A 133717-nucleotide genomic window follows, 5' to 3' on the forward strand; every position below is an offset into this window, starting at 1 on the left:
ATAATAAGATAATAACGAAAAACTTCAAAATGTCCCTAAACTTACAAATATTCATGAGCAGCAACCCAACAAGCGGTTTTCTGAAAATGTAAATTCATATAGATCTTCATCAAATAAACGTTTGACACCATGCCAGTTTTGCGCTAAATGCTTTTGTTTCAGAGATATAATCCAAAAACTGCATTTTATCCCATGTTCTATTGTTAGCCATGTTGGCCATCTTGGTTAATGACCGGTTCGTTGGATACGTTTTAAGCAAGATATCATAAGGATGATTCAGGCCATTTTGGTTTTATTTGGCCCAGTAGTTTCAGAGGTGAAGACTTTTATAAAGATTAAGAAAATTTAAGAAAAATTGTGAAAAATGTACATTAAAGAGCAATAACTCTTTATGAGGTCAATACACAATTTTGGTTATGTTGATTTATTTGTAGATCTCACTGTGCTACCAATTCAGCTGTTTACAGTTTATCTCTATCTATTGTAATATTTAAGATAATAACCAAAAACTTCAAAATTTCGTTAAAATTACAAAGTCATGGGCAGCAACCCAACAAAGGGTTGTCTGATGCGTCTGAAAATTTCAGGGCAACTATAAATGTTGACCTAATGAACAAATTCACTCCATGTCAGATTTGCTCTAAATGCTTTAGTTTCGGAGATATAGGTCAAAAACTGCAAGTTATTTTTCAGATAAGTGTTAAAGTTAATGGACGAAATTCTCACTTGGCGCTTTATACCAGGTGACTTAAAACAAAAAATTAGGTAAAAATCGTCATTAATTGCAATAGTTAAAATAAGGAACTAACAGAACTGAAATAAGATATATTCGTAAGAAATGTCATTATTTGGCGGCAAGGACTTATTCCGTACAATAATTTAAGAAAATCAAAAATAGAAGAAGAACTTCATTTACAGCCGATTGCATTGAGCGTGTAAGTAACGGTAATATATTTGGTTAGCTTTGATTGCTAGCTGAACCGCAAAGTTATTGTAAGGTAAACTTTCCTTCTTTAAGAGTAGACTAATCTATCTGTCTGTAGGACTCAGCTACTTCGAAAGGAGGGTAGCATTATAGTATACTTTACCTAGTAATGACTTCACCGTTCAGCTAGCAATCAAGCTAACCAAAGATATTACCTTTACTTACACATCCAATGCATCCGATGATACCATATTTCTGCGAAAAACGCGTGTTATATTTCAATTTATCAGGTTAAATAATAACGTGATCTTGCATTGAGGTACTTGTTGATACCCAAGATTTATGTGATCTCAACTCGTTAGTTAAAGCAACATTCAACTACAATTGCAGTCTTTATAAAGGTATATTTTTTTTAATTCACTTTAGAATTGTAAGAAAAATATGTTTAACGATAAGTAAATGTTATTTTGAAAATGCATTCAATGCGATCCGAAAAGAAAATATTTAAGAAATAATTCATGGCAGCCGTAGATTTGTTTTCATTTAACCATTGGTTGGGCATTTATATTCGATTATTTCACCCTGAGTGTTAGCGAGGGGTAAAATACAAATATAAATGCCCAACCCATGGTTAAATGAAAACATATCTTCGGCTGCCATGAACTATTTCGATTCTAATAGGACAAATTCGGTAATTTTGTTAACCGTGAAAGCCCTATACATACTATACTGTTTTGGCTGTTCCGTTTTACCCAATTTTCATAATATTAGTAGAGATTTTACCATGAAAAATAAATTAAAATGGACAGATTTTGTTATGTGAACTGGGGGTTTTGATGTAAAAAATTGAAATATCTGGTAGCATAAATAAGTTGGTCAGAACCTTGCCACTAATGGCATGCCACAAAACCAGGTTCAACCCACCATTTTTTTCTTAAAATGCCCTGTACCAGGTCAGGAAAATGGCCATTGTTATATTATAGTTACTTTCTGTGTGTGTTACATTTTAATGTTGTGTTTCTGTTCGTAGTTCTCTTATATTTGACACGTTTCTTTCAGTTTTAGTTTGTAACCAGGATTTGTTTTTTCTCTATCGATTTATGAATTTCGAAGTGCGGTTTAGTTATGTTGCCTTTATTTTTACAAAGCACACACTTTCTCAGTAAAGTAAAACATAAGTAGAATATAATTACAAGGGTATATAAAAATAGTACCAACACTGTAAAATACCCTCGTCACGTCGAAATAAACTATCAAAAGAAACACAATTGCACGAAGCGAAACAAGGGAAAAAACTGTAATACAAACAAAAGGACACACAAAACCTCATTACGCATTATCTATAAGTAATCTTCATTTTTTTCTAGTAGAACCTGAACGTTGAATTCTTTTATACAAGTCTCTGACTAAACCCTGCCTCATTAGTTTTGTTTTACCTTAACCATGTTAACAATCTTGAAGTTATCTAAATTTTGCGTGGCAGCTGCAAGCTCTCGAATTTCGTATGAGTAAATAAAATGTACTTCATGCGCAGATGAAGATGGTTAATTAGTGCATAGGTCAGGAAATGTATTTTTCAAAAGTAAAATCGTCTCGTTTTTCATAGATTCAAGGTGACTAATGTTTTTAAATTCGTGGTGAATATATAAAAATGCGAATAAGTATGTCTATGGGTATATTAATAAGTTCCTGTCAGAAAGTTTGGATTGTTAACATGATTAATGGAAAGAAGAATTTTAGGTAAACATTATGTTCGCTCCGCTTGTTTTTGAATTTTTGTCAGATATTCAGAATCCTCTGGTTTTGTCCATCGAGTTCCCAATAAAACAAAAACTTTTCTTTCCATAATTTTATTACATGTAGTTTTAAAAGCCATATTTGAAATGATTATAAAATCCTTGATATTTTTCCATTATTTTGCAAGAAAAAAGGTGCCAATGTTAAATGAAAGAAAAATCTAGAGAGAAATAGTTCCCGCCAAATTTCAATGATTAATATCTCGAAAACAAGCACTCTGACCCTCAATTTTTTTCTGCTTTTTAGTTCCTTTTTTTGACATACTATCAATATATATACATATAGTTTTTGAAAATTTGTTATTTTGAAACAGAGTAACGAACATCCTTAAGAAGATGTGGTATGAGTGCCAATGAGTAACTCTCAATCCAAGTCACAAGCTGTAAACGTCAACCATTATATAAGTCAAAGTACGGTCTTCAACATTGAGTCTTCGCTCATACAGAACAGCAAGCTATTAAAAGAGCCCCAAAATTACAACCGTAAATCCTTTCAAACGGGAAAACCAACAGTCTAATCTGTATAAAAAACATCAACGGGAAACACTTATAAACTGCATCAACAAACGACAATTACTGAAAATCAAATTCCTGTTTAGAACAGGTGCAAACAAATGCCGCAGATATACCTGTATGTAAAATTAACTGATCAAGCTTCGTGAAGGAACTTCGACTTAGACGAAAGCAAGGAGAGGGAGAAGAAAATAGGGTTTTTGTTGTTTATTTTTTCTTTCACAGAAAAGGGTTAACAAATAAAATTTTAATTTTAGATTTTGCTGAATGTTTGTGCACATACATTATTACAGAGATATCTATACTTTTAGCTGTCACAGGAAAGAAAATCTCAAAAAAGCAATATTTAACTAAAGTAATTATGTCAATTAATTCTTTTCAACTTTTGATTCTCGTTAACTATATTTAATATTTATATCATACTTTCAGAAAATGTATAATATATTTGCATTCAAGTAGATTTAAGAGCATACTTGACCAGCTAATGACATCTGTATCTATATTTAACAAACTAATATTTTTATCTGTAAATGAGGAAGTTTTCTAAAATGTTCTATCTCAAAATTTCAGAATCAGTATACAATAAACCTTCTTTTCAGTGCAGACATATTTCAAAATTATTATAAAATGGAACTTAAAAACCGTAAACATTATAGGAAAATATTACCCTGATCACTGAAGTAAAAGGAAAGTTGTAAACTTGGATAGTTCCGCGCTCTCTTACAGTCGGTGTCCTCCTGACGTAAAAGGGTGATTTGAGTGAGCGGAATATAAGGACTGGATTATTCGGGTTAGAAATTCCGAGGATTATTGACTCAGCATATGTACGTAAATATCACTGTATTGAATGATAAGTTCCGTAAATAGTGAGAACAAGGTGCTCAAAAATTAAATTTCCATTTCTCTGTGTTACTACAGCTACAATGAATATTCTAAGGATAGTTTACTTAGCGTCGTTATTCCTCATAGATAAAAGTCTTTCTGCAAAGTGTACAACAACTAGAACCGGAAATGACGTGAGTACAGATTGCCATGGAAAAGGTTTCCGGTATGTGCCTAAAAATATTCCTAACGATACTACATATTTGGACCTGTCTGCCAATGAGTTGTTCGTTATATTTAACTTCGCGTTTTCAAGACTAAAACATGTTTCTAGTTTGAAGTTATCATCGGCACAAATATCAGTTATCGAGTCAAACGCGTTTTCTGGATTAGTTAAACTGACTTCTTTGGACCTGTGCAATAACACACTAGATATCCATTCTTTACCGGAGACTGTTTTTGATTCATTATCTTTTTTGAGGATTTTAGATTTATCACAGAATAACTTCCGTTATTATCCTGAGAAAATTTTAGTAAAATTATCAGAGTTAGAGAGATTATCAATCAATGGTATAAACGACCAAACTTTTGGAAACGGTTTTCGTTCTTTACGTAAATTAACATATCTGAAGTTTGAACCTTGTACGATAACCAGAATGGACAACAACACATTTGATGTTTTCAAGAACATACAATTAAAGGAACTGATTTTTCAATGTAAGATAAGGTACGTGGAACCAGGCGCTCTCAACCCATTTAAGTTAATAGAAAGACTCGATATTTCAAAGAACTTTAATGTCCGGATATCGTATCTGCTGCAATTACTTAACGGTCTTATGGACAGAATTGTGACATCAATAGACTTTAGCCACAATTTCAGAACTATCCCAGCCGCTGACGTATTATTGGCGTCACAGTTTGCAATGATTGGTGCAGTCTGCGTAAAAGAAGTCGATTTGACTCGTAACCAAATAATATCGATACAGTCAGGAGGAATAAATCTAATGAAACATAAAAATTGCTTAGAAAAACTTATTCTCAAAGAAAATAGTATATGGGGTGACAGGAGTATTGCCATAGAAATTGTTAAACTGGTTAACCTTCGTTGGTTAGATATTTCGAATCAGGCAACGATACACGTCAAAACGAATGCTTACAAAAACAAAACTTGTTTACGTCGCCTAGATATGACAGATACAAACTATTCCTCTGACAGATTAACGTTTGCATTCCAACTACCACGTAATCTGCAATATATCGACGCATCATATTTGGGCGCAAGAGATAGTGGTTTAGTTAATCTTAATTTCACAAATGCTGGTAAATTAGATTTCTTAAATCTAGCTGGTAATAAATTCGTAAATTGTCTTGGACATTTCCATGGACTGTCACATTTACAAACACTGGACATATCGGATTTTAATTGTAGTGAGCTTGATCTAAAGATGATTAGTTTTATGCCATACCTCAAAACACTAATTAGCAGAAGAACACATTTAAATGTCGGATTACAAAATGATGTAAATGGTGAATTTTTAAAACAGTTATTTGGGCTGAAACAGATTGACTTCTCAGAAAATGACTTTGTTACGTTTAATAAACACATGTTTGTATCACAATATCGTTCCCTCATTTCACTGGATTTATCAAATAACAAATTTTCAAAATTTCCAATTCCAATTAACAAATTTTCAACTTTAAAGAAATTAAGTCTCGTTCAAAATCGAATTGCTTTTCTGCAGAAATCTGATATGAATCAATTGGAGAACTACCAACGTGATAAACAAATCAACTTTGAGCTTCTTTTGAATGACAATAATTTCGTTTGCAATTGTGATTCGATCGATTTTGTGAGATGGCTCCAGGAAACAAAAGTTACACTAGATAAAAACCGCAATTACTCGTGTGTGTATATTGATAACAGCAAGAAAACAACAGTTTATGCATACACGCATCTTGAATTCATTGAGAGTAAATGCCTCAGTAAGGTATGGCTTACCATTACAATAATTCTTGTGGTGGTTTTTCTTCTACTTTTCACAGCAAGTTCCTTAGCCTACAAATATAGAATAACTCTACATTTTTGGTACCTTCATATCCGCCGAAAGTACCGCCATTACACAGCACTGGAAGGAGATTCTAAAGAGTACAAGTATAATGCATTCGTTGCTTATTGTACTGCAGATGAAGAATGGGTTTGTGTGTCTCTCGTTAATTATTTGGAAAAGACAAATGGTTTGTCATTATGTTTACACGATAGAGATTTTGCAGCTGGGAGGCTCATTATGGATAATATCATAGACGCCATTTTTGAAAGCAAAAAAGTGGTCCTTGTTATCAGTAAAGAATTCCTAAAAAGTTCATGGTGTGAGTTCGAACTTGATATGGCGAGAATGAAAATGTTTCAAGACAACAGAGATATGTTGGTCGTTGTCCTGTTGGACAAACTTTCTCCTTCACAAATGCCAATTTCCTTACAGAGAATCTGGAACAAAGTGACATGCCTAGAAGTTGATGAAATAATCTATACAAATCAAAATTGCAATTTTGAACATTTATTCTGGAAAAGATTATATGAAGCAGTCGTGATGTGATGTAAATGGAAATTTAAATGTTGATTTTAATATGACTGCTTCTTTCGCTTTGTGAATAAACCCATTCTCTAAATCTAATAAAATTTGTTTGCACATGCGTATATTGACTACAGCAGAATAATGAATTTTATCAAATTGGCATGCATTTAATATATTTCATTAACTTAACACATTTCCAAACTCTTAAAGGATGCACATGTTGTTACTAATTCATTTATTATGACTGTAATGTGTTGCAAATGAAAATTGACATATTTGACCTAAATACGACAGCCGTTCATGCTGGCTGTTCAAACTCCTCCCTCTGAAAAATCACATTGTCAGTCGTTTGTTTTTTACAATAAAAAAGTAGGTTCATGGAAGAACTTACATAAACGCTGTACACTTATATGTATTCATCGGAAATAGATATTACCTTAATTGTGCTATTCAGAATCGAAATAATTGATGCAAGCAATGCAATACGTTTTTGTTGTTTTAACATTGGTAGGCATTATATTCGTGTTATTTTAGCCCTCACTATCGCTCGGGCAAAAATAATCAAAATTATAATGCCTTCCCATGTTAAAACTACAATAAAGAATAGCTTGCATCCATTATTTCTCAATCAATAATAATGTTTTCTGTAGCTATTTCCTTTGCAATTTTCAAATTGTCAAGGTTCCCTTGAACGTGACTTGATTAGTCCTTGTTTAAATTTTCGGCTGGAATTAAGCTTACATTTATCGATATGTCCATCTCTTTTCCAAATAGCAAGTAGAAGGGTGAAAGTTCTGATGATGGTGACAGACTCTTTCGGAATGCCAATAGACAATAGCATGTAAAATAATACTTCTGTTGCATGGCCCAGTAAGTTTGATCAACTCCAAGTTTCATATGTCATGGTATGCTGTCATTAGATTAGATTACAGACTACGAGGACAGACGAGTTGTTTAATAAAACAACCATCTTTTTGTTTATCTCTTGATCATGGTTGATATAAGTGATACAGTACCCCATCTCGTAGACCATATTGATTGGATTCAGCTAGTGTCTTCTGTTGATATAAGTGATACAGTACCCCATCCCGTAGACCATATTGATTGGATTCAGCTAGTGTCTTCTGATTTTTGTCTTTGTTGTTTGGAATTTTTCAACTATGCAGTTTAGCATAAATGTCTTTAATGTCTGGACAGTCTTTTTGTAATCAACCAATGTCTCTTGGATCTGTTGTTTTTACATCAACTGATTGTTTTGGCTTTCATGGATTTCCATTGTACATCAATGATGTTTCTAGAGGCTCATGTCTGTCTTGTAATGCATTGAGTTGGACATGTGGTTTGACATCTTCAGGTTCCTCTGCAGTGACATCAGATGTTTTGTTGTTTTCTCCTTATCGATGACTTATGTCGAAGGTAAATACCTGATGAAGAACTGCCCATCTCGCTAACCGACCTGTTGATGGCTTAATACTTGTTAAATATGTCAATGTATTGTGGTCTGTATAAATTTTGAACTTGTCGTTAGCAAGGTATACATGATATCTTTTAATACCGCTTTCTACTGCAAGACATTCTTATGCTCTTCAACTTCGTAATTTATTTGGCCTTTTAAATAATTTTTGATTCGAGCGTCACTGATGAGTCTTTTGTAGACGAACGCGCGTCTGGCGTAAGTGCAAAATTTTAGTACTAGTATATATGATGATATAAAAAAGAAGATGTGGTATGATTGCCAATGAGACAACTATCCACAAAAGACCAAAATAACACAGACATTAACAACTATAGGTCACCGAGTTTATTTTCCCTGATATTTCATTTTTGTTCTGCATTTGATTAAGTTCTACCATTACCTTTTACTTACCTATTAGTCTTTAAGATAACAGGCAAATTTAGGGGGAATAGGAAAATAATTATTAGAGGGCAAAAAAAAACAATAAGGAGTTGAATAACATTTCGATTCATTTGTAAACATTCTCATGCTGATCATTTGTGCTTTAAAAGTTTAGATCTATCTATCATTGATTTTATGACATAAGGCAACTAGAGGCTCTGAAGAGCCTGTGTCGCTCACTTTGGTCTATGTGCATATTAAAAAAAAGGACACACATTATAGACAAGAATGGAATTGATGACAAAATTCTATGTTTTATGGTGATGATGACTTGTTTGTAAATCTTACTTTACTGAACATTATTGCTATTTACAATCATTTCTATCTATAATGACTTTAGCCCAGTAGTTTCAGAGAAACAGATTTTTGTAAAAGTAAACAAAAGTTGATGAAAAATTGTGAAAAATTGACTTTAGAGGGCAATAACATTTTAAGGGGTCAATTGATAGATTGATCATGTTGGGTTATTTGTAGACATTACTTTGCTAAATAATTTTGCTCTTTACAGTTTATATCTACCTAATATAATATTTAAGATAATAACCAAAAACTTTAAAATTTCCTTAAAATTACCAATATTCATGGGCAGAAACTCAACAGGGGGTTGAGAAATGCGTCTGAAAATGTAAAGACAGATGGATCCTCATCAATTAAACATTTTACCCCATGTCAGATTTGCTCTCAATGCTTTAGTTTCAGAGATATAAGTCAAAAACTGCATTTTACCCCCATGTTCTGTTGTTAGCCATGGTGGCCATCTTGGTTAATGGCAGGGTCAGTGGATACATTTTTAAACAAGATATCGTAAGGATGATTCAGGCTAATTTGATTTTATTTTGCCAAGTAGTTTCAGAGGAGAAGACTTTTATAAAGATTAAGAACATTTAAGAAAAATTGTGAAAAATGTACATTAAAGAGCAATAATTCTTTATGGTGTCAATTGACAATTTTGGTCATGTTGATTTATTTGTAGATCTTACTGTGCTAACAATTCAGCTGTTCACAGTTTATCTCTATTATATTATAATATTCAAGATAGTAACCAAAAACTTCAAAATTTCAGTAAAATTGCCAATTCATGGGCAGCAACCCAACAAGGGATTGTTTGATGCGTCTGAAAATTTCAGGGCAGATATAGATCTTGACCTAATGAACAAATTCAATCCATGTCAGATTTGCTTTAAATGCTTTAGTTTCAGAGAAATAAGTCAAAAACTGCATTTACCCCCCCCCCCGGTCTATTTCAGCCAATGCGGCCATCTTGGTTGATGAGCGGGGTCATCGGATACAATTTTCAAACTAGATACTAGAAGGGTGATTTAGGCTAAGCTTAGTTTTACATGGCCCAGTAGTTTCAGAGGAGACGATTTGTGTAAAGTTAACGGACGAAATGCTCACTTGATGCTTTGTGCCAGGTGGCTAAAAACGGGAAAATAGGTGAAAATCTTCATTAATTGCAATAGCTAAAATAAGGAACCGACTGAAAAATGTGTTCATGTAAACTTATTTGTAGATTGTATCTTGCTGATAATTTTTGCTTTTAAAGATTCTACGGGTCTATCATAGTTTTTTAAAAAATATTAGGCAAATAATGCTAAAAAATTGTTAAAAACCTTTAAAGGGATATAACTCGTATAAGGAGTCATCTGATGATTTTGCCATTTGACTTATATATAGACTTTGCCTTCAAAAGTTTGTTTCTGTCTATAATGATTTCCAAGATCAAAGGCAATATTATTTATTTTAAAAGGGGAAAATTCGACATGTAACAGAAATAACTCCTGTAAAAAGTCGTTCGATAGTTTTGACGTTAAAAAAATAACAAGTAAAGCGTAGCATTCTGAACATGTTTGCCTTGTCTAATCCTATCTATTATTATAATAGCGCTTTTCAAAATAATAATAAAAAAAAAGCATTTTACCCCTTTATTCAATTTTGAGCCATGTAGGCCATCTTGGTTGGCAGGTTGGGTCATCAGACATATTTTGTAAACTAGATACCCAAACAATTGTTGTGGCCAAGTTTTGTTATATTTTACCAAGTCGTTGCAGTTGATAAAGTTAACAAACAACGACAAACGAAGGACGTCCAGTGATGAGACAAACTCAATTGGGCCTTTGGGCCAGGTAAGCTCAAAAGGAGAAAACGTTATTTCCTCATTTAAGCATTATCAAGATGGACTGCACATGATTCAAAATAACAGTAATACTTTTTGAGGAATGTCAAAACGGAACCGAAATAAAACTGATTATTAGATAATACTTACTGTAAGAACTAAAATAATATATATTCGCGAGAAATGTCAAAATGATAACCATCGTCATTATTTGGCGGGAAGGACTTACTGCGTACAATAGCTTAAGAAAACCAAAAATGAAAAAGGAACTTCATTTACAGCCGATTGCATTAAGCGTGTAAGTAACGGTAATATCTTTGGTTAGCTTGATTGCTAGCTGAACCACAAAGTCATTGGCAGGTACACTACCCTTCTTTAAGAGTAGACTAGTCCGCCGACAGATAACCAATCTATATGTCTGTAGGACTCAGATACTTCGAAAGGAGGGTAGTATACCTTAACTAATAATGACTTCACCGTTCAGCTAGAAAGCAAGCTAACTAAAGATATTACCTTTCCCTACACACTCAATTTCATCGGATGAAACCATATTTCAGCGAAAAGCATGTTACATTTCAATTTATCATATTACATAATAACGTGAAATTGCAAGGGGGCACTTGTTGATACCAAAGATTTCTGTGATATCAACTCGTTTTCTCAAGCCACATGAATTACATTTGCAGTCTTTATAAAGGTATATTTTTTGTAATTCACTTTAGAATTTGTAAAAAAAAAATATGTTCCACAATAAGTAAATGTTATTTTGAAAATGCATTCAATGCGATCCGAAAAAAAAAATATTGTCTAATAACCAGGCTTTCAATTTTACACTAGTGTATATAATTATAAAAGGAGATTCCCAGTTCTTAAGGGAGTTCGCTTCTCAGTTTCAAAATAATTAACTTTTCAAAACATTAGTTTATATTGATAGGGGATAAATAAAGGAATTCAAAGAGCAAACAAAATATGTAGGTCATCGTGCTTGTTTTCGAGATATTAGCCATTGAAATTTTGGCGGGAAACTATTCTCTCTTGACTTTTCATAGCTTTATCATTGACAACTTTAAGTTCTAAAAAACTATTAAAAAATAATTAAAAGTTAATAAAACTTTTACACATGGCTTATCATTATACATTTAAAAGATTTACAAAAAGAAAATTGCGGGATACCGGGCAAATTTTTTCAAGGCATTCAAATAGATAAAACCAGAGGATTCCGATATTCTGACAAAAAATCCAAAACATGACAAGCCAGCTTCCTTAAAGGGAGCAACAATTTAATTTCAAAGGGAGGTATGGTTTTTTTTCTGATACAGAAAATTTTTGACCATCTTTTTTAGTTTTTCAACGCTGTGAATCAAACTTTTTATCTAAAATCTTTAACTATAAATTATGGGGGAAATCTGGATTCAGAATTTTTCCTTTTTTTATCTCTGCATGACCACAATATTTTTTTCATTATATTTGTAAGGATCGGAATATTTTTAAACGAATAACCCTTACCCCACCCCCTTGAAGTTAAATTATCGTTCCCTAAATGGACATTATACAAAAATGAGACGCTTTGGAGAAAATGTAACTTTTTAGAAAAAAAGTAGACTGGATCAGGGTTTTGTGTATTGACATTATTTGAATATCTCTTCTTACTCTTTAAAAAAAAAATCGAGCTATTTTCTGACCCACTACAATCACTACCAATACGTCCACATATGATTGTACAGACTATAAATCAGGTACTAAAACGTAGGAGACAAACGAATTTTTACCAGAATATCGGCTTACGGTATTTATAAATGTACGAATTGGTTGACCGTAATGAAATAACTGTTTCACAGATGATATCGGATATGGTAACTACAACCCCCTTCCCTTTTAATGAATGTGACCTAACGAATTAGACTATTTACCGGATTTGTAAAAACATGAACTACACGACGAGTGCCTCATGTGGAGCAGGATCTTCTTACCCTTCATGAGCACCTGAGATCACCCACAGTTTTTGGTGGGGTTCGTGTTGCTCCGTCTTTAGTTTTCTATGTTGTTTCTTGTGTACTATTATTTAAAATTGAGAATAGAAATGGGGAATATTTCAAAGAGACAACAACCCGACCATAGAACAGACAACAGCAGAAGGTCACCAACAGGTCTTCAATGCAGCGAGAAATTCCCGCACCCAAAGGCGTCTTTCAGCTGGCCCCTAAACAAATATATATACTAGTTCAGTGATAATGAACGCCATACTAAACTCGAAATTGTACACAAAAAACTGAAAATAAAAATAATACAAGACTAACAAAGGCCAGAGACTCCTGACTTGGGACAGGCGCAAAAATGCAGCGGTGTTTAACATGTTTATGAGGTCTCAACCTTCCCCTATACCTCTAGCAATGTAGAAAAGTAAAAGCATAACAATACTATTATTTGTCTGTTTGTCTTTTTCATTTTTAGCCATGGCGTTAACGTTGTCAGTTTATCATGTTTATTTCGATTTATGAACTCTTCCTCTGGTATCTTTCGCCCCTGTTTTATGTAATCATAGTGATATTTTATACTACATGATATATATATCTTCTTAGATGTGGTATGAGTGCCAATGAGACAATCCTCCATCCAAGTCACCATTTGTAAAAGAAAAATCAATATAGGTCAACACGGAGCCTTGACTCACACCGACAAGTAAGAAATGAAAAATCCCGAAATTGACTACTGTTAAACCAATCAACAGAAAAATTAACAGTCTAATCTATATACAAAACGAGAAATGAGAAACACTTATGAACCACATTAACAAACTATCTATAATACTAAAATTACGAGATCCAATTTGTCAGCCGTCATCGGGTAAAAACGACAAATCAAAGAATTCAACTCTATATATAGCTAATATAGGACAATGGTGTAGATTAAAAATTACACCACTCAAGACCCTTTTGTTTTCCACATAATTAATATTGCCAACAATTAACAAGTTCCGGGTCGAATCCGATACCGATACCAATAATATATTCACCTGTTACCTATTACCTTATCTGTACGTTCCGCATTTGACAGGCGCACCACCAAACGGTGTATTTAGGATTTTGCTATATACACGAGTCATAATCAAAGGTACGTTTCGCATTTGACAGGCGCACCACCAAACGGTGTACATGTATTTAGGATTTTGTTATATACACGGGTCATAATCAAAGGGTACGTTCCGCATTTGACAGGCGCACCACCAAACGGTGTATTTAGGATTTTGCTATATACACGAGTCATAATCAAAGGTACGTTTCGCATTTGACAGGCGTACCACCAAACGGTGTACATGTATTTAGGATTTTGCTATATACACGGGTCATAATCAAAGGGTACGTTCCGCATTTGACAGGCGCACCACCAAACGGTGTATTTAGGATTTTGCTATATACACGGGTCATAATCAAAGGGCCGACACTACTAAAATCAATCTTTGTCAAATTTTTCCCTATTGTAGTTTTATTCAGCAATCAGCAAGACTTTCTAAGGGACGGTGCATTATTTATCAAGCAGGGGGGACCGGTGCAAATGGTAAGGGGACATGTACTTTTTTCAACGTGCAAAGTAGTGGGACCTGATGATTTTTCATTATCTTAATGCATGGGACATACACTTTTTTCAAATGCTTAAGTAGTAAACATTTTATTTTAATTAGCCCAAAAATACACACAAGAAACATTCAAACAGAAACAGAATATGATAAACAATTTTAGTTTTGACTGGCGTAAATCAGCCCATCTAACTAAATTAAATATTGATCTTACAAAATTCAAGCTTATTAGGTAGTTTGATTTATTGCTGTGAAATGAAAGAATTTAATTTTACAATAGGTAAAAAAAAAAAATAATATATAAATTCAGATAGGCATCTTTAATTTTTTTTATAACTTTTTCAAATCAACTTGGATTTTCATCAAACTATGCAGCTATCTTAGATATATATTAAGCTTACTGAATCCCAGGTCATTTTGTTTTCTGTTGTATTGCTGTCAAATTCAAGAATTAAATTAATCTAGGTAAAAAAGCTAGAATTTGCATTTTGAACAAAATAGAGATAGTACACTTTAATTATTTTAATAACTTTTTCAAATCAACTTGGATTTTCATCAAACTATGCAGCTATCTTAGATATATATTTAGCTTACTGAATCTCATGTAATTTAGTTTTTTGTTGTATTGCTGTAAAATTTAAGAATTACAGTAATCTTGGTAAAAGAAGCTAGGATTTGCAATTCAGACAAAATAGAGATAGTATATATATACTTTAATTTTTTTAATAACTTTTTCAAAACAACTTGGATTTTCATCAAACTATGCAGCTATCTTAGATATATATTAAGCTTACTGAATCCCAGGTCATTTTGTTTTTTGTTGTATTGCTGTCAAATTTAACAATTAAATTAATCCATGTCAAAAAAGGTAGAATTTGCAGTTCGAACAAAATAGAGATAGTACACTTTAATTTTTTTTATAACTTTTTCAAATCAACTTGGATTATCATCAAACTATGCAGCTATCTTAGATATATATTAAGCTTACTGAATCCCAGGTCATTTTGTTTTTTGTTGAATTGCTGTCAAATTCAAGAATTAAATTAATCTAGGTAAAAAAAGCTAGAATTTGCATTTTGAACAAAATAGAGATAGTACACTTTAATTATTTTAATAACTTTTTCAAATCAACTTGGATTTTCATCAAACTATGCAGCTATCTTTGATATATATTAAGCTTACTGAATCCCAGGTCATTTTGTTTTTTGTTGTATTGCTGTCAAATTTAACAATTAAATTAATCTAGGTAAAAAAAGGTAGAATTTGCAGTTCGAACAAAATACAGAGGTACACTTTAATTTTTTTAATTACTTTTTCAAATCAACTTGGATTATCATCAAACTAAGCAGCTATCTTAGATATATATTAAGCTTACTGAATCCCAGGTCATTTTGTTTTTTGTTGAATTGCTGTCAAATTTAACAATTAAATTGTAAAGTGTACTACCTCTATTTTGTTCGAACTGCAAATTCTACCTTTTTTTACCTAGATTTATCTAATTCTTAAATTTGACAGCAATACAACAAAAAACAAAATGACCTAAGATTCAGTAAGCTTAATATATCTCTAAGATAGCTGCATAGTTTGATGCAAATCCAAGTTGATTTGAAAAAGTTATTAAAAAAATTAAAGATGCCTATCTTAATTGCAAATCCTAGCTTTTTTTTACCAAGATTACTTTAATTCTTAAATTTTACAGCAATATAACAAAAAACTTAATGACATGGGATTCAGTAAGCTTAATATATATCTAAGATAGCTGCATAGTTTGATGAAAATCCAAGTTGATTTGAAAAAGTTATAAAAAAAATTAAAGATGCCTATCTGAATTTATATATAAATAATTTTTATTTTTACCTATTGTAAAATTAAATTCTTTCATTTCACAGCAATAAATCAAACTACCTAATAAGCTTGAATTTTGTAAGATCAATATTTAATGTAGTTAGATGGGCTGATTTACATCAGTCAAAACTAAATTTGAAGGTTAAGACTAGTGAGAATATTAAAATGATTGTCGAAAAACATTTATATCACAATAAATATTGTTGCTTTACATTATTTAAGGTACAGATTGTGTTTTTATTCACTCAATATATTCATGATATTCATGGGACACATACTTTTTTAATGAATAGAGGTCATGGGACATAACTTTTTTTCCTATGACATCAGCATGGGACAATACTTTTTTCCAAACAGGTTTTGCGATTTGCACCGGTCCCCCCTGCTTGATAAATATTGCACCGTCCCTAAGATAACTAATATGGGACAATGATGTTGATTAAAAAATACTCCATTCCTGGATAGCCAGGACCTTTTGTTTTCCAAATAATTAATATTACCAATAATTGACAAGTTCCAGGTCGACGGGTTCAAACGGAAAGATTTGAAAGCAAAGAAAACTGTGTATCTTATAATCGACATGACTTTATCAGATGACAATACCAATTACTAAAATAAGGCTTAGGCATAGTTGTATACTTTAATTCAGTTACGGACCAGCGATATCACGGGTGTGTACTTGTAACTACTAAACATACATATTTTGGGCATAAATATGAATTTAATTTAGTTCTATAAATATATAAATAATTTCTCAGAAATTTACCTAGCCATATAAATAGAACCAATACTACGCTATACAATGTGTGTCAGATGTTGCAACCATTAATTAAAAAGTCGTCAGAAATGTGACATATCTTTATTGAATATTTATTTATTTGTAACTTGGATGTAAATATGGGACAGAAACACAGGTATGTTAAAAATACCAATTAATACGTATATATATATAATACGTTTTCTCGTGTAAGACGATGGATTAATTGTTCAGCTGCTTGTTCAATGTTCGTGGCTAATATTACATTGATTCATTGTTAGGTCTACGAAGCAATGTCCGTGGCAAATATTACATTGATTCATTGTTAAGTCTACGAGGTTCAATGCCCGAGTCAAATATTACATTGATTCATTGTTAGGTCTAGGAGGTTCAATGTTCGTTGCAAATATTACATTGATTCATTGTTAGGTCTAGGAGGTTCAACGTCCGTGGCAAATATTACATTGATTCATTGTTAGGTCTAGGAGGTTCAATGTCCGTGGCAAATATTACATTGATTCATTGTTAGGTCTAGGAGGTTCAATGTCCGTGGCAAATATTACATTGATTCATTGTTAGGTCTAAGAAGTTCAATGTCCGTGGCAAATATTACATTGATGCATTGTTAGGTCTAGGAGGTTCAATGCCCATGGCAAATATTACGTTGATTCATTGTTAGGTCTAGGAGGTTCAATGTCCATGGTAAATATTACAATGATTCATTGTTAGGTCTACGAGGCAATGGCCATGGCAAATATTACATTGATTCATTGTTAGGTCTAGGAGGTTCAATGTCCATGGCAAATATTACAATGATTCATTGTTGGGTCTAGGAGGTTCAATGTACGTGACAAATATTACATTGATTCATTGTTAGGTCTACGAGGCAATGTCCGTGGCAAATATTATATTGATTCGTTGTTAGGTCTACGAGGCAATGTTCATGGCAAATATTATATTGATTCATTGTTAGGTCTAGGAGGTTCAATGTCCGTGGCAAATATTACATTGATTCATTGTTAGGTCTAGGAGGTTCAATGTCCGTGGCAAATATTACATTGATTCATTGTTAGGTCTAGGAGGTTCAATGTCCGTGGCAAATATTACATTGATTCATTGTTAGGTCTAGGAGGCAATGTCCATGGCAAGTATTACATTGATTCATTGTTATGTCTAGGAGGCAATGCCCGTGGCTAATATATCATTGATTCATTGTAAGGCCTACGAGGCAATGTCCATGGCAAGTATTACATTGATTCATTGTTAGGTGTACGAGGCAATGCCCGTGGCCAATATATCATTGATTTATTGTAAGGCCTACGAGGCAATGCCCGTGGCAACTATTACATTGATTCATTGATAGGTCTAGGAGTTTCAATGTCCGTGGCAAATATTACATTGTTTCATTGTTAGGTCTAGGAGGTTCAATGTCCGTGGCAAATATTACATGGTTTCATTGTTAGGTCTAGGAGGTGACGGATGGAGCAGCCATGCCCTAAGGTGATTAAGAAAAATATGAATTTCCTTTTTTATCATGGAAGTTGATTGTTTTCGAGATAACTGCTGGTTGCCCGCGGCAAATAGTACAGTGGTGTCAATCGCCAAGTCTTTACTCTGTGACTGATAATCATATGCTCTTTTTGTTCTTCTAAAAATGTAGAAGGGTCTGGGTGAACATGATGAATGGTCCTTGAAATGTAGATTTAAAAAAAAAAATTTAAGCCATTTTCACTCTTCTCTATATCTTAGCACCTTATTGATCTGTTTTCATTAGTCTTTTTTGTAGGCCAAATGCTTCTGTGGTATAAACTCGTTTTCTCGATTCTGTAAACCCCATTCATACCCTCATTCATAAAGTTAAGCTGCAAAAAAAAATATCACTATTTTTTATATATAAAAACTTTATGATTCATATATTAATGTATATTGACTTGGTTGGAATGAAAAACACGCGATTGAAGTAGAAAGGCAAGAAAATTTAGTCAAACAGAAAGATCAAAAAGATCAATAAATGATTTGAATTCATTATTACATTAAACATTAAATTTCATCAGTATCAATATAAAATTCCAAAACTGACAGACAGAAAATGTACATATTGTAACGATATCTATATATGATTTTAAATGCAATTCAAATTACCAGTTATTAGCTCATATGACTTCAATCCTTCATCGTACTTTGCTGTAGATGGTTAACCTTATACCAAGTGCATGACAAATATTTAATTTGTACCTCGATGCTGCTAGTAAAGCTTTAAAAAAATATATAATGGCTTGTATATAAAATACCCTTAAAGAGAGTCAATAGTTAAATTATATCTATATCGTTAATTTTATATTACACATTCCTTCAAAACAAAACAACAAATGTGATGTCAAAAGTCATTCATTCTATCCAAAAATCTTTGTATGCCCTCTTCAACAATTTCCGTTCTAGGTTTGATATAGTCAATTAATATGAAGTGTATGGAAATGTGACAAAGTACTTAATTTCTCTTTGTTGTGATCTATGAAACGTTGTTCATCAGTATTTCTACTCAAAACACTTTAAAAATATGTTGAACTACGGAAATTATCAATTAGACACAAACCATTTTCTTTTCGAAAAGTGGGACTGGACTGAGATTTAACGTCGAATGAGACAGTTTTACTGGTGAATTATCACGAAATATTTCCTCAGATAGTTTTTTCGTATGCCAAAATGTAGATTTTACAATGTTTTTCTCTTTCTAAAATCTAAGGGTCGACATCAAAAGATCAATGTAAGATAAAAAAAAACTTAATTTAAATAGTTTGGGGGTGGGGTTGAACTGCTGCAAGATGTGGTTATCCGACATTGAGTTTTACATATATCTATATGGGTCAATCAATTTTTCCCAAATTAAGTTAAGAGGGGTGGGGTTCATTGAAAAAACTATGTGAATTAAGTTTTTTTATCCTTCATTGAACTTTTGATGTCGTCTCTAATAAAACATATAGACCCATCGATCCCCTTGCTATAATCCAATCTCAGATAGAATTTTGAAATATAATGTTAGAAAATAGGTTCCATATTATATATTTTTTAATAAAATGAAAATAGAAAATTATGTCACTGGTCATGATCTCTTTGCAATAATTCTTTTTTTAACATTCCTCCATAAAAAAAAATTATATAAAAGTTATCTCCCCTTATATTCACATGAAATTGAGATTAGATATTATGTTTTCTCTAGTATTAAAGGACTAGTGTGGATCTAGCCGGCGTTAATATTCATGAGGCTAGCCGTCAATAATATTCATGAGATCAAAACCGCGTTCGATGAAATGTTTTGGGTAGTTATTAAATTGTGACAATAAAATAACTTTTGCTGTTAATATCCAATATGGTTATGCTATTTATAGCAATATAAAGTAATTAGGAAATAGTAAGCCAATAGGTGTCTTCTGCAAGGTCCGCGTCATTTAAAATGAAAGTAAATGAAAAGTTTAATTGCATTGCCTCACACAACACAAAACAATTATGAACATTAAAATGTTGTTATTATTGAATCAATGTAAACTATAGTAATTAAAACAAGATGATTAAATATAGGGTAATTAAATGGAATTAATTGTCATATGGGCATTCCATAATCTGTAATAATTCCACAAATATAGTCCAATTCTAAAACTAAAATATACAATACATACGATAGTATCACACAATTAAAAAGATCAGAAAAACAAGAAACATAGTTTGTTGAAGGAATATAATAAACAGAAAAATAGAAACTGTCAATTACTATTTCAATGACATAATTCTTCAAAATTACGGAGATCAATAAGAGTCTTTAATCTCAACATTACCAGTCCATTTAATTGCCTCTAAAATGTCCCATAGCACTTATGCCCTAGACCCGTACGAGTTAGTCAGAAAAGGATAAGGGGGTACCCTGGTATATCACAAATTCGAAAATGAACTATTGCCGGCTGGCCAAACGAAGAGATTCTCCACGTGGGCAATGATACCAGAGGAAGAGGTACTTATTGCCTTTAAAATGGCCCATAGCACTTATACCCTAGACCCGTACGAGTTTGTCAGTAGAGGGTTCAAAGGGGGGATATGGTATCCCGGATACAACGAATTCGAACTGAACTATTGCCGGCTGGCCAAACTAAGAGATTCTCCACATCGGCCATTATACCAGAGGTAGAGGTTGGTATTGCCTCTAAAATGGCCCATAGCACTTATGCCCTAGACCCGTACGAGTTAGTCAGAAAAGGATAAGGGGGGTACCCTGGTATATCACAAATTCGAAAATGAACTATTGCCGACTGGCCAAACGAAGAGATTCTCCACGTGGGCAATGATACCAGAGGAAGAGGTACTTATTGCCTTTAAAATGGCCCATAGCACTTATACCCTAGACCCGTACGAGTTTGTCAGTAGAGGGTTCAAAGGGAGGATATGGTATCCCGGATACAACAAATTCGAACTGAACTATTGCCGGCTGGCCAAACTAAAAGATTCTCAAAATCGGCCATTATACCAGAGGTAGAGGTTGGTATTGCCTCTAAAATGGCTCATAGCACTTATGCCCTAGACCCGTACGAGTTATTCAGAAAAGGATAAGGGGGGTACCCTGGTATATCACAAATTCGAAAATGAACTATTGCCGGCTGGCCAAACGAAGAGATTCTCCACGTGGGCAATGATACCAGAAGAAGAGGTACTTATTGCCTTTAAAATGGCCCATAGCACTTATACCCTAGACCCGTACGAGTTTGTCAGTAGAGGGTTCAAAGGGGGGATATGGTATCCCGGATACAACGAATTCGAACTGAACTATTGCCGGCTGGCCAAACTAAGAGATTCTCCACATCGGCCATTATACCAGAGGTAGAGGTTGGTATTGCCTCTAAAATGGCCCATAGCACTTATGCCCTAGACCCGTACGAGTTAGTCAGAAAAGGATAAGGGGGGTACCCTGGTATATCACAAATTCGAAAATGAACTATTGCCGACTGGCCAAACGAAGAGATTCTCCACGTGGGCAATGATACCAGAGGAAGAGGTACTTATTGCCTTTAAAATGGCCCATAGCACTTATACCCTAGACCCGTACGAGTTTGTCAGTAGAGGGTTCAAAGGGAGGATATGGTATCCCGGATACAACAAATTCGAACTGAACTATTGCCGGCTGGCCAAACTAAAAGATTCTCAAAATCGGCCATTATACCAGAGGTAGAGGTTGGTATTGCCTCTAAAATGGCTCATAGCACTTATGCCCTAGACCCGTACGAGTTATTCAGAAAAGGATAAGGGGGGTACCCTGGTATATCACAAATTCGAAAATGAACTATTGCCGGCTGGCCAAACGAAGAGATTCTCCACGTGGGCAATGATACCAGAAGAAGAGGTACTTATTGCCTTTAAAATGGCCCATAGCACTTATACCCTAGACCCGTACGAGTTTGTCAGTAGAGGGTTCAAAGGGGGGATATGGTATCCCGGATACAACGAATTCGAACTGAACTATTGCCGGCTGGCCAAACTAAGAGATTCTCCACATCGGCCATTATACCAGAGGTAGAGGTTGGTATTGCCTCTAAAATGGCCCATAGCACTTATGCCCTAGACCCGTACGAGTTAGTCAGAAAAGGATAAGGGGGGTACCCTGGTATATCACAAATTCGAAAATGAACTATTGCCGGCTGGCCAAACAAAGAGATTCTCCACGTGGGTAATGATACCAGAGGAAGAGGTACTTATTGCCTTTAAAATGGCCCATAGCACTTATACCCTAGACCCGTACGAGTTTGTCAGTAGAGGGTTCAAAGGGGGGATATGGTATCCCGGATACAACGAATTCGAACTGAACTATTGCCGGCTGGCCAATCTAAGAGATTCTCCACATCGGCCATTATACCAGAGGTAGAGGTTGGTATTGCCTCTAAAATGGCCTATAGCACTTATGCCCTAGACCCGTACGAGTTAGTCAGAAAAGGATAAAGGGGGTACCCTGGTATATCACAAATTCGAAAATGAACTATTGCCGACTGGCCAAACGAAGAGATTCTCCACGTGGGCAATGATACCAGAGGAAGAGGTACTTATTGCCTTTAAAATGGCCCATAGCACTTATACCCTAGACCCGTACGAGTTTGTCAGTAGAGGGTTAAAAGGGAGGATATGGTATCCCGGAAACAACAAATTCGAACTGAACTATTGCCGGCTGGCCAAACTAAGAGATTCTCCACATCGGCCATTATACCAGAGGTAGAGGTTGGTATTGCCTCTAAAATGGCCCATAGCACTTATGCCCTAGACCCGTACGAGTTAGTCAGAAAAGGATAAGGGGGGTACCCTGGTATATCACAAATTCGAAAATGAACTATTGTCGGCTGGCCAAACGAAGAGATTCTCCACGTGGGCAATGATACCAGAAGAAGAGGTACTTATTGCCTTTAAAATGGCCCATAACACTTATACCCTAGACCCGTACGAGTTTGTCAGTAGAGGGTTCAAAGGGGGGATATGGTATCCCGGATACAACGAATTCGAACTGAACTATTGCCGGCTGGCCAAACTAAGAGATTCTCCACATCGGCCATTATACCAGAGGTAGAGGTTGGTATTGCCTCTAAAATGGCCCATAGCACTTATGCCCTAGACCCGTACGAGTTAGTCAGAAAAGGATAAGGGGGGTACCCTGGTATATCACAAATTCGAAAATGAACTATTGCCGGCTGGCCAAACGAAGAGATTCTCCACGTGGGCAATGATACCAGAGGAAGAGGTACTTATTGCCTTTAAAATGGCCCATAGCACTTATACCCTAGACCCGTACGAGTTTGTCAGTAGAGGGTTCAAAGGGAGGATATGGTATCCCGGATACAACGAATTCGAACTGAACTATTGCCGGCTAGCCAAACTAAGAGATTCTCCACATCGGCCATTATACCAGAGGTAGAGGTTAGTATTGCCTCTAAAATGTCCCATAGCACTTATGCCCTAGACCCGTACGAGTTAGTCAGAAAAGGATAAGGGGGTACCCTGGTATATCACAAATTCGAAAATGAACTATTGCCGGCTGGCCAAACGAAGAGATTCTCCACGTGGGCAATGATACCAGAGGAAGAGGTACTTATTACCTTTAAAATGGCCCATAGCACTTATACCCTAGACCCGTACGAGTTTGTCAGTAGAGGGTTCAAAGGGGGGATATGGTATCCCGGATACAACGAATTCGAACTGAACTATTGCCGGCTGGCCAAACTAAGAGATTCTCCACATCGGCCATTATACCAGAGGTAGAGGTTGGTATTGCCTCTAAAATGGCCCATAGCACTTATGCCCTAGACCCGTACGAGTTAGTCAGAAAAGGATAAGGGGGGTACCCTGGTATATCACAATTTCGAAAATGAACTATTGCCGACTGGCCAAACGAAGAGATTCTCCACGTGGGCAATGATACCAGAGGAAGAGGTACTTATTGCCTTTAAAATGGCCCATAGCACTTATACCCTAGACCCGTACGAGTTTGTCAGTAGAGGGTTCAAAGGGAGGATATGGTATCCCGGATACAACAAATTCGAACTGAACTATTGCCGGCTGGCCAAACTAAGAGATTCTCCACATCAACCATCATACCAGAGGTAGAGGTTGGTATTGCCTATAAAATGGCTCATAGCACGTATGCCCTAGACCCGTACGAGTTAGTCAGGAAAGGATAAGGGGGTACCCTGGTTTATCACAAACTCGAAAATGAACTATTGCCGGCTGGCCAAACGAAGAGATTCTCCACGTGGGGAATGATACCAGAGGAAGAGGTACTTATTGCCTTTAAAATGGCCCATAAAAATTATATCCTAGATCCGTACGAATTTGTCAGTAGAGGGTTCAAATGGGGGGATATGGTATCCCGGATACAACGAATTCGAACTGAACTATTGCCGGCTGGCCAAACTAAGAGATTCTCCACGTGGGCCATTATACCAGTGTTCGAGGTAGGCATTTCCTCTAAAATGGCCCATAACAATCATGCCCTAGACCTGTGCAAATTTGTCAGCAGACGGTTTAAAGGGGGATATAGTATCCCGGTGTACAACGAAGTCAAAATGAAATATTGCCAGCTGACCGACTAAGATAATCTAAACGTGGACCATATTAGCAGAGGTAGAGGTAGCCATTGCCTTTAAGATGGGCCATAGCACTAACCCTGATTGCGTCGTCAAACATATCAGATGTATGGAATAATGTTGCCTCGAAAATTACCCATGGTTCTTATGTCCTAGACCCGTACCTGTTGAACAGCAAAGGGAAGTACTCTTGTATATCACAAAGACCAAACTAAGAGATTCTCCTTGTGGGCTAACAAAAAGATTAGCGTAGGTGTTTTCTCTAAAAAGGCCCATGTATCGTATATCATAGATCCGTACGTATTGGTAGGAAAAGGGTAAGGGAAGTACTCTTGTATATCAAAATATTCAAACATACTTTTACTTGCTGGTCATTTTAAAGGTAATTAGTACCTTAACTTCTGTATCATGGTCCACGAGGAGAATCTTTTAGTTTGACAAGTCGTCAATAGTTCAATCCGACTTTGAGATATATAAAGGTGCCCATCTTTCTCTTTGCTGACTAGGTCGTACGGTCTAGGGTATAGTAGTATGGGTCATTTTAGAGGCAATTCCTATTTCTTCCTCTGATATAATGACCCACGTGGAGAATTTCTTAATTTGGCCATCCGGCAATAGTTTTTTTCGACTTCGTGATGAATCGGAGTACCACAACCCTTGTTATCCCCTCCTGACAAACTCGTACGGGTCTAGGACATAAGTACTATGGGCCATTATACAACTACTACATATACCTCTTGTGTCATGACCCATGTGGAAAATGTCTTGGTTTGGCCAGCTGGCAATAGTTCATTTCGACTTTGTGATATATAAAGGTACCAACCTTATCCTTTCCTGGCTAAGTCGTACGAGTCTAGGGCATTAAAGATTTTTGTCATTTTTGAGGCAATGGATACCTCTCCCTCTGATATAATGACTCGTGTGAATAATTCTTTCTATTCAAGCTCTAATGTCAACATGTCACACATGTTACAATGAATATGGGCAGCGAGAACGTTGCGTTTGTGATTTTGCTCTTAACATACTTGGGCCGCACATGAATTACTTTAAAATAAATGAAAGTGATCACAACATTAATTATTAATAAAATAAATTACTAGTAAAATTTTAAATTTATATGTAAAATATTTAACAGCCCACGGTTTAAATTCATTTTAATGTCCATATGCTAATCACACGTTATCATTTAACTTTTCACGATTTATATTTAACACATGTTAGTCTATGTTTTTATTTTCGTCTTTTCCTCACTCTGAGCTGCTATATTTTTAAGTTCCAAAGAATTCAAGTTTGATGATTGGTCTAGATATCAAACCAGTTTTTGTTCGAATTATGGCTGATCGTGTAAGTCCATCTTTGCCGTAAAAAAAATTGTCACTGATCGCCAAAGTCCAATTTACTCTAGATACATAGTCCTGAATCTGAACTACATATTTCCGACGTTAATGTTCTATGTGTTTCGATCTGTGTATCGGTAATATTTCCTAAGCGAATTTATGTATTCCTGCTTCCATCTTTTTATGTAGTTTTTAAGAATTAATGAAAGAAACTTCGATTGTCTAGCCAGTTACTGGTTCATGCGTAGTGTCTTTGGTTCCTGGTTGTAAACTACAGTCTTTAAGGCCGTTATACGGTAGCGTCTTGGTCCGTTTTCAATATAATAAATGTGACGGAGTAAGGGGTTCGTCGTCCGCGTTTGATCCGATGAAACGTATGTTAGTGGGCGATCACTGAGTAAACGTTCTACTTCAGTCATTATCGTGTTGAGTGTTTTATTGTCCATATGTGCTCGTTTAATTCAGTTTTTCGTTATTCCTCTCAATCTCTCCCACCATCCACCGAACAAAATTGTTCCATAAGGATTAAGCTTCTCGGTTACATGATGATTTTGATAAATGTTCAATTTCTTATGCTCTCGCATCATACAAATCATTTACAAATACTAAACGTGATGCATGGAAGAAGTCTAACAAAGCTCTTTGTTAATTAAAGCTCGATATAATATTGTCAACATAAAAGTATTTCTTTAACATTGCTGTCCAGTCTGTTGAATTGCAGTCAAATGTTTACGTATAACAGCATTTAGGATAAACGGAGAGAAAGTTGCTCCAAATTATACTGACTTGAATCTGTTTGCGGTTAGTTGACTATTTGGGTCATCCGGGTTACTAAGCATAAGAGAATCTGGTAACATCACGATCCTCTTCATCCAGCCCATAATAAGTAAGGCTTTTTCTATACCTGTCGAGACGGCGTATTTGTGCATTCTAAATCGGAGAAAAATTCCGGTTAAATCATTAAAGTTTGGCCAAAGATCCATCAAACAATCATTTAAGCTTAGATTAATAGGTGAAGGTTTGCAGCTACAGTCAAATACAATTCTGATTGGCGTGGTTGACGACTTTTTACGGAAATGATGGTGCGGTATGGAATGAACAATTGTTTTGGCTGATCGTTCATCAACTCTCTCGATAAATCTACGTTTTTCTTATTTATTAATAATTTTTCCGTTTTTCTGTAAAAGTGTAAGTTTACGATTAAGACGCTTAATGACATTTTTTGTTCTCCGTTATTCAATACTTCTGTTGTCTAGTAAGGTGTGGTGTTCCTCCTTACAAGGTAACTTATCAACATATCTTTATGTTTCCATATGGTAACCTCTACCATTTGATTTATATACATCTTGGAATTGTCTGTTTTCAGATTTGTTGTCACTATTACTTATACTAGCAGCTTCAACTTCCATAAATTTCTCCATTATAAAAGTTCTACTCTTCAACTCTGTGACCTACTAATATGTTCATCATGGACGTAAGTGTGTGATCTGGATTTGCAGGTATTCAATTGATTGTGCCGGACAGAAGGTTACGGATTTCCGACTTGACGGTAGTAGGTCCTGTTCCTCATACTATTCTATCATCGACAATTGACCAGGAATAATCGAATTAGATATAATTCAATAGAGAATCTTCAACCATTGGGTCATGTGAGACCGGATGGTATAATTTCAAGCCAAACAAATACTTTAAATTTGTTATATTACGTACATAAGTCTTCATTGGTACAGCTATTTCTGGTACAATCAAAACGTTGATAGGTAATTTGCCGTTGTCTGTGCCATCACTTGTGTCACAAAATCCTGACAAGTTTATGGTCTTCTGTCTGGTAATTGTCAAATCAAGCTCTGTAGCTTATTTTTCTGTGATGAGGGCATCTGTGCGCCCTTGTCAAATAATGTGTTTGTGTAAGTACATTGAATGCCCGAACTTACTTGCGCTACGACAGTTTTTAGTCTGTGTCTGTGAGTGAAGAACTGTACCCGTTTTCTTCGCGTTGTGTTGTGTTTACTGAATTGTGTTACTAGTAATATATTCATTAGTGTTACTCTGTTTTTCATCTTTTTAACCTCGTCTTTGCATAAACTAGTATGCTGCTTTATTTTACATTTCCTGCAACTTTTGTGTGATTTGCAATCAGCTATATTGGGGGTCAAAGACAGTTAAAACATAAACGATGCTGTTTAACAACAGAAATATTTGCTGTTTGATCAATTATCTTAGTGCAATTAACAGGAAAATGTGATTCGTTACAAAAGTACACATAATTTTACGTTTATTTGTGTTGATTTATTTTGTACGTACCTTTGCATTGGTGTGACATGCTGCTGTAGTGGTTTAAGTTTCCGTATGATCAGAGGAATTGCCTCTCTCCATAATGTTGAGTTCTTGAGATAGTATATGTAGTAGTTCATTTAATTGCCAACTATTTGATTCATGGTGTCTTGTAAGATTTATGCGTACGTCCCCGGTAACTTTTTCAATATGATAGGGACCAATAATGGGTCATATGTATTCTCTGTCTGACCAAGGGATTCTAAACCACGTACATATGTTTCAATTTTGTCGTAAAAAATAACGTATGCTCTTGTATGAAGGTATGTAAAATTATGCATTCATGTACGTTTGCGTGATGTTGCGAACTTGTAGCATTTGTGTTTAGCGTTGATGTTTGTACTTAGATAAATTTTGCTATTGGCTGTATTTTTTTTCTAAATTAAATAAATAATCATCAGAGTTAACGATTTCTGTTTCGAAGGTTATTGGAATCAACAAGTTTTGTGCCGCTCTCCCCATTTTTCGTCGAATTTCTGGAATATTCCGGAGACGGCACTACTATGTCCTGCTAGTATCGATTTCAGCTGTAAATTCATCCTGGTCACTTGACACCAATATCGTTAAGAGGTTCACTTGACACCAATATCGTTAAGAGGTTACATCGGACAACTATATAGCTAACAATAACAAAAGTGAATAGAATGTATGTATATCTATTTTGACTCTATTGTCAACACGTGACACTTACGTAACATTACAATGATTAACAACAGCGAAAACTTGATCAATTACTCCTTAACATATTGTCTAAGTATCGGTACCCAATACGATTGTAATACGTAAGTAAGCGTAGCATTGAGTCCGAATTAAGTGAACGCTCGTGTGCGTCTGTCACTATCAGTTTGGTAAGTAAATGATTCGCAGGTAATAAATACGGAAATATGGTATTCTCTAAAATGATTTCGCTGTGAATCCTTCCATTGCATCTCAAAAAGCTACCGTCATCTATGAAGAGTCACAATTGTCTAGTGCTAGGATATTGCCTTGTGTTTTTATCTCAGATGTTTGGTATATCGGTATATTGGTAGTTAAATATGAACCGCTGAACGTAAGCAGTTACTCAAATCACTTTCCTGAAAATTTCAATATTTCCAATTGTCTATAACGTTACTGATATCATAGTGATCAGTATGAACTTCATTGTTTAGAAATTCCTCGTCTTCGTTTTTTTCTGTAATTGTCAATACCGTTTACTAATTCTGTCTTTTTTTAAAGGACACTATCGATGTATTGATCGACGTCAATTCCTCGTGTTAAGAGATTGGTTGGGTTGCATTCTTTTGGGCAATATCTCCATTAATGCTGATTTTGTAGATTTTGTTATTCCTCGCGCTCGATTCACAATAAATCGTTTAAACAGTTTCGATGATTTAACCAGTGCAATACTATACAGCTATCCGACCAGAAAGCCACGTTTTTACATTAGAAGGTCGATTTTACATGAAAAGCTAGTCTAGTTCCAATAACTGCGGCCATAAGTTCTAGTTGCGGTTATGTAAGGGTTTTCACTTGCGCTAATCTGCTTTTCGCAATCACTAACGTAATTTCGGTTCCGTTGTTCAGATATAGTCAGTCGCAAAATACGTGTAGTTCAAGGTATACCTAATTATAAGATAAGATGAAACAAAGGAGAATACAAAATTCGATCAAGTAGAAGTCATTACAACACTAGGAAAACTTGTGCAAGCACAAACATTGTTTTAGGACTTGAATGAACAAATTCTAAAGTTAACGGAACCGGGAGATGTGGTAAATTAGATTATTTCATTCAGATGAATTTTCGGTTAATATGATAACCTTGATTTGACACGTACGTAAGTTCATACAAATGTCCAAAATCCTGCAGTCCCGTCACATTGAATCAAATACTAAAGTACTAGAACGCACACTTTAAATCCAAAAACTATACCGTTTGTTTCAACGCAAAACATAGCAAACCTACACAACGCACTGTCGTTTGAAAACCAGTTTGCCCAAGCCATTCTCACAATCAACACGCAATAAAGTACATTTCCTGCAACTTTTAATCAGAGTAACGTACCAAAACTTACTTCCAACTTTCGAAGGCACGATTTCAGAATGGCAAACCTTCTGGGACTCATGTGAGTCGTCCGTACATCTTAACTAGTTACTTACAAATATACAAAAGTGTAACTGCTTGAAAGCTCATGAAGTAGAACACGAAGCACTAGATTTAGAAATACCTTCGCCTATAAATCAGTAAACAAGCTTACGAAGTTTTTTACGATCAAATTGGAGGTAGCGTCAAGGTCTAGAAACTTTGGGTAAGACACATGAAACATACGGCACACTACTTCTTCCCATTATTGTCAACAAATTACCCGTTGAAGTCAGAAAATATCTCGCGCGAGGACATAGAACAAAAACGTTGGTATAACGGACCTCCCTGAAAGCATATTAGACGATATCGTTATACCGGACACAGGATAAAAGAGTCGACATTCGAAATTGGTGAAATCTAAATCTTACAAGAATATTAAGACTAGACCTAGCGTTTACTGTCACGAAATACATCCACCAACTCATTGCAGTAAAACAGCCGACACATAATGCCGTATGAACAAATTTGCTATCTTTAACTACCTTGGTATACACAGACTAAACGAATGTAAATCTAAACGGACATTGTAATGAGAAACACCACACAAACTAATGTAATGCACGTTAAACCCACTATCTTCAAATTCGCCCAACGTTCAACTCGTGAATGACATTGATGATACGGAACATAATACTACTATTTTGTATTCTCAACGGACAGAATTGCAATCAGATGTACTTTTGAAAACTGCCGTGGCACAAGTAGGCTCAAATCAGTTCTTTATCGATACGGATAATTCTTTTTGACGAAGGAGGGCAAACATCTTTTGAAACGCAAAACTTAACTAAATTTACAGATAGCGGGAACATAAATAATATATTAATCGGCATTTGGAGGTGCAGAGAAAAACGTGAGACACATAGAAAAGTCAACAATCTATCTCAAAACCGATGTAGGACACGTATTGTCAATCAAAGCACTGATAGTACAGATGATCGGCATGCCTATACAGAATCACATACGTAATATTGATACACAGAACGGTTATTTGCGTGGTTTAAAGATAGCGCACACGGTGACAAAGCACGATTCATTCGAGATATCGTTGCTGGTAGGCGCATATCACTACGGGGACATTGTTAACGATTATATAGTCCGTGTAAACGATCCGACCGCCGTGAAATCCAATATCGGATAAATGCTATCGGTACTTACATACGGTAAGAAAACAAACACGTCGAAGACTAGTATGTGTAATGTTGATAAAAGGGATGATTTTTCATTTCCTATCGTTAATTATCCGTTTTTAGATGGTGACGTTCCCTTGTCACCATCTTACGGTGTTTATATATCTCAACTTGTACGATTCGCTCGTGTATGTAACAATGTTTTAGATTTTAACGAGAGAAATTTATGTATTACTGAAAAATTATTACACCAGGGTTTTCGATATCACAAACTAGTCAAAACATTTACTAAATTTTATCATCGGTATAAAGACATCATTCGTAAATATAGCTCAACATGCAGACTTCTAATACGTTCAGGTATTTCACATCCAATTTTTTATGGAAATATTCTTTATAAGCACAAAGGTGTCAGTATTCACCTCAGAAACTTACAAAACCTTTGAATAGACTTATTAAGAAGGGATATAATTACGATACTGTTGTCAAGTCATTAAAAATTGCATATTTTGGCGTTAATATTGAGTCACTGATAAGGTCCTTGCATCGGAACTAAACACATTTATTCTAAAAACAGTTGTTGGCATGACACGGGTTATGTTCTTCTCATATATGTTATGATGGTATGATACTAAACCCCTAACGGGAAGGATTGTGCCTGATGTTCATATGATGAAATCATAATCTTTCAGTCAGTTTAATTGAAGTCTGGAGCTGGCATGTCAGTTAACTGCTAGTATTCTGTTGGTATTTATGTATTATATGTATGAATATCAGATATATTATATTATTCAATGTTAAGTGTATTTGAATGCTAAGATACTATCTAAAAAACAATCATAATTCGATTATACTGACCTCTTGATCGATCTGATCGAAACCATGCTCTCTCACTGTCGATTAATCAGAAACTAAAAGCTAAACAAAAAACGGTCAAAGTTCCGTTTTCTTTTTCATTGTAAGTAAAGTAAAGCACACATGTTGTAGACAGCTATTACTCTGTAAATTGTAACTAACACGCAATACTATGTAGAATTATAAAAAGTTTGCCAATGAAATCCCCTGGTTTTATTGGTAATTAACCATACAGGGCAGAACCTTAGTGCCATTGTTGTAACATTAAGGGGATTTGTTAACAACTATTATAGTGAAATAAAGTATCTGAAGTTGAAAAAAAAAAGAAAAGGTATTTATGTATTATTGTCATTTTGTTTATTTTCTTTGGTTACATCTTCTGACATCAGACTCGGACTTCTCTTGAACTGAATTTTAATGTGCGTATTGTTATGCGTCTACATTGGTTAGAGGTATAGGGGGAGGGTTGAGATCTCACAAACATGTTTAACCCCGCCGCATTTTTGCGCCTGTCCCAAGTCAGGAACATCTGGCCTTTGTTAGTCTTGTATTATTTTAATTTTAGTTTCTTGTGTACAATTTGGAAATTAGTATGGCGTTCATTATCACTGGAGTAGTATATATTTGTTTAGGGGCCAGCTGAAGGACGCCTCCGGGTGCGGGAATTTCTCACTACATTGAAAACCTGTTGGTGACCCTCTGCTGTTGTTTTTTATTTGGTCGGGTTGTTGTATCTTTGACACATTCCCCATTTCCATTCTCAATTTTATCTAGTATCACACAAAGTTAAAGAATTCAATCTGGAGAGATTTTGGAATTTAGATTCAATAGGAATAAATAGTAGGGAGGTAGACGAAGACGACAATGCATATATTTAAGTCTATCAGGACAGATAAATTGAGTTCTGAGAAAACAAATATTCCGCTATGTTACCTTGAAAACGTGATGAATTGCCTATAAATTAAGCAGTCACGAACAGAAGGACAGAAAACGTCCTTCAAAGACTTACTCAAAACTCAGATATGTTAAAGAAGTACGGGAACATTATACAAGAACAGGAACGAAGAGGATTCATAGAGAAGGTAGATGAAACAGATGAACTTAAGAAAAGTATCACTACATTCCTTATTATCCTGTACAGAAGGAATCAAGCACTATGCCTATCAAAATTGTTTACAACTGCATTTGTCGACATCGCATAATTCGCAAAGTTTGAATGACTGATTTGTATGTGGACAACATTCTGTTAAGTTTACAGAACGAGGGTGGGCTGACTATAAGGAAGGGAGATCAATGATGGGGGAAACTGGATTCTATCTACGATCCTGGACGTCAAACCGTGTGGATATACGTAAGCTAGCTAAAACGGAAAAAGTACTACTATATGCGGACAAAACACAAAAGTACTTGGTATGTTATGGAATAGCTGATTCGATGATCTGATGTACCAGAAATTAATACGGCCGCCCTGTGAAAAATTGTGCAAATCATGCTACAGGAATAAAATTTGGCATAGACTCAGCTCAGCTGTTACTCTTTTATTCAAGATAAGGAGGCATTTGAAAAAAATGTCTCACATCCGGTAAAAATCTTAAATGGCCGACATCATACTTAAATCATTCAAATATCAGAGGCTAGTGTAAGTGTGTGAAAAGCGGTTTTTATCATGCTGATATAGTAATATTTGGAACAAACCTTTGTTATGTACTACTTTTGGATATTTTATATAGATTAGATGTCTTTTAAAACCCTACTTTCGGTAAAATCCGACATGGCGGACATTGTACTAAAATAAGCTTATTTTTAAAGGAGGGTATTGCTACTATCATTAAATTGTTCAGGAACCTTTCTTTGATGCTGCTAATGGATACAATACATAAGATATATGTCTTTAAAAGCATTACTTCCGGTTATAGTCAAACTGGCGGACATGAAACATCATTATTTTACTTTAATATTCAACTTAATTTCAAAATGTAAAGAAACTGGTTTTTTTTTGTGCTGGTCAGTTACCATTTGGTTTTGGCTTTAAGTTATCTTCTAAACCACCTATTGTATTCTATAGATAATGATTAAATACAAAGCTAACACTTCCGGTATATAAAACCAATTTGGAGTAAATTTCAAAGATGAGTCCTCAGTCCATATCTTCGAAATAGAGCTTTTATTTGGATAGATTGATGAAAATAAGATAAAATCACTGTAGTACTAAAACATCTTTAAAAGTACAGATCATTTATGGCCGCAAATATTCACAATCGGAAAGCTGATTTTCCTCATTTACTAAGACAGCGGCGGTATTGGTTTTTACATCAATAATGTACAAGCTCCTGATAAGGTGAAGAGGCCTCACAAAGAGTTGTCCAAAGGGGTTCCAATGTTTCATATTTTCCCCGCCATTATAAGCGTCTGGAATAGTAAGCATAGAAACCAAATCTCAAGCTTGTTACTCATCCACACCCGCCATGGTATATTGCACATTTTACATGATGAAAAACATTAGACCGAGTCGTTCAAATATCATCAATAAGTCTTTCCACTTTCAAAAACATGTTTTCTTGCTTCGTAAACCCTATCTGATAAGTTTGTTCGATCTTACTACAAAACCACGTATCGTTTTATCAATGGCATTATCAAATCCATATCTGGTGATGTTGGCTGATCAATCATCATTCTAAATCATTAAGTCACATCTTCAAACGCCATCCATGTCAACAACGAAGTTTCCTTTCAAGTAAACGTGCACTTGAAAGGTCACGGATAGATTATATCTAAGGCTTTGTCCACTTCCAAATACAAGCCAAAGTTCATCTGCCCCCATGTCACGGAATAATGACACAGCAATGACAGCAGCATCAGTATCGACTGTTCAAGTCATGAGTCAGTTAAGTCTGTGAATCACTGCATCAGACACATGTTTTTTTTTGTATATTGATTCTATAGTATAAGCCTATTCATTTTAACATGGGGCTAAACTTGAAACACCATCATGTGGTGAATAACACAAAACATCCTCAGCATTTGTTGCTACAACCAACTCTTCCTCAAAATCTATTGAGCAAGCGCCTGTGAATAAAAACTAAAAAGTTCTTTCTTAATGTCGTCATCTCTCAGAAAACAACCAATTTGAGATTTGTTTCGACTCTGGATTCGTCTTTGTATTCTCTTACCCCGAAGTGTATTTCTTTTTTCTTGTGGCAGCATTCAAACTACCGGTATTGTCTATATATGCATTCATCCACTGTTACAGTTTCAAGTTGTTTCATAACGAGTATGCTGATAGGGTATTATGCCCTTATCTTAAAAAGCATGAAACTATTATGATAAAGTCTTGGATGCATATGACAGTTGTAGCAACACATGTTCAGGATATTCTATCTTTACCGACGTGATGCGTTTCAAGTTAAACACCATATTAATACATATGTATTAAAAGGCTGACACTAGAATCATGCGGTGCATGTGTCTGATGCATTGAAACACAAAATTAAACAAGTCATTATTCGAACAGTTGTTACTGATGATGCTGTCATTACTGTTTCGCTATTCCGTGACATAGGGGTAGACGAACTATGGATTGTGTTTAAGAGGAGGAAAAGCTTTGGATAAATATATATAAATGACCTTCCAAATGCACTCGCGATTAGGGATCACACACAAATATTGTGATCCATTTTCCGGTTGTGATACGGTTCTCTGTTTTCTTGAAAAGGGGGGAAAAGACTGTTTGGGAGACATTGATAGCATTTGAAGATGTGACTTTAACTTAAAGAATGATAATTGATCCGCCTAAATCACCGGTGTTTACTGTAAGATAGCAAAAAATAATCATATGGGGTTAGCATGGTTAACAAAGCAAGACATATCTATTTACGCAAAAGGGTAGGTTAATTGAGGTTATCAACTTAGTCTAGTCTTTTCCAGCATGCAAAATGTACAATATACTAAGACACGTGTTTAGGGGACGAGCCTGAAATTGGCTCGTATGCTACCAAGTCCAGGCGCTAATGGATGACGACGGGACAAAGAGGATCACTTTTAAAAAACTCTTTCTGAGGGCTCATCATGTTGTCAGAAGCTTGCACATTGTGGATGTAAGAAAGGTTGTCACGGTTGTTTTTATGAGGAAAATCAAGTCTCCCGTGCCCTGCGTCTTGTGCATGTGGTGGTAACTGGGAATTTACAAGTTTTTTTTTGCCAAATAGTGGTAATTTTTAAAAGGTTTAGTACTTAAGTGATTTTATTTTGATTAAATCAATCTATCCAAAGCTCTACATCGAACATATGGAGTGAGGACTCATCTTTGACATTTACGCCATATTGGTTTTTTTTTACCGGAAGTGTTAACTTTGTATTTAAATATTAATTACAGAATATGATAAGTGGTTTAGAGGATAAATTAAAGCCTAAAGTTGATGACCACCACAAAAAAAAAACACTTTCTTCACATTTTGAAAAAAAAATAAATATCAAAATAAAAAAATGACATATTTATGTCCTCCATTTTGAATATTACCGGAAGAAAGGATTTTTAAGACATATATCTTATACATTGTACCCCTTGGAAGCATCAAAGAAATGTTACTGTACAATTTAATGATAGTAACAATACGTTAAAACACATTTCAATCCCTCTCCCTAAAAAATAAGCTTATTTTAGTCAATGTCCGCCATATTGGATTCTACCGAAAGTAGGGTTTTTAGAGACATTTTATCTATATAATATATCCAAAAGTATTACATAACAAAGGTTTGTACCAAATATTATTATAGCAGCATGCTGATAGATCCTTTTCACATACTGTGGATTCATTATTATTCGTGGGATACCAATTTCTCGTGGATTTCGTTGGTACAGGCAAACCACGAAATTTGATGTTCAACGAATGACAAATTTTACAAAGGCTTGTACTAGTATGCAGACTTCGGTAAAACCACGAAATCAAATATCCACGAATATGTAAGTTTCCCTGAATCCACGAAAATTGGTACCCACGAAAAGAAATGAATCCACAGTACTAGCCTTCTATATTGGGCCGATTAAAGTATGATGTCCGCCATTTTTTATTTAACCGGCAGTGAGACATTTTTTTCAAATGCCTTCTTATCTGAAATAAAAGAGTAATATTTCAGGAAGGTCTATGCCAATGTTCATGCTTATATCAGGATGTGCACAACTCGTCTGAAATATACTTGTGGCCGCCGGACTAAATGTGATATTCCAATACTAGACATTGTAACAAAAAGTGAGATTTTGAAAATTCTTCGAAAACATACGATCCACTTATAATACTTAGCCCGGTCACAATACGAACAAAGAAGCTCATACAGGATCTATGGAAAAGTGGATTGAATTGGGATAAACACGTTTCGGAAAACTCTAAGGATTACTGTAGCAAGCGACTTTGAGAAAGCGACACACAACGTATTTCCGAGATATTATTTCTCCGGTAATTCTATTTCGGAATAGTCTGGTAACAGCGCTTCTGTCTTCTGTTCTCCGATCTGACTGATTTCATTTTTTCGATATCCGGGTCACGGTATCATAAATAAAGATGATAGTTAAGGCAATATGTACTACAACAACTGTTCAGCCAGTACATTAAATATACATATTCGTATTCCAAGGCGAAGTCACTGACAGTACGACGTCGACAATGGACAAGTACAATAAATCGGACGTTATGCTCCCGCGATAGGTTAACCAATAATGGCTAACGTGGAGAATCTCTTAGTATGGCCAGTCAACAATAGTTAATTTTCATTTTTAACCCTCTTCTGAAAAATCTTACGGGTCTAAGGCATCAGTGCTTTTATCCATTTTAAAGGTAATAACTACCTTTGTCCCTGTTATCGTGGCCCTAGTGGAGAATCTTTTAGTTTTGCTAATCGGCAACAGTTCAATAAACCCCTTTCCCTTTGCTGACTGACTCGTACGGGTCTAGGGCATAAGTGTTAAGGGTCATTTTAGAGTCAATATCAACTTCTACCTCTGGTATAATTGTCGATGTGGAGAATCTCTTAGCTTGGCCAGCCGGCAATAGTTCAGTTCGAATTTGTTGTAAACCGGTATCCCATTTCCCCACTTTTAACCCTCTACTTACTTACTCATACGGGTCTAGGGTATAAGTGCTATGGGTCATTTTAAAGTCAATAAGTACCTCTTCCTCTGGTATCATTGCCTACGGGGACAATATCTTCGTTTGGCCAGCCGGCAATAATTCATTTCGAATTTGTGATATACTTGGGTACCCCTCCTTATCCTTTCCTGACTAACTCGTACGGGTCTAGGGCATAAGTGCTATCGGCCATTTTAGAGGCAGTACCAACCTCTACCTCTGGTATAATGGTCGATGTTGAGAATCTTTTAGTTTGGCCAGCCGGCAATAGTTCAGTTCGAATTCGTTGTAAACCGGAATACCATATCCCCCCTTTTAACCCTCTACTGACAAACTCGTACGGGTCTAGGGTACAAGTGCTTGGAGCCATTTTTAAGGCAATAAGTACCTCTTCCTCTGGTATCATTGCCCACGTGGAGAATTTCTTCATTTGACCAGCCGGCAATAGTTCATTTTCGAATTTGTGATATACCAGGGTACCCCCCTTATCCTTTAAAGACTAACTCGTACGGGTCTAGGGCATAAGTGCTATGGGCCATTTTATAGGCCATCCCAACCTCTACCTCTGGTATGATGGTCGATGTGGTGAATCTCTTATTTTGGCCAGCCGACAATAGTTCAGTTCGAATTCGTTGTAAACCGGAATACCATATCCCCCCTTTTAACCCTCTACTGAAAAACTCGTATGGGTCTAGGGTACCAGTGCTATGGGCCATTTTAAAGGCAATAAGTACCTCTTCCTCTGGTATCATTGCCCACGTGGAGAATCTCTTCGTTTGGCCAGCCGGCAATAGTTCATTTTCGAATTTGTGATAAACCAGGGTACCCCCTTATCCTTTCCTGACTAACTCGTACGGGTCTAGGGCATACGTGCTATGAGCCATTTTATAAACAATACCAACCTCTACCTCTGGTATAATGGTTGATGTGGAGAATCTCTTTTTTGGCCAGCCGGCAATAGTTCAGTTCGAATTCGTTGTAAACCGGAATACCATATCCCCCCTTTTAACCCTGTACTGACAAACTCGTACGGGTCTAGGGTACAAGTGCTCAGAGCCATTTTTAAGGCAATAAGTACCTCTTCCTGTGGTATCATTGCCCACGTGGAGAATCTCTTCGTTTGGTCAGCCGGCAATAGTTCATTTTCGAATTTGTGATATACCAGGGAACCCCCCTAATCCTTTCAAGACTAACTCGTACGGGTCTAGGGCATAAGTGCTATGGGCCACTTTATAGACAATACCAACCTCTACCTCTGGTATAATGGTCGATGTGGAGAATCTCTTAATTTGGCCAGCCGGCAATAGTTCAGTTCGAATTCGTTGTATCCGGGATACCATATCCCCCCTTTGAACCCTCTACTGACAAACTCGTACGGGTCTAGGGTATAAGTGCTATGGGCCATTTTAAAGGCAATAAGTACCTCTTCCTCTGGTATCATTGCCCACGTGGAGTATCTCTTCGTTTGGCCAGCCGGCAATAGTTCATTTTCGAATTTGTGATATACCAGGGTACCCCCTTATCCTTTTCTGACTAACTCGTACGGGTCTAGGGCACAAGTGCTATGAGTCATTTTAGAGGCAATACCAACCTCTACCTTTGGTATAATGGTCGATGTGGAGAATCTCTTAGTTTGGCCAGTCGGCAATAGTTCAGTTCGAATTCGTTGTATCCGGGATACCATATCCCCCCTTTGAACCATCTACTGACAAACTCGTACGGGTCTAGGGTAAAAGTGCTATGGGCCATTTTAAAGGCAATAAGGACCTCTTCCTCTGGTATCATTGCCCACGTGGAGAATCTCTTCGTTTGGCCAGCCGGCAATAGTTCATTTTCGAATTTGTGATATACCAGGGTACCCCCCTTATCCTTTTCTGACTAACTGGTACGGGTCTAGGGCATAAGTGCTATGGGCCATTTTAGAGGCAATACCAACCTCTACCTCTGGTATAATGGCCGATGTGGAGAATCTCTTAGTTTGGCCAGCCGGCAATAGTTCAGTTCGAATTCGTTGTATCCGGGATACCATATCCCCCCTTTGAACCCTCTACTGACAAACTCGTACGGGTCTAGGGTATAAGTGCTATAGGCCATTTTGAAGGCAATAAGTACCTCTTCCTCTGGTATCATTGCCCACATGGAAAATCTCTTCGTTTGGCCAGCCGGCAATAGTTCATTTTCGAATTTGTGATATACCAGGGTACCCCCTTATCCTTTTCTGACTAACTCGTACGGGTCTTGGGCATAATTGCTATGAGCCATTTTAGAGGCAATACCAACCTTTACCTCTGGTATAATGGCCGATGTGGAAAATCTCTTAGTTTGGCCAGCCGGCAATAGTTCAGTTCGAATTCGTTGTATCCGGGATACCATATCCCCCCTTTGAACCCTCTACTGACAAACTCGTACGGGTCTAGGGTATAAGTGCTATGGGCCATTTTAAAGGCAATAAGTACTCTTCCTCTGGTATCATTGCCCACGTGGAGAATCTCTTCGTTTGGCCAGCCGGCAATAGTTCTTTTTCGAATTTGTGATATACCAGGGTACCCCCCTTATCCTTTTCTGACTAACTCGTACGGGTCTAGGGCATAAGTGCTCTGGGCCATTTTAGAGGCAATACCAACCTCTACCTCTGGTATAATGGCCAATGTGGAGAATCTCTTAGTTTGGCCAGCCGGCAATAGTTCATTTTCGAATTCGTTGTATCCGGGATACCATATCCCCCCTTTGAACCCTCTACTGACAAACTCGTACGGGTCTAGGGTATAAGTGCTATGGGCCATTTTAAAGGCAATAATTACCTCTTCCTGTGGTAGCATTGCCCACGTGGAGAATCTCTTCGTTTGGCCAGCCGGCAATAGTTCATTTTCGAATTTGTGATATACCAGGGTAGCCCCCTTATCCTTTTCTGACTAACTCGTACGGGTCTAGTGCATAAGTGCTATGGGCCATTTTAGAGGCAATACCAACCTCTACCTGTGGTATAATGGCCGATGTGGAGAATCTCTTAGTTTGGCCAGCCGGCAATAGTTCAGTTCGAATTCGTTGTATCCGAGATACCATATCCCCCCTTTGAACCCTCTACTGACAAACTCGTACGGGTCTAGGGTATAAGTGCTATGGGCCATTTTAAAGGCAATAAGTACCTCTTCCTCTGGTATCATTGCCCACGTGGAGAATCTCTTCGTTTGGCCAGCCGGCAATAGTTCATTTTCGAATTTGTGATATACCAGGGTACCCCCTTATCCTTTTCTGACTAACTCGTACGGGTCTAGGGCATAAGTGCTATGGGCCATTTTAGAGGCAATACCAACCTCTACCTCTGGTATAATGGCCGATGTGGAGAATCTCTTAGTTTGGCCAGCCGGCAATAGTTCAGTTCGAATTCGTTGTATCCGAGATACCATATCCCCCTTTTGAACCCTCTACTGACAAACTCGTACGGATCTAGGGTACAAGTGCTATGGGCCATTTTAAAGGCAATAAGTACCTCTTCCTCTGGTATCATTCCCCACGTGGAGAATCTCTTCGTTTGGCCAGCCGACAATAGTTCATTTTCGAATTTGTGATATACCAGGGTACCCCCTTATCCTTTTCTGACTAACTCGTACGGGTCTAGGGCATAAGTGCTATGGGCCATTTTAGAGGCAATACCAACCTCTACCTCTGGTATAATGGTCGATGTGGAGAATCTCTTAGTTTGGCCAGCCGGCAATAGTTCAGTTCGAATTTGTTGTATCCGGGATACCATATCCCCCCCTTTGAACCCTCTACTGACAAACTCGTACGGGTCTAGGGTATAAGTGCTATGGGCCATTTTAAAGGCAATAAGTACCTCTTCCTCTGGTATCATTGCCCACGTAGAGAATCTCTTCGTTTGGCCAGCCGGCAATAGTTCATTTTCGAATTTGTGATATACCAGGGTAGCCCCCTTATCCTTTTGTGACTAACTCGTACGGGTCAAGGGCATAAGTGCTATGAGCCATTTTAGAGGCAATACCAACCTCTACCTCTGGTGTAATGGCCGATGTGGAGAATCTCTTAGTTTGGCCAGCCGGCAATAGTTCAGTTCGAATTCGTTGTATCCGGGATACCATATCCCCCCTTTGAACCCTCTACTGACAAAATTGTACGGGTCTAGGGTATAAGTGCTATGAGCCATTTTAAAGGCAATAAGTACCTCTTCCTCTGGTATCATTGCCCACGTGGAGAATCTCTTCGTTTGACCAGCCGGCAATAGTTCATTTTCGAATTTGTGATATACCAGGGTACCCCCCTTATCCTTTTCTGACTAACTCGTACGGGTCTAGGGCATAAGTGCTATGGGCCATTTTAGAGGCAATACCAACCTCTACCTCTGGTATAATGGCCAATGTGGAGAATCTCTTAGTTTGGCCAGCCGGCAATAGTTCATTTTCGAATTCGTTGTATCCGGGATACCATATCCCCCCTTTGAACCCTCTACTGACAAACTCGTACGGGTCTAGGGTATAAGTGCTATGGGCCATTTTAAAGGCAATAATTACCTCTTCCTGTGGTAGCATTGCCCACGTGGAGAATCTCTTCGTTTGGCCAGCCGGCAATAGTTCATTTTCGAATTTGTGATATACCAGGGTAGCCCCCTTATCCTTTTCTGACTAACTCGTACGGGTCTAGTGCATAAGTGCTATGGGCCATTTTAGAGGCAATACCAACCTCTACCTGTGGTATAATGGCCGATGTGGAGAATCTCTTAGTTTGGCCAGCCGGCAATAGTTCAGTTCGAATTCGTTGTATCCGAGATACCATATCCCCCCTTTGAACCCTCTACTGACAAACTCGTACGGGTCTAGGGTATAAGTGCTATGGGCCATTTTAAAGGCAATAAGTACCTCTTCCTCTGGTATCATTGCCCACGTGGAGAATCTCTTCGTTTGGCCAGCCGGCAATAGTTCATTTTCGAATTTGTGATATACCAGGGTACCCCCTTATCCTTTTCTGACTAACTCGTACGGGTCTAGGGCATAAGTGCTATGGGCCATTTTAGAGGCAATACCAACCTCTACCTCTGGTATAATGGCCGATGTGGAGAATCTCTTAGTTTGGCCAGCCGGCAATAGTTCAGTTCGAATTCGTTGTATCCGAGATACCATATCCCCCTTTTGAACCCTCTACTGACAAACTCGTACGGATCTAGGGTACAAGTGCTATGGGCCATTTTAAAGGCAATAAGTACCTCTTCCTCTGGTATCATTCCCCACGTGGAGAATCTCTTCGTTTGGCCAGCCGACAATAGTTCATTTTCGAATTTGTGATATACCAGGGTACCCCCTTATCCTTTTCTGACTAACTCGTACGGGTCTAGGGCATAAGTGCTATGGGCCATTTTAGAGGCAATACCAACCTCTACCTCTGGTATAATGGTCGATGTGGAGAATCTCTTAGTTTGGCCAGCCGGCAATAGTTCAGTTCGAATTTGTTGTATCCGGGATACCATATCCCCCCCTTTGAACCCTCTACTGACAAACTCGTACGGGTCTAGGGTATAAGTGCTATGGGCCATTTTAAAGGCAATAAGTACCTCTTCCTCTGGTATCATTGCCCACGTAGAGAATCTCTTCGTTTGGCCAGCCGGCAATAGTTCATTTTCGAATTTGTGATATACCAGGGTAGCCCCCTTATCCTTTTGTGACTAACTCGTACGGGTCAAGGGCATAAGTGCTATGAGCCATTTTAGAGGCAATACCAACCTCTACCTCTGGTGTAATGGCCGATGTGGAGAATCTCTTAGTTTGGCCAGCCGGCAATAGTTCAGTTCGAATTCGTTGTATCCGGGATACCATATCCCCCCTTTGAACCCTCTACTGACAAAATTGTACGGGTCTAGGGTATAAGTGCTATGAGCCATTTTAAAGGCAATAAGTACCTCTTCCTCTGGTATCATTGCCCATGTGGAGAATCTCTTCGTTTGACCAGCCGGCAATAGTTCATTTTCGAATTTGTGATATACCAGGGTACCCCCCTTATCCTTTTCTGACTAACTCGTACGGGTCTAGGGCATAAGTGCTATGGGCCATTTTAGAGGCAATACTAACCTCTACCTCTGGTATAATGGTCGATGTGGAGAATCTCTTAGTTTGGCCAGCCAGCAATAGTTCAGTTCGAATTCGTTGTATCCGGGATACCATATCCCCCCTTTGAACCCTCTACTGACAAACTCGTACGGGTCTAGGGTATAAGTGCTATAGGCCATTTTGAAGGCAATAAGTACCTCTTCCTCTGGTATCATTGCCCACATGGAAAATCTCTTCGTTTGGCCAGCCGGCAATAGTTCATTTTCGAATTTGTGATATACCAGGGTACCCCCTTATCCTTTTCTGACTAACTCGTACGGGTCTTGGGCATAATTGCTATGAGCCATTTTAGAGGCAATACCAACCTCTACCTCTGGTATAATGGCCGATGTGGAAAATCTCTTAGTTTGGCCAGCCGGCAATAGTTCAGTTCGAATTCGTTGTATCCGGGATACCATATCCCCCCTTTGAACCCTCTACTGACAAACTGGTACGGGTCTAGGGTATAAGTGCTATGGGCCATTTTAAAGGCAATAAGTACTCTTCCTCTGGTATCATTGCCCACGTGGAGAATCTCTTCGTTTGGCCAGCCGGCAATAGTTCTTTTTCGAATTTGTGATATACCAGGGTACCCCCCTTATCCTTTTCTGACTAACTCGTACGGGTCTAGGGCATAAGTGCTCTGGGCCATTTTAGAGGCAATACCAACCTCTACCTCTGGTATAATGGCCAATGTGGAGAATCTCTTAGTTTGGCCAGCCAGCAATAGTTCAGTTCGAATTCGTTGTATCCGGGATACCATATCCCCCCTTTGAACCCTCTACTGACAAACTCGTACGGGTCTAGGGTATAAGTGCTATAGGCCATTTTGAAGGCAATAAGTACCTCTTCCTCTGGTATCATTGCCCACATGGAAAATCTCTTCGTTTGGCCAGCCGGCAATAGTTCATTTTCGAATTTGTGATATACCAGGGTACCCCCCTTATCCTTTTCTGACTAACTCGTACGGGTCTTGGGCATAATTGCTATGAGCCATTTTAGAGGCAATACCAACCTCTACCTCTGGTATAATGGCCGATGTGGAAAATCTCTTAGTTTGGCCAGCCGGCAATAGTTCAGTTCGAATTCGTTGTATCCGGGATACCATATCCCCCCTTTGAACCCTCTACTGACAAACTCGTACGGGTCTAGGGTATAAGTGCTATGGGCCATTTTAAAGGCAATAAGTACTCTTCCTCTGGTATCATTGCCCACGTGGAGAATCTCTTCGTTTGGCCAGCCGGCAATAGTTCTTTTTCGAATTTGTGATATACCAGGGTACCCCCCTTATCCTTTTCTGACTAACTCGTACGGGTCTAGGGCATAAGTGCTCTCGGCCATTTTAGAGGCAATACCAACCTCTACCTCTGGTATAATGGCCAATGTGGAGAATCTCTTAGTTTGGCCAGCCGGCAATAGTTCATTTTCGAATTCGTTGTATCCGGGATACCATATCCCCCCTTTGAACCCTCTACTGACAAACTCGTACGGGTCTAGGGTATAAGTGCTATGGGCCATTTTGAAGGCAATAAGTACCTCTTCCTCTGGTATCATTATCCACGTGGGGAATCTCTTCGTTTGGCCAGCCGGCAATAGTTCATTTTCGAATTTGTGATATACCAGGGTAGCCCCCTTATCCTTTTCTGACTAACTCGTACGGGTCTAGGGCATAAGTGCTATGGGCCATTTTAGAGGCAATACCAACCTCTACCTCTGGTATAATGGCCGATGTGGAGAATCTCTTAGTTTGGCCAGCCGGCAATAGTTCAGTTCGAATTCGTTGTATCCGGGATACCATATCCTCCCTTTGAACCCTCTACTGACAAACTCGTACGGGTCTAGGGTATTAGTGCTATGGGCCATTTTAAAGGCAATAAGTACCTCTTCCTCTGGTATCATTGCCCTCGTGGAGAATCTCTTCGTTTGGCCAGCCGGCAATAGTTCATTTTCGAATTTGTGATATACCAGGGTACCCCCTTATCCTTTTCTGACTAACTCGTACGGGTCTAGGGCATAAGTGCTATGGGCCATTTTAGAGGCAATACCAACCTCTACCTCTGGTATAATGGCCGATGTGGAGAATCTCTTAGTTTGGCCAGCCGGCAATAGTTCATTTTCAAATTCGTTGTATCCGGGATACCATATCCCCCATTTGAACCCTCTACTGACAAACTCGTACGGGTCTAGGGTATAAGTGCTATGGGCCATTTTGAAGGCAATAAGTACCTCTTCCTCTGGTATCATTATCCACGTGGGGAATCTCTTCGTTTGGCCAGCCGGCAATAGTTCATTTTCGAATTTGTGATACACCAGGGTAGCCCCCTTATCCTTTTCTGACTAACTCGTACGGGTCTAGGGTATAAGTGCTATGGGCCATTTTAGAGGCAATACCAACCTCTACCTGTGGTATAATGGCCGATGTGGAGAATCTCTTAGTTTGGCCAGCCGGCAATAGTTCAGTTCGAATTCGTTGTATCCGGGATGCCATATCCTCCCTTTGAACCCTCTACTGACAAACTCGTACGGGTCTAGGGTATAAGTGCTATGGGCCATTTTAAAGGCAATAAGTACCTCTTCCTCTGGTATCATTGCCCACGTGGAGAATCCCTTCGTTTGGCCAGCCGGCAATAGTTCATTTTCGAATTTGTGATATACCAAGGTACCCCCCTTATCCTTTTCTGACTAACTCGTACGGGTCTAGGGCATAAGTGCTATGTGCCATTTTAGAGGCAATACCAACCTCTACCTCTGGTATAATGGCCGATGTGGAGAATCTCTTAGTTTGGCCAGCCGGCAATAGTTCAGTTCGAATTCGTTGTATCCGGGATACCATATCCCCCCCTTTGAACCCTCTACTGACAAACTCGTACGGGTCTAGGGTACAAGTGCTATAGGCCATTTTAAAGGCAATAAGTACCTCTTTCTCTGGTATCATTGCCCATGTGGAGAATCTCTTCGTTTGGCCAGCCGGCAATAGTTCATTTTGGAATTTGTGATATACCAGGGTACCCCCCTTATCCTTTTCTGACTAATTCGTACGGGTCTAGGGCATAAGTGCTATGGGCCATTTTATAGACAATACCAACCTCTACCTCTGGTATGATGGTCGATGTGGAGAATCTCTTAGTTTGGCCAGCCGGCAATAGTTCAGTTCGAATTCGTTGTAAACCGGAATACCATATCTCCCTTTTTAGCCTTCTACTGACAAACTCGTACGGGTCTAGGGTACAAGTGCTATGAGCAATTTTAAAGGTAATAAGTACCTCTTCCTCTGGTATCATTGCCCACGTGGAGAATATCTTCGTTTGACCAGCCGGCAATAGTTCATTTTCGAATTTGTGATATACCAGGGTACCCCCCTTATCCTTTCCTGACTAACTCGTAAGGGTCTAGGGCATAAGTGCTATGTGCCATTTTAGAGGCAATACCAACCTCTACCTCTGGTATGATGGTTGATGTGGAGAATCTCTTAGTTTGGCCAGACGGCAATAGTTCAGTTCGAATTCGTTGTAAACCGGAATACCATATCCCCCCTTTTAACCTTCTACTGACAAACTCGTACGGGTCTAGGGTACAAGTGCTTTGGGCCATTTTAAAGGCAATAAGTACCTCTTCCTCTGGTATCATTGCCCACGTGGAGAATCTCTTCGTTTGGCCAGCCGGCAATAGTTCATTTTCGAATTTGTGATATACCAGGGTACCCCCCTTATCCTTTCCTGACTAACTCGTACGGGTCTAGGGCATAAGTGCTATAAGCCATTTTATAGGCAATACCAACCTCTACCTCTGGTATGATGGTTGATGTGGAGAATCTCTAAGTTTGACCAGCCGGCAATAGTTCAGTTCGAATTCGTTGTAAACCGGAATACCATATCCCCCCTTTTAACCCTCTACTGACAAACTCGTACGGGTCTAGGGTACAAGTGCTATGAGCCATTTTAAAGGCAATAAGTACCTCTTCCTCTGATATCATTGCCCACGTGGAGAATCTCTTTATTTGGCCAGCCGCAATAGTTCATTTTCGAATTTGTGATATACCAGAGTACCCCCCTTATCCTTTCCAGACTAACTCGTACGGGTCTAGGGCATAAGTGCTCTGGGCCATTTTATAGGCAATACCAACCTCTACCTCTGGTATGATGGTCGATGTGGAGAATGTCTTAGTTTGGCCAGCCGGCAATATTTCAGTTCGAATTCGTTGTAAACCGGAATACCATATCCCCCCTTTTAACCCTCTACTGACAAACTCGTACGGGTCTAGGGTACAAGTGCTAAGAGCCATTTTAAAGGCAATAAGTACCTCTTCCTCTGGTATTATTGCCCACGTGGAGAATCTCTTCGTTTTGCCAGCCGGCAATAGTTCATTTTCGAATTTGTGATATACCAGGGTACCCCCCCCCCCCCTTATCCTTTCCTGACTAACTCGTACGGGTTTAGGGCATAAGTGCTATGGGCCATTTTAAAGGCAATGATATAAATTGTTAATGTTAAGATTAATGACTGAGATTGGTCTCCGTAATTTTGAAGAATTATATGTCATTGAAATAGTACTTGACAGTTTTTATTTTTCTGTTGTTTTTATTTCTGCAATTAACTATGTTTCTATTTTTTCTGATCTGTTTAAATAGAAAATACTGTCTGTATTGTATGTTTTAGTTTCATGATTGGACAACGAACAACGAACAAATTATGGAATGCCCATATGACCATCAATTCTCTGTAATTCCTAAATTTCTATACTAGTATTCAATCATTTTTTTTATTTATTGTAGCTTACATTAATTCAACAATCACAAAATTTTAATAACTGTTTTTTACTTTATTTGTTTGTTGTAATGTCCCATTAAATTTCTATATTTAATTATATTTATTTCAACTTGTTATTGCTTCAGTTTACATTATTTCTCTTATCACAGAATGTTAAAAGACCATTACTTTGTTTTATATTGATGGAAGCATTTGCATTGTTTTTATTACATTTACAATGTTATTTAAAGACGCAGACCTAGAAGTCCTTGAAGAAGACCAAAAGTTAATTTAGTAAACGCGGACCTCGAAGAAGACACCCATTGACATGCCTGTTTGAAGTAATATCACATATAAATAGGAACGTTATTTAATCATAGTTATCGTTCATAGTTTCTAACAACACTTCTTCGAACGCAAGTCATCTCATGAATATTATTGCCGGCTCATGAATATTATTGAAGGCTGGCCTCATGAATATTAACGCCGGCTGCTATCGACAGCTAGATCCACACTAGTTATTAAAGGAGGAGGAGTGGATTATGTCAAAGACAACACAATGTCAAATACAACCCCAGCAAAGAGCAGGAACCAGCCCAATGTTCCGTCCATCATCTCTTTCGACCATCTAAGAGAACTTATTTTTTTTTATTATAACTGTTAATTTGCTTTCGCGAAGACTACATGCCTGAAATATTCACCACTGAAAGTTACACCGTAGTGAGCCCATAATAGTACAGTGACATATTTTTTTAATATTTCCTCTTCTTCTCATATTACTTATAATACGTTTTGTATCAAGATTATTTTATACAATTCTTAAGACGCAATGATGGATAAAAGATGACCTCAATAATTATATACTATTATAATGTGCTCTTTGTATATTGTTTTTTAATTTTATAGTTCATACATTTTTACAATTTTTCGTAATTCTTTTTTTTAAATTTCTTCCTAATATCTATATCAGTAGACACCGGGAGACAAGAATAAAGCCAATGAATATACTATTACTGAATAAACAAATAAAAGAAAAGAATGATGTTTTATAAATAGAAATATCGATGCTCAAAGTATTTACCTTAAGAATAATGACCTTAAGAAATCAACATATACAAATGATTAGTATTAAAAAAATTAAATGGTGCGTAAAAAATAGAAAAAGGTAGATAAAAAAAATAATTTGAAATCTGAGACGCTCGTTTAGATCCTTGTAAAACCGGGTGAGTCTCTAATTGTGTTATAACTTGTGTCCTTCTCTTTTACTTCTATTCTAGGAAATAAAATCAGTTTCAACTAAACTAAGAATAGTAAATAGAGTATAATGACCTAAAAAGATAAAGAATAAAAGTTAGTTGAAAAATACATGAATTATATAATAACAATGACTTTGAAATCTAATCATTTATTTAAAGAATGATTAGGGTTGAAGATAAATAAGAGAAAATGGCGTAATGATATAGAAAAGGGTGTCTAAATGAAAAAAAATAGTAAAATGTGATACGAGACTCTCATTTATACCCTCGTAAATACGTCCCATATTCCTCGAAACCAGATATTATACCAAGTATTTTTAAAAGTAATACAATCTAAAATGGATGTACATAGACTAAGGTAGGAATTTAAAAGTAATAATTTGATTAGAAAAAAAAATGATAGTCACAATTTGATTAAAATGTGTGTATGGATGGAGAGAATTGACCCTCGTCGTTTTCGGTTGACCAAATATTGTTTTCAAACTGAATATAGGCAATCCAAGTGATAAAATACAAGTTAAGTTCAATCTTCAGAGGCAGTTTTAAGGGAGGTGCTTCCTCAAGGTGTTACATCTAGTATTTTCAATCTAACAGCCCAAATCTTAATACTGCCATGTAGGTGCTTCCCCTTTTGAGAATCAAGATCCTCATCTGTATCTACAGGTAAAACTTTTTAGCCAGACACGACAAGTATATCGATCCTGATTATTGAGTACTGCAAATATAAGAAAAAGAATGCTTGTCAAAATGGATTGAATTCGAAACAGATAGTTTTTTTTCTCTAAAAGTTAGATAAACGTATATGATTTTGCAATTGATTTACAAGACTGGTGCCTGAATGCATATATATATATATATATATTCGTGCAATATCCATAAAATGAAAATAATTGTATGGTATGACGTCACTGTGAGGAAGTTACAATACATGGTAGTTCATAACAAACATTACAACAACTGCTTCCGTAGACATCTCGTGAAACCCAGATTTTATTTATATTATAACTGGATTATCTTTCTTGTCTTTTCTGTTGTTTTTCATTGGCTGAAATTCACATCCATTTCTTTAAAGAGTAATTGACCCTGGGTTGATTGATTATTTTTTTGGTGTTTAACGACACTTTTATCACTATTGAAAAATGCTGGCTCACAATCCCAGTGTTGACACTATTTATTTATGGTGAATGTTTCATTTCTAATGACGAGGAAAATTTCCACGAAAAAAAAAGGGGATGGCATAATCACTGTTTTAAAAATTATCAATAATTATCAAAATATCTGTAAATATTGAATATGATTATGACTGCATGGATATATCATGTATATGTTTTTGTCTATTTATTACAAAGCCATAACACGAGGTAAATATACAATAGGTAACATAATAATACAATAAAAATATATACTTTTACAAACCATTATACATGTATATCATAATCAGTTATTTAGGTATTAATAAACGATACCACCTGTCTATATAATGTAACATTGAAATAAGATTACATGACTGCTCACTTCTGTTTGCTTGGATATTTCTTTTAATAACTTAGAAATCATGTTTGCTCTAATATTAACCAATAGAATAGGCAGTTACCATGTCATCAACAAGTTTGAGCTATATGTCTAATGGAACGACTTTGTTTCTTATATTTCTATACAAGCTGTATACTCATAATGCTTTTTGTGCTTGGCTAATGAGATTTTCTTTGCTTCTATTGTTCTTCTGATAATCTAATTAATTACCGATTACTTAAATAAGGTAGTACCAAACACCTTCACAAAAATGAATTTTGCTCGTTTAATTTTCATAAAATTTTGACCGAATAGTGACCCTGAACCTATAACGAAAATATAAAAAAAAATCAGAAAACTTAAACCACACTTTATTAGAAAATTTTGGTTGGACAAATTGCACATATTGCATGCAGTTTGACTTACAACAATTTTGATCATTGAGAAGCATAATATTTCCTGAACAATAGAACGTAACTAAAACGTTCAGCTGATTTTACAGAGTTATTTCTCTTTAGTGTTATGTACCACCTTAATGTCCAGTGGCAAATAGTTTATCGCGGCACAATCTGTACTGAATGCGTAAGTACGTGTGATTATTCTCCGTGTGAATTATTTTGATAACCACCATTTGTAGATTGTTTGTAACTGTTCCTCGTTAATATTATCCTCCTCGGGTTTCGGGTCTTCATAAACGGTCATTCGTTACAACTCGGCCGATTCCATACCTTCAAGGAAAGTAACGAGGATTGCCGATTGTATAACCGGGATTGTCTGCTGTATCTTTGACCATATCATGAATCTGTTGAAGTTTGCAAAATATAAATGTGTAAGAAGATGTGAAATAATTGCCTACGAGACAACTCTCCATCCAAGTTACAATGTTTAAAAAGTTAATAAGTACAGGTCAAAGAACGGTCTTCAACACGGAGCTTTGGCTCACACAGCATAGCAAGCTATAAAGGCCCCCAAAATGACTGGTGTAAACAGGAAAACCAACGGTCTTATCAATTTAAAAAAACGAAAAAACTAGAAACGAGGAACACTAACGAATAAAATTGAAAATGGAAATGGGGAATATGTCAAAAAGACAACAACCCGACCAAAGAGCAGACAACAGCCGCAGGCCACCAATGGGTCTTTAATGCAGCGAGAAACTCCCGCACCCGGAGGCGTGCTTCAGGTGAACCCGAAACAAAAATATATACTAGTTCAGTGTCATACTTAACTCCGAAATATACACAAGAAACTACAATTATAAATCATACAAGACTAACAAAGGCCATAGAGGCTCGTGACTTGGGACAGGCGGGGTTAAACATGATTTTGATATCCCCCCCACCCTAATACCAGGCTCTAGCTATAAATAGCCAATGTAGAAAAAAACAAACACACACAACAACACGCACAGTAAAAGTCAATTAAAAAGAAGTTAGAGTCCGATGTCAGAATAGGTAACAAAAGAAAATAAACAAAATGACAATGATACATAAATTAACAAAGGACTACTAGCAGTTACTGAAATGCCTGCTCCAGACCCCAAATAAACTGATTGAAAGATTACGTCTTCATCATATAAATATCTTGTACAATCCCTCCCGTTAGGAATTTAGTATAATACCATCATGAAATAAATACATTGCCCGTATCATGGAAACAACTGGTTTTAGAATAAATGTGTTTATTTCCGATGCAAGGACCCTAAAGTGAATCAATATTAAAGCCAAAATATGCCATCTTTAATGACCTGACAACCTATCGTAACTTTATCCCTTCTTAAGCACATTTAGTTCTTTATTGCTGAAAAAAGACACAAATAAAGTTCTACACTTCATGGCATATAAAAAAAATGATGCGTCAATTAAAATAACTTAATAAACATGACAAATCAGGCAGACACGTGTGAGCATCTTACCCCAGTAGTCTTGGAACCCCCCCCCCCCCCCCCCATTGTATGAATTCTAATGAATATCCCAAGTTAAACCGGCCTAAGACTTGCCTTATTCATCATGACAGGAATGGATTTTGGATTTCCATTGTGGGATTTTTACAAAATAAGAGGTTTTTCTTTTAATTTTCAGTGCAAAATTAAATGATGTTTCTGAAGATGGATTTATACGATATCTTAAGGGAGAATTTGCTGCCATGGATACAGCAAAGCATGGAACGTTGTCACTTCTTCAGTTTGAGAAATTATTGACCTTCCTAGGCTATGACGGAGAAATGAAACCAGAGGTAGGACGTCTCATATTAGTGAGGGTCAGGATGGGGTGAGGGGGTTCCTTTATTGCTTTAAGATTTATTTTTTCAGGCCATTTTACTCCGTTTTTAATACTTTCTGCCCATTATTCTCTATTCTTATTGTAAAATGGTGTTCTCTTTTCTTTATATGTAATGTCAATTATTATCTATTCTTGTTTTAAAACTTTGTTTGTTGTTCTTTATATTTTATGCCCATTATTTTTTATTCTGCAGACCCCAATCCACACCCTCATTAGTGGTTTCCAGCAATTGCGGAGCATGTTGCATGATTTTAACGTTGGAAAAAAATGAAAAAAAAACGTTTGTGAAATTCATTGGTCGTTAGATATTGGTTCCTGCAACTCAGTTGGTACTCTGTTGCGTAGCCGAAACCATACAAATAACGATATTTTATTCCCTAATATCAATTTTGAATGATGAAGAAAAAAATGATGCATTTATCATGTAACACGCAATGTGACAATATACTATTCCAGTAAACACGCTTCAAAAACCAAGCTGTTTTAATCTTTTACAATCAGTTTGTTCGTCGAGATATGCATTTCATCTGTGTTTGGTTCTATAGTTCAACCAAGCAGCTATCGATGTATCCGAACGAAGTCAAGGTCCAGCATTTTCCTCAATGTTGGCCAACTTTTGTGTTAGATTTTCGGAGCCCACTGGATTTTAGTTTAAACATAATTATTTATAGTGGATTGAGAAACAAGTTAATACAACTTATATTGATCGCTTTCCTCTTGACTGGTGCGAGTGCTGCCTTGTTGTGGTATTAGCCTGCTTTTTTTTCGAAATCTACGAGGGGGTCTTTTACGTGCAAGATATATTGCTCTTTCTTAACACGGGTCAGCTACTTATCGTCCAATTCCGACGGACTATCGTCGTTTCGCAAGACCATATTCGCAAATGGTGCCAAGGGAGTATTCACAAATGATGTCGAGGGAGAGCCGAAAATTCAGAGAATTCAGTCCCGGAAATTGTCTTCCCAGAACGGGGACCGAACCAGGATCCTTGTGTTTGTAGTCCGATGCGCTATAACCACTGCTCCATGGCTACACCATGGGTTTTGAGTTTTAATGATTCTTTATTTTATTTTAGACAATATTTGAAAAAGGAAACGTTGCCTTAAAAGAAGGCATAACAGTTGAAGAATACTGTAAAACAATGAGCAAGTTTCCGGATGTTAAAAATAGGTAAGAGTTAAATTTATTAGAAAAAAACGAAAATACAGAACTCTAAGGAAAATTCAAATCGCAAATTCCGTTATCAAAATGGAAAAACCAAAGCTCAAACAAATTACACGAATAGAAATCAATCGTCATATCCCTGTCTTGGTACAGGCATTTCCTTTTTTCGAAAATGTTGGCTTAGACCTGGTTTTTTTTATAGAAGAGAGCTGCACACAAACAATAGAAACAATCTATGTTGTTGGAAAGAGGTTATATATTTTTTCCATCTGATAAGTTAAGCCTTTTTCAACTGATTTTTATAGTTAGTTCTTATGTTGTACTGTTATACCACTGTCCCAGGTTAGGGAAGGGTTGGGATCCCGCTAACATGTTTAACCCCGCCACATTATTTATATATGTGCCTGTCCCAAGTCAGGAGCCTGTAATTCAGTGGTTGTCGTTTGTTTATGTGTTACATATTTGTTTTTCGTTTATTTTTTTTACATAAATAAGGCCGTTAGTTTTCTCGTTTGAATTGTTTTACATTGTCTTATCGGGGCCTATTATAGCTGACTATGCGGTATGGGCTTTGCTCATTGTTGAAGGCCGTATGGTGACCTATAGTTGTTAATGTCTGTGTCATTTTGGTCTTTTGTGGATAGTTGTCTCATTGGCAATCATACCACATCTTCTTTTTTATATATAGTATATCTGGACTTAATCTATTGTCGAATAATTTAATAGTGAATATATGATCTATCCAATCTCTGCAATTGAGGTTAATAGATTATTATAGCAGTTGGTGTTAAAAAAAATAATTCTTGAAATGTTTGCCACATGTACATGATGTATCCCCTATCGAGTAGTAGTTGTTATATTATCTGCTGATAATTGTTATTTTTTTTCTAGATATTTAAGAAGGAAATAATTAGGGTGTAAGGAAATATTTTTGATACAAATGTATCATGCATTTGCCATTCTATAGCAAGCATACTAATTTATTTCCTTTTCGATGAAAATAGTTTGTATCATATATATTTATAAAGGATAGACATAGTAAGTAAGTAAGTTTAGTAAGTAAGTAAGTAAGTAAGTAATTTTTATTGAAGAAATCCAAAATTACAGGATTGATACCCAAGACAATACACATTGGTTATACACAAACATACAAACATATATATCATACCAAATTTATAAACAGTGTATATATGAGGAGGTGGTACCACAAAGTTATTTAGTACTTTATAAAGCATTTCTAGAAAAGTACATGTCGCTTATAAATTTAACGATAACTCTCATTATATCAGTCTCACCACACGTATACAAAAAATTATGTAAGACATAAGATAGACACATAATTTCACTTGGGATCTAAAGGAGGTAGTTTATTTGTGATATTTATTGAATATGTGACACAAAAAATGTCAGCCATGCACCATACATGTAAGTACAAACTGAGACTACTATAACACATGTGTTATAGTAGTCTCAGGTACAAACAAAAGATAGAAAACCGATTTTTTTTGTATGAATCGAATGACACACATTATCGCAGGGGCGGATCCAGCCATTTTAAAAAGGGGGGATTCCTAACCCAGGACAAAGGGGGGGTTCCAATTACATGTCCCCATTCAAATGCATTTATCGTCCTAAAAAAAGGGGGGTTCCAACCCCCGGAACCCCCGCCTCCTCTGGATCCGCGCCTGTATCGATCCCTCATTTTTCAAGGTATATTTGATCTTTTAGGGTAAGGAAGTTTGTCACTGGTGAGTTTCAAAAACGCAAAGTTTAACAATTTATGGTATATTATATGAGATTTTCATATTACCGATTTTGACTGCGGAATTTATATTTTTTCAACACGTTACCATCTCTGAGGTTCGACATCCTGGTACTCGATCAAGCAAGAACAACTCAAATAAATAAATTCAAGATTTTAATCGGTACAATTTTGAGGGAAAGTTTACTGTTTAATGCTTTCTATATATAACTAAATTATCAGAAAATAGTAAACCTTCCCCAGAAATTGCACTGTTTATATATTTGCTTTTACTTCTTTTTGTTGCTCGTAAACTAATACATCGAGTACTAGGATGTCTTACCTCAGAGAAGGCAATCCCTTGAAAAAATAGACAATTAAAAGTTGGTAATATGAAAATGAACTATTTTGTATTCTTAATTTTTTCAGTCATTTTGCTGTATTCTTTAAAAAACAGTGTGTCCATTTTTCTCTAATCTGCAGTTTTAGTTTTATTTTGTCTATTTTTACTATTTTTGATCTGTTCAAGTTTATCTATTCTTTATTTTTTTGTTTGTTCTATTTTTCTCTATTCTTAATTTTTGTGCTTTTTTGTCTATTCTATATTTTTTAGCCTATTTTGGCCTATTTTTATTTTTTTGTCCGTTTTTTTCTCGGTATAATGTTCTTACTGTTCTCTATTCTGTAAATATAAAGATACGGAGATATGGTATGACTGCCAATGAGACAACTATCCGCCGAAGTTAAAATATTAATGAATGGCTATTATTTATTTTGAATTTATTGAACCATAAAATTAATTTTTTACACTTAACATTGAATAATCCGCGAAGCGGATTATGTAGATGTGAAATCAAAAATTAGTTTTATGGTTCAATAAAATCAAAATAAACAAGTGAAACTGCGAGCTACTGCTCACTGATGATACCCCCGCCGCAAGTGGATAATATTAATAGTGTAAAAATATGCAAGTGTTCGGTAAACAGGAAGTTGTCGAGTGATGAATCTGAAAACGCATCACACGGTATAGCTGACTTATATAAATCCTGAAACCAAATTTCAGAAATCCTTGTATTGTAGTTCCTGAGAAAAATGTGACGAAAATTTTCAACTTGGCTATCATGTGTAAAATCAGACAAGTGTTCGGTAAACAGGAAGTTGTCAAGTGATGAATCTGAAAACGCATCACACGGTATGGCTGACATATATAAATGTTGATACCAAAGTACAGAAAGGGTGGATGTGTAGTTCCTGAGAAAAATGTGACGAAAGTTTCATGGGACGGACTGACTGACGGACGGACGGACGGACGGACGGACGGACGGACGGACTGACGGACGGACGGACAGACAGAGGTAAAACAGTATACCCCCCTTTTTTAAAGCGGGGGTATAATTATTGCCATTCATTATAAATAAATTTCTATAAAAAATAAGGCTCAAAGAACTTTTTATATTATATATATTAACAATAACAACGTACACACATGTTGGTGTATGAATACACAACGTCAGAGTGGGCGTGTCGCCATCAAAATTGACAACATTGAAAATAAAACTAATAATTTTAACCAATCAGTAGAGAATAAATACACCAAATTTATTTATTAGTAGATGTTAAGCAATTATAGCCAACCGTACGGCCTTTAACAATAAAACAAAACAATATCGTAGAGTCGTCCATAGAGGGCTCTGACATATAACTATGACACAATTCAATTTAGAAAACACAAGGCCTACTTTATAACAAGAAAAATTTTTTTTTTTTTTTTTAAATATGATAGACCCAACGAATCGATAACCAATGAATTACAGGCTACTGACTTGAGACAGGCACTTGGAGAATGCGGCGGGTTAAACATGTCTGTGAGCGCTCAACCCTCACCCTAACCTGTCCGGCTAACCCCATTCATGCCCTTTTATATAAAAACATATGTGATTTAAGATGGAACTGAATATGTGTTAATGTTTGAGATACATGCTTTTATCAGGAGATTTTGCTAGGTGCATGACTTAATATTTATTAAAAGAAAGATTGAGGCTTTCTTGGCAAACTTGTTTTTTAGCTATTAGATTGACCTTAACTTGATGGCTTGCAAAAACTTTAATTATATACTGTATTGTTTTGCCCAACTCTTGATGTATTTCTTTATTTCATTTTTAAGGACCAACAGACTACGAGCACTGTTCTTGAAGTTTGACCATAGTAACGACGGTTTCGCGCCAAAAAAAGACGTTGTAGAGGAAATTCGTAAGATGGGTGTAGACATTGACAAAGAAATACTCACCAAAGTAGATAATATGGACGTTAATAAAGACGGAAAGATTTCATACCAAGAATATATGTATACTAGTTTGAAGGAGAAACAATATATTTGAAATGTTTTCATAAAGGAGTGAATTATGTATTTATATATATATCATACAAAGACAAGGACATTCACGTTTTGTACATTAAAGTAGCTTCACACTGCATATTAACTTTTTTACATGTATCTGAAAAAGATACAATTATTCTACTTTTCATTGATTCTGGTTTAAAAAATCATGTTATAAAAATATATACTTATATCATTAAAAATATAAGCAAAAATGTAAACAAAATCCCATTGTTTTTACTTTTTTACTCTTTTATAAAAAAAAATATCCGATAAAAATCATTAAAAGTGAGAGAGAGAAAAAAAACAACAACAAAAAAATGAAGCGGACCAAAGAGTAAAATGTGTTCAAATATTGGTATATAGGAGCATCTTTGGGTGATTCATTTTCTATTTGTGTAATATGATATAGGCAGTGTTTGGTACTACTTCTTGGTACATGTATAAACGATAGTTTGACAAAATTGGGTGAACAAGCAAACAGGACATAATAAGGTTAATATGACGATAATTGGACACAGCAACCAAAACTTTGTATATATACATCAAAGCCACACAACACAACTGGCTAAAATATTCAAACAAATTGAAATAAATTCATAAAGACGTCAACAAAAATGTTTTGTCTTGCATACCAAACATTATTACATGGACATTAACCAAGCCATGAATTATATAGCTTGTTTTCTTTGTTTCATTCTTTGTTATGGTATTGGAAGATACATGCATTTTTTCAAGAAAAAAAAAAGAAAAAACCATAACGCAACAAAGTTCATACCATGTCTGTTATTGTCATGAATACGATACTACATTTCCACCTAGCATCACATATAACATGTTCAAATGTAGTCATTGCAAATTAAAGTGATGCAATCAGTATTTTAGAGAAGCGTCCAACCCCTCTGGAACCAGCGTTTAACGTTAGAATTATACGTCCCAAAAAAAAAAGGAATTAGATTCCAAGCAAAAACTCATAATTTGAAGAGAGCTGACAACGTCATAGCCAAACACGAGAATTACAACTAAATATTTATATGATCGGAAACGGATCCTTTGATTGGATTTAATAAATCATTCGTATTCGGTAGCAATGAAAAGACAAACAAAACATAACAAACCAGATGCTCCGCAGGGCGCAGCTCGAAACCTGAACAGTTGAGGCAAGTATGGACACGACATTCAAGCTTGACACAGCTCTAAATTTGGATTGTAATTAAATAGTTGACACCGAATAGGTTTCTGACACAGAATAAATGCGGTCTAAGAACTTAAAAGAAGTAAAATTGGACATTTACCTATTATGGTCCAATATCCAAAATATAAATACATGGTTAGATTCAGCATATATATGAGAACCCAAAGAATTCATTTTTTGATGATATCAAATAAAATTCAATTTTGGACCCTTTAGAACTCAACTTGATGTTGACCAATTTGATAAAGGGACTCAGTGCAGATGAAAACAACAGTTAATCAATTTTATGCATCTGATCGAGCGCTTTTCTGGAATTTCCTTCATCAGGTACGCTCAAAACCGAGTATTTGAAAGCCAAAGATGTATAAGGACCGCGAAAAAGTTGAAGAGCCCTATTTAATAAAACCAAAAAGAACATAAAAAAATAGCCAAAATCCTTCTTAGGCCAACTTTGCATGAGGGAGTTTAAACTTTATTATTTCAAAATTGGTCTGTTATAAATCGAGCCAGTACTGAAGTACTGAATATCCTGAGCGGATGATACCCTTGGTACTGGTAGTCGACCGCGGCAGAGATTTCGATTCAGTACTATAAAAATTAAAAACAATACGTTATAAATTTCATGCGTTCGAAGCGCTTTTCTAGATTTGCCTTCGTCAGGAACTCTCAAAGCCGAATATTTGAAACCAAGGATGTATAAGGACCGAATGCGTTGAATAGCTAAACCTTAAACATGTCAAAGGACCTAAAAGTTTTATCCGAAATTGAAAGGAAACAAAAATGTTACGCATTTTTCTTCAAAGGGAGATGGCAAATTGTCAATCTTGAACAATTCATGACGGGTTTTGGAAAGGGGGGGGGGGGGCAAACAATATTGTTCCATTTCATTGATAATTTATTCATGGCTTTAACACAGACTTCTTAAACAACTTCTTTTGTCTTTAGGACATTTAAGACACAAACAGTTTATCCAAAGAAATAAAAAATGCCCCCTTCCCTACAAAAAAAAAAAAAAAAAAACCAAATAACAAGCCACAGGCCAAAAAATACTCAGAATAAAGAAAATGTGTAGGGTCGGTTTCGTATATTTCCATCGACCGAAGAATTATTGTTTTACTTTATCTTCAGGCATTATTGGAAGTTAAAGAATATTAATAAAAATGAATTCGTGCTTCAGACTCAGCGCTTTGCTCTTATTATCGTCAGAAATATTCAAACACAAAAATAGGAGTACATTTAGGGAACAACCAGTTATAAACAAAAATTTACTCAGACTAAAAAACATCCCATAACCCCTTCAGTGAGGTTTAATGGCTGCACCCTTAAATAATTCATACACACATTTGGACCCACTAAATACCCCCCTCCCCCCCCAAAAATAAATAAAATAAATAATTATAGATATACATGATATACAAAATCATGTTGAAATGGCATATTTTTCGTACATGTTTGTTTAAGTTTAACATTTGCTTATAAAAATAGATTGATATTATATTTAGGAAATGATATATCTAAGAAAAGCTATATACATAGGGCTCTTTAAATTAAAATGTGCACACCATCAAGGATTTGTATAGTAACACTTTACAAATCCTTGATACCATGATATTCTAATCAAATAAGAAAATATTTAATTTAAAAATATAAGAAGGGCCTTAACTCGGCTTACCTTTATAATTATTAATAAAATCTGACGAATGTATAAATAGTGCACACATTTATTGACTAAAACATGACATTAGTCTACAAATTTATGACTTTGTTTACTTTTAATACAATGTTATGTTTTGAAATAAATAGAATGACGTTGAATGTCATTGTCAACTTTTAATTACTATGTTGATCAGCAAGAGATTAAAAGGGGTCAGATAAATATTATAGACTGTCAGATATAAAATCCGTATCCCATATTTCACAAATTAAGGATTTATAAATAATAGCCCCCTATCCCTCTTTCCATCCTTTAAGTCAGAAGCGTTTGTCTCCCTTGCCCTGCTAATCCCAACTGGAGCACTTGTTCTTAATTTAGAAACACTTCCCAGGGCACTTGTCGGCGAGGAATGGTGATAATAAAGGATCTCAGAAATTACATGGGAGTCAAGTTAAATTCGCTTCTCTGGTAAGCACACATGCGTATTCCGCTACTTAACAATTCAGATATTTGATTCATATATTTTTTAAGTAGTTATGAATAAGATTGTATGTGTAATTAAGGTAAAATATGCTCCGACAAAGAGGGTCGTCTCGCCCCTTGTCAGCCATTAATGTTCGATAAGGAAAACAAGGGTTCAATACCTATTTTTGATCTTGAAAACCATATTTAACGCAATGCCTGTGCAGATTTAAAAATTAAATGTAAGCTGAAGTAATAAAATAATCGTATATTGTTTTAATTTCCCTAATTTTTGGAAATTTCCTTTTGTGTACGGTCTGTGACCTCGTTAAGGGCAGTGGGTATTATAGGAATAAATTAGTACCGTGACCTACGATAGGTGGCGCAGCGAATCAGAATTAAGGACAAAGGTAAATACTACACGTGGTTAGATAAAAATAGACGCAATTATTTGTTATTCAATTCTAATTAAAGTAATAATTTACAATGTTTTTATTGTTTGATTATGTAACACTGCCATTTGTTTGTGGTCTTGATGAATGGTAATTATATAAAAATAAACATATATAGGAATTGCATATTTGGGTTTAAATGTATTTTCCACATTTTCTACAGTTTGAAATATACATGTATCATACATTTCATATTAACAGAGACATACACATGTCTCTAATATTAAAGGCTCCTCTATTTTTTTTCTCATTATAAGAAATTACCCAGTTATGGCTTTTAAATAGATTTCAATAATCTATTTTTAATTGATATTTTAAAGTGCCATAGTTTAAGGTGGTACATACATACCGTTAGCCAGGGGGGTTCGGAACAAATAAGCACTGTTTTATTCAACGTTCTGTTCGAATTGTGACTGTTAAATCAAGTTTGTGAGTCCAAATACCCCCCCTTGAAAATTCGTGGCTACAGGCCTGACATATTGACTAATATAACTGTTTGATATCCCACCTGAAAATAACAAACAAAATATATTCCTGTAAACAAAAAGAGTTTTTATTAGATAAATCTTGGAAAATTTTATAGAATTATTTTAAAATGTCTTTATACCATTTTAGTATAACTTATTATGGAAAGGGTTATTATTTTTTCTGTAATGATAAATAATATACCAATTTTATATTCAAATTGTAATTTAAAAGATGTTTGTCAAAATGATATCAATTTAAAATATAAGTTAAAGACAGAAAAAAAGTCATGTTTAAAATAAAATGAAATACATACATGTACATAATTTGTTTATATAAGTCATACCACTAAAAGTATAAAAAAAAACAAAAAAATATATACGTATAATGTATAGCTTCTGTCATGACTGTGCTGGATAAACTTAAAACAAAACAAATGAAATTATTTAGAATTTTTATGCATTTTAATATTTTTTTTTACAATCAATGCATTTGAATGGAGACATATGGTTGGAATTCCCCCTTTCTACTAGGTTTAGAACCCCCTTCTAAAATTAGGTGGAGCCGCCCCTGGGGTTCATACATAATTGACCCATTCTTTATGTTCCTGTCCTAAGACAGGAGTTTGTAGTTCATTGTGGGTCTCATTTGGGTCTAAGCGTGACGCAGGATTGCCGATTTTTTGTAAGCATGACACGTGAAAGTCAAATTATTTTGTTGTGAAAACAGGAAATGAGGTTTTAGCAGGACCTGGGAAATGACAAAAAAATGAGAATTTCTTAAGTACATAGTGTAAGCGGGATACGGGAATCTGACAAAACAGTAAGCGGGATCTGGGATTGGACCCCCATGAGACCCCCTTCATTATACATGTAGCTTGTCATTTGTTCTTGTCTGTTTTATTTGTTTTTTTGTCCTTTTATTGGTACATACAAGAATTTGTATAGCAAGACTTTACAAATCCTTGGTATATATGTATGTTATAAATTAGGCTGAGAGTTTTCTCATTTGAATTGTTTTCAGTGGCGGATCCAGAAAGTTTTATAAGTGGGGGCCCACTCCAGTCATGCTCCAGTGATTCCCTACAAAAAATGTATATAATCAACCAAATTTTTCCTTGGAAAGGAAACCAAATCCCCCTGCCCCCTTTCCTTAATTTGCCTCTGGTTTTATATTTTACATGTCAGGTCCTTTTATAGCCAACTATATCATTTATCATGTTTATATGGTGTCTTTTTTATCACTTGTTAATGGCTTTTTATGGTTTCCTATAATTTGAATGCTGGGTCATGGTAACCGGTTGTCTAATTGGCAATCATACCCCTCCTCCTTATGTTCATATGTTAATAATATATACATTATTAAGGGTTGTATCATTACATCCATTTGAATTTTAGAGGGAGGGGGGCTAGGATGAAAAAATTCTCACATCTTTTTGTTTGACCTAAACTACCCTGTACAAGTAAATAATTAATATTTTTTTTTTCGTTTTAGATAACAATTGTCATGGTATAAAGTAACCAATATATGCTGGAGCCGATCACTTAACTAGTATACAAGATGGATAACTCAGACGATTACATTAAATCGGCCGTCGAAAGTGAAATTACTCGAATGTTGGCAAAAAATGCTATGTCCACTGTAAAAAGTACTAGTACTGTCAGAAATAACCAGCCTAAAATTAAACAGGAACCTCTAGATGAAGATGAGATGGGGGTAGACCCAAATAGTCACGGAATTAAAATTGAGAAAATGGATGAGGATGAAGATAATTTAGATGGAATAAGTATACAAACTGAGCAGAGAACTAAAACAGGGCCAAATTCTAGCAAGTACTCTGTCAAAGTAGTCACAAAATACATGTGTCGATATTGTGCGAGGCAGTTCGATTCTCCCGATGAAATGCAGGAACACATTGCTTCACATGCACGTGGAAAATCAAACCAATGTCACTCCTGTTATGTTTGTTCAAAGACCTACTCAACTCCATCAAAACTTCAGCGCCATGTGCGTGTTCATAGTGGTGAACGTCCGTATGCTTGTAACATTTGTGGTAGACGTTTCACACGCTCTGATCATGTCAAACAACATTTAAAAGTTCACATGCCACAGAAGCAGAGAAACCAGTGTCGTCTTTGTAGTCAGAAGTTTCTCCGTAGACAAACTCTGCATTCTCATCTTCAACAGTCACATGGTGTGTCTACTGTCTATACATGTCACAGATGCGGTGAAGCATTTGACGAAATAACCAAACTTCATGCTCATAAAAATCTACACATCTCGATCTACGGGAAAAATGAAGGGCCCGCTGTAGAAGGTGGAATGGTTATTAAACAAGAACCGGGAGAGAATGGTGACCAAACTACACCCATGATTGGTTTGGCTAAATTCAGTCTTGGTCCCCAACCTGCACCGGATGACTTACTCAAAGTAGTGAATGCAGCCCAAGGTGGAAACAATGGCTACACTAATAAAATGGATGGATTCTCAGTGTCGGACGAAACACACAGGTTAATTAATAATAGATAATACTATGTAATATATTTATGACACAACATTTTTTTTAATGGAATATGGCTTAAATCTGTTGGACCAGTATTTACCTCCAAATTTGTTTTTTTTTTCTAACATCATGAACATTGAAAGCAAAATAATTTTATATTACAAATGTATACAAAAGTGATGCAGCAACCTACTGACATATTAGAAGAAAAAGTACAAAAATGTATGATGGTTTTAATACAAAAATAGCTTAAAATTTTAAGACATTGAAAGACAACATTGATAATACTTTTCATTACATTATGTTATATGTTTCTTTTATTTTTTCAGGTTGGCAGTAGCTCTTCCAAAACAAGGAGCACAGTTAGAGAAACCACAAGTGGCCACATACAGCTATCCCATAAAATATGCCCGATCTCCTCCGCCACAGGAGATGCAGGAAGAGAATTACCAGGCAGATACCTTGTCTGATGGAATGAACATGTTTATACTCCCATCTCATATTAAAAAGGAACCAGAAAGTCCGGAATACAGTATGGATTACTCATACAAGGCAGACGATACTAATTCATCTTACGTTGATGATATTGCAGGAGAAAATCAAGAGGAGGAGGATGAGGATGAGTATGATGAGGACCAAGATGACTCAAAAACAGGGAATCTTGGTGAAAACGCAGTTCAGAATTTGTTAACAGGGCCTCCAGCGGAAAACAAAGGTATTAAAATGAAACTTTTCGGTCCTGCTAGTTATAAAGCTGCAATGAGAAACAAAATAGCCATGAAAATACCGACTCCTCGGCTGAGACAAATGCAGAATCCTATGATACGGAGTGCCACCATGGCTTCAAAAACAGACAACATCAATAGTAATCTAGAAGCCAAAAACTTTTCTCCTTACATAGTTGGAACAGCCAGCCTTGGACCAGGCCAAACTGTGTCTCCTGTCCAAGAAACAATCTCTAAAGAGAAGGAGAAGAAATTAAGTAAATGCGAGCATTGTTGTATTTGGTTTGAGGATTATACCATGTGTTTGTTACACAACTCGCTCCACTCTGCTGACGACACCGACCCATTCACATGCAGAAAATGTATGAAAAAACTTGGCAACCGTTTAGAATTCACTGCACATCTAGTATGGCATCTTGAACCAGATATGGATAGTTAAAAGCGTGGCATCTTTAGCCACAAATGGACAGTTAAAAATGTGGCATCGTTAGCCAGACATGGACAGTTGAAAATGTGGCATCTTAAGCTAAATCAGCCAAAAGCATTTAAATACAAAAACATTGATTTATATTGTATATGTTCGCTGTTTTATTCAAAATGATATATTTGTATATTTATCATGTACTTTTTTTCTAGTATATGATCCTGTATGTCTAGTACATGTGTAATACTAATCTAGGTTAATTTTGTTAATTCAATATTTGTACAGAACTTTTGAATGAAATTATTTATAAATGTATTGTCATTTTTTTACCCTCTTAATTGAATTGTTAAGGAATCAAATGATGACTTAGGTCAAAAGGTCAACATATGTTCTTAAACATTAAGCATGTATCTGCACAAAATATCATGGTTGAATTATCTTAAGGTGGTATCCAACACCTTGACTAAATTAATTTGGCTCGTTTAATTTTCATAAAAATTTGACAAAATATTTACTTTGACCGTTTGAAAAAAATATAAAATTTTCAAAAAACTTGAACCAATCACTTTTCATTGGATATAGAGCAGTTTGACAAACACTAACATGACTAATTTAGATCATTTAGAAGCTTATATTAATCTTTCCTTAATTAATGAACATGATTAAAATATTTAGCTGATTTTACAGAGTTATCTCCCTGTAGTGTTGGGTACTACCACCTTAGACAATTACTTCAAGCTGTAATTTTTTTTCAAGAGACTCTCAAATGGGTTTTCCTTTAACATTGAAGTTTTCCAAAGAACAAAATCATGAAAACATTGTGTAATACAATGTACATCTACAGGTTATATGTTTAATTTGAATATACAAATTAATTAAAGTTGGGGAAACTCTGATTGAAGCTTTTTATGCATTGAACAGTCATCTTTTATCGAGGAATTTTGTTTTTATACAAATAAATTTCTTTTGACTCTTAACTTTTATAAGACAAACCCAAGTTTTTTTCGGCAGTAAATGCATTTTATTGAACAAGATTTTTTTTTATGAAAGTTGAAAAAAGTTTTTCAAGGGACCCTCTCTCCCCCCCCCCCCCCCAAAAAAAAAGGAAAGAAAGAGTGGGGATAGTAGATAGGGTCATTGCATTATTTATTATTACTACATGTGCTTTTAAAAAATGGGCAACATTGAATTTTAAACTAAATCACTTTGTATGTTCTGTAGATGTGATATCTTTTGACATCTGAGGACCCTAAACAAACCATAACATATGGTCTGCAAATGGTCAAAAAAATCATAAGGACCTTAAAGCTACAGTTCCACAGCTACTGTACATGGACCTACTTAAAAAACAATTATTTAATAGGTCACAGATTTTATATGCTACTTGTTGACTTTAAATTACATATATATATATTGTTGGCTTAATGTATTGATCATGTTGATTGTTAAAACAGAATACAATGGTAAATTTTAATAAACATTTTTGTTGTTAAAATGGGATATATATGTAAATTTTGTTGGACATATTGTGAAGTAACTGTTATTTATCACTGCAATTTTTTATAAGATTTGAAACTTTACAATTTTACAGAGAATTTAATTTTTGTGTACAACAGCTATTGATTGTTTGGTTTTATTGATTCTTCAAATAAACATGAAAAAAAGTTGGAAGAACCTAAAGGTGATTCCCAATAGATTTTATATAATTTGAAAACATCTGCACTGTTAAAAAACCAATTGTCTGTGGTAAATTTTGCAGATTCTGGTGACTTGCTGCTATCTTTAAACTTGGTATAAGACAATTTTTGAGATTTCAAAGAGGAAAATATGAATAACAATTTATAAACACTACACTTTAAACATTAAAGAAAAAAAATACTTCTTTCTTTGTTGTTTAGAATTTTTTTACATGCAGGTCATAACAGTTATTGTTGTTTTAATGTACATAAATAAGCATATTAACTGTAATTTTGTCAATACATATTTCCATAGTTACTCAAACTGTTTTGTGATAATTGGACATTGTGATGTGAAGACAATTTTGATCTGTTTTTTTATGCAGTAAACTTTCTTATGTAGAAGAACAGCACAAGAACTTAAATATTTTAATTGAGAAAATGTTGTTCAATGTATCAAAACATGTGGTGTTGGAAAATTAAACTTATGAATCAGGAATTATCTCCCTTTGATAAATAAAAAGAGGGAAACTTCTCTTTCAATTGGAATTTAAAATGAGCAATGTTACTTTTCTTTGATAAGACCATGCTAATACATGTATATGGTATCTGGTAGAGATTTGTCTCATTGGCAATCAAACAACATCTTATTTCCAATGCTAAAAATCGTCAAAAACTTACAATGTTAATATATTCAAAGGCAGATCCGTTTGAAATGCTTAAATTATCGCTGAGCTAACTAATTAGACAAAAAAGTAATGTACAATTTTGAATCCAATTTTTTTTTAATTGAGAGCCCTATTAAAGTAATGTTGGTTCAGATTGTTCAATATATATATATATATATATATATATATACAAGTAAAATAATAAGATCTGTTAAAAAGAATAGAGAAAAACTAGACTTAAAAAATGAAGAACAGAAAATTTTGGGATACTTTATAAATATAAAATTTTAAATTATATATAAAGAATAGAGAATAATGGGCAAAATTGATAGAGGAAGAAGAAAAAAAATTAAAGACTGATCAATGAAAAAATGATGGACCCTCCTATCCAGACTTTAATTGATAATCATTGATAATTTGAAGTTAAATTGATTGTCTGTCTATAAGTAATTCTTTCCATCACTACCCATTAAAGATATAAAAATGTTACTTTTATTTATTTTTACATGGTACTTTCATCCAAATTTGATAAAAGATGGGCATGTAAGAACTGGGAAAAATTGTAGGATCTCTACTATACAAGGAGAGATAACTCTAACTTAATATTTTACTTTCTTGTCTCCTTTGATAAGAATGCATAAAAAAATTATATAATAATATAAATATGTTAATAATTTTATAATTGTTGTTGAATCAAATGTCCTTGTTTGATGTTTTAAGGACAGGAATATAAAGGAGCAACCAGGCTGTTGTAGGTATATGTTAACAAGTAATATTGTATTTTATACATGTACTTGTATAGGACATTCACTTTAGGAATATGTTAACACATGTTAACACATGTTGTTGTATTTTATATTTGTATAGGAAACTGACTTTAGGAATATGTTAACACTTGTGTTGTTGTATTTTATACTTGTATAGGAAATTGACTTTAGAGTGCTGCTTTTTTGGCTTTATCTATTTTCTTTTTCAAAAATAAATTGCAATATTATGTAGTTTTATTTTATTTTGATTTTTCATATTAAACTGTAATTATCCAATAACAGGTACATGTAGTACATCATGACAAAACATTTGGTCTGAAAAGGAAGGATTCTTTCATATGAGTTAATATGTTTGCTGATGTTTTGGCATGCGGTCTATATACTTCAGAGACATTGCAAAGAACTTGAAGTTTCATGCTTTTTCACCACTTTTTAGCTCATAAGGCTTAGAGGTTTAAATGAGCTATAACCACCACTATTCCTTGATGCTAATTATAAAAATCTCTGAAACTATACTGGGACCAAACTTAAAATGACTGCTTGAAACAAAATCATAGGGATATTGTCATGATTACCCTGTGAGTAATATTATAATTATATTTGGTATATGGGATCCTTGCAAGGTCTACATGTCTGTCAGACAGCATTTATCTCACCTCCAACTCATTTTATGAATCCACTTTCAAGGTTAAGTTTGAATGGTCAAGTCCCCATCTCATATATTATCAGCAAAAGGTCAACTGTATTGGGTGTATGTAATTATTGTAAGGTGTACATGTCTGTTTGGTAGAGTTTGACCATATTTTTATGGTTGATTGGTCATTGTTCATTTTTCAAAGTTATATCTGTTTCTCAGACAAGTAATATTTCAACTCTATTTGGTGTATGGAATGATTGTTACGTGTAAGTGAAGTCTGTGTTGTCTGGCATGGTTCATATGACCCTGACCCCATTTTATATTGTTCATTTATCAAAGTTAAGTTTCTATATTATGCCCGTTTTTCTTATTGTACATGTACATGGAAAACAATATACTGACTATAATTGATGTATAGTATGATTATAAGGTGTCTGGTAGGGTTTCTCATACCTTGACCTCATTTTATACATGGATCACTGATAATGTTAAGTTTAAATGATACTAGTAGTGAAACCTTTAAATTACACTTTCAACAAAAGTTCAACCATGATAAGCAAAGTGATCAGCAGGTGAGACAGTTCAGAGTGATCAGTCTTGTTTAAAAAAACCCACACCAAATTGTAAACCTAGCCAATAATGTAGGAGGAGTTGAGAACACCATTTTTTTTACAGCAAATATGAAAGACCATTTTTGTGTTTTTCCGAAGCTGTAATGAATAGCAGAAAACTCTGAATTACTATTATTATAAGCAAGATAGGATTTACAACTAGATCAACATTATGAAATCTTTAATTGACCATTATAAGAGTTATCTCCCATAGAGAAACTCGAAATAGCACAAATGATCAGCAAAGAACAATCTAAAAATAATTGAATATGGTTGAAATCTTCAGTGTACACATTATAAGCTTAGTTGTCATCGAATAACAATGTTTATAAAGATATTCCTAAACTGTTGGAACCAAAACTCCCAAAATCAATCCCAACCTTCCTTTTGTGGTCATAATCCTTGTGTCAAAATTTCATAGATTTCTATATACTTAAACTAAAGTTATAGTGCGAAAACCAAGAAAATGCTTATATGGGCCCTTCATGGCCCCTAATTCCTAAACTGTTGGGACCAAAACTCCCAAAATCAATCCCAACCTTCCTTTTGTGGTCATAAACCTTGTGTTAAAATGTCATAGATTTCTATTGACTTATACTAAAGTTATAGTGCGAAAACCAAATGTCTTCGGAAGACGACGCAGACGACGACGCCAACGTGATACCAATATACGACCAAAAAAAATTCAACTTTTGCGGTCGTATAAAACTTAAGAATCTGAATACACAGTTAGATTTGGCATATCAAAGAACCGCAATAATTTATTTTTTTATGAAATCAAACGAAGTTTCATTTTTGTCCCTTTTGGTCACCAATTCGTTAGGACCAAAACTCCCCAAATCAATCCAAACCTTCCTTTTGTGGTCATAAACCTTGTGTTAAAATTTCATAGATTTCTATTAACTTATACTAAAGTTATTGTGACCATAAAAGGAAGGTTGGGATTGATTTTGGGAGTTTTGGTCCCAACAGTTTAGGAATAAGGGGCCCAAAGGGTCCAAAATTAAACTTTGTTTGATTTCATCAAAAATTGAATAATTGGGGTTCTTTGATATGCCAAATCTAACTGTATATGTAGATTCCTAATTTTTGGTCCCGTTTTCAAATTGGTCTAGATCTACATTAAGGTCCAAAGGGTCCTTCGGGTTCTTTGATATGTTGAATCTAAAAATGTACTTAGATTTTTGATTATTTGCCCAGTTTTCAAGTTGGTCCAAATCGGGGTCCAAAATTAAACTTTGTTTGATTTCATCAAAAATTGAATAATTGGGGTTCTCTGATATGCCAAATCTAACTGTGTATGTAGATTCTTAATTTTTGGTCCCGTTTTTAAATTGGTCTACATTAAAATCCAAAGGGTCCAAAATTAAACTAAATTTGATTTTTCACAAAAATTGAATTCTTGGGCTTCTTTGATATGCTGAATCGAAACATGTACTTAGATTTTTGATTATGGGCCCAGTTTTCAAGTTGGTTCAAATCAGAATCCAATATTATTATATTAAGTATTGTGCAATATCAAGAAATTTTCAATTGCACAGTATTCAGCAATAGCAAGAAATCTTCAATTGCACAGTATTGTGCAATAGCAAGAAATTTTCAATTGCACAGTATTGCGCAATAGCAAGAAATCTTCAATTGCACAGTATTGTGCAATAGCAAGTATTTTCAATTGCACAGTATTGCGCAATAGCAAGAAATATCTAATTGCACAATATTGCGCAATAGCAAGAAATTTTCAATTGGAGTTATCTTTTTTGTCCAGAATAGTAGTTGAATCAACTTAAATCATTGTTTTATACAATATACAATGTATATTCACTTTTACTACCAACTGATAAATTACAACAATCTTTACAATTCATTGATAACAAGCACTTTTTTTACATTTTAATATTTTATGCTGTATTTAAATGAGTAGTTATTATTGCAAACTCCATTAGAAATTTGAATTGAGACTAGTTTTGGAATAAGGGTAAGGGACATGTGAAAAAAAAATTGGGTGGGGGGAGGTTCATTTTTTTCTCATTTCAGATTTCATAAATAAAAAGAAAATTTCTTCAAATATTTTTTTAGGGAAATAATATTAAACAGCATAGTGAATTGCTCAAAGGCAAAAAAAAAATTTTAAGTTCATTAGACCACATTCATTCTGGGTCAGAAACCTATGCTGTGTCAACTATTTAATCACAATCCAAATTTAGAGCTGAATCCAGCTTGAATGTTGTGTCCATACTTGTCCCAACTGTTCAGGGTTCAACCTCTGCGGTCGTTTAAAGCTGCACCCTGCGAAGCATCTGGTTTCAATGTATCAGGTAGATTAGACAATTGGTTGAACTATATTTGATATATAGACTATTAAGAGTTATACATGTCTGTCTGGCAGAGAACTTATGACCTTGATCTCATTTTCAATGTTCAATCGTTATTTTTTTGGTTTTCTTATGTTTCCAGGTACATTAATCAGTAGGTCAACTACATTTGATGAATGAAATGTTTGTAAGGTATGTCTGTATGGCAGGGTTCACTTGACCTTCACCCCCTAATTAGTACTTGATTATGGTTCAAGAAAAAGCATGCAACTTTGATTGATAATTATCTCATTGGAAATCATATCACATCTCCTAACTTTAATAAGACATTTCAGGGTGTGCAAACTTGTTTAAACCTTGAGGATCAGAAAAGTACTAGGGTGTTTTAGCCCAGATTTTTTGTCAATGTATATGTATTGTCATCTGATTCAGTCATGAATGCAATTGTAAGGTACAGTTTTCTATGCTTTCAAACTATTTATATTTGAATCCATCCTGGTTTTCTAACTACAACTGAAAACTTCATGTGACAAATACCATGTAAACTATTGGTGACATATAGAAAATTGAACTCCATAAAATTTGAACTTGGGTCAATTTTCCAACCAGGGGTCAAATGTGGAAAACAATAGGGCCAGAGTGGTGTTGTTTTTAATCTGTCCTACATTATTCTTATTTAACATTGTATCCTTTGAATCTCTGTTTTAACATCGTGACAGCTGTCAAATTGGATATCAATATTTTAGAAGTATAGATGTTTAAAATTATAAACATGATGGAGAGATCTAACACAGGATATATTCCAAAATAACTGATAACAGACTCAACTTATATAAAAAATTAGATGATTGCCAATAAGACAAATCTCAACAAGAGACCAAAATAACACAGAAATTAACAACTATAGGTCACCGTACGACCTTCAATAATGAGAAAAGCCCATACCTCATAGTCAGCTATAAAAGGCCCCTAAATGACAATGTAAAACAATTCAAACTAGAAAACCAGGGCCTAATTTATGTAAAAATTGAACAAACAAATAAGTTTACTGATTCTGTATATAATGATATTAAATAAATAGAAATAACAAGTTGTTAGTTGTAGTACATTTAGGTCAGGTAAGTCAGGTAAAATCATTTGACTCCCCAGTGTATATTTCATTTAGATGAGAAATTGAACTTTGTCAGGTTTTTGCCTACGACATCACATATAAAACCTGAAGATTCACAATGTTTCAAACAAATACATCTAGGACACTCCAGTCCATCACTAAGCAGTACTTTACTCTCCTTTCCATCTTTTGATATAACTATTATTCTATTAGAATCTCTATCTGCTACAATAATGTTACCATTAGTATCTGTACAAAGTCCCCTTGGTTCTGATAAATCCTGTGTATATCTCCAGATCTGTTTACCTGATCGATCAACACAGTATACTGCTTTACCATAATAGTCACTATAGATTACTCTGTCATTACAGTAAACAAAGTAATTTAGGTTTGATTCACACTTAACTTGTATGGACTTTAGTGTATTTCCTTCTAAGTCTATAATACGGATTTCATCATCACTCAAACCTACAACAAGAGAATCATCTGTTGATGATAATCCCCAGCATTGTTTGTCTAATGTGATAACTTTGGTTACTGTTTCATTCTCCATATTGAAGATCTTAATGGCATTCTCTCTAGGATAAGTTACGGCAATAGTGTCCTCATTGATCTGTGTAACACTCCAGACTTGACCAGGTATAGGTAAGTTTTTCAGTAGTTTGCCATCAGGAGTAAGTAGGTTAACTTTGTTTAACCATTCCACTATTATAAGTCTTCCATCCATCAGACAAATCATGTCATTGATATTTCCAATGTTGATCTCTATATTTCTCTCAATGTTGATGGTCATGTTGTTTATGTTTGATTGTTCTTGTGATTCTACTTGTGCTTCCCTTCTCACACCTGTTTCTGTATTCAAATCCATATCTGATTTCACAACAGTTAATTCTCCTAAGGATCCTAACTTTTTTATTATCTTTTCAGTTTCATTGTTTTTCTCCATTTTGATGTTAAATTCTTTTGCCCTGTCGTCTTTGTCCAGATCATCTATGTACCGTTGGCATTGATGTACTTGTTGTTCAATCTGATGTACAACTAGAAATGATTTGAGTTTTGAGGCATGGGGTATGACTGTATGTAGTTGGTCTTGCATTTTCTTTAAGTTTTTCTGTTTTCCTTCAATTTCAGCTATTAAATCTGTGGCTTTTGATTTTTCCTGATTCAAGATGGTATCTGCTTCTTGGTAGATCTTCTTCTCTAGGTGGGTTAAATGTTCATCTATTTCATTGCGTATTTTTACAATGAATTCCTTAATGCTTTTATGTTCTTGTTCTCCTCTTTTAATGTTTTGTGATTTGTTATTTACAATTTTATCTAAGATATGTAAGATGGAATTGACATCTTTCTCTACTGATTTTTTCTTTTTTTCAATCTTGGTTATTTCCACAATGCTAGCTAAACTTTTTATTCCCATACACTTTGAATGACTATTGGAAATACATTCATCACAGCAAGGCATTAAATGACTCGGGCAATATAAGTTGAGCTGTTGACCATGTTTGTCACATTCTGTTTTGATAGCTCGGACAGAAGGGTTATAACTTTTAATATCAACAGTCGTATGATCACGTGACAATCTATATCTTTTGTGATGACCAGAACATGTTGAACACAATCCTTCATCACAGTTGTAACACCAGATGTCAGCTTTAGTGGTAACTTTTCCTTCTATACAAGGTCCACATGGAATAGGTTTACTGGATGCCATGACCTGAAAATTTCCAAGATAGAAATTATTTTGCATTCTTGTCGATGTCCAAATAGTTAATGGTGAATGGATAATGATATTTGGCCAGAAATGACCAATGTAAAAAAATTCAAAGGAGAAAACTTAACAAACTGATTTATGGACAAAAAATGAACGAAAGCAAATATAAGGCCAAATAAAAATATATGTGTGGTTCCAGTAACCCTACCGTCCCTACTTTTTCAGCTTCAAAATAGCCTACCCTAAAGATTTTTTTGGTCATTTTTCATTAAGCACTGTTAAAGTCAGAATGTTGCTCCCATAGACTCGATGTAAAAAAAAACATAAAATAAAATAAAAAATCCCTACCTACCTACCCTAACTTCTTTTCAGATGTAACTGGAACCACACATACTTTTTTATTTGGCCTAATGTACAACAAACTCCAGTCACTTAATTACAGGCTCCTGACTAGGGACCGGGACTTGTTGAATGATTCAATGTTTGTCGTTTGTTGCTGTATATTTTATTTGTTTATCTTGCATTGATTCACCCTGTTGTATTGGCCACTAGCTGTGCTTTCTTGTTAATTACATACAACAAAATTAATTTGAATATATAATTCTCAATCACACAGGTAAAAATGATAGATTACATTGTAGATTATAAAGGAGTTAGTACGGTAAGGGCAATATTTGGCCCTGATTATAAAGTTTAATGTTACAAGACAAAAAAATGTTTTAAGTTGACTTGGAGACGTGTAAGAAAGTTAAATAGAACTATTTTTGTCAATGATCGTCGACAAACTAAATCTTAAAAAAAGACATGAAATATCCTTACACACATTATTTTAAAAGATCTTTGTTGTCCATTTATGCCCTCTATGTTTCCTGTCCAATAATCTATGGAAATTTTGCCATTTTCATTTATTTTTTTGTGGAAAATCAATATTAGTACATCATTATAAAACACAGAAACGTAAATTTTCAACAAAATGGCTTATTTGTATTAGCTTTAATTTATTGTGATATTGCTCAATAAATCCTAACTTGAAATTTACGCTTAAAAAGGGGGACATTTTAGAACCTTACTGAACCTACTCCTTTTAACAAAAAGACATATTTTTTACAATGTATGCACATAGGTTACATACACATTACCCTGTATTTTATACCTATAGCTAGTCATTAAATAAAATAACTATTAATTTAACCAGATACCTGTTGATTTTGTTATGACAAAAGTTTAGTTCTCTTTCACCGTTTGTTCAATGTCAACCAACAAGGAAGTTATTTAGGACACGCCTATCCAAGTTAACTTATCAGTAAATATTTAAATGACATGGAAAATAACTGATCCAAATAATAAAAGCTAAAAATAGATTTTAATCATCGGGACATCAGTGGGATTTAAATTTTCTATTAAGGAAAATTGTTATTCTTGTTTAAAATTGATTCTACATACAGAAAGCGGGGGGGGGGGGGGGGGGGGGGGGGGGGGGGGGGGGGGGGTGGGAGGCATTATTTGCTATTTCTATTTACCAATTCTGATAATTTTTATACGACCTTAAAAATAGAAAATTTTTTGGTCGTATATTAGTATCACGTAGGCGTCGTCGTCTGTGTCGTCGTTGTCGTCAGAAGACATTTGGTTTTCGCACTACAACTTTAGTATAACATGTATAAGTAAATAGAAATCTATGAAATTTTAACACAAGGTTTATGACTATAAAAGGAAGGTTGGGATTGATTTTGGGAGTTTTGGTCCCAACAGTATAGGAAATTAGGGGCTAAAAAGGGTCCAAATAAGCATTATTCTTGGTTTTTCGCACAATAACTTTAGTATAAGTAAATAGAAATCAATGAAATTAAAAAACACAAGGTTTATGACCACAAAACGAAGGTTAGGATCGATTTTGGGAGTTTTGGTCCCAACAGTCTAGGAATTAGGGGCCAAAAAGGGCCCAAATAAGGCCTAAAAAAAAAATGTTGTGTTTCCGGTCACCCGACCGACCGTCCTTCAGACCCCCCGACTCAAAAGTTTTTAAAGCTGATGTGGGAAAAAAAATAATTTGTATACCTACCGACCGTTTTTTCTGAAAGAAAATAAAAAATTCTAAGTCCCTCGATCTTTTTATCGCCCCAAAAGAAAACAACGCTAATTTTAAACTCGAGGCTCATTTTTAGAATGTACTGGAAAGTGGAATCGTCTTGGCTAATTATATATGCGGGAGCATGCGCAGTAGTTATTTTCATTTGTCAGTGTTTGAACATGGCAACACAACGCGTCCTATTCAATGTTTAACGCAGAAAGTGTGACCATTTCGTGGAGAAAAAAATATTTCTAAATTTTACAGAAAGTAACACCTTTTTTGACATTAGCAATGAAATTCATCCAATGTCTAACATCGATGAAAAAAAATACACAACACAAATTTTGTGCTCGGCCACCGGCAAAAATGACTGGACCGAGATTGATGACAATTACACAACTGTTTGAACAATGCAATCTTTTGGAATTAAATTTATCAAATTTTCATGCCAGACCCTTCTTCAAAATGAACCTGATATTAATCCATCTGAAACGGGTCAGCCAATCAACGCTTTAGACATTCTGATGAAAAGCCAGATGCTTTGCCAAAAGAAAGTGTCCTGCCAAGTACAGTGTATATAATATATTTGTCTATCTGTAGGTTTGGGATGATGTTTGGTTCATGTTCCTATAAATGAATCTGCCCCACATCTTCTCAATTTCTTTCTCTGACAATCCCAAACTTTTGCATGGTCCTGAAATGGGGGAATTGGGTTTAAAAAGCTAATTTCCTAGGGGAAGTGCTGCCCAAATTTTTTTTAAGGTTTGGACTTAAGTTTTTTTCAGGGGTATTTTAAAAGGGGGTAAACTAAAAGTTATTTCAGGGGGATTTTAAAAGGGGTAAACTAAAAATTATCTCAGGGAGATTTTTAAAGTGGGTAATCAATCTCTTTCTATTAAATCCCAAACTTTTGTCTGGTAACTGGAAATTGAGTTTTATAAATTAATATTATAAAAAAAAAAAAAAAAAAAGAAAAATCCCTACCTACCGTCCCTTCAAAATTTCAAGGGGGTGATCGGAAACACAACATTATTTTTTTTAGGCCTAAGCATTATTCTTGTTTTTTGCACCATAACTTTAGTATAAGTTAATAGAAATCAATGAAATTTAAACACAAGGTTTATGACCATAAAACGAAGGTTTAGATTGATTGTGGGAGTTTTGGTCCCAACAGTTTAGGAAAAAAGGGGCCCAAAGGGTCCAAAATTAAACTTTGTTTGATTTCATCAAAAATCGAATAATTGGGGTTCTTTGATATGCCGAATGTAACTGTGTGTGTAGATTCTTAATTTTTGGTCCGGTTTTCAAATTGGTCTACATTAAGGTCCAAAGGGTCCAAAATTAACCTTATTTTGATTTTAACAAAAATTGAATCCTTGGGGTTCTTTGATATCCTGAATCTAAACATGTACTTAGATTTTCTATTATTGGCCCAGTTTTTCAAGTTGGTCCAAATCGGGGTCCAAAATTAAAGTTTGTTTGATTTCATCAAAAATTGAATAATTGTGGGGGGGGGGGGGGGGGGGGGGGTGTTCAATTTTCTTATTTCAGATTCATAAATAAAAAGAAAATCCAAATTTAGAGCTGAATCTGAATGTGGTGTCCATACTTGCCTCAACCGTTGAGAGTTCAACCTCTGCGGTCGTATAAAGCTGCGCCCTGCGGAGCATCTGGTTTTATATTGGCATGATTTTCAACAGAAGTTAGTTACACAATAACTGAAAAAATCTTTTAGCATTACTTTTTAATTACAATATCAAATGTTTTGAATCAGTATATTATATTTTGCAGGAAATTTGTGATTTTAAGTAATGGCAGACAAATTTGCATAAAAGGGTAATTAAACATGCCAATTTTTTAGGGTCTAGCTAAAGCACCCTACCTGGGTGCTGAAGATTTTCTTGCTGTGTTGACCTATTGGTTGCCTTCAGCTGTTTTCTGCATTGTCTTTGGTCTGGTCGATTCTCATTTTGCGATTTAGAAATATATTATTTAATTTTTTTTCCTGACATCCCTTTTAGGTGCTGCTGAAAGTGACATGGATTTGGATTTGCTGGCAAAATCTGAGAGTGACAGTGAAAGTAGTCATATCAACCAGGATAATGTTAGTGTACAGAGGAGTGCTGTTACCGCAGCTACAGCGGGTTCAGATGCAGGAACAGGTAAGTGTTGTTATAGCAACCATAGCAACTCTTTGAGGGATTACCTTTAATTTGGACATTTGTTTTGGAACATTCAAACATTTACAGAAAATTCAACTCCATTAGAAATTTGAATTGAGACTAGTTTTGGAATAAGGGTAAGGGACATGTGAAAAAAAAATTTGGGGGGGGGGGGGATGGGGAGCAATTTTTCTCATTTCAGATTTCATAACTAAAAAGAAAATTTCTTCAAACATTTTTTTTGAGAGGATTAATATTCAACAGCATAGTGAATTGCTCAAAGGCAAAAAAAAAATAAGTTCATTAGACCACATTCATTCTGTGTCAGAAACCTATGCTGTCACAACTATTTAATCACAATCCAAATTTAGAGCTGAATCCAGCTTGAATGTTGTGTCCATACTTGCCCCATCCGTTCAGGGTTCAAGCTCTGCGGTCGTATAAAGCTGCGCACTGCGGAGCATCTGGTTGGGCCTGTTTTCAAATTGGTTTACATTAAGGTCCAAAGGGTCCAAAATTAAACTTAGCTTAATTTTACCAAAAATTGAATTCTTGGGGTTCTTTGATATGCTGAATCTAAACATGTACTTAGATTTTTGATTATGGGCCTGGTTTTCAAGTTGGTCCAAATCGGGGTCCAAATTATTATATTAAGTATTGTACAATAGCAAGAAATTTTCCATTGCACAGTAATGCGCAATAGCAAGAAATCTTCAATTGCACAGTATTGTGCAATAGCAAGAAATTTTCAATTGCACAGTATTGCGCAATAGCAAGAAATCTTCAATTGCACAGTATTGTGCAATAGCAAGAAATCTTCAATTGCACAGTATTGCGCAATAGTAAGAAATATCGAATTGCACAATATTGCGCAATAGCAGGTATTTTCAATTGCACAGTTTTGCGCAATTCCAAGAAATATTCAATTGCACAGTATTGTTCCGTTTTCAAATTTGTCTACAATAAGGTCCAAAGGGTCAAAAATTAAACTTTGTTTGATTTAAACAAAAATTAAATATATTGGGTTCATCGATATGCCGAATCTAACCATGTATTTAGATTTTTAATATTTGGGCCCGGTTATCAAATTGGTCCACATTGAGGTCTAAAGGGTCTAAAATTGAACATTATTTGATTTCATCAAAAATTGAATTCTTGGGGTTCCATGATATGCTGATTCTAACCATGCATTTAGATTATGGATATTGGACCATACTAGGTAAATGTCCAATTTAAAATTTTTAAGTTTTTAAGTTTAATTTCTTAGACCACATTCAATCTGTGTCAGAAACATATGTTGTGTCAACTATTTAATCACAATCCAAATTCAGAGCTGTATCAAGCTTAAATGTTGTGTCCATACTTGCCCAAACTGTCCAGGGTTCGACCTCTGCGGTCGTATAAAGCTGCGCCCTGTGGAGCATCTGCGGAGAAAACCATGAAAAAACGTTGATGACGTCACGGTCACATGACTTAATTATGTCTATGGGCTGATAACAAAATAACGTCAGCCAATCAGAAGACGCGTTACATCCAAAATTAAATTATTACAAAATAATATACAAAAACAAATAGGACTAACACGAACCAGCAACTACCATTCAAATACAATCTTCTGAATTGGACAGGCTCATAAAGAATAAGGCGGGATTCAACATGTTTGAAGGCAACTTACTATGAACAGTAGTATAACAGTGCAGCATAAGAATTGACCACATTTTGTATTTTTAGCTAGCTGCTATTTTGAAAACTATAATAAATAGAGGAATGGCTTTAACAGAAATTATGACCAGATAGAAAAATATCTACGAATAAGTCAACAGGGCCAAATTTTAGATGAATTCATTATTTGTCCAAAACGACTTTTACCCATTGCAATAGTTTGCAGTAGCTACTATAGATAGCAAAAATTTGCAAAATATACTTTATATTTAAAGAATGAATATTACCCTTATCACAAACTTGCAATTGTAGTACTGTTTTGCAAATACGGTGTAATATTTTCCTTATTTATCTCCAGGAAATCATAACTAATAAGCATAAGAGATCCAGAGAAAGTTCTTAAACGTTTTGTCGAATATGTAAAAATATTACTTTTTGTAGTAAAAATTACAATTACGAAAGACAATTGTTAAAAACATTTTCTGCACACTATAATAATTGGCAAAGGAGTGTTGAAAAGGCATATTTGACACATTTATGAAAATATCGAGAAAAAACATAATTAATTCATGTTTCCCCAACCACAAAATCTTGTGATCTTTAATTCAATATCGAACTTCCAATGTTATCCTTATTCTCTTTTTTATCTTCTATGTCCATAACAATATATACAACAATATATAGAATGAGAAACATATTTGAATTATCAATATAATATATCTGAGCAGCGTTTTGTCGAGCCTTCGACTTAGTCGAAAAAGCGAGACATAGCGATCCTACATCCCGTAGGCGTCCACAAATATTCACTGTGTGGTTAAAGTTTTTGAAATTTTAATAACTTGGATAGAAGCTTGTTTATATTCAGAAGATAGTATCCAGAAGTAAATTTTGTAAAAATAAAATTCCATTTTTTACGTATTTTACGTATAAAGGGACTTAGTTTGTTTGGGAAACATTACATTCACTCTGCGGTTAAAGTTTTTGAAATTTTAATAACTTTCTTAAACTATACTGGATTTCTACCAAACTTGGACGCTTGTTTATGTTCAGAAGATAGTATCCAGAAGTATATTTTGTAAGAATAAAATTCCATTTTTTCCGTATTCTACTTATAAATGGACTTGAATGGTTTTACACTTGTAATTTTGGGGCCCTTTATAGCTTGTTTTTCGGTGTGAGCCAAGACTCCGTGTTGAAGGCCGTACCTTGACCTATAATGGTTTACTTTTATAAATTGTTATTTGGATGGAAAGTTGTCTCATTGGCACTCATACCACATCTTCTTATACCTAATTAGTTTTTTCTGCTGGGAAACATTACATTTACTCTGTGGTTAAAGTTTTTGAAATTTTAATAACTTTCTTATACTATTTTGGATTTGTACCAAACTTGGACAGAAGCTTGTTTATGATCAATAGCTAGTATCTAGAAGGAAATTTTGGGAAAATTTGTACCTGTGTATCTTTATTTTACCTTATGTATCTTATAAATGGACTTTTTATTCTAGTTAGCTTTACATACAGTCTGCAGTTAAAGATTTAAAAAAAAATTATTAGATTTATAAACTTTTATGGATTTTTACCAAACTTGGACAGAAGCTTCTTACAATCAAAAGATAGTATCAAGAGGAATAATTTTATTGATTTTTATCCTCATTTTTGTTGAGCCTATGATTAACAGTAAAAGTAGGCGAGGCACTGGGTTCCGCGGTACCCTTACAAATTTTTAGATGTTACATTGGTATTCTGCTTAAAAGGGTGCATTTGAATACAGATTAAGCAATGCCATCATAATATATTTTGTAAACATTTAGGTACTACATGTAACAAAGAGGAAGTGACAATCTGATCAAAATTTAAATCTTTATTAACTCGCTAGACCGAATTCTTCTGTCCCTATAATGCATGTATTTTCTAATTTTCATTGCTTTTTATTGATTTTGCTATTTAAAAAAAAATGTGCAATATATTTTCATGTGTCTAACTATGAACAATGATCTTGCTGAGTCTTGAAAATCAATACTTTTGAGCTTGCCGAGAATGAAAGTAGAATGTTATAAATGTTAAAACAGTTCATTAGCTAGACTCAGAATGGTCGTTGGTCATTGTAAGGCACTTGAAAATAAAAATAAGCAAATACATAATATGCAGTATAGGGATAGAAGAATTTGGTTTATAACTCGCGTGCTTGCATATAAGGATAACGAAATCAGAGGTCTATATTGTAATTAAAGATTAATAATGAATCAATTATTTAAAAATGACAGTGGTTTGATTAAGGCTTTCATCTGATGACTGTCCAGTTGGAAAACGTTCTTTATTATTTAACATTTACACATTTTTCTTTTCTTTTGAAAACGAACCGTCAATCATGTACAGAAGACTAATTCATAATTGTTTGCCTAACGTTCAGTTGCGAATATTTCAAGTATATTCAGAACGAACTAGAGCTGTGGTGTAGTGGTTTGCGCATAGGACTACACACACAAAGGTTCCTGGTTCGATCCCCCTCCTGTGGAGAAAATTTCAGGGACCATAAATGGCTGACCCGTGTTAAGAGAGAGCAATATCTCTTGCACGGGAAAGACAACCTTGTAGATTTAGGAAAAAAGAGCAGGCTAATGCCACCACAAGACAGCACTCGCATCCACAAAGTGAAAATAGATTAATATAAGTTGTAATAACTTGTTTCCCAATCCTCTATAAAAAGATATGTTTTAACTAACACGTACTTTTCAATGAAGCATGTTTATCATTTGGGACTTTTATAGCTTACAGTACTATGCGGTATGGGGCTTTGCTCATTGTTGCAGGATTATAGTTGTTAATTTTTTTGTCATTTTTGGATATTGTGGAGAGTTGTCTCATTGGCAATCATACCACATTTTTTTTTATATTAACACACCAAATATCTAACTAAAACCTCATTTCTCTGTTATATAAAAGAAAAATAAGTAAAAACAATGAACTAAAGTTTTGTCAGAAACACCTTAAAAAAATAAATCCATCAGTAATAAATATCGACATGCAGCCAGTTTTGAAACTTCGAAATTTAAACGTTCCACAAAATCCATTGAATTTATAAGATATCCATTTTTTTTCTTCATAGTTAGTGTATCAAATAATTAGAACGATTAATTGATTGGCCCTTTTAAGCGCCACTTTTGGCCTGTTTCGTGGCGGTCAGTTTTTATTGATGAAGCAAACCGGAATTCCCGTAGAAAACCACTGACCTTCGAAAGGAAAACTTGCAATCCTAGTCAATTAAGATTGGATTCGAGTGCACCCGCACGAACGGGGTTCGAACTCACAACCTCAACTTATGAAAAGATGGAAGGTAATATTTGTTAGCTCTAGTAAGGTACGACCCCTAGATTACTACAAGGTTACGTTTAAAATAACCTCACCAGGCTACTTTTTCCAAGAAGCAAAATATACAGTTCTAAATTGATCAGTTCTCGGTTTGTAACATTTTTACCAGTCCTTTGAAATGAGACGGTTCGTCATAACCTTTTGACGAATACGGCCGTATTTTCACCACACATTTTACTCCTAGTACAGACAAACCTATGCACCTGCAAAAGTTGTTTGGAATGGATCTATCAACAAATTTCAACAAAACAGAACCCAAGCGGCACCTATCAATTAAGTTTTTAAACTGGAGCAAAAATCTGTGCAGGAAATATACGATACTCTACAATACATATACGATACTCTACAATACGTTATATAAATAAAATCGAGTAGCTCACTGTACACATTAGAAACGATACATGATACCGTATCGAATAATCCATGCAATTACTGAAGTCAAGTTCAACGGACTATAAAAATACTTGAAATACTTAACCTGATGGTATAATTTAATGCCGTCTTATAATCTGAAATCGGCTGCTGTACTTCAGGGTAGATTTCACACATCAACAACAGCACGTCATAATAAGTATAAAGGAACACATGATATTGTAAAATTTCCCGACCAAAAAAGTATAGAAGTTCAATCATAAAAAGAAGAATATGCTGAATTGATTCTCAGCTCCGTAAATATCAACTTCAATAATTGAACAACAAAACTATGATTGTAAACTTTTTTTCAAAAGGTCTGGTAACCCAATTAATAAGATCCAAAGGACAATTTCTAAACTTTGCTAACTTTATAATCGAAATATCGTTTAACGGTTGCTTGTGGTAACTGGGAATATCCCCCCCCGTTTAATCAAACTTCTGTATTATATGCAATTGAACCAATCATTCAGCTTAAATTTTACACTTTAATATGTCATATCATATATTAAACCGAATAAGCGATGATAAATTTATATTAGTAAAAGCAAAGAAACTAAAACTACTGACTTTTCGAAACTCGTGCGAAAATATCAAAATATTAACAAAATAAGAATATGTGAATTATTCACGCTTTATTCGCACTACCATATTCATTGAACATCAACATCTGGGTAAAAAATTGAAATACGTTATGAAAAGTTCACATCATAATGATCATCTGTATTTCATTGCAAGTGATATGCCCATTACTTCATGGTATAAAACTAAGAGGGTGGTAAAGGGTTATTTTCGTGCAACGTGTTTTGCCATTTTTATTTCACGTGCAGCCGTGAAAAAGGTTCGTTATTCACCGTGTTTCGTGAAATCGGTAAAAAGATCAACGTGCAAGAAATTTTTAATTGTTCGTTCATCGTGAAATGGCAATTTTATTCCGCGTTCTTCCGTGCAGATACCCCCCTTTACGCCCCTCAACTAATAATGCATAAACCAACACTTTTACCTATAACTTTACGGACGGATGGACGGATGCAGTAAAGTCCCCATGCAGTCCCATACCAGAAATGACAACATTCTTTACTTTCGCTGTCTAGGCATAAAATATGATCATGTTGATGACATTCTAGTAATCAATTCATAAAAATATTTATAAACTATTTCATTCAAAAAAATCAATTTGTAAAAACATGCGCACAAAATCTGCAACACGTTGACAGATCTATAAATATCGATGGTTTAAGACGGTAAGTAGACTTCGTTATTATTTTCTTTATTCTTTATCATTAATGTACATTATAACATTGTTAGCTTGTGATCGCCATAACTGAATTGAAGCCATGTCAATGATCGCTAATACTGATGAGGTTAATTTAATATACACTAAAAAAATATGCATTACTTTTTAACTTTTTATTCATTTAAAAACATTTGTCATATGATGATTGAATTTGTTATTAAACGGTCAAAACCTATAATGTCCTTAAGAAAATTGTATTTAATCGAAAAACAAAGGATATTGGGGAACCATCCATGACACAGAATCAGTACAAATGCAAATGATTAACGCTTTTATACTTGTTCTTCACTTTAAGTCATAAGTGAGTCCTTCAACACGGATAAAAAAAAAAACCCACCCAAAACAACCTCACTGCAAGTATAAGACGGCCCCCACGACCGGTTTCTTTTTAGGCAAAATTATTTCCGAGAATTTGTATTTTTGTACAGCAAAATATAACCGAGCACGCCGCTTCACTATTCCTTTTTCATACTTTTTTATTTAGCTTTGTAGCCTCTTTCTTTCACCATCCAGACATCAGTTTTGAATTCGGTGTATTGATTGATTGATGGTGTTTAACACCACTTTCGGCACTCATGACCTTGTCACAAATACCAGTTCTTGATTCAATCTGATTACTTTTGTTGACTATGAACCCAGAAAACCTCTTTGAACCACAAGACAGTCACATACGTTTAATTAAGTAAGATTCAATTCTTGGTAGCTTGACTGCAGAATTTTAATTGTTTGTTTTAATTACTAGATATAAGAAGATGGGGTATGAGTGCCAATGAGACAACTCTCCATTCAAGTCACAATTTATAAAAGTAAACCATCATAAGTCAAAATACGGTCTTCAACACGTAGCCTTGACTCACACCGAACAGCAAGCTATAAAGGGCCCCAAAAGTTACAAGTGTAGATATGTAATGTGAGATGTGTTCGCATGTGAAACTGGTTTAACACTTCTGGTGTCTGGACCATATAAGGCTATACGAACCGGGTAATAATCTTTGTTGTCTGTTTCCTTGAGGGAATAGGTTGCTGAATGTAAGTGCAGTCTGTTGTAATGTCTTATTTGTTTTGGGTAGTCCTGTTATCCTTTCTAGAAAACATCAGCTAAATGAACGTGGCAGGGTACATTATTCCCTCATCCTAAACAACAAAAAAGAAACTAAGTGCAGATCTTAGAGGACTCACAATTACTGACAGCTAGTTCAAACCCAATTACAATTACTAAAATCATGTATCTAAGGCTAAGATATCAATCAGTACATCCAATGGATTTAGGAGAAAGATGTCATAAACAGTCAGAGAAAAATACATGACCTTGTGCAATGCTAAAATGTAGGAGGCTTTCATTTACATATATAGAAATCGTACGTTTTCTCATTTTATATTTGCGTATGAGTTATTATAAAGGATGCGAGTCAACGGCGAAATAGAAATCATTCTTCAACACTCGTCTCAAATCGGGAGATTCCGTTCCTCATCGTAAAAGTTAGCAGGTTCACACGATTAATGTCGACCGCATTTTTAAGTTTCTAGTAGAGATTGACATTGAATTTTACAGCCGATTTCTTTGAGTGTGTAGCTAAAGGTAATTTCTTTTGTTAGTTTGCTTGCTAGCTGAACCGAGAAGTTATTATTAGGTAAGGTATACTACCCTCCTTTAGAAGTAGCCTTGTCCTACAGACAGATAGATTGGTTATCTGTAGGACTATTCTTAGAGGAGAGCAGATTACCTAACCTAATAATAACTTCAAAGATCAGCTAACAAGCAAGCTAACCAAAGAAATTACCTTTAGCTACACACTCAAAGAAATCGGCTGTAAGCTTGATTTGTTTTTAACATTAACCTCCTTCACCTGTTCAATGACCAAGTAGCAATGACCTTTAAAACTGTAGATGTAGTTTCAATTTAAACTGAGGCTGACATATATACATGTTGTGCACACTTCTTTCGCAGTCTTGTCCTGAACATGCATGAAATATTTGTCACTGGACTCTAATTATCCAAATATCAATCAATCTTTCGCAATAAGTCTTGCATGAAAACGAAAATACACATCATTCAAGCTATGTATGTGCCTGTCCAAAGTCAGGAGCCTGTAATTCAGTGGTTGTCGTTTGTTTATGTGTTACATAATTTTGAATTGTTTTACATTGTCATTTCGATGCCTTTTATAGATGACTACGCATTATTGACTTTGCTCATTGTTGAAGGCCGTACATTGAACTATAGTTGTTAATTGCTGTGTCATTTTGGTCTCTTGTGGAGAGTTGTCTCATTGGCAATCATACCACATCTTCTTTTTTATAAGAAAATAAAAAAGGACTATATTTGTATAAAGCATATGCGTTTAGAACTACTTTTATTAACATTAAATAACTATTGGAACTATGATTGAATTATACCGATCCTTTCAAATCTATAATTTTACAATTTGATACAAATGAAATTGATCACAAAATACACGATTGCATATACATGGTATAAACAATAAATAGACAACAGCTGCTGTGTTTGTTATTTACCAAGGGACATGTTAATCTATACGTAGATAGATATATATATGACTCATGTAAGTTTTAACATGAAATTAACAAGTACAAATTACATAAATGTAGAAACATACCAGGTTAAGTGTTTAAGAGGGGAGGGGGGGGGGGGGGGGGGGAGATACCAGAGGAACAGTCAAACTCATAAATCGAAAATTTACTGACAACGGCTAAAAATGAAAAAGTAAAGACAAACAGACAAATAATAGTACACAAGAAAATAGATATACAGCTGGTATTTAAAAAAACATCCCCCATTCATATATTGTAGTTTTGAGAAATCCTGACCCATAAACATATTTCATGGCAAAAATGTACCGTTTAACACATATTTCGATTTTAAAGGAAAATAGACGTGACATTGTTAAAGTGTGACGAGGGACACAAAGTCGTTTGAGCACGTATTACTGTTCAGCCGATTTCATTGAGTGTGTAGGCAAATGAAATATCTTTGGATAGCTTGCTTGTTAGATGAAGTGAACGTGAAGTCATTATTAGGTTAGTAGTCCGGCCGATTTGTGCAGATATAGAGCAGAATGGCTCACTTGATGAGGAAATCATGAAACTTTGCATAGTAGTTCTTGGTTATATACCCTTTGATTTCAGCTATGGACCCACTCTGAAAAATCCAATATGGCTACCATTTTCAAGATGGCGAAAAAACGGTATAAATATCAAGATAGTCCTCAAGGTATTCTATATAATTTCGGAAATTAAAGTAATGATTCTTTAAAAATGGACTTCATGTTCTTGAATTTGTTATCAATTAGTTTTAAAATATAAAAAAAATAATTTGATTCTTTCTATAACACATACACATGTACCAGAGTTCGCGAAATCTTTTTTTTACCTGGTGGTCCTTGAAGAAAATCTGCTGGTCCTCACTATTAAATCTATTGAAAAATACTTTTAAAATTGTGTCAGTCCTATGCAAAATTTTGGTGGTAAAATCCAGAGGACCACCACTTTTAGCGAACTCTGATGTACATTGGCAAATATGACTGCATATACAAAAACTGAAATTCAAAATGTTAATCAATATGTTACATGTTATTGTAATTGTTCTTTAAACGCTTTCAGTTTTAATGGTTGGAATGAAATAGGTTGAAACGAGTCGATTGAACGTTAATATAGGTCGGTTAAATGTGGTGGAATAGTAGGTAACCTATCTGAACTTTGAGGCAGTGCCGAGGGCACCTTGTCTCGTGTCTCTGCAATGCCACGTCTTACGTCACTAACCGCGTTTTCATCTGCCGTTTACACTACATCGTCAAATTATTCTATGTAATCAATAGGTGTACCTTTCTTCAGGCGGATTAGACGATTGCCATAATTTAAAATGGTTAAGGGGCAACTATTTCCTTTTCCAACTACGTGCGAAACCAATTCGCAACTATTCAGCGAGCATGGTCCTAAAATGCACTCCTGGTCAGCACTTTTATTTGTTTTAAAGGTAACAGTCATTTTTGAGTTTGGCGGAACTGTGATGGTTCGTTTTATGCAAACTTGCTGAGTTGAAATCTCGTTTCCACTGTTAACAAATGCCGCATTTATCCCTTTATTGTTGATGGTAATTGTGGGAGTTCTCAGGTTTACAACTGCGCTCAGTGTGTCCAAAATATCTAGCGTAAGTATAACATCATCTGTGTATGGCTCTTTGCACACATCCCATTGTATGTTTACTCTATTAGTGTCGAAAGTCGTTCTTTATAATCTTCCCAATAACAAGCTGTTAACCCAAACCCAAATTAATTTCTCATTTACTAATGTTATCAGTGCAGCAGTGTCCACAATCATGCTCACATTCTGGTCATGTATAGTACCTCGTACTGCTAAGCTCTTTCAAATGGTTCGTCTGATGACAATATCGGACTAGGCCGTTGGCCTCTGTTTGATTTTGTGATGAGGTGATGTTTCATGGCCAATAGTCTTTGTAATCGTGCGTTGGCCTACTGGCCCGACCTTTTGCTGTTTAAAGACTCCATTGGATGGGTTGCACTTTGATTTGCTCCGTATCCTGGTGAAGGTGACCGTTGCCTGAAACAACCGTGATTTCTGGAGTTTATCCGTGAAGAGGCTAACCGTTTTCTTTAGGGACTTTATGATCTCGAGCTAAATGGGGGTGTTGATGATCGATAGGCATTAAGCTTGGGTGTATTTCCATCTGGCGATCTACCTCGTTTGTATTGCTCAGGAGATCTTCCACTTGTATATGTAGAGCAAAATTATATCTAGGTGAAATTTGATCCGGAGGAAAAAATGTCACAGTAGTTGTTGCTATTTTTTTATCCGGAGGTAAATATTTCTCTATGATATTTTTTCCTTTGACGTGAAATTCTATCTGGGTAGTTAACTTATTGAATAGTTATTAGAAAAAACTTATCCTTTAAGGTTTATGTACCCTTCTGTAGCCATTTTTGTACGATTTTTTCAAACCTCAATTGTATTAAAACTAAAGATATAATAAATAATAGAGATAGGCCATTTAGTACATTTTCTAAGGGGAAACTTGATGTAAAGCATTATTTTTTACTGTTTCATTGCATTTGATAGAAAAAGAGGACTTTGTGGCAAAGTATAATACCTGTGAAATATTATCTGTCTTATTAAATTAAGTTGTAAGTCATCTTTTGATATAAATGAATATATAAAAAATAAGATTCAAGGAAAAATTTCACTATAAAATAGATTCAGAAATATATTATATTAATATCTTTAAAATATAAATTGCTCATAATTACCTCCCTTTGAAAAATTATGCAAATTTGGTCTACCTTTGTGAAACATCATTTTATAATTATAGTCAGGTATATATTGATTGTGAGTAACTTACATAGTAGTTAATGGGACTCTATTTCACACGATTCTGTGAAATATAGTACGGCAAATATATACCGGTACATACTATCCGCATAACACAGATAGATTTTCACTCCTCTGGAAAAAATCAACCTGTGAAATACCATGCCTGGAAAAAAATTACCAGGACAACTTATCCTCAGGATAAAATATCACAGAGGAAGAAATAAACCGTTACATATATTGATCAGGGGATCTTCCATTGAACTGGTAATCTTCCATGATTATTTGATCAGAAGAACCGAGGTTATATTGATCGGCCAATCCACAGTTATGCTCAGTTGAAAGCATAACATCAGCTAGTTTTGTGACAATTTGTATGAGGTTATGCACCTCATTATCCAAAGGACTGCTCATATTTCCTTTATCGGTCGGTGATACTGCGCCATCAGCAAAGTAGACTTGTCGATGGTCATAATTGGCACTTTTTGATCCATATATCGCCATCTGGTTTGCTATTGAGGTTTTCAATTGTTTTAACGCCTTGTTGAATGTTTCTGGGTTCCTCTCTATTACATACCTTGAAATCTTTGTCTTTACACCCTAGGAGGAATGCTTCGGTTCCAATCTGGTTTGATCGTCTTTCTTGCTGAAGCGCTGCTCTGAATGAATGTTTTTTTTAAGGCCTTGGAATCATCATCTGTGTTTACCTTGCAAGCGTACCCAAAGCCGACATCGGTCTGGCAATCGGGGGCCTACACACATTTTTCCTGTTTTCCAATTGTCATCTACCGACAGTTCGTTCAAATTGGTAAATGAACGCCTCCGAATTCAAGGATCCTCTTCAATTGAGTTTTTGCATTTTTGGGAGCTGTGGGCTTCGGTTCCGGTCCCTTGCACCAAGATTTTCTTGCCATCAGGTATAATTTTTCTCCAATAAGGAGTCTGAAGAAGAGCTGTTGCCACACTCTTTTTGTTTCCTCTGCCCTTTCCTGGATCGGTCAGTTGTCAGCTTGCTGTTATGGGAAGCCTGTTAGAGCTACAGGAGCTGACGGGGTTGTCATAATTGGAGTGATAAATGTGGGATTTGCCATTGACTCGACGGGGATGATACCGTAAGTAGGCACTGTATTTAGCATTGGAAAAACTTGATAGAATACACTTGCAGCCAATTGATTCTATAATGGTGTGCTGCCCTGAACCAAATATTATTGACTCATAGTAGATGGTAAGTGTGCGTTAGAAGACACATAAGCCTTTTTGATTAGTACTAGAGGTTTATAGTATGTTCTTAAATGGAGATTGTTGTTAAATAATTTGAACTGTCTCGTGCAGGGCCAAGGGCCATGACATAGGACTTTTGACTTAAGGTGAAGATACCTTCAACAGAGTTGGCGCGGTTGATGGTTCATGCGAACTACAAGTGGGGAAACCCAAGGCATGGCTTTTGTTGTGAACTTTTGATAAACTTGCGTTGTACTGGCAAAGGTAAAATGTTCGCTTAGATGATGTGTCCATTGCAAGAGTTTTAATTTCTTTATTTCGATTGTCCACTAATTCATTTACAACAGATGCCAGTTTTTGGAAGGTATCCTGCTGTTTAAATGCAATTTTAAATTGAACTGTGTCTCTTTTCACAGTTGTTGTCAGCTTGTCCATCCGTCTCAACACAACATTGAATATTTTATTGGTCTGACCATAAATTCTACCAAGCAATTACCACTAGCCTTGTGGTCTATCCTGTATTCAGACTGCTGCAGTTGCTGAGATATTGCTCCCATCTGTTCGTTATAAATATTCATTGCCTCTTTCTGTTCAGCTTGAATCGTAATGAGATCAACACAGATTTAATCAATTCGCGCTTCGCTCTGTTTTATACTACGGTAAATCTCAGCTGTTAGAGCATTAGATTTTCTATCTGCTAAAAATTCTTGGTACAATTCGCCGTTTCAGAATCTAATGCATCCTGGGTAATATTTTCAAAAGTGTTCACCAAAACGTCGTGATTGGTTAAATATGTCATAAACAATGGAAATTCAACCAATGACGTGACGTTATTTTCATTTTGGGTACGAACAATGAAATTACCCATGATTCTTTAGATTCTGAAACGGCCAATTGTTTAATAGTCATTTCTGAGCTGTCCTCTATTAAAGAGTCTTCAGCTGTGGGTTTCTCCATATCTCCAAGTGATTCAGTTTCTGTCATTTCAATATTCTTGTCCTTGTTGTCTTCAATTCCTGCAATTTCACTGATATGTGTTAAAATGATTCTCAATTCACAGTATAATATCTCAAATTGCAAAATATTGCGACCCGAGAAATAAGATAGGCACTGAATAACATCTTAAGGCAGATGAATCCCAAACCACAGCTTTTATTTGTGACCCAAGACAACAAATAGTGCAGCTATTAATGAAAGCTACTACTGCTGCTTTTTATGAAAGCTACTACTTTGTGTATAAAATAACAAGCAAGGCAAAATCAGAAAGGGCAAAAGTGGGACAGATACTTAATGACACTATACATCAATAAAATGCTAATATTCAGGTCAATTCTCAATAATGAATATTTGCTTATTTTTCAAGGCGGCCATTTTGAAAATAGCCGCCATTTTGCATTTCAAAGATAGATCAAAACAAAATCTTGCTAAGTACACCAAGTCATTTAAATATGTTGATTTTTGTGCTTCCAGCATCAAATCCACTGTGGTTTGTGCAATACTGGAAAATATTTTAGAACGTACGGCAGCCATCTTGAAATAAGCCGCAATATTGAATTTTGAGGGTGGGTCCATAGCTAATATTGCTAAGTACACAAAAATGTACAATCATGCAAAAAATGGCGCTTTTCTCATTATTTGAGCAATTTTTTCACCGATCGGCCGGACTATAGGTAAACTTCCCTGCTTTGAGAGTAGACTAATCAGTCAACCAATCTATCTGTCGGTTGGACTCGGCTACTTCGTAAGAAGGGTATACACCTGACATAATAATGACTTCACGGTTCATTTTAAAAACAAGCTAACTAATTCAAGATATTCTCTTTGCCCTAACACTCAGTGAAAAATCGGTTATAATATATAATTGAACATTTTTCAAATAAAGGTCAATATTTGAGGCCGTGTATAGTTAAACAGCTACTAAGCTTATAAAGTTCGAGAGTAACACTAATCATAGTGTATTGTATTGTTGTTTATCATGTTATTATATGTAGTGGTAACAGGTTTACATCCCGCCTTTTATCAATTTCAATAACTAGGTATGTTTGAAATAAATAATGTCCTCAGCAACTTTTCGATATGTATTTGAAGTGTTTATCAACAAATTGATTTAACATTTCTAACATGTCTAATGAGACTTTTAACATATCAGTTACATGATAATATCAATACTTCAGATAAAGATTGAAAAAAAAAATCTTTCAGATAATCAAGAGCGAATTCAGTGGTAAAAACTAATGAAGCCAATTAACATGTAATATGGCGATTACACATGCTTGCTATTATTTCAGAATGTAGCAGATGGAGGAAAATAAAGAACCTGCAATAGATTGTTCGTGTGGTATGGTAGAGCAGGCAGTGGTATTTGAAGATAATGGTGATTTAGACAACACAACAAATACACAAAATACATTAGAAAACCTGACTTTGTCTAGTTTTGAAAAGTCAGATGTAGACACTGACAGTTTAGAAAGTCTTTCAGTCACATCATCAATACTACCGGAAGTAATGAAAAACGGAATTATCGAACCGGAAGTAATATTATCAAATGGAAAGGTTGAAGACGAATCACTTGATGTCCTTAAAAATTTGAAAAACACATCTGGATCAAGTTTTTCGAATGGTTCCTCTGTTTCAAACGATGACTCACCATTACATAATTCTTCTTTAAACAAAAGCAAAACGGGAAATATGAAAGGACCAACGACAGGAAAGAAATTGTTCAAGAACAAAACCTTTGACTTCAGTCATGTGAAATCTAGAACAAATTCAAATTTCCATAAATTTAGGGACATAAACAAACCAATATCACCATCAGACAGAAGATTGTCTGAGTCCTGTATTTTACAGACCTCGTTAGAAAGCCATGGTATCCGCGAGACCAGATTGAGTCGATCGAGATTTGAAAGATGCCACGTGACACATGACGGTATCGAATGCGAGGGAAATGATTACTTAACCCCAACACAAAAGAAAGACAATTTGATTAGAGACTTGAAAAATGAAGTGAAAGAACTAAAAAAGTTACTAAGTGATAAAACAAGAGAACAAGAGTCAGACAGAAACAAATTTGAGAAGAAAATAGAAATAATGATGGCGGAAAAGGGAACTGAGATAGTCATATTCAAGAGTGATATAGAGACACTAGGAAAAAAGAACGAAGACTTGGTGAAGTCATACCAAGTCTCAGTCAACACAATTAATATACTGGAAGATACTATAAGAGAACTTAAAGTACGTATACTTTTTTACTTTGTATTAAACATCAGGTTGTTAATTCATGTTTTGAAGGCCAGATAAACTTTCAACGCCATGGGAAAAGGGGGGAAGACACAGGAGCCGTTTTTAAGTCAAACAAGTCTACAACCAATTTTTGGAAAACTAAAGTCCCAGCAAACTTAACCCCATAACAATCTTAATTTAATCTCATATGTACCCTGAAGAGTAAGAGGCCCTGATTCGCACGTGACACCCAACACGACACAAACAATGAGTAACCATGGGAACAATGTAGTAGTAATTAGCTTGTCAATCACAGTTCTGACGGATTGCAAAGAATCGTGTGTATAGTAGAGCATTTATTTCAACTGAATTACGGAGTGAGGGTGTATAATTTCACGAATGAAACCAACCCTTTTCTGCTGCATACAAATATTATTTTACATAAGTGAATTGTTGATTTTTAACGGTTTAAGATAAATTTTACCTAGTTTTTACACGATCCGTCATTCGTTCGAATTTTACCTGTGCACCTGCGTTGACTCAAATCGCACCGTGTAAACACCAAAATCGTATAGTATTTGGTAACTGAAAGCAATATCGTATCGGGTGAACAAAACGCTGTACGATTTACATTGGCGACAGTATCAAATCGGATGAAAAACTAATGGAAAATCGTACCGTGTATTGTTATATTGTGATTTTTAAAATATTTAAGTGGAGGCAAAGTAACCTTTTTTGTGTGGTTTGATATACCTGACATTTTTAATTTTTATGAAACCGTTTTATTCCAGGAGGCAATGGCTGAGAAAGAAAGGAATAATGAGAAAGTATTTTTGGAAACTTATAAAAAAGGTCAGATGTCAGCATTGTTTGAGAGAAATGAAGAGGTAAACTAGTTATTAAATATATCTTTAGATGTTAGGATGAAGTACAGATATATTCATGAAAACTGAACAGACGTATTCTTTTTAGCAATTCGCTCCAAGACGGTGAAGCATACTAGCTCAAGCTTTTAAGTTACATTCGAGACTAAACTGTAGCGCGACCGACTTCTAACACAAGTTTTAAAAGGTGAAGACAGTCATTAAGTGATTTAAGAGTTTTCACCAAATTTTAGAGATATGACTGCTTCCTTTGTATTGGTTTCTCACATTAGCATGTTGTATTCTTCTGTGAATTCTTGCACTTTATCCTTTATTTACACTCAAATCTGTTTTTGATGAAATAATGTCAATCAAGTACAGTGCATCGGACACACGATATGTAACACGGATTATTTTCGATAACTATTTTTATCACTATTTTACGAAATTTTCCATTGATTTTGCTGACTGATAACTTTCTTTCTCAACGGAGTCGAGGGATATGAAAATTATCGCTAAAAACTCAGGGGGAACGTGTCGTTGCTAATGAAATTGAAATGAAATTGACGAGAGTAGATCGATCTCGTTGAGCTGATCAACGATAATCTATAAGTATTAAAAGTTACCAGCAATATTCGCCGGGTAGCCCCTTTCTCGTACGATATGATGTCGGGGAATATTGTTTTTTTTTAATATTTAGTTGCTAAGCAACAAACCATGATATAACTAATTTGCAGGAATTTGGAATGTAAATACGAAAAATCTGTTCTTAAATATATATGCCGTTAAATATCTCTCGATGTAGAAAGCATGGACATCATCAAACCTTATGTCCCTCTAGAAAATAGTGTTTTATATTATATAAAGTTTAATTTTGTTTACTTATGTTTTTTTTAATTATTTAGTTGGAAAGAATTGCTGTATCATGTGATGGATCAAGAATAACAATAAAAGAACTGTTACAAAAACTTTTACTTACGGAAACAGAACTCGGAAAATGGCAATCGATACGCCGACAAGAATCATATGACGAAGCTCCTAAACCGGAAACGGAAGCAGCTGTTACACTCAGATTTCTCAAGGACGCGTTCTTTCATTATGCCACAGATACCAAAGATTGTGACTTTCACTTAAGAGCAATGATAAGGATTTTAAACTTCACTGATGTTCAGAAAAAGAAAATAGCAGACAGTATTGTTTCGAAAAGGAAACACAAAAATTCATCAATATAAGTTAAATGATTGGGAGCAGATTTACTCTACGTTAGTTAGTATGTGATCGAGTACTTTTGAAAAAAACGTGTCTTTCTATTGATGATTTTGTGAATAAATCATGAATAGTACACCTGTGAAATCAAATAGGAGCTAATAATTTGACTAAATAATAAATAAAAAAACCTTTACAATGCATCAACAATACATACAGAAATAGATATTTTTAAGTATATCTTTTGAATTATTTTGAATATTTTCCTTTATTTTATTTAGTGAAATAAATAAATCTGAAGTATGTTTGTGTTGTAATATGAAGATTGTATGGTGATAATAAATGAAGGATGATGATGGTGGATTTGTGTTAAATTTCAATTAATACACGCATATCAGGGCAGAATAATGTTTAAAACATGTAAAATAAAAATGAGCCCTTATTGGTACATGACTCGACACGTTGATCTCCTTTTTAAACCTGAACTGGTAACATTCAACAAAAGATATGTCACGATACTCATACAATATTCTGACTTAAGGCGGACCAATCGGTGTTCCTCCAACAAAGCTCATGCTTGACAGAAGGATATTAAACATGTTAAATAACATTTACCCAAACTTTGGTTTTACCTCTCCGGGGAAATATTCATTACAATTCCAAATATAAAACAGCCGCTATCATGAATTGGGATATGATAGTTGATAACAGTGTTTCTCTCCTTCAACTTACCTGTGAATTGTTAAATAAAAAAATGTAATGCGTTCGTAGATTACTACCATCAGGAACGCACAAACCAAATGATTTGAAAGACAACGTTACTGATTCATAAAGCCCCAAGTTTACAGAAAGTCCGAATCACATCTTTTATGATGTTGTCATATTTCGGACTATGCCACCTTCTTATGGATATACGTTTGCGGCGCACAGCAGCTGATGAAAGTATAGCATACATCGTCTACCCTAAGGACTTGCTTGGTCAAATTCATTTCGGGTATCACTTGATTGTAGCTGTTTCTCTTGAAAGTGGATCATTATTTTAACTGAACTTATAATAAACTAATTCTAAGCTACCAAACATTGTTAACACAAAGCTTTTGCCTGCATCACCGAATCTGAAAAGGATGTATAGTTAACGTTCGACACTCTGGTCCTTACAAAAGACCAATGATAGTAATCTTTTGTTAAACTTTCTTTTTTTTATGAAAGGGAAAGACTTTGTATTTGTTATGCATGATGATAATGTTCAGTTGTAATAAATAAACAATTGATTTAAATCAGACGGAAGCTTCCTGTTGGCCGACAGTTTGAGATTTTACTATACTCATTAAACATGATAAAATATTATTTCGTGGCTTTTATGAAGTAATTGATTAACCATTTGATCTGCAGCTTGAACACGCATTGTTATAGGGAGTAAAGTACTTCACATCCGGCGTTTCTCCACTTGTGAATGTGCCGATAGTTCATAATTTACAAATATCAGTTACCAAGAAAATAATAATTGGTAAAATTTTCAATACTTCTAGAAGGTTAATATTTAGTCTGCATTGTGATTATTTTAAAATTCTTTGCGAAGAAATAGAAATGATACAACATTCACTGCAAAAGGAACATTCTCCTAAGGGTGGTGTTGCTTTAAAGGGAATGATTGATTATTCTTCAGTGTGCATGTAACCTTTATCAATAGATACACATCCGATTTTGTCTTGCTATATTGTTGTTATAACGAAGAATGTTATTGAGTATACATGAACTAGAGGGAGAGTAGATTCATTAGCACAACTGACATGAGGACAGCCGTGAATCCCTCAATTGATGAAAATGTAATGTTTTCTTCAAAATGGTTCCAGTATTATTTTACGATAGAAAGAAAATTTAAGAAACTCTGTATACTGATCAACTAGTTTACATTTTAAGTCTCTAGTTGAACAAAACTATTTGAATTTTGAAAATCATTAGTGTTTTACATTTGTGGTGGCATGGTAAGAGGCAAATGTTATAAATGTGGAGTTAATCTTATATGGGTGTCAATATCAAATGATCGTACATCCTCTTATTTCAGATTGGTCAATATCTCTAATACATCCCAAAATGAGCAACACAGAAGTTGTGCGTAAAACAAAAAATATCGTTGTACTGATAATAGACATGTTTGGATTATTAACAAGGGACTGAACTTAATTATTTGTGATGATTTATAGGGTAGATGGCTATATAAAAGAGGGACGTAAGATACCAGAGGGACAGTCAAACTCATAAATCGAAACAAACTGACAATGCCTGGCTAAAAATTAAAGAAGACAAACAGACAAACAATAGAACACATGCCACAACATAGAAAACTAAAAAATAAGCAACACGAACCCCAACAAAAACTAGGGGTGATCTCAGATGCTCCGGAAAAGTAGGCAGATCCTGCTCCACACGTGTTGCTTATGTTATAACACATCCGGTAAATAATATTATTCGGTAGGTCACATTCATGAAAGGGAAGGGGATTGTAGTTGCGACGTAAGGAACATATCCGATATCATTTGTGAAACGGGTTTTCCGTAACGGTCAACCAAAACGTGATGGCGTCCGTAAAATTTACGAAGGGATGATTTCAACTTCACTATTTGGAACTCTTGGTTTAAAAGCTTCCTTGTGAGCAGCAACCCTCTACCAAGAACATCATGATAGGGAATGCAAGCATGGGAAGATCGTATCAATTGGGAGATATATACCCCGTATGCAGGTGCTGCTTGAATGTACTTTAAAAGATCCCGTCAGTATGATATTGTTCTATTATATGTCATTATGATATATTTCTATTATGAATTACAATATACGTTGAACCACAAACGTCAAAATCATTCAATCAAGTAGTGGAACTAGCTATTTGTGGATTTTTATAAATTCTATATATAACTTTTGGACTAGTTTAAATCTCGGTCTATTTCTGAAATTTATTCTTCCCTATTTTTGATTTTTTAACCCTGTATGCTAACATTGCCTATGTAAATTTTAAAATTGTTTGTATGCACATTGATCAACAAATCTATGTGACGTAAACAAAATATTCTGACGTCAGACACACACACCAATGAATGTGTTTGTAGATAGTAGATGTTTTTGTGTTCTGTCAAATTGTTTCTTTTAAAATTGTTATACGATGATGACTGATGTACCCATATTTTGACTAGTTAACGCATCAATGTAAATATAACGGAATTTGATGAGACTGTCATTAAAGTGAGAGGGTTAGCGCTATAAAACTAGGTTAAATCCACCATTTTCTACATTTGAAAATGCCTGTACCAAGTCAGGAATATGACAGTTCTTGTCCATTCGTTTTTGATGCGTTTTGTTATTTGATTTTGCCATGTGATTATGGACTTTCCGAATTGATTTTCCTCTTAGTTCAGTATTTTTGTGATTTTACTTTTTGGTACTTAGAAATAGAAAGTTCACAATTGCAAAGCTGAAATCATCTCCTTTGTCGTAAAGTTTTGTTTTCAACCGACCCTTATTGTCAATTTCTAGATGTAAGTCAAGATAAAAGGCCGATTTAACTGTATCTGTTGTATCCTTTATCTCCAGTTCGATGGAGTAGATGCGTTCAACATAGTCACCAAATTTTTAATTATTTAGTGAAAGAACGTCATCTATATAGCGGAAACTATATAATTATGGTGTAAAAACTATGTAGCTATTAAATGTATGCATAGAACTAAATACGCAATAATGTTATTGAGTGAAAAAAAGATTTACCCCAAGAATCGCATCACATAAGACTTATTTTGTGTTTGCTGAAATATAGAAAACGAATCTCACTTCGTACCGCAAAGTTTACAATATGAGCAGAGGAATTGAGGAAAAGGCGTCCACTACCTGTAACTAATACCGCATCTGTACCAAGATCGCAATAGGACTCGGCAGGGGTAGTATCATGCAAACATATCTTTAGTTTCATTTAAGAGAAGACTCACGAACGGTTAACGAGAAAGTTATGATGGTTCTAAGAGCGTAACTTTAATCCCCTTTTTGGAGTACTCTCTACAATTTCACAGCTATCTTAGTATACACTTACGATTGCGAGTAAATATAGTACTCTTATTTATCGACTATTTCTAATAAACTCATCATAGATACCAGGATTGCATTGTTATGTTTGCGCCAGACGCGTGTTTCGTCCTATCGACTTTTCCGAAGTCACTTCATTTGATTTTTGAGAGATTATAAGAATTCCAGGAAAACACGATATTAAAAGTCATCTGTGCGTTTGATAAAACGGTCGTAAAACATGCTTAAATTCTTATGTTGTACGTACTGTAACATCATTGTCCCAAGTTAGTGGAGGTTAGCGCCTTCAAACATGTTAACCCCAGCACAATCTATATATGATATTATATTTGCCTTTCCAAAGCTAGGTCAAAAGTCATAAGTTTAATATTGAGCATCGATTGTTAGCAAGTGTTTGTCGTTTGTTTGCAAATGTGGTTGACATGATTTTCGTTGATACATGTCTGTCAATTTTTGTTTTTCGTAAAATAATTGTTTTGTTCTAGATAAGGCTGTTATTTTTCTCACTTGCATATAATATATTTTATTCCTTTTATAGGCAACTATACAGTATGAGTTTTTCTCATTGTTGAAGCCCTAAAGGATTATAAAATATAATTGCTTACATCCATTTCATGTACACTTTGGTGGAATTAAGGATCGTGTTAAGATATCCCCGAACTTTTCACGCCTCACTTTTTTTGTATCAGAAATATCATTTTGAGTTTAATTCGCAGATAGGTCATGTAGGTTTTTTTTTCAAATGAGGCATTACCCCGATAGAGATAATAATGTATAATCTTACAAACAGAATCATCTTTATTTGAAAAATTTAGTTGTAATCTTTCTAACATAAAGTCGCCTGTAATAATAAAAAAAAACCATTTCGTTTTTGAATACTGCAGTATTCTTAAACAGTAAAGGTAATACTGATATTAAATATTGACTGCTGTTTTTCTCCGCCATTTTCTGTTGACATGTTGATGTGTGTTGTTCGTCATCTTATTATGTTTGATCTGTACGAATGCATTAATACAAAGGCTTAAAAGTACCAGTCATCCTGAGCACGAAAAAGTACTTTGGTTTAACAGATCACTTTTATCTAATTTTATTTGCACGATTCAATATTTAAAAATAGAAGCGTAACATTGTACTATTGCTATGAACATGATGAAATTTAAATAACAATTAACTTTTAAATACCTAAAAGACTAAATGGGTTGATTTCGATAACGAAAGTGGAAATTCCTGTTGGATTCGATCCATTATTTTTGTTTACAAAATACCAATTAATTTCTATTCCGTTATATATTTGGGTTTTCCCTTATCTATTTCTATCTTTAGTAAATTTCTTTTTTCACATGTTCTTTAACATGTTTATTAGAAACAGTCTCTCACACTAAAAATAAAGATTTATATGCACCGACCATGCAGTTTACATGTACATTGATAGATTGGGGCGACATGGAAATATATATTTTTTAAGATTTGTACGATGAAAATCGAAAAATTGTTAGATGCATGTCTTTTCAATAATTGTCTTACCTTAATGCAGCATATAATTAAACATTGTTTCCCTCTGTTAAAGTGGATACATGTTATTTGTTTTGACAAAATTTCGAAGTTACATATAACAAAATGGCGACCAAATAATTTTCAAACCGGTAGACGATGTTCGACACTTATTTTGCACATGCAAATAATTCAATAAGATTTAACTGTTTGTATTGCAATTAAATATGACACGTTAACTTATTGTAACTCGTATGATAATTAAGGATAAAGCTAGATTGTGGAGATATTAATTAATTAAAGTCATCAACGTGATCAAAGAAAACAAACATGGCAACGTGGCCTTATCACGATGTACGTTTTGATTAGACCTAATATATATATTAGTATTTTACGATTGTTTATGAAATCATTTTATTATAATATTCTATATTAACAAAAGGAAACCACGGATGGATGGTAACAAAGATGAAATATCTATATATTATATATTTTTTAAAATCATTACACGGGTAACCAGTACATTTTACATAATCCTAATTAAACCAGTCACATACAGAGTTATCGAACCTAATTATGACTGGAATAGTTGCATATGGTTAGTTATACTTAAGCACATATATATTCGAAAACAGTATTAAATACTTTTTGTAACATTTTTTGATTGTTTTTTGTAGATTGTTGAGGCAACCTTTTTAGTTTATTCAAAAAAGAGGACTTATTCCGAGATGTGGACTGTATTTACACAATTACAAACATTTGTAATTTGTTATCATTTGATAAACATGTATTGAAAGTATTTTATATTATATAAAAAAGAATGGTCATCGTGCCTGACAAGTTCTAAAACTAGTGTTTTAGTTATTTATATTATGAATGAGATAAGAAACAGATTGGGCCGAGGTATATAGAAATTATATAGTCTAGTACATAAATAATTTATGTTCGTTTGAACGAAGAGAATTTAGAAAATAATGTTCACTTATGTTTTTTCCCCGTTTTCTTCTGTTGACATGTGATGTTCGATGTCTGTCATTTTGGTGTATTCGATCTATATAAATTCATTAATAAAAGTTGTATACAATATTCTTCACAAAATGAACATAATTAATATCGTAAAACAATTAATTTTAAATTATAATATATTTCACTGCGTCATACTGATACGAAATTAAAATCAAGGTAAAACAAAAATACAAAACCCTAAGGTAACTTATTATTTCTTATTATTAAAGATTAGCTGGTATTATGCCTTCCGTCATTCTCTCTTTTCTTGCTTCTGTCCGGTATTTGTCGTCTTTTGCCGTTTTATATCGACTTCTCTTAAATTCTACTTATTTAAAGCGTACACCGTTTGAACAATTGAACAATATGATATAGTAAACATTACGACGACATACTGTTTTTGTTTTTCTATCTCCCAGTTTTTCTATCGAAATATGTAAATGTTATCATCATGATTATAAATGGACTGTTGTTTCTCTCTCCGTTTTTGTTGATGACATGTTGATCTTCGATGTTCGTCATCTTGGTGTGTTTGATGTTAAAAGAATGCATAAATACAAGACAAAACAGAGCGAGTCAGATTTATGACAAAAGCGTACTTTGTTTCAACAATTTATTTGTGAGTGCGGGTTTTTTTCCTTCTAAATTTATAAGTATGATTCAATATCTAAAAATAGTTTCGCAGTTTCATAGTTTATTAAAGAAAACTCAGCCGCAAAAGACTGCGTAACAGGAGCATATTAATAAGTGTTACATTGCAATAATGATATAAACTTTAAATTACAATTAATTTTTGAAAGCCTCAGGAAATGATTTGGTCAATTTCGATAACGAAACATGCGAAAGTGGACATTCCTGTTGGATTCGATGCAAGCGTCCATTTATTTTAAAATTTTATTAGGATTATATTGTAGCAAAGGTAAGTTTATTTTTTTTATTAAATATTCTTCACAAAATGGACTTAATTTATATCGTTAACAATTAGGTTTAAATTTTAATTTATTTCACTACTTCATCATGTTCATACTGAAACAAAAAAACAAAAACAAACCAAAACAACACATCCCTAGGTAACGTAAATAAGAGAGGTCTATAAAAACTTACAAAACCAAACGTTAGACTTTATGATCCAACAAAACGATTGAAAAAACATTGTAGTAATCCTGACTGCTTCAAATTTATATGATAATGTTGAAAAAATCAATCTTAAAATTTACAACTATAAGACTCTTGCAACAAAAAAGAGCATTTCTTTGTTTTTTTAATAATCATTTGTTATAATGGCATGCATGGTTAGAAGAAAAAAAATTCTAAACATAAATCTAAATCATAATATTAAATTGTATTTCATTATTCATTATGAACTGGTATTATTCCTTCCATCATTCTATCTTTTCTTGCTTCTGTCCGTTATAATTAATAAGTCAACTTTTGCCGTTTCATATCAACTTCTCCTAATTTTACTTATTCAAAGTGTACACCGATTAAACAATATAGTCAAAATTTTGACGACATAATGTTGTTTGTTTTTCTATCGCCTAGATTTGCTTTCTAAATATGTAAATGTCATTATAATGATCATATATTGACTATTGTTTCTCTTTCTATTCATTTCGCCATCGTAGTGTGTTTCATCTTAACGAGTGCATACATACAAGGCTAAACAGAACAAGTCTTCTTTAGGACAAAAGAGCACTTTGTTTCAACAATTTATTTTTTGAGTGTGGTTTTTTTCTTTCTATATTTATAAGTATGATTCAATATCTAAAAATAGAAATGTAACATAACAACCATGATATAAACTCTAAATCACAATTGACTTTTGAATGCCTCTCAATTTCGATAACGAAAGTGGAACTTCTTGTTGGATGCGATCCAAGCGTATATCTTTTAAATACCTGTAAGCTTATATTGTAGCAAAGGTAAGGTTAAATTTGATTAAATATTCTCCAAAAAATAAACATGATTTATATCTTTTCCCATTACATATCCACTTCTCTTAAATTTTCATTATTTAAAGCGACTCAATAATAAATAAATACACCGTTTAAACAGATTAGTTAACATAATGACGACATAATGTTGCTAGTTTTTCTATCGCCTAGTTTTCTACCTAAATATGTAAATGTTATCATCATGATTATATATGGGTTATTGTTTCTTTTTATCTTTCTTTCGTCATCTTGGTGTGTCTGATATTTAAAAAATGCATAAATACAAGGCTAAACAGAACGAGTCAGCTTTAAGACAAAAGATTACTTTGTATCAACAATCTATTTTTGGGTACTGGTTTTTCTTCTTTTAAATAAGTATAATTATAAGTATGATTCAATATCTATAAATAGAAGTATAACATAGCAATAATGATACCAAATTTAAATTACAATTAACTTGTGAATTCCCCAGGGAATAATTTTGATTACGTAAGTGGAAATTCCTGTTGGATGCGATCCAAGCGTCCATTTTTTAAACATGTTAAATACCAATAAGCTTATATGCAATTTGTAGCAAAGGTAAGGTTTATTTTATTAAATATATTTCACAAAATGGACATGATTTATAACGTAAACAATTACTTCTAACGTTTAATTTATAATACTGAAACGATATATAAAAAATGAATAACAAAAATAACGAACTCCCAAATAACTTAAAGATATTTATAAAAACTATCTAATCAAACGTTAGACTTTACCATGTTAACAATCCAACGTAAGAATTGTTATAATCCTGACCGCATCAGATTGATATGATAATGTTGCAGAAATCAATACTCACTACTGTAAGACTCTTGCAAAATGAAAGAGGGTTTTGTTTGTTTAAGTAATCATCATCTTATTCTTTACACAAAGTTTACACAGAACGAGCAAATTATAGATAATAGTATGACGAAATATTGTTATGTTTGTTTTTTCCATTATCAAGCTTTGTATCTAAGTATTTTTACAGCATTAGAAAATGTTTCAACACAATTCTTTGTTCAAATGGTTAAAACGCATTTTAAAAATATCAATAATATGGACTTTTTCTCTCTATGCTTGTCATTGTTAAGTAAAACTTTGTTTTTGTTAAAAGTTCTAAAAATAGATGTGTACTATAGCGATAAGAATAGAATACTTAAATAACAGCGACATTTTGAATACAAAAAAAAAAAAAATGACTTGGCTAATTTTAATATCGAAAGTGGAAATTCCTGTTTAATTTGATATAAGCGTTCATTTATTTATATCTATACAAGAGTTAAAAAGCTAGGGTAAGTTCTTTGAATACATTTATGTTTTAGATATTTCTGAAATTTTACTTTAACAGATATAGTAAAGTTTTCAAAAAGTATACACATCATATACATGTATATACAAAGTAAAAACTCAAAACGGAAAGTCCCTTATCAAATGGCAAAACCAACATCTCAAACACAGCAAAAAAATGGACAACAACTGTCATATTCCTGACATGGTAAAGTCATTTCATTATTTTAATAATGGTGGATTAAACCTGGTTTTTGATAAACCTGTCTTGTGTATGACAGCAATGTGTGAAGAAAACAGACACATAATCGGTGAACATGTAAAAATAGGGGTACAGCAGTAAACATGGGGTTACACACTTAAACAGGATGAAAAGCAAATGTGCCAACAAAGATAAGTAAAGAAGACAAAATGTATAAAGACAAAGCAGTTTAGCAAAATGAAACACTAATCTACAAAATCATCTCATCTCAAAATAATGCAATGGCAAGATGTAAAAGCAACTAGCCAAGCAAAAAGGATATTTCCAAAAACGGAACACAGTCCAGGTTAAGAGTTAACAAAGACAAATAAAAGAACACTAAAAAATCGTATTACATTTTGTACTTCATTATTAAGGTAGATTTAAGACATTCCGTGTACGCACAATAAATTCAATTTATAACTTACAGGCAAGAATGAATCGGATCTCGAGAAAGGATAAAAAGGATAAAAAGGATAACGATCAAAATGGATTAAGGAAAATAACGTACTGGGAAAAATACGGGGTCAAACGTTTTCCTTACCGAGGAAGGCGCAGATACTCACCATGTGTTTACCAATCAGAAGACGGAGGGATCGTTATCTCAAACGACGTTTTCGGGCTAACAATCAGACAATTTGAACGAATGTTTCAAGCGTGTTTAGACAGACGGAAAGCACAAGAACAGTATATACTAAATCTAAGATATCCTGACAAATTGGCAAATGAATATCTGGAATACTTAGATAACAGAAGATATTTGAATGAAGGTAATTGCATTGTTATATTTGTAACTCAATAAACGATGTAATACAAATGGAGAAACTGTCTAAAACGGGAAAAAAGGGACTTGACTTTGAATCGAAAACCAAATACAGATAGTTGATACTCTAAACTAATTACTGAAAAAAACGTGACAAAGGGGCAATCAAGGTTCAAACATAATACAGTTTCATCTTTATTTATCTCTTAAATCTACTCTGTAAGAGACCCTTTGGACACAAAACATTGTCAGTTGGTGCATACGTATTTAGGGGTAAAGTGCTTGCTTTGAATTTTGTAGTTTCCTGTCAAAACGCTCTTTTCCTTTCTATACTTTCCGAAATCGTTTGCCAAATTTCTGCCTTCTGGACTTAACTGAGCAGTGTGTGAGATTTATTTTTGGCAACTTAGGTAAATTGAGTCATCCTGATTTCAGGTAAAGGGTTGTATGAAAGTCTGTGAGAATAATAATATTGTAACAAACCTAGGGTTACTATAAACTGTTTAACCATCATTCAGGAGTAGTGAAGTCGACGACAGTGTGAAGAAACAGATTTGTAATAAACATAACAATGATATTTATTTCAACAGTATTTTGACTTCTTCTTTCAATATAATAAACATCAAATACACATTCATCATTCAACAGATAAAGCAATAAATCGGGTGGTCAATATAAAAGGTAGTTGACGGTTCAAGAGATTGATTCAGAATGACATGTTTGTCTACAGGCTCCTATTTATGTCTTTTGGCACTTACTATGTCGTAAGAGTAAACATCTAATCGTCCAATCAAAAGCAACGTCTCATACGTCTTTTGGCTAGTAACGTTTAGAAAGACACACAGATTTCGTTATTCTTAGATAAAAAATATTATTAAGTTGTCCTCACTTTGTCCTTCTTGTCCGAATTATGTTTAAAAGCGTATGAAACTAAAAGGACATTTCTACATAAACGGACAGTAAATTCCTTTCTCGATACGGCGTATGAACTTGGGGGTAATTTACATAACCTTACGCATAAGATATAATGCTTAAATGAGATCAATGAAAACCCTGTTCTATCATAAATAAAGACAATGTTAATGAAAAGGGAGGCACAAACATAATAAATACGCAATTTACCTGCATTGATAAAGTGTTAACTTAAACAAATAATAATATGAGCTCGTAAAGTGAAAGTACAAAACGGTGTCATGGCAGATGTAAACAAGTTGAATCGCACGACGATATTTGTCAAAATATGACGGGATAATCAAAGTATTTTATAGGTAAACATTACCAAGATATACATATAAAACTGGCCCTTATCGCTTGCAAAGTACAAATAGTTTAAATCAGGAGTATGAAAGTCAATGCATTTATCAGTGTTTGTGCACTCTCCAGAAGTTGACCACCCGGCAATATTCAAATAAATGTATGTAATATACAATAAATAATACGTTAAATAATAACAATTATCAGCCCAGATTTGTCACAATATGCTGACCAGGTAACTGACTGCTTCAAGCCTTCGTTAACTGTATTGAAGAGATTACGCAGTGGCGGATCCAGAAATTTTCATAAGTGGGGGCCCACTGAAGGCCTAAGAGGGGGGCCGCTCCGGTCACGCTTCTTTGAATCCCTATATAATCAACCAACATTTTCAGAGAAAAGATAGGGGCGGACCATCTGCTCACCCTTAATCCGCCTCTGAGTTCCAAGAATATTGTAACAAAGTTTTGGTTAGACCTTTCAAATGATTGGAAGCATAAAGGTTTGCAACAACCACATTCAGCAATGTTTGCATCTTTACTGATTGTGTTGAATTTGACATTTGTATGGTCGATTTGAAGTGCTTTAGCTCTGATACCTTCTTGGTCGTTTGTTGCTTTCAAAGAATTAAGCATTATCTTGACTTTCGATACATGACTTTATAAGTATCTATTTCAGTCCTTAATTTAATCCACTGCTTCTGAAATTGATTTTTACTGTGGTCTGTTCTTTTAATGAACAAATGAATTAAACAATAACTTTAAAACGTGAAATATTTAATTCAAAGGGTTTCGCAGTCAGTTAATACAACACCATGTTTCTTCGCGGCTAAATATTGCGTTTTTTTCTTCTTCAAAAGTTTCTCTACTTGAGCTTACAACCCTGTTAAATAGTTCATCACAAGGGAAAAAACATGTAAATGTCACATGATTCGATTGATCGAGATCAAAAATTTACATTAACAATATTTTGTAATTAACATGATTAACACATGGACAAAGCGGTTGTGATTGTCCTGGATATATAGTATTTGGGCTTTTTCCTTTCATAAGCACACCATTAGACAACTATTGAACATAATAAATCATTTAATGTCAGTTCTTGCAATCAACAACATATTATCAGATGCCTTTGTGATTGTACTATTGGTGTCGTTAATTCTTTAGATATGTCGATATTGCGACTTATCAAGGTTGCTTTCATGTTACATGACAGGGCTTCCAATGCATGTCGCTATTGTTCAACAATTTCTAATGTTTGTATTCCTACCAACAATCTACGAGTTGACCTGTTTTCACCTTTGAGGTTTTATCTGCGTACTTTCCTGAGGTTAATATAAATATAAACAGAAATGGCATCATTGTGATTGCAGATAAATAATGAAGTTTTAATAGCAACTAAGCATCTTGCATTGAGGTATCATAATCTAAAGCAAAGATAGTATTATTTATTGTTGTTGCAACGTCAATATGGAGTTTGAACAGGCCTGTTTTGTTCGAATCGCATAATGTGTATCTCGCGGGGACTATGGTGTGCACAATTTATTTTCAATTTCTACTATTACATTATCACTTGTCAAATACAAAATACAAACAACATTTATCCGGTCTTTATTTGTGACACTATCCCGTTGTAGAAGTCGCTGTAGGTGCTCATTGTTTTCTCTAAGGGTGCGTAGCATTGGTTACATAGACATATTATTATCAAGCAATAATTTTTGATTCTCATCAAACTGGTAGCCAAGCTTAATTGCTGTGTTGTCGTTTTTTACAGCAACCGGATATACTTTGATTTTTTTCTGTCTTCACAAGTGATGTAACAGCTTCCAGGGCCAGGTGATAATTCTATAAAGCTTTTATTTTAGGTTTTTAAGAACCTCTTTTTCGTGTCCCAAACCACATTGAACCTTTAAAATAATGACCGTCTTTTCGCCGCTTAAGTAACCAACAGAATTTTTGAGATATTTATATAAAATACCAGACTTTTGTAAAAAAAAAATGCGTTTTATGAGGGTACTTAGTCGATTGCAGGCATTATCATCCTTTTCTATTGAAATTGGAAATCTACCGTATATAGATTTCTGTTTTATGCTAAAACATATGTATTTTCATGATCATTCTAAAACATGTAGGCAATTATCAACAAATCATATCTTAAAAAATAGCACGGTGACACATCTTTTTTATTATATTTTTGAAAAGAGCATGGCAAAGTATAAGACAATTCTATCTCGGAAAACAGTTATGCGGAATAACAAATGATATCGACTCAATATATGTATCTAATCCCTCTCAATATGATTACCGGAAACGCTCTTTCGTCATCTCAACTTAAAAAGAATCATTTTGAGGTCTCAGATCTCAAAATAAAATAGCCGGTGGTGTATACATAGCAGATAGCCTTCACTCTTTCGAACAACCTGTTCTTTAATCTAGCAAATGTTCTCACACTCTAGCGAATGTCCTCAAACTCTAGCAAATGTCCTCACACTCTAGCAAATGTCCTCAAACTCTATATAATGTCCTAACAGTCTAGCGAATGGCCTCAAACTCTAGAGAATGTCCTAACAGTCTAGCGAATGTCCTCAAACTCTAGCAAATGTCCTAACAGTCTAGCGAATGTCCTTAAACTCTAGTAAATGTCCTCACACCCTAGCGAATGTCCCCAAACTCTAGAGAATGTTCTTATAATCTAGCAAATGTCCTCAGTGTGTGTTTGTTTTCTTCTATAATCGTAATCCATTTTCGAGATTTGAACATCGATAAACGACTGTTGCTTTCATACAAATCACGACACTAGGCGCCCATTGGTACGAATTGGGCACAGTATTTGTAATTGAATCACAAAAATTCATCATGGTTTTCAAATAAATCATTGAATAAATATATATTTTATAGATTACTTGTCATGGAGTGGAACTAATTTGAAGGACAAATTCCTATACGAGCACTTAGTAGAGACAGTTGGAACTGAAGAAGACATGCGTAAAAGACAGCAACTATTTATCATACAAGACGTGATAGAAAATACTGATTCAAAATGTACACAAATATCCAGTGGCAGTTTAGCAGAAGGACTCGATTTACAAGGTAGTGACCTGGATCTCATGTTGGTCTTCAACAACGTAGACGTAGACGTAATACAGGATTTAAGGAATATGAGACACCCAGTGCAACGTACAACATTGTTAATGGAGACAGATACTGATCATCCTGGATTTAGAAGACTCCGATTGATAGCAGGAGCGAATAGGGAAAATGATCTTTTAACATATGAATACTTTGAAAGTACTAGTAAAGGTTTATGTTTATCAGTGAACAAATTTGTTGGTAATATAAAAAAGTCTACGAAACAGCAGCATCTATCAACACACGGCCCGTGTGTATCAGATCAACAAGGGACCATTGATATTGCATACTGCCTTAGAAGCAAATATTTACCGTACAGTATAATATCATGGGCATTGCGTTATCGACAACAATGGCCACCTAATTCTACAATTGACAAAATTAAACAATACGGATGTTTACTAGTACCCATTGGACCAAGAACTATCCCAGACTGTAATATATTATGGAGATTATCTTTCTCTGTAGCAGAAAAACAACTTGTTCATTCGTTTAATTTCACTCAGCTGTTATGTTACTGTCTCCTCAAATTAACGTTAAAACTAATTATTAACACAAACAAACATGTCGACGGTTTATTGTGTTCTTACTTTCTGAAGACGGCTTTATTCTGGGTCTCAGAGGAGGTAGATATTGACACGTTTCAAATATCGAAATTATTTGTTTGTTTTTCTCACTGTCTAAATAAATTGATATCATGGGTAAAGAAGTGTTATTGTCCGAATTATTTTATACCTGAACACAACATGTTCCTAGGAAAAGTCAATTCAGATAATAATACAATACTGCTAATTGTTTTGTATGGCATAAAATGCGATGGAATTGACGGATTAACAAAACATTTATTTCCGAACGACAATGGAAGTTTATTAGGATCAAATAGTGATTTTTCGTTAATTAAGTTAGACTTTCTCTTTTACAGAATATGTTTCATGAGTAATATGTTAGACATATCACAATGTTTAAAGACACTCATGTGTATTGAATCTTTAATCAAGTCCAAATATGCTACATTTATTATTGAAGTATGTAACCATTATCACGCTGTCATAAGTCAATTTGCAGCACAATTACTACCACCACCTACAATAACGAGTGAAACTTACAACATACACAAACATTATCATAGACTTTTAATAGACGGTACAAAGGCAGATGCTGTTTCGGGTTGGTTGTTATACGCCTCGTTTTATTATGTAACAGGACAGTATAATGTAACACTCAGAATAACGGAATATGTTTTGTCAAGATGTTCATCTGGTATGTTGTTCATTGGATGTTCAACCTACAGTGAAGATGATAAACTTGATTATAGAAATAAGGTACATTCTAAAATGACACTGAATGAAAAGATGCGAACAGCTACTATAGGTTATGTTCGTTACTTACGGAACTCATCATTAATACCAAGGGAACTACAGCTGGAAGTGAATGAAGGGCACATGTTAATAACACCGACTGTTATGTCTCACTGTCTTATATTTCTATGTTATCATCATCTTGGAAACATATCAAACAGGCAACAAGCTTTAAATGATTTATACTTAACAATAAAAAATAGGAATTTTATTTGTTCAGATACGTTATCTAATTCATTAACAATTCTTGGAGTATGCTTTGAGATATCCGGTGACAAGGATACTGCCTTTCAGTGTTATGATTATGCTTTACAATGTAATGATGTAACATGTTCCTCTGCAGCAGCGAGAAAATCCAAACTTTTAGAAATTTAATATAGTTTGTCAGTTTCAACAGTAATTGTAGCATGCTATTTCATATTAGTAAATAAAGGTACTGGTAATTCTAGATAATTGGTTTATTCCGATTGATTTACAATTCCGACTCTTACGGTGATTGAAGGCATTTTAATACACACTCTGCACTCATCATTTTTTAATAAAAGTAGTATAACTGAAGGTCGTAAACAGAAACAGGAATTTAGAGCGAAGTGTACGGAATTAATAACCCAATAGATCTTTTTTTATATTTTACATTTGGATTCTATTTGTAAAAGGTCATCAGAAAAAAAGTTAAAAAAGGGGGCAATCGTTTTTCATTTTGGTTAAATTAACAGCCGATATGCAAGACCTACGAAGGATATTTTTGGAAAATCATAATAAAGGCAGATATTTCACTTTATTATGATTTTCGTTATTCCAAAGAATTGTTTCGAGAAAAGGTTAATGCTGTTATCAAATGAACTTTCGAATCCATTGGTGCAAACACTGTCCTTCGCAACCGCGCAAGTGTTCAAGCTATACCATCTGAAAGTTTTATTATTAACAGAAAATTCCAAAATATAAAATGATGTTATTGATGTATATTGTAACGTCACCATAAGCTCTCTAAAACGTTGAAATACTGTATAGTGTTGTAACACAAATCGTGAGTGGGTGTAACCAATGTTCCTGCGAAATGGAATTTTATTAAGTGTAATCAATTGATACGCAAAATAAACGGACTTATTATTAAAAAAAATTCTGCTGTCTTTAAGAATGTATTGAAAATACAAACACTGCAAGTGAAATGAAAGTTACTGTATGTACTGTTACTCTATTTGTTCCATATTAAACAGGGTTCCAAATCATTTTTTAAATGTTTTCACTGTTAAAAATATCAGGGAGTTTGAATTGGTTAGAGAAGCACGGTGTTGACAATGATTTTATAAAAATTAAAAACTCGGTTAAAATATTTGGATCGAGTTTTTATGTCTTGTTTTAAAAAAACAACAACATTCTGTGTGTTTGTACATTAAATCCTCACCATTTCCAGCGCTATTTAAAGTATAAAACCCATTACATTTGTCGGATATACGCATTGCACGACACTGCAGTTAAAAACAAATAATTGTTAAATATCCCCTTGTTCGACTCTCAAACAAAAGTAATATTACATATGCATGTTTTCTTGAGATTTTTATTGTTTTAATAAGGTAAAAGAAGATGGAAGGTTCAACAAAAAAAACGAAAATTGAAAACGCGGTATTGGAAAAACGCGTACGTGCAAAATTGGTGTATTTTAATTTTGTGTTTGAACTGTAACCGATTCCCTTTTGCTAAAATATTTAGTTTAGTATATATTGTCAACTGCCCTATATAGTACAACAATAATATATATAGGTTTATTCCTGTGTGTTAAATAAAGGCAACAGTAGTATACGGCAGTTCAAAATTAGTATATCGATTGAGAAAAAAACAAATCCGGGTTACATACTAAAACTGGCAGAACTTAAGTGTTATCTATTGAAAAAAAAAATATTGATTAAACAGACTAATGAATTGTTATTACATTTATTTTGCAGACATCTGTTTTTCTCCAATAACGGTTTTTTTTCTATTTAAAACTCTGCAACAGGTATGCATTTCTGATGGATTTAAACTATTGTCTGTCATATTCTATATAGGTATGTTCCAAATATGATTAATATACGTAATAATATGCCACTTTGATAACGATGCATTATTATATATTTTTTCTGCGTGTATATGTGTCTACTTTGTATTTGAAATATCTTCAATAAATGACATTTTGGACATTTTATTTTGTGTATATATATCCGATGAGATTATTGCTATTGTATTAAGAGTTCTTAAAAACAATTATGGGTCACGGGCCTTATTTTCTGTACAACAGATGAATTATATTTATTGTATATCGAATGAAATATTTTTTTAAACAAAAAAATATTTTTTGCTACATGACAAGAACGGACACTCAGACAAACACCTGATCAACCTTTACTGTGGCAGATAGTTGTCTTACTTGTAAGCATACCACATCGCCTTGTTTATATTGAATTACTTATACAACAATTTATTTGCATTATATACAGACACACTATAAATGTCCCTTTACACAAGGTAAACTCATTTAGACCTATATCATTACATTATGAGCTTAGTCTCCTTGTTAATTACGAAGCAAGGTTGTCGGCTCTTTAAACTGTTGCTGAGTTTATAACGACTTAATGAGATTCAGTCCTTGAATTGATGTAAATTGCATACAACAGTTTATTTTATCAAATCACTTATTTATTTGATTTGAACAAGTTTGATATGACTGGTCAATTGTTTAGATATTTTTGTTCTTTAAACTAAGATATAAGAAGATGTGGTGTGAGTGCCAATGAGGCAACTCTCCATCCAAATAACATCTTTTTTTATCTTATTAGACAGAACCATGGTGTTCATTGCGATTTGTTTTAAATCGTTCTCAAGCGTTTTGCATTTGCAGGAATCAGCATCGTTTTTTTTAATTTATTGCATTAGATGTATGTTTCATTATAAAACGTTATTCTGATTTCATTTCACAATAAAATCTATCATTCATCATGACAAGAGGTAAATCAAATAAAAACTTCATAAAAATCATGTGTCCATGATCATAGCTAAACAATGTAATTATAATATGAAGGTGGCTCGGGACTATTCGACTGCGCGTAATATCATTGTAGTTATGTGACTAATACAATATTTTCGTTATCATCCGTATTTGTTGAAGGGTCAAAATGACATTTTACCCATTTTCACCATTTTCCCGCCAAATATTTTTTTTCCTTATCGGTGACCTATGTTTTTTATTGGCTCATTCTTTGAAGCTTTATTCCAGCTTTTCATATTACATTTATGGACCAATTGTCATATATTTTTTATATTCCGATAAAAATATTTCAACACCTCTATTTTCCCTATCATTTCATTCAAAAATGGTCCCTTTTACATACCTGTTTAAAAGTAAAATCTTTTGCTTAAATGGTCCGTGACCCTCTATTTTTTTCAACCAATTTGATTCATTTTCTTTAAAGAATAAAATAACCAAAAATACGGCACTTCTGATAGAAATTTCGAATAGTCCTGAGCCACCTCAAATTTGAGAAAGGAAATGGTGAATGTATCAAAGCGACAACCACCCGACCATAGAGCAGACAACAGCAGAAGGCCACGAATGGGTCTTTAATGTAAAGAGAATTCCCGCACCCATAGGTTTCCTTCAGCTGGCCCCTGAAAATATGCATACCAGTACAGTGATAATGGACGCCATACGAAACTCCAAATTATACACAAAAAACTAAAATTAAAAATCATTCAAGACTAACAAAGGCAAGAGGCTCCTGACTTGGGACAGGCGCAAAATTGCGGCTGAGTCAAACATGTTTATGAGATCTCAACCCTCTCCCATACCTTTAGCAAATGTATAAAAGTAAACGCAAAACGATACGTGCATTAAAATTCAGTTCAAGATTAGTCCGAGTCCGATGTCAAAAGATGTAACAAAAGAAAATAAATAAAATGACAATAATGCTTAAATAACAAAAGACTACTAGCAGTTAACTGACATGCCAGCTTCAGACCTCAATCTAACTGATTGAAAGTGCACATGTATGTCTTCATCATATGAATATCAGGCACAATCCCTCCCGTTTGGGGTTTAGTATCATACTATCATTAAATATATGAGAAGAACATAACCCGTGTCATGCCAACAACAGTTTTTTTGTAGAAATAAATGTGTTTAGGTTCGATGCAAAGACCCTATAAGTGAATCCATATTAAAGCCAAAATATGCAATCTGTAATGATCGGACAACAGTATCATTACTATAAACCTTTTTAATAAGTCTATTTAAAGGTTTTGTTAGTTTCTGAGGAGAATACTGACATTTTTGTGCTCTGTAAAGAATATTTCCATAAAAAAATGGATGTGAAATACCTGAACGTATACGATGTCTGCATGTTGAGTTATATTTACGAATTATTTCCTTATACAAATGATAAAATTTAGTAAATGTTTTAACCAGTTTGTGATATCGAAAACCCTGGTGTAATAATTTTTCAGAAATACATAAATTTCTCTCGTTAAAATCTAATATGTTGTTACAAATGTACATACACGAGCGAATCGTACAAGTTGAAATATATAAACACCATAAGATGGTGACAAGGGAACGTCACCATCTAAATATGAATAATTAACAAAAGAAAATGTAAACTCATCTCTTTTATCCTAAATTTTTGTATTTTTGTATGGAAAGCTTCTTTTTATTACTTCATAGGGTTGTTAAAACGTTGACCGGGCGCAAATTTTTACGGTCAAAGCTTTAACACCTGAACGAAATTTCAAAAAGAAGCATTTAGTTCAATAAAACTGTTTGAGCTAATACCCAGATAAACCGAAACAAATAAAAATACACGTAGTAAGCACTAATATTACAGTTATATTTCATTGGGTTGATGTGTTTGAGAGTTTGTCATTGAAAGAGGGACGAAAGATACCAAAGGGACAGTCAAACTCGTAAATCTAAAACAAACTGACAACGCCATGGCTAAAAATGAAAAAGACAAACAGATAACAATAGTACACATGACACAACATAGAAAACTAAAGAATAAACAACACGAACCCCACCAAAAACTAGGGGTTATCTCAGGTGCTCCGGAAGGGTAAGCAGATCCTGCTCCACATGCGGCTGCCGTCGTGTTGCTTATGTGATTACAAATCCGGTAAATAGTCTAATTCGGTAGGTCAAATTCATGAAAGGGAAGGGGATTGTAGTTACGACGTAAGGAACATATCCGATATCATTTGTGAAACGGTTATTCCATAACGGTCAACCAACTCGTGATGGCGTCCGTAAAATTTACGAAGGGATGATTTCAACTTCATCATTTGGAACTCTTGGTTTAATAGCTTCCTTGTGAGCAGTAACCCTCTATCAAGAAAATCATGATAGGAAATACAAGCACGGGAATATCGTATCAATTGGGAGATATATACCCCGTATGCAGGTGCTGCTGGAATGTTGCTACTTAGAAATGGAAAGTTCACAATTGAAAAGCTGAAATCATCTCTTTTGTGGTAAAGTTTTGTCCTCAACCGACCCTCATTGTCAATTTCTAGATGTAAGTCAAGATATGAAGCCGACTTAACTGTATCTGTAGTATCCTGTATTTCCAATTCGATGGGATAGATGCGATCCACATAGTCACCAAATTTTGAATTGTTTAGTGAAAGAACGTCATCGTTATTTCTAATATTCGTTATTTCTGATATTTATCGTTATGGAGAGACTAAACCAATATCCGTCTTGTGTAAAACTTCTGCACCCAGCTCGGGGAAGTGACAGTAAGATTTCGAGCATGCTCAGTTTATTTTCAGGGTTTCTCGAAAACAAAATTGCTTTACAAAGTAAGAACTTTACATCAACTCAACTCGTATTAGCATATGCATACGTTCGTTCGTGTGGAGTATCCTATATCTATATAAGAAACATTGTAATATACTTCAAGTTCATCTAACGAAAGATTTAGGACATTTTTTTGAAATTTAAGTGTCTATGTCAATTGATTCAATTAGTTTGTGTGAAATAATTTAACTGATTAAGTATTTAAAAACGCACCGATCTATGCTTAAATTTGAAAAATCTATCACTTTTCAGTTGTTTTTTGGCAAAAATAAAAATTGCCACATTCGTGTTCATCCTCAACCTTTATATATATTATGTATTATCATCATATACAACTTACATTTCAATATTATGAATGATCACGAAAGCAGCCACTTTCATTTAAGACGGAAACCGTCTATAATTTGAAAATAAATGCTAAAATTGTGACGTTCAGTAGTTTATCATGACTTAATGATGCTAGTACCCGATATCTGTGCATTTTTGTGTCAAAAACAGCACATAATTTTGTAGCAGAATCATTCTTCTTCCTTAAATAGCTAAATGATTTGAAATTGTGGGTTAAGAAGTGTTACTGTCCAAACTATTTTATACCTTTACACAACATGGTCTTCGAAAAGGTAATTTCAGATAATACTACAATACTGCTAAATGTGTTGGAAGGCATTGATAAAATACTTAAATCCGAATAACAAAAAAATTCTCGTTTCTTAAGAATCAATAGTGAATTTTCGTTCATTAAGCTATACCTTCTCTTTTACAAAATAAATGTATTGGAGTTTCCATAAGACAAATCAAAATGTTTAGAGGCACTTATAACAAGGTATTAAAAGCAATTATCTGTAATGACCAAAATTAACTGGAAATCAACATCAAGTTTAGAAAACCGGAATTTCTTCTTACTGCTTAATTTCATCATTTTAGTTCAATTATTTTTTAATTTGATGTTACTGTAGTTTTTTTCTTTAGGTAATTTTATCATATTCAACTTATTTATCATGATGTAAAGACATATTGTGCATTTTAACTTACTTTAAGAAATAAATTGCAAACATTTGATAGTATGACTAAACCTTTTCATGTTATATAATCATGAACACTTAGGTTCTAATCTTATTCCATGCATGCATGGACGAAGGCAACTAACTTTAACTTAGTCCATGCTTGGATAGATTAACACAACAGACTTAGTCCATGCATACATGAACGAAGGCAACTAACGTTAACTAAGTCCGTGCATGCATGGACTAACACAGCAAACTTAGTCCAAGCATGCATGGACGAAGGCAACTACTGTGAACGTAGTCCATGCATGCATGGACTAACACAACATACAAGGAATTTATTCAATCTGAAATAATTATATATTCATAGGTATATGAAATATGTTTGTGTATGTTGTTCTAAGCCTTTTTAATATAAGATAATCATGATAATTAAAAAACAATGATGAATTTTTGTATACAAATATGATGCTCTTCAAATTTCCTAGAATATGTAATAAAATTGAGAATGGAAATGGGGAATGTGTCAAAGAGACAACAACCCGCCCAAATAAAAAACAACAGCAGAGGGTCACCAACAGGTCTTCAATGTAGCGAGAAATTCCCGCACCCGGAGGCGTCCTTCAGCTGGCCCCTAAACAAATATATACTAGTCCAGTGATAATGAACGCCATACTAATTTCCAAATTGTACACAAGAAACTAAAATTAAAATAATACAAGACTAACAAAGTCTGTAATTGATGATAATATAAACCCAAGTAAGTCTAATCCTTAGTTGGATGTAATAAAATAAATAATAACTGTTCAACTAACCCTTAGCCATGCATACATGGGTAACCCCGTTAGATTGACTAAAGACGAAACATTTGTAAAAAATTGAAAAAAAAAAAATAATTGCCAGAATTCCAAAAAAAAAAATGATGCAAAAAGATATTGTTTTTAGATTCAGAAAAAAAAATAATGCAAAATTGTTAATTTTTTTTTAAAATTCAGAAAAAAAGTTTTTTTTGCTGTCTTTCAAATCTCAATAGAAAAATAGAAAATTCTTTCTTTCAAAATTAAATTAAAAAAATAATACCCTGTGAAAATAAATAAAACCCACATTAAAATGGGAATATTCATGGCTGACAAAAGATTGGAATGTTCATATATCATTTCATTAGAAACAACTCTCTAGTGACCAGGAATGGTTGGAGGTTGAATTTTTGTTTGCCATAAACTGGAATGAATGAAAGTTCCTGTCCATTTAGTGCAAGTAAGTGTTTATTGTTTAAATTTATCATGTCTGTATAAATCACTATGCTTCGTCTTTCATGCAATGCTTCATTGTTATATATCTTTATTCTCATAAACCAAAATCCATGGTACAGATATATTTTAAACATTGATAATATAGAAGCATCGCACAAAACTGGTGTTATTTAAGTGAAACCGCGGACAAGATACATTGAAGTCATTAATAAATAAACATTAAAAGTGATCTTCTAAATTCTTGTATATCATTTTAAAGCTTTTAAATTCTACTTTTAGAATATTGCATTTTTTCATATGTAACAGACTATTTCATTAAATGATTAAGTGAAAATCATTTAAACCTTCATTTTTTAATATTATTTCCTTGTCCCGCTTTACACTTTAGGTTTTGGGAAACTCGGAATATATTTAAAAACCATATAAAAAATTCCACCAAACGATTTAAAAGTCTGTCTGGAGCAAGCACGGCATAATTGGTCGATGCTGTAATTTATTTATTTTCTTTGAAAAGACGGAATTTCGAAAAAAAAAAAAAGGATTTAGATTATACAAATTATGTGCTCCATGCACAAAACATTGCCGTAATTTTTTTCTGAAATGTCCAACAAAAAAGGGACACCAGAGCAATCACAATGATGTAAGTAAATAATTGTTATACTAGTATTTTTACAAAGCTCACACTTTTGCCTCATGCAATAATCAGGGATTTTAATAACAAATTCTTTTTATTCGAGTCAAATATTAATGTCCGACAACTTGTCCCCTTCGAACCCAATTGACGTAGGATCACGTTTTTCTGTTTTTTTTTCTGATATTTATTTAATACAGTGCTATTTGCTACATAAATCAAAATATAAGGGAAAATCTCTTTTGTGATAGTAAGTTTTCATAAATTTATTCTAAAATACGAGATATTTGATCAAACTATGAAGTGCGATACATGTCCCCACATACGATTTTAACGTTATGTAAACAAATATACAATTTAGTTTGTTATCCCGATTTTGTTTTTTGTCCATGGATTTATGAGTTTTGAACAGCGGTATACTACTGTTGCCTTTATTTATATACAACATTTACGTCAATTGTCATTATTGCGGTTTTCACAGACGTTTCAGAATACAAGTAATGTTTTGTTACTTATTGAGAAATTTTTTTTTTTTAGGTAAAAGCTGAATACTGATTCATCGGAGGGGGGAATAATTGCTCGTGGAACTGCATGAAGTGTTTTCCGTAATTTATAAAGATAATCCGCTACAATTCAAAATCATAGAAAAGAAAACAGTTATTGTTCCCGCTGCTTCCTTTGTAAATTGTATATATTTGGGCAGAACTTAAAGGCACTGACATGGTATATATACCGTACTCCATTCGCCTCGACATTCTGCAGTGTATGAATACGTGCATTAGCCATGTTAGCAGTGCGTAGTGTATTAAAAATATATCGTTACTTTTGTAATCAAAATGTATATTAAACAAATAATTTCAATTCAATTTAGAATCGCTAATTTTGAGATATAAATCCTTTAGGATTCAACAGAAGAAGAAATTGATTATGAGAGGTTTAAATAGGTTTATCAATCATAATTAAAGCTAACAATTAAGTTGTTATTGTTGGCCTAACGGAGTAAATTCCCTTTCAAAACAAAAGGAGAAATCCGAAAGGTTTCAACAGACGAAAACATTGATAAATGTAATGTACGATTGAAATAAATTCCTAAAACACATTTTAAGCTAAAACGTTGTTATGGTTGGCATTTGTTTTCTGTAAAGACAAATGGAAGTAGGATCTTAATACCAAGTATTGAATATAAATCTGAATAGGTCACTAACACACCATATAACTTATTAAATATGTCTAGTCGAATACAGTGCAAGGCGGTTTGGTGTCACGATATTGAGTTCGAATCCCGGCGAGGGAAGAACAAAATATTTGCGAAAGCTAATTTACATATCTTATATTTTTGGGCTGATGTTTAGAGGAATTATATACACATGGAAAAAAGTATTGCAACACCTTGATTTTTTAAAACTTGAAAAATCAGTCTCTTATTTTGAATGGATTATGATAAAATATTTGTAAAATAATATTGAAACGTAGTTTATGATAACATTTGCATTAAAACCAACAAAAAATGTAGGAAAAAAAAAGTTTTATTTTACCAAAATTTTCATAACAAAATGAAGTGTTTTTTGTACAAAAATGCATTTTACAACTTTTACTGTAGTCGAACTTAACAATGTCAGACATTTCAAAATTAATCTTTAGATGATTGTTCACATCATTGTTGATCGTTATACGTCAACGAATTAGTACTTTGTGCGCAGCCTCCATTCAAACGGATAACTGCATCTTAACGTCTTCTGATTCCTGCCTTAAGTCGACTAATTTGTTGCTAAGGTAGCAGCAATCATTCTTGACGAAGAGTATAATTTATTTCATGACGTATTTGAACTGGGGTGTCCTTTCGTGCACTTTACTCCCAATAGTGTCCCATATATGCTCGATATGGTTCAAATTCAGGCTACAATTGGACCAAGGAAGATAAACCGAATTTCATTGGAACAATGGATCTTCCTCCACGACGCTTATTTCCTACTTTGGCGAGATTTAAACTCTATTGGATACGGGCATATGTGTGTCTGTTCGTAGACAAAGGTCCCCGAAATGGTATTATCGCACGATAACCACTAACAATGAGCCGATCACGAACAGTTCTTGTTTACATGCTCCTGTATGGTCATCACTCTCTTTTTAGGATTGTATTGTTTGCCATTGGTTTTCTTCTGACCAACCTTCAATATGCTTGATTTTCCCTAGCAGATATTATAGAGGGTCTTCTTGACGTCGAAATGTCTGTAACATCGTTTATTGCCTGATTTTTATTCTCAAAACGAGTTATTGTGCAATGGTGATGACCAACAATACGCGCAGTTGTTACAGCGCCATCCCTGCTTCTCTCATGCTAATAATCTGCCATCTTGCTGCAGTTAAGTGTTGTCGAAGACCCATTACAAGGTGTCAATCACATAAATTTATAAACTTAGTTATTTTAAGTGCCGAAAACAAGGAGGATAAAAACATCTGTTTTCGGTGTTTACGAGTACAGTAGCTGCATTTGCAGTTTAAGAACTGATAGAGTCGATATTTAATGATTAAACTCAGGTGATATTTAAATAATGTTAAACTAGTTTTATTTCAACATTTCATTGGACAAAAAAATAGAAAGTGTTTTTTTAATTTGATTTTCAATTTGGTGTTGCAATACTTTTTTCATGTGTATATATACAGAATGTACACAGCCTTGTAACTCCATCACTGTTGGTGATCCGATTGATAAATCTGCTGAGGAGCTGTCTCTGAATCAGACATACTTAAACAATTTTTAGAAATTATTTCTGTGACTTTATCTTGCATTATTTTGAAGGATTCTTTACAACAGATTTTGCAGTTGATCTGTAACAATTCCATCTTCATGCATTATATATCATGTACTATATTACGACGCTAGATTAAACCTGACGCGGAAAGGTAACACCCGGCCTCCGAAAGCTTTTTTTTTAAATTTTAGAGCCTATCATAAGACATAAGACATTTTATTTCACTAAAGCCCCCACATGGGGTATGTTAGTACAACATTTTTTTAACAAACAATAAAAGTGTGAACACATTAACATTAGAACAACATGGTTAACAAAGGTGCAATAATAGTATATATAATTAATACAGATATTTCACAGGAAGTACAAATTATAGTAACATGATTAAGCACATGTATTAAATGTTTTAATAACAGTTTTGCAAATTTTGCTATTCCAGTAAGTGTAAATAAATCTGATGTATTCATCAATTCTTTAAATTTTAGAACATTTGGGTTTTTACATATATCTAAAGGTAAAAATTTAGCTCTAACATTGTTGAAAAAGGTATATTTGAATAAGTAATGAAACTCATCACCAAGTTCATTAGCATTACAAAGATTACAATGTCTTTCAGAACTATCAATATTAAAAAAGCTACCCGTTTCAATGGGCAATTTATTACTAAGGCAACGGAATTTGCATAAATACATTTTTGATCTGATGGTAACACTGATAAATATTTTTCAAAACAAAAATCAGACTTGTATATTCTGTAATTAAGACATTTTGCAGAATTCATAACATTATTACTCCAGTTCAACATAGATTTATCACTTAAACATTTCTTGGCATTCTTACTTATATTATCAGATTTAGCAATTATTTGATTATCCCACATCAAATTAAATCCACATTCATATAAAGTTTTTTTAATTTCTAACAACAAAGTATAGTGCAGTCCAGTATATATGTTTCACTAGATAGATAGATAGATAGATACTTTATTCTCTAACAACTAGATACAAGTTTACAGAGAAACATACAATAAAAATACAGATACAATAGTTATGGTGGCAAATACAGTTATATGATGACATACATGTTTAGTAACATGTAGAATTAATGATACAAGAACCGGATGGCCACAACATAACAATTTCAAGTTTATTTACTATTTATACAGTGTGTATATGTAAAGTATGTTTAAATGAACATATGTTCTCATAGTTTATGACTTTATTCATGATAGGTTGAAAAATACAGGCAAAGTTTAGATGTTTATGAAGTGTCCTATATTTTGACTTTAGTGGAACCTTAAAAAAGACAAAATTAAAAGAAAATAATGTAAAGAAAATATTCCTCATAGATACCAGGCCTAAATATTTGTACGCAAGACGAACTCTTTGTCTACAAAAGACTTATCATTGACGCTAGAGTCATAACAATTAAAAATGCAAAAAAGAACACCGAGGACGTAAAATTCCAATCGAGTTTTGAAAGTGATTATTTAACTTTAATTGAAAATACCATTAGGTATTTTGGTCATTCGGAAATCTTACCATTGTGTTACAACATTTTTTAAAGTTCTTAAAGTTAAGTTACAACACATATGACAAATGGTATGATAATAGTTCTTGTTAATGTTTTTCATCATGTTCATGGAACAAACGAAGGTTCAAAGAATTAAAAAAAAATCTTTTAAAATTTTGTATTTGTTATTTTTAAAATACAATTTCTAAAAGCCTTCAAATTCAGTCTCACTCAGACAATTATACGTATGACGTACTACATGTTGTGCCTTTGAACCTATGACGAGGCTTATCATTTAGTTTTTTTTCGTTTTATGCCAGGACATTGTCAGTTTCTTTTCAACTTAAGAGCTTTACTATCACCAGGTTATATTCTGCTCATCGTTTAGTTATATACGAAATGTAAATTAACGAATTTACATATGTTGAAAGGCCACCACTCGACTGTAACGTAAACCTTTTTATGTATATGTCTCAAAGACTACAACGAGATTCCGACGCATTTTTTCTTCCCTAAAAGAGGGACGAAAGATACCAGTGGGACAGTCAAACTCATAGATCGAAAACAAACTGACAACGCCATGGCCAAAATAAAAAGACAAACAGACAAATAATAGTACAGATGACACAACATAGAAAACTAAAGACTAAGCAAAACGAAACCTTTACTCCATAAACAAAGCTGCAACAACATGTGTTATTATTTTATTTATTTTTTGCTGAAATCAGTAAAAATTGCAATTAATCGTTGTTTTATTATTTTCTCCCGAAAGAAAAAAAAAACCTTACAAAATGGTCATTTTCGAGTATTTCAATTTTGCGCTGAAGTCTACCATCTAATCAACAAACAAATATCAACCAAATTTTCAAAATGGTACCGACCATGGCATGAATTTATAGTAGGTTACTTTTTTTTTCGCTTATAGTTTTCAAGTCAGTGATTTGTAATCTATTGTCAGAGTTTGTAAATAAGATAGCCTCGTTCAACAGATCTATTGACGGTTCATTATCATACGACTATCAAAATCAGCCACCAGACTCGCGTTCGAAAAACACAACATGCACTCATTTAAATATAAAAGTACTTATCGCCATACAGTACTACTTTCATATCAAAGGACTTAGTATGGTTGTGTCATCTCAATAAAGGAATATTGCACTCGCATTCAAATCTGTAACAAAATAATTCACCTTTCAGCTTTTTCTGTACTTGTAAATTTTCCCATTCTGGTATGTCACAAAAAGTAAAGGTTTCCTAAAGGTCAATATTGAAATGACAAATACAATTTCAGTAATCTCGGACAACCTAAAGCAGTGCCGCTGCAATTGTTACTTCATAGTCATGCACCCTTATGACGAAAAAAATTGATTTGACTATTTTGTTGTAAACAGTTTACAGTTTTTGTTGCAGACGGCATTTGTACCGATACATAAAGAGAAGCAAATGATACCAAGAGGATCATTTAAACTCATAAGTCGAAAATAAACTGACAACGCTTTGGCTAAAAAATAAAATGACAAACAATCAAACAATAGTACACAAAACAACATAGAAAACCAAAGACTGATCAACACGAACCCCATCAAAAACTGGGGCTGATCTCAGGTTCTCCTGACGGGTAACAATATATGTAAAGATGTGTAACAAATTTTATTAGTCGAATAAGTAGAACCATGTCAATTGAGGAATATTTACAAATGCATGTGGACACGACAACAATATAGTAAAAACAGGAAAACTGCGAGTACTCTCAGATCTATATTTGGTGTCTTTTTGTTGTTGGGATGAAAACATTATCTTCCACGTCCGGTTTTTGTTTTTCTGAATTGTATCGATCTGATGAAAATTCCTTTTCAACTATTTTTTATTATTAGTTCTTAAGTTGTACCGTTACATCTTTGTTTCAGGTAAGAAGAGGATTTGGCGCCAGCTAACAATGTTTAAATCCGACACATTTCATTATTCAGTTGTTGTCGTTTGTTTGCTGTGTTTAATTTTTTTTGTGTTCATTGTTTTGTACATAAACCAGGCCGTTAGTGTTCTCGTTTGAATGGTTTTACATTTTTCAATTCGGAGCATTTTATAGCTGACTTTGTGTTTTGCTCATTGTTGAAGGCCGCACGATGACTTATTGTTGTTAACTTCTATGTCATTTGATCTTTGGTGGAGAGTTGATTCTGTAGCTATCATACCACATCTCACTATGTTTAAATGCATTGTAAAGTTGCTGGCCTACTTTCATTTTATATATGAATATATACGTAGACAACTGGCGTTGCAAAGGACAGCATAAGGTTGCAGTACCATTAAACCAAAATTAAGACACAGCCTTAAACTGAATAGTCCGTTTTGGTCATAATTTTAATGAATGGTATACATTTCTTGGGATTGAACACACAGTACTACCAAAGACTGGATATGAATTTAAAAAAAAATATCATTGATATTTATATTAATGTTTCCATGGCTCTCCATGTGTACACCATTACTGTAACAATCAATATGGTACTTTTTAAGAACACGTTTTATTTTAATTTACTATGTCCTGTAATCTTACTGACAATTGCATTTTTGTATTTTGACGCAAGAACATGCCACTTTGTATAAACTTATGCCTCATACATTATATCGTGATCAATACAAAGTTAATACAACACAATTATATATTATGACTATTTAACAGAAACTTGAGAATGTAAGGTTTATCAACAATTGTAAAATTCGAGAAGATCAGTTGCTTGTTCTATTTTGACTGTTGTGTCTTACGAAACTGTTGCTGATGTAACATATTTTTATAGTATTTCAGTAGAGGTAGATCTTTCATAATCTTGGATTGTATGGTATTTTGAGCTTGTTTGAAAGTATGTTAACTGTTGTAGGATGAACGTTTTTAAAATATTTTATGTTTAGTGAAATTCAGAAAAGGTATCAAAAGTCTTGTACTAAGAGACAGGACAATTATTTTAAGCCCACTCCCTATGCTCCAAAGTCCGTTATATTTCTTTTGTGTTCTGTTACGTTCCATGATTTTTTGCGTTTCTGTTCATAAACTATGAACATACGTATATTATAAATAAAGCATATTGCTATAGATTATCAGTTCCAAGTTTCTTCTCCACGGAGATCACTGCTAAATTATATCAAGGATTTCTTACTATATAAATCCTTAATAATATAGAGAGTCTCTATTTGTTATATGAGTTTAATCATAGTATACATGTAGAAAAACGAGAAAATAATTGTCCTGTCCCCGAGTAATTATGAAAATAATGTTTAAAATCGGAAGTCTTGTCCATGACTGATGGCTGATGACGACTTTTTTCTCATTTTTCCCAAAATAACCCAAACTGAATAATCATAAGAATGGATGACAAATGCGACTTCGCATGGTACATATAGAACACAGCGGCATGAAGATTAATTTATTGTGGAAGGAAGAGAAGCGACACACAAAATGAGATCTTCTCGTTTAATAGTATAGATATTGAGTGGTTGATATTCAATAAATAACGTTGTACAATAAAGGAGTAGGTTCAGTAAGACCCCTTTTTGGTCCCAAAATATAGCAGTTTTACAAAAGTATGAAAATGTAATCTTTTAGCTATTTACTGGAAAGTGGAATGCTTCTGCTACATAATTATGGGCTGTTTTTGACAATACAATGCACATATATCGGGTACTAGCATCATTAACTCATGCTAAATTACTGAAATCTTCACAATTTGAGAATTTAGTTAAATTTTCGACGGTTTCCGTCTAAAATGAAAGTGGACGCATTCGTGTTCATTCATAATATTGAAATGAAAGTTGTATTTAATGATAATACATAAAATATATAAAGGTTGAGGATGAACACGGATGCGGCCACTTTCATTTTTGACAAAAACTACCTGAAAAGTGACGTTTTTTGGCATATTTGATAGATTTTTCAAATTTAGCTGGAATCGGAACGTTTTTAATGACTCAATCAGTGAAAACCTTTTACATAAACTAATTAA

General features: G+C 34.4%; 6 protein-coding genes across 8 annotated transcripts; 5 read left to right on the plus strand and 1 right to left on the minus strand.

The window, feature by feature from the left end:
- The first annotated feature begins 3752 nt into the window (after positions 1–3752).
- On the plus strand, positions 3753–7030 carry LOC143055674 (toll-like receptor 4). Its single transcript, XM_076228831.1, has one exon. The coding sequence runs from the start codon at positions 4158–4160 to the stop codon at positions 6648–6650; it is 2493 nt and encodes an 830-aa protein (XP_076084946.1). The 5' UTR covers positions 3753–4157; the 3' UTR covers positions 6651–7030.
- Positions 7031–16845: 9815 nt separating this feature from the next.
- Positions 16846–60216, plus strand: LOC143053935 (16 kDa calcium-binding protein-like). 2 transcript variants are annotated; one of them, XM_076226740.1, is made up of 4 exons: positions 16846–16975; positions 54508–54661; positions 55784–55878; positions 59778–60216. In XM_076226740.1, the coding sequence occupies exons 1-4, from the start codon at positions 16959–16961 to the stop codon at positions 59989–59991; spliced, it is 480 nt and encodes a 159-aa protein (XP_076082855.1). In that variant the 5' UTR covers positions 16846–16958; the 3' UTR covers positions 59992–60216. The 2 variants fall into 2 exon arrangements, with proteins under 2 accessions (XP_076082855.1, XP_076082854.1); XM_076226739.1 differs by lacking the exon at positions 16846–16975 and adding an exon at positions 51089–51272.
- Positions 60217–63192: 2976 nt separating this feature from the next.
- LOC143053393 (uncharacterized) lies at positions 63193–68960 on the plus strand. The gene is made up of 3 exons (XM_076226187.1): positions 63193–63307; positions 65713–66728; positions 67051–68960. The coding sequence occupies exons 2-3, from the start codon at positions 65779–65781 to the stop codon at positions 67883–67885; spliced, it is 1785 nt and encodes a 594-aa protein (XP_076082302.1). The 5' UTR covers positions 63193–63307; positions 65713–65778; the 3' UTR covers positions 67886–68960.
- A 6621-nt stretch (positions 68961–75581) lies between these two features.
- On the minus strand, positions 75582–78652 carry LOC143053638 (uncharacterized). Its single transcript, XM_076226427.1, has 2 exons — positions 78563–78652; positions 75582–77366 (listed from the first exon to the last, which is right to left on the minus strand). Exon 2 carries the CDS (start codon positions 77361–77363, stop codon positions 75699–75701), a length of 1665 nt encoding a protein of 554 aa, XP_076082542.1. The 5' UTR covers positions 77364–77366; positions 78563–78652; the 3' UTR covers positions 75582–75698.
- A 7904-nt stretch (positions 78653–86556) lies between these two features.
- LOC143053794 (uncharacterized) lies at positions 86557–100494 on the plus strand. Of its 2 annotated transcripts, none has more exons than XM_076226579.1 (4): positions 86557–86594; positions 97190–98132; positions 98912–99007; positions 99889–100494. In XM_076226579.1, exons 2-4 carry the CDS (start codon positions 97200–97202, stop codon positions 100213–100215), a joined length of 1356 nt encoding a protein of 451 aa, XP_076082694.1. In that variant the 5' UTR covers positions 86557–86594; positions 97190–97199; the 3' UTR covers positions 100216–100494. The 2 variants fall into 2 exon arrangements, with proteins under 2 accessions (XP_076082694.1, XP_076082693.1); XM_076226578.1 differs by lacking the exon at positions 86557–86594 and adding an exon at positions 88192–88284.
- Positions 100495–107490: 6996 nt separating this feature from the next.
- LOC143053526 (uncharacterized) lies at positions 107491–118913 on the plus strand. The gene is made up of 3 exons (XM_076226318.1): positions 107491–107672; positions 110673–111012; positions 115154–118913. The coding sequence occupies exons 2-3, from the start codon at positions 110679–110681 to the stop codon at positions 117115–117117; spliced, it is 2298 nt and encodes a 765-aa protein (XP_076082433.1). The 5' UTR covers positions 107491–107672; positions 110673–110678; the 3' UTR covers positions 117118–118913.
- Positions 118914–133717: the final 14804 nt, after the last annotated feature.

Source organism: Mytilus galloprovincialis, chromosome 12 (genome assembly GCF_965363235.1).
Source record: "Mytilus galloprovincialis chromosome 12, xbMytGall1.hap1.1, whole genome shotgun sequence".
Classification (NCBI taxonomy): Eukaryota; Metazoa; Mollusca; class Bivalvia; order Mytilida; family Mytilidae; genus Mytilus; species Mytilus galloprovincialis.

Excerpts from the sequence above, each read along its gene's own strand:
- LOC143053935 (XM_076226739.1), top strand. The coding sequence starts at position 51,253 with ATGGATGTACATAGACTAAG. Across the intron at positions 51,273-54,507 it reads ATGGATGTACATAGACTAAG|TGCAAAATTAAATGATGTTT; the intron begins GTAGGAATTTAA and ends TTTAATTTTCAG. Across the intron at positions 54,662-55,783 it reads ACGGAGAAATGAAACCAGAG|ACAATATTTGAAAAAGGAAA; the intron begins GTAGGACGTCTC and ends ATTTTATTTTAG.
- LOC143053393 (XM_076226187.1), top strand. The coding sequence starts at position 65,779 with ATGGATAACTCAGACGATTACATTAAATCGGCCGTCGAAAGTGAAATT. Across the intron at positions 66,729-67,050 it reads GTGTCGGACGAAACACACAG|GTTGGCAGTAGCTCTTCCAA; the intron begins GTTAATTAATAA and ends TTATTTTTTCAG.
- LOC143055674 (XM_076228831.1), top strand. The coding sequence starts at position 4,158 with ATGAATATTCTAAGGATAGTTTACTTAGCGTCGTTATTCCTCATAGAT.
- LOC143053638 (XM_076226427.1), bottom strand. The coding sequence starts at position 77,363 with ATGGCATCCAGTAAACCTATTCCATGTGGACCTTGTATAGAAGGAAAA.
- LOC143053526 (XM_076226318.1), top strand. The coding sequence starts at position 110,679 with ATGAATCGGATCTCGAGAAAGGATAAAAAGGATAAAAAGGATAACGAT. Across the intron at positions 111,013-115,153 it reads CAGAAGATATTTGAATGAAG|ATTACTTGTCATGGAGTGGA; the intron begins GTAATTGCATTG and ends TATATTTTATAG.
- LOC143053794 (XM_076226579.1), top strand. The coding sequence starts at position 97,200 with ATGGAGGAAAATAAAGAACCTGCAATAGATTGTTCGTGTGGTATGGTA. Across the intron at positions 98,133-98,911 it reads ATACTATAAGAGAACTTAAA|GAGGCAATGGCTGAGAAAGA; the intron begins GTACGTATACTT and ends GTTTTATTCCAG. Across the intron at positions 99,008-99,888 it reads TGTTTGAGAGAAATGAAGAG|TTGGAAAGAATTGCTGTATC; the intron begins GTAAACTAGTTA and ends TTAATTATTTAG.